Here is a 144,179-nt window from a genome sequence, read left to right on the forward strand (position 1 = left end):
GCATTGTCGTGCGCTGGGTTAATGCGCACATTTTTCTGTTTTCTGTTTGTTGGGTTTGGGGGGAAGTTCGGTGTTTGACTGTTGGATTGATGTTGAAATGTGGCCTTTGTTATCTTGTTTTTGATGCACAATTTATTTGTTCTATTATATAAAATGTCAAATGTCAATATGAGTGGCTTGTCTCTCTCCACATGGAATGTGAATGGGTTGGGACACCCCATAAACAGAAGGAAGGTTATTTATTTTATTAAGCATAAGAAATATGATATAGTGTTTCTTCAAGAAATGCATCTTTCCTTTCAGGAATCTGACAAATTTGGGAAAATATGAGGTGGACATGTTTTCTTTAGTGCTGGCTCAAGTAAGAGTAGGGGGGTCATTATATTGATAAATAAACATCTACAATTCAAATTTCTCAAACAGATTAAAGATAAATCAGGAAGAGTCATTATTGTTTTAGCAGAAATTCAGGGGCAAAGGTTGGTTTTGGCTAATATTTACATGCCTAACGTTGGTGATCAGGGCTTTTTTATAGATCTTGAAGGGATGTTGCAAGCCGCTGGCACCCCTCATGATATAATACTGGGAGGAGACTTTAATCTATTGATGGACTCAGTCCTTGATCATAGTGAAGAAAAAGTGTGCAAGCCCCCTAGAGGAACATTGATGATTCACACGATGTGTAAAAATCTTGGTATTGCAGATATTTGGCAACATTTGAACCCATCTGGTAGATATTATTCTTTTTTTCATCAGTCCATAAGATTTATTCTAGAACAGATTTTTTTTTTATATTAAGGACAGGATCATACAGAATGCCTCATTCACCAATAAATACAAAGCCTGAGAACTCTAATTAAACTCTAATATTAAAAGTGCAGCGGCAGAGCTGAAGCGCCGAGTGACATCTAATGGCCTCAGAGAATTGACCCGATTGAAATACAGATATAATACTATTTTGTCACGGAAACTGGAGTTTTGGTTATTCAGGGCAAGACAGTCATACTTTGAGTCAGTGGAAAAGGAGGGAAGCATTTGGCTAGATATAGTATTTTACTACCATTCCCTCAATTAAATATGTATAAATATGTCTTGATCTTTATAATTCCATGTCTTTGTCTACTGATGAAGATATTAGAAATGTTGTGGAACAATTAGAACTCCCTAAATTGACAACTGAGCAAAAAAACTCTCTTGATTCTGGGATAACCTTGGAGGAGCTTGACGAGGTAATTAAGGCCTTACCTACAGGCAAGGCTCCGGGGCCAGATGGTTTTGCCTCTATGCTACAAAACTGGCTCCATTTTTGTTAGAAGTTCATATGGAATCATTAAAGAATGGAAAGCTTCTACCAACCATGACACAAGCCCAGATCAGTCTGATTCTTAAAAAAAGGACAAAGATCCAAGCGAGTTTAAGAGTTACCATCCAATTTCCCTAATCAAGCTAGACATTAAAATATTGTCAAAAGTTTTGGCTAACCAATTAAGTAAAGTTAGGACATCTATTATACATATAGATCAGGTGGGGTTTATTCAGGGCTGTAGCTCTTCTGATAACATTAGGCATTTCATCAATATCATGTGACAAATGATAAGTCTCCGGTCGCTGCCATCTCACTTGATGCCGAAAAGGCGTTTGATATGGTAGAATGGGATTATCTTTTTAAGATTTTTGAAATGTATGGGTTCAGGATTGTGTATATTGGTTGGATCAAATAGACACCCTGTTGCAGCGGTACAAACAAATTGATTAATTTCAGATTATTTTACTCTGGATAGGGGCACTACAGCAGGGTTGCCCTCTTTCCCCCTTTTTGTTGTGTCTTGCCCTGGAACCATAAGCAGCCGTGACAGGAAAGGAGAGTCATTTTCCAGGGGTGATGGTGGAAGGTGTGGCACATAAGCTCTGCAGATGATATTTTATTATTCGTCCCTGACCCTACTAAATATATGCCTTGCCTCCACAGAATTATTCATTCCTTTTCCAAATTCTCAGGATACAAAGTCAACTGGTCTAAACCTGAAGCTTTGGCTCTGACTGCATACTGTCCAGTAACGGCCTTTCAGCCAGGTGCCTTCCAGTGGCCCAAACAGGGCATTAAGTATTTGGGAATTTTATTCCCAACAAATTTGTTTGATTTAGTTAGTTAATTTTTACTCTTTAAAAAGTTTTCAAACGATGTGGACAGGTGGGCTTCATTACATTTATATGTGATTGGGAAGGTTAATGTTATTAAAATGAATTGTATTCCAAAACCACCTACTACAGTCTCTCCCGGTAGATGTCCCCCTCTCTTATTTCAAGCAATTTGAGAGTATAGCAAAGTCTTTTATTTGGAGTGGTAAGTGCCCCAGATTACATTTTAATAAGCTGCATAGGCCGATTGACAAAAAAGGCCTACCTAAGATTTAGTTTTATTATTATTAGGGCTGTCGATTTAATGCGTTAATTCAGTGAGATTAATTTGACAAAAAATAACGCGTTAAAAAAATGATCGCATAATAAGGAAGATTCCTGAGATATGCAAGCTTGTAATACCACCAGTTTACTCCAGAGGGCAGTAAGTGAAATTTCAGCTGTATGAGCAACACACAGTTTATACAGTGAAGAAAACAAACCACAACACAGACATGCATTACGTTCTTGCATTCAAAACACCTGAAGGACCGCAAATGTGACCTAAGGGATCTCAAGATGTGTTTAAAGATTGAGTATTAAACTATATTTAACTTGAAACAGTGAACTAAACATTTTATGTTTATGATTCAACGTACCCGAGACGCGACACAAACATGTCTGACGTAGGTGTAAATTGACGTGTCCTTAAACAAGCCCTCATAATGAATCTCAAACTGATTGACAAATTCACTTGTGAAATGGATTGCTGTGAACTGTATGCCAATGATTGTCTTATGATCAATAATATGAAAGTAAAAAATACATTGTATTTCTAAAGCCGCTTTTTGTATTGTCTTATCAATGATTAACTCTTCTGCTACAAGAATGTAATGCATGTTAATTATCTGAATATTCTTTAATACACTCAATGATCTTTATGAGAGTGGTGTGATGAGATCCTTTGAAAATTTGGTTCAATATTTTGGGATCCCCAGAGATTTGTAGGTATCTTCAGCTGTGCCACTTGCTCTGTACTATTTTTGGGAGTGGCATACTCCCCCCTAAAGCAGCAGATACTCTAGGAGAGGGGATTTCTGCATTTGGAAAAGGCCATGAGGCATCAGTGTATTACTCCTTATTAATTCAGAGTCTGGGGGACAGAGTCTCGACCACTCTCAAAAGATTATGAGAGAAACATATAAACTTGGAATTGGAGGAGGGAGTGTGGGCTAGGATTATAAAAAATATAAAACCTGTATATAGAGATGCAAGGGTGTGCTTTATACAATTCAATATTTTTAAATCGGTTCTATTGGACCCCCTCTAAATTGTATAGACTTGGCCTTAAAGACACACCCACCTGCTGGCAATGCCAATCAGAGGACAGAGATATAACCCATGTCTTTTGGGGGTGTGTTGAAATACAGCAGTTTTGGTTAAAGATGCAGAGTCTGGTGTGCGATGTGTATTTTGGGTGATGCGGCGGTCAGTGACATTGAAAATAGACACATAAAGACTTGGGCCTTAACCAGTGTCATGATCACCAGGCAGTTTATTTTGAGGGGCTGGAGGTTGGCTGGAACGCCCTCTTTTCAGGATTGGTGCTTGGAGATGGGAAAAGTGGCAGCCTTTGAGGAAGTAGTATTCAGAGGAACGGGGAGGTATAAAGTGTTTGTGGAGAAATGGGGCGGATTTTGACATTTGTAGATGTGTGATTATTGTTGTTGTGTTTTTTTATTTGTCTAATTATTTATTTATTTATTTTTATGCCTGTGTGTGTCTGTGTCATTTGGGACCACTGTTATGCTGTTGTGGTTACGGTGGGATTGGGAGGGGGAGGGGTAATAGTTGGAGTTAAGTTTGATTCTTTTAATATGGTTTTGTTTTGTGAGGTACATATATGTGAATCAATAAAAATTGTTATTTGAAAAAAGTGAGGAGAATTTTTACTGTAAAACAGTTTGCACTTGTTATAGAACTTGTTATAATATACATAACAATATATTTATAACATAAATAGCTAGTATGTGCCTTACTTTGAAGCTTATAACAATGATGATAATTCTCTTTAATTGCCCAGTCCAGTTCTTCTTAATGGCAAAACTGGTCCGACCAAGTAATTAGTGAAGACGAATGAATTGTAGCTGCTATAGTGAGTAGCCCCCTCTGTTGGTCAAAATAAACAACAAGCGCTTTGCTGCTCGGGCTTTCTTGCCATGTAATATTTCACTATGCGGGATGTTTTGAACACAATGCCGGACAGCTCCAGTCAGGGACAGGCTACCAAAAACCGTGACTGTCCCAGGAAAACGGGGACATCATGGTCACCCTATTGTAAGTTGACTGACAGGTTGCATCTCAATCAGCTCCCTAGCTCCATATGTCGTGAATCAGTATCATGAACACGAATTGGGAAACTTGACTCAATTACCTGCAACAGGATAAGGGAGAACTATACTTCAGATAAGGAGTTAGCATTTAAATGCAGCTGATTGATCAGCAACATCGCTCTATAAATGGCACTGCTGTGCATTTTCTTGGTAAATATTCAAACATATTGTGTTATTATGAAAGATAAATGACAAATAAAGAAATAAATAGTATATAGGGGTGTATTTTTAAACTCTTGTCACAGTTCTTGTATTTAAAGATTATTTCTCTTCCGTGGTCATTATGGATGAAAGACAATACAAACGACATCTCTTTTAAAGAGAAAATCAAGCTTTGACATAATTTTTTTACACTTGTCCTCGTCCTCTAACAAGTTGAAAGACTTCAGAAGACATGTCAACGTTCCTGTTAAGAAAACGTAGTGAGCAACGATGCTTTCTGGTTTTTACGGTGCATTGTGGGAGTTTTTAGGTAATGAAATGATTGGGCATATTGAGACAGTCCCAGAAATGGCTGACTGCCTGATCAGTGCCCTGACTACTGAACTAGGGAGCTGATTCGAGATGCACCCGATGTCTGAATCTAAAAGGTGATTGGCTCTTTTACCTGTGAGGCGGGACTTCTCTTCTACATCTGCCATATTGGGCGTTCCAATTTCTCCCATTCATTTGAATACAAGTGCTCCGTCTCGGGCTAAATAGTCTCTGGTTTTCTTGACACCAGTCTGTCAGAGATATTGAAGATATTGTAGAACATAATTTCTGCCATCTAGTGTTGTTTGGTGGCACATCAGCGCATAATATTACATAAGTCTATTTATTCATTTAGTTATAACCGCCATCTTCGTCTTTCGGAACATAAATGTATCAACGGTGCATTTTTTGAATCTGCTACTACATCAGCTTAGCAAATTAATACTGCAGACATTGAAAGTTGTATATGACAATTGCTTTGCTAAAAGCATCTGCTTAGTGACTAAATGTAAATGTAAGTGGGTCGGTGTCTGAAGAAACACACATTAAACAAGAAGTGTACAAAAGCGCATTTATTTCCCATGACTAGGGACAACATGAGACACTTATCTAGAGACACTGAGGTGCATTACTGTACATAAACCATCAATAATTACAGCAAAACATATAATCATCAGAATAGTACATTTACAGTTTTTCTTTTTTTTTTACATTGTACAAGTTTGTCTCAGTATAAATAATGTATGATGGATATATTTGTCCTTCTTGAGGTTATAAAGATTCAGTAGTGCTTCTCCCCCAAATAAATACCAGTATGTCCATAAACACAAGAAGTTAAATGACATTTCTTAAAAGTCCAAACATTTAAACACATTCCAGCACAGAAATATGAGACTTAAGACAAATTGAGACATTGTTTTAATATTGTAGATTGATTTTTGTGAGTGAAAAGCATTGGAAGTCTTTGAGCAGGTAACACAAAGTATTTCCCTCAATTTTATTGTTTATTTTCAACCTTCAAATAAACTTCAGGCTGGCTGGTAACTCTTCCAATGGACCATAAAATACAATTATAAGTAATAGTGTTGATCTGGGCTTAGTATTCATTTCTCAGCTTCATGGTAAGCAAGATAACATGGGAACAAATGATCTGATCTTTGATATAAGAAGATTTAACCATTAATGCCCCATCTATAATAAAACTTTGAGGAGGAAGTCTGATCCTCGATCAAATAAGTTGCCAACAACACTGGTTCAGGCACTTTTATGTTCAGGTCCGGTCAAATCAAAATAAAGAAATAAGAAATTATATCAAACGAAGCCTGTTTAATTACCATTAAGATTGTTGTTGTTGCATAGTGACCTTATTTAAATTACACACATTTTCTCCCCATATTCTCATCGCCGTAATGCAAAACATTGTCACTTATTATTGTAATGCAAAAATGTACATTACCGTGATGAATACTTAATTTTATTTTACAATGTAAATAGTTTTTTAAATACATTTTTTTTGCATGAGAGGGATGTTTAAATGTGCTTAATTGTCATTAAAACAAATGTCACATTATTAATAAAAAAATCTTAATGGTCTTAAAAACATATTGTTTATGCAAAATATAATTTCTTAATTCTTTCATTTGATTTTGGGGTAGAATATGACCTGGGCATTTCTTTACCAGTCTGGTATTTAACTGTTTTTGCTGGCTTTTCTAGTGTACTAAATTGCAAGTATTCCAAATAAATATATTCAAACAAAGTCCAGCAAATTTAAAGATCCACAGCGCCAACCCAATTTTTCTGTGGGGAAACATAAAAAATTAAGCTCTAAGGGTCTCTCATTAGTCTTAATTAGGTGTAAAAAAATAAATAAAAAAAACCTCTCACATTTGCTTAAAAAATATTTAAAGGAATCAAACCAAATTAGGCCAAAATGAAAAGCATAAAACAAGTGGGATGGCACAAGTTAAAATTTTGATAGCTCCTGATATGTGAAATCATGATTGGATGTATTTGGGTGTCTAGAAACACAGCTAACCAACTCCAGTGTTTTATTAAATAATAAAAAAAAACATATTCTTCACTATTTAACATTTCATTTTTTATCTCTGTATTATTCAAGAAAATAAATCAAAATCAGAAATCTGTTTGCCCCCATTTAAAGTTCCTTGCCAACAGAAGGGGTGACAATTTCATCTGTCCCTCTGCAGTAAGAGTGTGAGTGTTTCTTCATATGTGGGGTCAGGGTTTGGTTATATGAACTGCACTGGCTCCGGTCCCGTTAGTGGTGGTAGTGATGATGTACTGTGTGGTGGTCTGTTGACTGACGACGGGCTGCTCTAGCGGGTCAGGATGATCCTGTGCTGAGGTTGAAGTGGCATTCACTTGTTTTCCATCCAGCTCTGTCTGTCCTTCTGAGATGACATAGTGTGTCTGCTATATACAAGCAAAAACATCATGCAAAACATTACTATATACAACATGCGCAAGTCTTTAGAAGTACCACCATGCAAAGTAAACAGATGCAGATTTCTTTCCTTGAAAGAGCAGAGAGGGTTAAGCAGAATGCCCCCCCCCTTTAACCAAAATGGTCCAAATGAATTTTATGCCAAACAATTACTCAATTAAATTACATTAATCACAAATCAATATATGCAGTGGGCACTGTGTCTGTGTAGATAGCAAAGGGGTATTAGGAGTATTTTTTTCAACCCAGTGTGGTTAAGGCAGTAGTTGAGTAGGAGGTACTAGGCTCTCTCTTCTGACACCTCAGACTCACCGTTTTGACCTGACTGTTGTTGACTGCAGCATTGGCAGCAGTGCTCGCTTCAGCTATTACATACTGAGTATGAGGAAGAGCCATCATCTGGATCTCAGATGCTATAAAAAAGAAGAGCATAAACATTGTTAATATAACATCAGATTTGATATGCATATATTACATATACATCCTCCTTGACATGTGCGGTACTTACGATAACTCCTGTAGTTCCAATTACTAGGTAGGTAAGCATGATGTGCATTTCCTTGTGTCTGATTGGTGGATGACTGTAGAGTTTGGCCCTGAGCCAGGGTCACAGGGGTGAATTGGTTCGTGTCAAGCTCCTGGGCAGCTTGCTGAGAGGAGGGACTTAGAGGCTGACCCGTAACCTGATTGGATGTAATGAGGGGTCAAGATCAACAAACTAGTAAGATATTGAGAATGACAGAACATAACAAAACATATGGCAAACATTTCTATATATAAACATATTATATATATATATAATGACAGCCGCTCACCTGTGCGTTTGTCTGTTCTGCACCTGTAGTTTCTGTCACCTGTATGTGTTGAACCTGAATAGAGTGCTGACTGTAACTGTGAGGATCATGTAACTGACTCACATCTACTGTAGAGTGTTGAGAGTGAGGTGAGGATGCCTAGACAGAGAGAAATTACAGGCAATATTGCAGTGATAAAGTGGGATCAGTAAAGTAAGTGTCAGAAATGAAAAGGGAAGGAGATAGAAAATAATAGAAATTGGAAAGGAAATGTGTTGGAAAAGAACATGGGCAAGCAAAGGAAAAGAGCTGGAAAGGAATGAGTTTAGAAAGGAAACAGTTGTAAAGTTAAAGGAAAGAGTTTGAAAGGAAAGGGTCAGAAAGAAAAAGGAAAAGAGATGGAAAAGAATGTAAACTGCAGAGGAAATGTGTTTCAAAGGAAAAGCAAAGGGGTCGGAAAGCAGTTGGAATACATTCAGGTGGTAGAGCGGGTTGTCCACTAATCGTGGCCCACACGACTCCACATGCTGAAGTGTCCTTGGGCAAGACACTGAACCCCAAGTTGCTCCCAATGGCAGGCTAGTGCCTTACATAGCAAATCTGCCATCATTGGTGTGTGAGAATGGGTGAATGAGACGCAGTGTAAAGCGCTTTGAACACCGTTAAGGTTAAAAAGTTGGTAAAGACAATTTACCATTTTTGGAAAAGACAAGGAAAAGGAAAGAGCCAGAAAGAAAAGGGTTAGAAAGAAAACGGAGATGGAAAAGAATAGAATATGGAAAGGAAATATGTTGAAGAGAAGTTGAAAAAGAAACTTGGAAAGCAAAGGAAAATTGTTGGAAAGGAAAGGGGTCAAAAGGAAACAGTTGGGAAAGACAAAGAGAGGTAAAGGGTCAGAAAAGAAGGGTCAGAATATAAAAGAAAAATCTGAAAAGAAAGGGTCCGAAAGGAAAAGGAGATTGAAATGGTAATGTGTTGGAAATGAGTTGGAAAAGAAAGTTTTGGAAAGGAAAGGGAAGAGTAAGGAAGGAAAGAAGTTGAAAAAAAGGCTAGGCAAGGAAATGGAAAGGAAATTCAGAACAGAAAGAAGAGGTAAGGAAAATGAAAAGATTCAGAATAGAAAGAAGAGGAAAGGAAAATGAGTTGGAAAGCAAAGGGATGTAGTTGGAGAGGAAAGGAAAGACAAAAGGAAAAGAAAGTTTGCAAGTTATTTGTAGCTGCGTTCATACCGGGGCCACCTGCACCACCTGCAGCTGTATATGTTGTGGCTGTGCCAGACCTCCTCCTGCCTGAGACACAGGGATATACTGAATCCTCTGGAAATCCCCCTGTGCCGTGCGGTAGTCTGTCGTCAGGGTTTGGGACAGCTCTGTCATGGCCTGTGTCAACAAGTCTGTCATCTAGCAGACACAAACAGATGAGAACAAGCACATTGTGCTGTTACGTGACTAAGTAAATTTTTTTCGGTCTAATCAACAACAAAAACAGTTTATTTGTGATAAGTGATAAGTCTGTGAAGCGTATGTCCAAGCATCCTTGTAGGTTTTACTGTTTGTACTCACCACCACAGCCTCTGCAGCAGTGCCATCTGTTGTGATGACAGCAGGTGTGCTGCTGATGACTGTAGCAGCCAGTGGAGCCTGAATGCTGCTGCTGTTATATTGATATTCTGGATGCTTCTTACGAATGTGCTGGACCATCTTTGTCTAAAGTAACAGACACACACAACCAAATTATCAGTCCCATTTTAAACTGATCTAAAATCTAATTCCACATTTATATAATTCAACCCCATCAGACACACAAAACATTTGAAATGCCCACAGATACCCCAGTGGCCCTATGAGGAATTACAGACAAATACATCAATTGAGACTCATACTGTACATGTAGCATACTATCTCAGTGACACTGTACCTTGCTGCTGTACTGTTTGGCACAGTGTGGGCAACACACTGGTGCAGTGGCAATGGTACCCGTCAGTTGGGTGTGTGTGCTCAGCATGGGGTCGGGTTCTCCCGGCCCAGCCGGACGCAGTTTTCGGATGCTGGGGGGTAACTCAGCCCCAGGGTGGTTTTTCAAAATGTGGGCCTTCCTCTTACTGGCACTTTTATACACCTGAACAATTAAACAATGAGGTAAATATGGTTCTGTTTTTGTAGAATAGCTTTTAAAGGAATAGTTCACTCAAACGTGAAAATTATGTTATATTGCATGCCTTCAAAAGACCTGGAATATGATGCACGAGCTGCATGTACTACATGCAAAGTACACATTTTTATGTAAACACGCGCTTCGACTGCTATGAGACACTGGACAATATACAAGTGAGATACAAATGCAGGTATCTCCTGACCTCCTTACACACACGCTTTTAACAAGCACATCCACTGCTGTTGTTTATAACTTTGTCTCCTGTTATTTACCAGCAATTCCGTCTTCTTCTAGTGTTTCTTTGTGACAGCAGCGGCTCAAATGTGAGTGTTGTCACCTTGTGAACCCACTTAATTTTGCGAATTCTTCCAGGCGCATGCGCATTCTGCATGTTCAAAGACGCGCGATTCGAAAAATCTCGAGCACTCTGCTGATGACGAGATTTGCGTCACACGTCCAGTAAGCGGACACTCACGTTCACATCTGACTGAAGTTTACTTTTGGTTTAGGATTTAAAGTAAATCGATATCAACTGCCTTTGAATTGAAAAGACAGACCAAAACATAAGTTAATTATGACTGAATTTTTATTTTTAGGTGAACTATTCCTCTAAAAAAACATCAGGTGATGGATTAATTTCAGGATAATGTCAATGCTGTAAATCAGCAGTCACCAAATAGCGGACCACGGTCCAGGTCCGGACCTCGGCTTGGTACCATCCGGACCGTGAAGCATCTTGATATTTGCTGCCCCATTTCACCTTCTATACATCAATGATCAGCGCGACAATTTGTTTTAGCTGTGTACAGCCCAAGTGCTTGGGCACCGATAGCGCTGATCTTTCAGCGCTGTATTCTCAAATACTTTTCTCTTTTTCAGAACACGCTTCAATTATACCCTTGTGCGCACTGTGCGCAGAGTTCCAGATGCGGTTATTTTAACAACAGTAGACCATAGCGGAGAAATACAGGGAGCAGCAATATAGATGGATACTGGCATCTTTCGTAAAAAACACCCTGAAAAAAAAAACGAGAATGAAGAGAAGTGAATTCAACTTCATGTGTCTGAAATGAATCCGACCGTTCAGCTAAACCAGGTTTGTGACAGGACAATGTGCTTTAAACTTTAAACTAAAATGTTTTTTATTTTTTTTTGTCTACAATTAGCTTTATTAATCAGCATGTTTCGAGCCATTCACAAATGGATCATTTTTGTGAAAATTAACAAAAATATAATATTGTTTTATAATATAATATTTTTTAATTATGTCTAGCATAAATGGCAAGGAAAAGCAAACAAAAATCAGATTTTACTAGTAGCATAATGGAGTTCTCATGATAATGTTTCCATTATTTGATAGTAGTCAAGTGGTTTTATTGTCGTTCAACCATACAGTTAGTACAGGCATAACATGTAAACATAATATACTATAAAATAGTTATTGAGGTAGCAGCCAGGTATAAAGTGACAATGAATTAAGTGCAACTCTGGACATGTGCAAATGTTTGATGGTGTACAGTAGTGTGTGTGTGTGTGTGTGTGTGTGTGTGTGTGTGTGTGTGTGTGTGTGTGTGTGTGTGTGTCAGTCCAGTCCAGTCCAGTCCAGAGTATTGAGGAGTCTGATGGCTTGGGTGGAAGAAGCTGTTACACAGTCTGGCCGTGTCTACTTTCTTCAAACCATGCTACTTTGGCTTTGTCTCTGGAGCCCCAATGTCCTAATCCTTGCCCTGTTTTAAAGAGACTATTTTGACTTTTATATTTTTTGTTCTTCTTTTTCAAAGTACTATTACTGCCAGTTTAGGCCTACTATTTCAAAGATTGAGTATTCCTTATGTAATTTCATAGCTATACTGACTACTAACACCATGTAAGTTATTGTCCGGACCTTTACTGGGAAGGAAATCTAGAGACCGGACCTCTTGGAACTTTAATTGAATACCCCTGCTTTAAACTGTCATAAACAACACCAGTAGATTACTGTATGTGTGCAGTCAGTAGAACATGAGTCCAAACCTTATCGCAGTACTGGCAGAAATAATCTCTGTTGGGTTTAATGATGGGCAGGGTAAGTTCAGGAACCTCCTCCAATCGCATCTCAGGATGCCGTTTAGACAGGTGATTTACCTGCGTACACACAATTCACAATTCTTGCACAAACTGCAAAAGTAAGAAAACAACCATAAGAGTCACAAGTGGTCTATGATATAAAAACAACAGCAAAAAAAGCTATTTTTTTTACTTTTCCTGAATCACTTAATGGCTGATTAGGGGCAAACTGATGTCAAAGGTCAATACCAGCATCCCTCGTCTCCTGAAGCCCATCATACAGAGTCGACATTTAAACATGAAGCTCTCGAAATCAGTTGTAGGTTCCTTCTGTTTCAAAGCCTTGGTGCGGTGGTTCCGATCCGCCTTCTTGGACTCACGGTCTGGATTGTGCATCCTCTGCATGTGTTCCCGCAATTTATCCTTTCTCTGACCGACAAAAGAGATGAATGCACAAACAAATGAACGTCTGAATCAAAATACGAACACTATGAGTTTTCATATTTATATCGTAAAAGCAAAGAATACACTGAATGGGTTTAAGAGCCCTTCAAATATGCATAAACATAATTTTGTGTAATTTCATATTGTTTGCAGGTGAATTCATCAGGGAAGACATAAAGCACCTTAAACTGTTTGCCGCAGGTGGAGCAGAGGAAGTCCTTGCGGTCAGAGTGGCGGAGCATGTGCAGTCGTAGTTTATCAGGCCTACAGAAGGATTTATCGCACTCTGTACACTGGAAGATTTTCTCTGAGTGGAAACTCCTCACGTGTTTCTTTACCTGCACAGCACAAATGTGTGATTTAAACAACACACGTAATGCTGTCATGGAAGTTAAAGGGGTAAAATCCTATGCTATGTATTTTTAGTCAAGGATTCTTGCGCCAAAAACATTTATAATTTAGTTTTACATGAACATTTACATGGACGCATTTATTCATACTAAGGTGATGTGCATGTGTCCATCTGTTTGTTGCACATCACACCTGCATGAAATCAGTGAAGCACTTCTTGCAGGAGGGGCAGGAGAAGCAGCCGTTGACCAGGTGAATGCCCACATGCACTTTGAGCAGGTCCAGTCTGTCGTAGGACTCGGCACAGAACAGGCAGGAGTATGTGCGCTGATCAGAGTGCAGCAGCAGATGATCCTCCAGTGTGGTGCTCGAAAGGAACCTCTTACCGCACTGATGGCACATGTGACGGCAGCCATCCCGTCCGTGATACCGCATGTGCTGCTCCAGCTTGTCTTTGTCCCGGAACGCTTTCCCACACTGGGGGCATTTAAAGGGTCGGAAGGACTTACGGATGAAAAGATGTTGGAGAGCGGCATTCTGGGTAAGGGGAAAGGAGAGGAGACACTGGGCAGTCATTGCGAGCAAATGATTCAAATGACGAGGAATCACTTAGATCACATTGATTTATTATGACTCGTAGGAAATGACACAATGCACTTGCATGGGTCTGTATGTTTGAGATGGTGGCTAAGACAAGTTCTCTCAAAACTCTTCCTCATGTTGTTCCTCACCCATATTACTTTCTTTCTTCTGTGGATTGCAAAGGCAGATTATTCACGTTGCTCTTTTCTATACACTAAAAGTGGGCAGACAGTGCCATGGTTAAAAATTACAAAAGGCAACATAAATGTAGTCCAAATTGCTCATGTGTTATTCCAATCTTATGAAGCCATACCATAGCTTTGTGTGAGGAACATAGCAAAAGCCCAAGCTGATATGTATTTTAACATGTAATGTGTTAGCCAATAAACTTGCATACTCTCTTCGTTTGCAAGTAAACTGGTTTCACTGCAAAGCTACAGGAGTTTTCCCTCTCAAATCCTCCTCCTCCCCAGCACCACTTGTCTAGATCTGCTTTACTGGGATTTCCTCATGTTTAATGCAGCATGTCTTGTGTATGTCTAATTGTGCAGATGCAGCATGTCTTACATGATAAACACGGCATGTATGTGTATATTTGAGCAGTAGCAAGTCTTCCTACTTGCTCCGCAGCAGCAGCAGTGTAAGCAGATCAAGTCTGCAAAGACCAAACCTACCAATATGTCATATCCATTATAGCAAATTACTTTGTTTAGAAAATTGTCCATTACCGAACTTCAGCCTGTTCCAAACACAAAGCAAACATATGGCCTCAGGAGGTTTGGAATACAGTGTGCTTGTCATATGGACCAAGTTCATGGAACTTTTATGCCGGCTTTTTTGGAGGTTGACATAGGGCTGTTCGATTCTGGCAAAAATCATAATCACGATTATTTAGGTCAATATTGAGATCACGATAATTTAACACAATTACTCATTGACTTTGGTAACATCATGCATTTATTTCACTTTTCCTTTTTATTGTCTTTTCAACAGTGGATTTCATTGAAATTGAAATGTAAACTTGCACTGGGTAGTGGAGGAGTCTATTGTCTTATGATAATTATTTTATGTTACATATGGTAATCAAATAAAGAAAAGCCTCCATTGCCACCATTACCAGCAGGGGTGCTCACACTTCTATGGAATGAGGTCTACTTTTTCATCATGTAATTGCGGCAAGATCTACTATGTACAATAAAGGCTATAAATTATCACAATAACAAAATTTCAGTGGTCGGTAGTGAAATTTGACAATTCTCAATTTCAGCTTCAAAACCACAACAAATAACTCCTTTGTAATTATGGAAGAATGGTTTCAAGTTACAGTCAGTAATAAAATAACAATAAAAAAACAGCAATGAATAGATATAGATTAAAAATAATAGAACAAATGAAGAAAATTCAGTGCTTTTTTAACAGCTTTAAATGTTTTTAACAGCAGTAGGCTATCAAGTAAACATTCAGAATGAAATGCACCATAAAACTACTACTGTTCTTTACTGTATGATTATAATACTTTAATACTTTTTAAAGCTACTAAAATTACCCAGTCAAGAGTAGTGAGTGGTTTCTTGTTCTGGTTGTTTGATTATTATAATGACACACTAGACAGCAGCAAGCTTACATTCTTACTTAAAAGTCGAAATTTTAATACAAATCCTCTTTTTTGTCCACTGTTTACATTATCTTTAGACATCACTCTCTGTTTACATGAATACCTCACCAAGATGTGCATTTTGGCGGAATTTTGAAATGGATTTGACCATTTAGGTGCGCATTAGCGCAAGCAATTTCAGCACACACATACACCGCCTGTCAATCAAACAGGGAGCAGCTGTTACTAGATCGCTAGCGAATTATAAAATTGCGTACTCTGAATTACTTTCAACAGCAGGATAAGAATATGAACTTTCCAATAAGTGTCACAGACCCTTTCACAGCAGTATCGCTCCTAAACTAAATGTAGATATTATTTTTGAAAACAAATCAAAGACTAATCAAAAACATATTTTGTTCCAGTATATAAAGGGCTAACACTAAACTCTCTCATCTTTATGTTCACTTCGATCCATCTTTAACTCACAAAAAAACAAACTCTCTCTTCTTAATAGAGCTGAGCTTTTTTTCATGATAAGATACACACAGTAAATGTGACATACTGTAAATTATGATTCACTACGTTGTGAGCCATCACGTTATAATCTAGCTGCAGCAAACACATGCAAGTGACAAGTGTCCCCGTTCCAGAGTTTGCATCAGCTGGAAGAAGATCCGATCTCTTCCCCGGTCACATCACACAACTCATAGACGCGGCACTGACCGCACAGAGAAATCCCAGTTTCGGAGTTAATTTTCATAACCGGCTTCCTTCCTTTTTTCTGAACTTTAATAAAGAATGCTTTAAAGATATAACGCTGGGTGTTTCATTGTGAAACGAAATGCGGCACAATAATCGTCTAATCTCGATTATCTTGTTTTCCTAAACGTTTACAGCATCAGTCCCCATTCAGTTTAAAAGTATGTTCTGGATGTTCTGGAGCATTTGTAGCATAATGCTGATTACCACAAAAATTAATTTCAACTCGTCCCTCCTTTTATTTAAAAAAAAAGCAAAAATGGAGGTTACAGTGAAGCACTTACGATGAAAGTAAATGGGGCAAGTTTTTGAAGGTTTAAACAGAAATGTGAAGCTGTTTTATAAAATCGCTTGCATTAATTCTTCTGTTACAACTCATGTATTATTTGAGCTGTAAAGTTGCTTAAATTGCCATTTTTACTGTCGTTTTAAGGTTTATTAACCTAACCGAATTTTGTTTACAGGCTTATCTTTTACTGTATGTCTTGTGGCGAGACTTCTGAAAAAGTGAGTATTTTAACGTTCAAAAACTGGCCTCCATTTACTCCCATTTACTAAGTGCTTCACTGGAACCAAGACTTTTGCTTTTTTTAACTAAAAGGAGGGACTAGTCAAAATGTTCTTTTGTGTTAATCAATATTATGCCACAAATGCTGTCAATTGAGCTTAACTTGTATTGAACCTGGAATATTCCTTTAAATGTGCAGAAAAGGGCAGCCTGGACATTTTTAAGAGTTCCACAAAAAAAGGAAGAAAGTCAAACATGTTTGGAACGACATAAAGGGGAGAAAATTTTTCCTTTAAATTTGTTGGGTGATGGAGCTCAGGTGCACAGGACTAAACTGATACAGACAGATGTAATGGGGATGTAAGGAGTCAATAATTGTCAGTGTAGCGTGACATCATAACACTCATTGAAAGAGGTAGCTTCCTCTGACTCCACTCCGACCCACATTAGACCTACCTGCATGTCCCCCTTAACATGCAGCACACAACAAAAGAGAAAAACACATACATGCACACTGTGATATAACTCTAGCCTACTAAACACATTATAGAGATATGGGTGGTTTGGGCAACTCATGATGGGCTTATCTTACCCTAATCCTCCTCGCCCGCCTCATGTCCTGAGGAGTGATGTGAGGGTCTACAGGGTCCGTCTGAGACAGGTCGTATTTCACAGACTCCAAGCCCTCTGCGGCCATAGGTAGGGTGCCAGAATCCCACTCATCTTGTAGCGTGTCAGTGTGGGTCACCTGGGTATCGAGCCCCTCTCTTGTCTCTGCCTCCACTGCATCAGCTGTCATCTCCACCACCTTCAGCCTGTTAAGAGCTCCATCTGTCCTTTCTTCATACGGGAGCTTATTTACACATGCCAATAGCTCCTACATTTAGGGGAAGGACAAACAAAATAGAAATTAACAGGAAACATAAAGATTTTACGTTTTTAGTGTGACTTGAGCTCAAGTAGCAAAAAATGTTTTACCATTGTTCTCAGATTGTTTATTGGTGATTTGGCATATTTTATTGAAACATAATGAGGACTACAAAATCGCTGACTGGGGAATTAATCACCAAGTGAAAAAAAATTGACTTTTTAAGACTTAGAGATTTATAGAAGCCCTGCTTTTAGTTACTTCAGATATGTGCTGTACCTGTGTCTTATCGGCACTTTCAGCAGGTGTCTGTGGGCAGATGAATTTTGTACGACACCCTGGCCTCCTCGCAGTGCCAAATCGCTTCCTGCCCCGCCCACGACCACGCCCCTTTGGCCTGGAGAGATCAGAATATTAGTCACAGTCTAATCTTATTAAAAGTGGTTTTGCTTTTTTGCTTTTGAGTGTGATGTCTGTGTTGTTCAGCAAGTTTTCTATTTGTGTACGAACCTTTGGACATGGTCCAGCTTGTCGTCATGCATGTCTAAATGCTGCTGAAGCTGCTCTGAGCTCATAAACCGTCTGTTACACTCATAACAAGGCCAGTTCTTCTCCTGCTCACGTAAAACTGACACAGACAGAAAAAGGGCTTTTTATAAGTGAACCAGGAACCACAAAATAAATATTTATTCATCTATATAATGTCTATAATATACATATTCTGAATGGCTGTGATTGTGTCACATCACACATCATTTTCCATTCCAGTGTGGACAGAAATGACTTGTCACGTTTTACCTGGTTAGGACACAGTGTAACTTTATAAGAGATGGCAATTCACCTTTCCTCTCCTCTTCTGTGACATCATGAACCTTCTGGTTGACAAACTCTGCATATGATGCAGCATACCACACCTGGAGTACAAGACAACAGTTATGAATTTACATATCATCTGACTAGGTGAGAAAATAAAGGTTTACAGTAAAAAAAACTATGTTTGTTCACAATATCAAACAATAGGTCTAGTCAGGGTTGCCATAGGTAAGAAAATTCACCCTTAATGCCCACCTTCAGCTCCTGTTTGGGCTGAATGTTCTTAATAGTGGTGTAAAATATTTCCGAGCCATATTGATAAGCCACTAGGTTTTGCTCCAGGTGGGTCTGGGCTGGCCGGACAAACATCATCCAGTTACAACGCTCCTCATCGGACAGGTCAAACCAGAGGTCCTCCATTCTCTCTCCCTCTTTCGCAGGGTCTAGCATGTACAGCTACAGACAGAACATGAGGAACAATGAGATGCCCCATTGCACCACATTATCATAGCTATTTTACACCCATGAACAGATATACCATGAGTGAGATTAGCCAATTACTTTTGATCTAATACCAAAACAGTGTTTCCTGCACCTGAATCTCCAGCACCATGGCAAAAGAGTGATACCCAATTTGTGAGCTTGCAGTTAATTGGCCACTATAAGTTACTATACAAGTCTAAAACAACCAAAGGACACCAGGTTTTTGTGGACAGATGTGGAGATCAGAGCATTTCACCATATTTGAAATCAACAGGCGTTCATTCAAACAGATCTCATGGCAATGCAACATACAAGTTAAGACATTATTAGATAAAATTGCTCATTTAATAATAATAATAATAAAATAAATAATGATAATCTGAATATGAATAAAATGATTACTACTTATTAAAATTAAATTCTAATATATTAATGACATTTCTTAATGTATTAATAATAACCATTATTATTATTCAAATTCAGTATTTTGATAAAATTATATAACATTCAAGTTGACTGGGTTCCAAACAATTATGGAAAATGGGACCCCATTCCAAAGTGCACAGTCTAATGTATCCTTGACTAAATTAACTCACTGAATCAGTGCTGTTAAATGTTCATATGACATTGTGAAGCTAGCCACAGTACTTTTGCAATACACTTTGTTTTTTAAATAAATGTAAACATTAAAATTGTACTATATACACTGCCTGGCCAAACAAATGTCATCACTTGTATTTAAATAAGCAGATAATTAAGAGCCAATGATTGGATCATTACTGCAGTGATTAATATGTTTCAGCTGGCAAATTATTGGCCTGCATTAAGCAAAGAAAACAACTAAGGAGATTGCTGAAATCTTTTGAATTGGATTAAGAACTGTCCATCGCAGGGGCCTGTGTAGCTCAGCGAGTATTGATGCTGACTACCATCCCTGGAGTCACGAGTTTGAATCCAGGGTGTGCTGAGTGATTCCAGCCAGGTCTACTCAGGAACCAAATTGGCCCGGTTGCTAGGGAAGGTAGAGTCACATGAGGTAACCTCCTCGAGGTAGTGATTGGTGGTTCTCGCTCTCAATGGGGCACGTGGTAATTTGTGTGTGGATCACGGAGTGTAGCATGAGCCTCAACATGCTGAGTCTCTACGGTGTCATGCACAACAAGTCACATGATAAGATGCGTGGATTGATGGTCTCAGAAGCGGAGGCAACTGAGACTTGTCCTCAGCCACATGGATTGAGGTGAGTAACCGTGCCACCACAAGGACCTACTAAGTAGTGGGAATTTGACATTTCGAAACAATGCCTCAACGAATGTGTGCAGTGAAGAGGTCCAACCAAATATTAGAGTATGCCACACTTTTTTGGCCAGGCAGTGTATTTGATATAAATATAATAAATAAATCTATAAATTAATATCATATAAATAATATAATATAATAAATATTATGGGGGGGCATTTCCCCTTAAACATATTCAGGTTAAATGTTTCCAGGTTCATCATACTTTCAGATGTATGTGAGTGTCCTGCAGTTCACTCTGTCGCACCACTGGTCCCTCCACAGGACCGAACTGTGTGCGTTTGGGGATGTGCCTCTTTGTAAAGATTCCGCCCAGGAAACGGTCGATATACAGGACGAGAGGCAGACTGGCTCGAGCCTTAGTCGTCACAGGACGGTTGAAGATGGGGTGGAGAGGACCATGTTTCAAGCACGCTGCAGGATTAGCGCTACTGCAGTCTTCACACCCTACAAATAGAAATAGAAACCAAAGAGAAAACCCAAAAAAATAATAAAATCTAAACAATCATATCAAAACACAGAACAAAATAAAAACAAAAGAAAAACAATAAAATAAAAATATAAAAGCACAAAACAATCAAAACAAAAGAAAAAAAATCTAAACAAAACCCAAAACAAAAAATTAAAACAACAATAAAAATGCACAAAACCAAAACAATACAAATAAAAAACAAAACAGAACAAACTAAATCTGGAAATCAAAACAATGCTGGAAATTCACATTTCATAAATGAATTAAATCGATCAACACTACCTTAGTGATTTTTTAAATCTTAGGACAATCTAAGGACAACTGAGACTTCATTGTGAACATTGTCAGTATATAGGTGACTCACAGAGGTTATGTGGAGTGAATGGCTGGGGCGTCCTGGGTTCCCAATCATCCATTTCAGAGTCATCACTGTCAATGTCATCTTCCTCATCCTCCGAATCCACAGTGGAATCTGTGGCCCCCAGGGGACTGGAAGAGGCCTCCGCAGTATTGGGGAGAGGCGTGTTTGTTACAGCAAGCTGGCTCTGTAAAAAACATTATAAGATGTCATTGAATGTGAATACCCCTTTGAAGCTAAAAATTCCATTGGGACATGAAAAATACTTTAAAGATTAATATAGTTAGAATACTGTTTTACAATACACATAGTGAAGATACTGAAATAAATCTCGAATCACTAAACAGAAGATCACTTTTTGAACTAACTACTTAAACTCACGGTTAAGTTCACTAATTACTGATTATAATATTACAATATGAGCTGCTGATTATAATATTACAATATGAGCTACTGATTATAATATTGCAATATGAACTATTGATTATAATATTACAATATGAGCTACTGATTATAATATTACAGTATGCGCTACTGATTATAATATTACAATATGAGCTACTGATTATAATATTACAATATGAACTACTGATTATAATATTACAATGAGCTGCTGATTATAATATTACAATGAGCTACTGATTATAATATTACAATATGACCTGCTGATTATAATACTACAATATGAACAGGTGATTATAATATTACAATATGAACTGCTGATTATAATATTACAATATGAGCTACTGATTATAATATTACAATATGAACTACTGATTATAATATTACAATATGAACAGGTGATTATAATATTACAATATGACCTGCTGATTATAATACTACAATATGAACAGGTGATTATAATATTACAATATGAACTGCTGATTATAATATTACAATATGAACTGCTGATTATAATATTACAATATGAGCTACTGATTATAATATTACAATATGAACTACTGATTATAATATTACAATATGAACAGGTGATTATAATATTACAATATGACCTGCTGATTATAATACTACAATATGAACAGGTGATTATAATATTACAATATGAACTGCTGATTATAATATTACAATATGAGCTACTGATTATAATATTACAATATGAACTACTGATTATAATATTACAATATGAGCTGCTGATTATAATATTACAATTTGAGCTGCTGATTATAATATTACAATATGAGCTACTGATTATAATATTACAATATGAGCTGCTGATTATAATATCACACTTAATAATTCATTGGAAAGGATAACGTGAACTTGGGAGGGTGAGGATTCAATCCTCTCACGATTCAGTTCGGTTCACAACACTAAACTCACGGTTAAGTTCACAATTCTATAAACTAAGCCTGAATCAATAAAAGATAAGATTGATTTTATAATTACTTTAAAGACGTATGCAAAACTGTTCCTTTAAAAAGTAGCAAAAAAAGTGCTAAATGATCTATCAGAGAACTACTGGGACTAAAAATCTGCTGATGAAATCAAATCAGACATGACATTTGACATTAGGATTATTTTCCCCTATAGCTTTATTATACATAATATTCAGCATTATACAGTATATATTAGATAAACAAGGCACTATCATTAAACCTCTGTAAACTTAAATTTTTTCTCACGCAGTCAAGAGCAGATCACTCTTGCGCTTCAAACGGACAATCCGATCCCTCACGCTGAAAAGGTGAGTCACTCTCCCTCTCCTGGTTTCCGCCAAACTCATCATACAACACTTGGAGCTACTAGTGTGCAATCGTATTTTAGAGCTCCTTATGGGCAATGAAACAGTTTCTATTTGTAAGCCAGCGTTACGTATGCTTAGGACGTTGTGCGTATTGGATAGAACAGACGCTAAAATAAGGAAGAAAAAATCTCCATCCCATCTCATCTCAACAATGCGCATTGGTGCATTTTGGAACCGCGATGTAGCAGGTCACGATAAACCATTACACCTCAATAAACAAGTAATCATGTGCCATCTTGCTTAACTTGAAAGTATGCTTTATATCAAATACTGTAGCTTCTCATGCCTGTTGCAGAACAGTGGATTTTCATGTGAGCATTACGGGATATATTTAGCAGTGCATTGTCACCTGTGTCACAGGTTCCAGGATGGCCTGTGGGCCGTCGGCTACATTACTCAAAACATGAAGATTGGCAGTGTTCATGTTCTGACCACTCGGCAGCAACACAGTCACCTGATACAACAGAAATTATAAAGAAAAACAACCAACACACACCAATGCCAGGTGATGAATGACATGTCGCTTTATCACAGGACACGGTGTAAGCCACAAATGGATGATTCCTTTACTATTACATTTAGTCCCTTACAATAAGGACTGTGGTGGCACCAGAAAGTTATACCGTGGCACTTTGATATATACCACTGAACTGAATAATAACCATATTCATATATCATGGCATTCCAAGGTATTTCACCAAGTACATTTTTCTGCTTTTTTGTTAGTTCATTCAGAATGTGGCTACGGCCAAGCACAAATGAACCAGTCCTATCAGAAAGCTTATCAAATCTGCTCACATGAATGCCACACTACCTGCTGTGTTGTGCCATCCTGCTGAATGTAGGCCACCTGGGGCTGATCTGTAAACACTGCCTGAACAGGACAGAAAAAAGCAGCGAACATAAGCTATGAAATACAAACACAACATCATTTATTAACAGGATTGCATTTACTGTATTGTAACAGCAATTTGGAAGTGAACCAGTCAACTCGTACTACAAAACTATTCATACTGATCTTGATCCATCACTCTCCATTCAAATCATAATTACAACTAATCAATAATCAGTGTTCACTGACCTCAGCATCAAGAATCAATTGATCAATACATCTTTGTTGGCTGGTGTAACCCACCTGTGTTCCGTCAGCAGGGTGTATGTACACCAGCGTGTGTTCGGCCGACTCGACAGAGGTGTAGGAGCCTCCGTCTGCAGTGTATACGACCTGTTGCTGACCCTGGTCAGACTGCTCCCCACTGTACACAATCTGGGCCACTGCACCAGCCTCAAAATGCACCTATGAAAGTGAAATGCTAACATGGTCAGGTTAAAACAGGAATACAACAAATTGTTATAAACTCATGGTGAGTTATAAATGTGAAAAACTTGGTTTGATTTTACTTGAGGTGAATTGCCATTGTCGTTGTTGGGTGCTGGACTCCACACAGGTGATGACTCCTGCTTGGCCTCCATAGCATTGATCTGAGGTGACCTCAAACACCTCCTTCACCTATCCACCTGTCATCAACCACGAGCAGACCACTAGATATTAAACAAATTTTCAACATATAAATTCTGATCTCTGCTATGAAGGTGTCACATCATGAATAGAACAAAGTGAACAAATAACAAGCAGCATATACACACACAATTACATTGGCTTCACCTACAGCATTTGAACTGCTATATTAGCTATAAAGTTTAGAACATAAAATGTTAGATATTTCTAAATGAATTGCACATAAAGCGTATGATGAGACAACTGCTACAGCTTTTGACCAATATATTTCCATGACTTTTCCATTCTTTTGAGATTAATATTGAGTAAAGGATATTTCAAGTTAACATGAACAGCCCATTTTGCTTCTGTAATTGGACATACAGTATTTCTAAGACAGGATTTTCAATGAGAAAACAAAATAATAGGGTGAGACTTTATCCATCTGGATTTGGATTGGGCATTACACACTTGTAGAATCAGGTGGTTGGAGGAGAGGTTAGAAAATAAGAGGGACTGTGATGTCAGTCGAAAAGAAGAGCAATTTCAGAGTTATTACATTTTGATAAAAGATTACCTTTTTTTCGCATTGGAGTAAACTGCATAGGGGTGATTCTCACAAAACAGGTCAAGAAAATGTCCCGGTCATATGTAAAGTGGTTTAAATGATCCTTTTTATGGTCATTTCAGGATTTAAAACTTTACTACGTCATGGTAACAAAGTTGTAAAATTGGCTATAACTTTACACAGAAAAGGTTAAGCCTAGTAAGTGATTTTATCACACTAAAATCATGTTACATGCATATTGTTTATGTCTTGAAACTTTTAGCATTTAAGAATTGACTTCCATTGTAAGTGCCTCACTGTAACAGTGATTTGTTTAAGCTTAAAGGAATATTCCGGGTTCAATACAAGTTATGCTCAGTTGACAGCATTCGTGGCATCAGAGGGGTTACCAGGAGATCATGTTTTGGGGGCCATTTGGCTTGTTTGGGGGGGCAACATAAACAATTGAAAAAATCGGCGCAAAATTAAGCTATACTACACACAATCTGTTTTAGTGCATATCTTTTTCTAAGCCAGGAACCCAGAGATAGGCACAGGGCCCCTATTAGACTATAGGGCTATCACATAAAAGTTAGTTAAACCAGGTCAACATTAATAATATGATGATGATATTATTATTATTTATTATTATTATTGACAGATTCATATATCAGATCACGGTGATTGCCTGGTGATGAGTGACAGGTGTTTGCTTGTGAGAAGACGTGCTACACGAGTAGGCAACCGAGACGATAGAGTTTTTAAATGAATCTGAAGTCACGTTTGTATAGACAAGAGGTAAATTAATTTGTTTCTTCTTCTAAGCTGTTCCAGACTTAGGTGCTACTTTTAGGGCTAAAATGCTTCGTGAATTACTCTTAGTAAAACACATTAGGAGTCTAAAGTTATGAAGCTACTTGTAGCCTCTTATAAGTTTCTTTGTGAATGTGGCCCCAGGTAAAAAAATTTGATATGCTCATTTGAACGGTATGAGAACAGTATTTTAATGTTATTCTCTGGTTGTAAGTGGCTTTGGATAAAAGTGTCTGCTAAATGAATAAATGTAAATGTAAACAGTAGGCCTATATAAATGAAAACATAACATATTAGGCTACAGGGGGTCAGGAGACCTAGAGAGTTGAAATAAAAGCTTTAGAGTGCAAAACTATTAGAATTGAAATTATGATATGATTAGCAGAGGCAACATAACTTTTTTTTATTTTTTTTATTTTTATTATTATTTTACCCTTTTTGTGAACTATTGTAGTACATCCAGTGTATCCTATCTACAGGACCAGTCTGCGGCTAGACTTGGCAAATTCAGAAACAAACTGATTCATGTCCAGACCTTTTGTGATTTTCTTTTCGTGTGCCAAAATGACCAAATCTCTCTTCCTTGAATGCAGCATTGATCTTCGGAGAGGGGTGAGAATGCGGCTCAAGGTAGAAAAAGAATTTTCACATGCAGCGGCGGACACACCAATGATGAGTGCTGTGACATACAGCTTATGTAAAATGGGGAAGGCCTCTTTGTACTGCTGAATGCACTTGCATACTTCAGAGAGGTTAGCATCAGTGGACAGTTTATTGAGCAACATTGCTTTTGCCACAGCAATTTCAGTTTGCAAGGTCATACTATTTTGCTCTGTGCCTAAAAGCACTTGAAGTGGCTTCAGGAGAGAAAGGTCAAGGAAAGACGCTGATTTTGGTAGGAGAAATGATGTTGCCCTCATTAAATCAACATTTCTTTGAGAGAATCTGGTCTCCATCTCCACAATAGCCCTATCAAGAATGTTGAACATAGCCCTTTTAAAAGTCTGATTAGAAGCAGTTTGGTCATCAGAGTCACCACCATGCCCCATTGTAGACAAGATAACACTACTGACAAGTTGTGAATTAACTATCCGTCTCCTTTTAGGTGGGTTGGTAGGCCTTCTTCCACACTGAGAGAAATGCTCCTCCCAGAATGAATCGCATCGCATCTCCTTCAGTGTGACCAGGGAAGCTGTCACCACTTCCCCTGCAGTGCACAAATCCACTGTTTGTGACTGCAGAATTGAATTGGCTGGCTTCAGCGCACCAAGCACATGCAGAAGAAACTTGCCAGTGTCAAAGAAGTTCTGTCTGTTAAGCTGGGTCAAAAGACCACATGCCTCTGTGTTAATGTCAAATGGAGCACAGTCATCCTCTGCTATCTCAGACAGAAGCCTCCTGATGACATCCTCATTGTGAACAATAGACTTGGTGACATCATAATGACTGGTCAAGCAAATTTCTAGTAGTCTTTTCAGTGTGGGTGTACTGTATCTATTTGCAACATAATGTCTGTGACAAAATGTATTCAGTGAACTGGACCAGTCAAAGAACTTCTTTGCCACAGGTTCTGCATGCATTGCATGTACCACTGCCAAATGGAGTTGGTGGTTGTAGCAGTGCACATATGGGATATCTTTACCCACTTTGTTTTGCAGCAAAGCCTGCACACCGCCCCTCACTCCAGACATGACAGAAGCCCCATCATAACACTGAGACACTAAATTGTCACCATTGTAACCCAGGTCAGACAGATTAGACAGAATTTGGTCACACACATACTCAGCATCAAGCTGATTCAATTCAATGATGCCGATTAGGTGTTCCTCTGGGATCGAGTTGCGGACAAATCTAATGATGACTGACAAATTCTCAATGTTACACCGATCCCTGGTACCATCACTTTTAATGCAAAGGCCAGGAGAGTCGGCCTCCTCATATTTGGTCTGGATGTCTTTTAGTACCATTTTGGCAAGAGTTTGAATTATCTCGTTCTGAATCAAATTGGATGTGTATTTCCTACTTTTGTGAATGCGTCATCTCTTTCCGAATTGGAGACACTAAATTTATGGCAGGGAAAGCAAAAGCTGGCATCACGTAAGACAGAATATTCGAGCCATGGTCGAGACTGATACCAGCCCGCATTGAAACACCTGAGAGCCTGTCCAAATGGGCGCTTAGGATAGCTACTTAGCTTGGGCTGGGATGGGCTATACAAATCTAAGTCAGGGGGAACAGACACACTAGAGCTGGAGGAGGATTGTCTGTTTTGGGGAGGGCAGAATGTTGCTGGCTCTGACACAGATGCAGAGCTGGAGGATGGTGCATGTGGATTTTGTGGAGGACATGCGTTTGGAGGATTTGCCGTTGTGGATGCAACAAGGCTCTGCTCAGTGTTGGGAGCAGAGGTACTGGGCTTGTCAGAGGCAGCATGTTCACTGTTACTAGCAGGTGTGCTGAGCTCGACAGAGGCAGCTTGCATGGAGGGTGAATGACAAGGTGCCTGTTTTTTAATGAGCCACTTATGCATTTTTTTATGTTTAATAAAAACTGGTCTAATTATTACATCCAAAAGTCTACTTCATTGACTTGAGTGCCAACTTCATTGACTAGAGACTAGCAATTTAAGTGACTAGCAGGTAGCTAAGCAGCCTGAGCTAGGGTATGTTACCCAACAAATTAATAGCCTGCAAAAATGACAAAAAAAGTGCAAACAAAACTTAACTGTTCAAATACAAAACTTTCATGAAAAGCTTATAAGTACACACTAGCATTAAATGAGAAAATAACAAAGTTGTGAGCAGTGAGCCTTGTAACACGAGCTGCCAACAGATTCAAAATATATATCGTCTGTGTGCAGAGTGACTGTCTGACTGTGACTACTGCGCACTCTGGTTGTTAATGTGATCCGGCAGCAGACTGACACACACCCAATAACGGCCAATAGAAAAGCAATAGGCTACATTTTTTTTAATGAACGTTCTAGTTAGGACTGTTCGTTTTTTATTTAAGGGGCTACTGGAGGAGTTTTGAGATCTATAGTCAAAATAGACTTAGATAAATGTATTTAATTAAATACTACTATTTTTCACAGTCTCATTTTTAATTTAAGACCGGGGTAAAGCAAGGAAAACTAAAATTTACCTCAACAAGGCGGGATAATGAACGACTCTAGTCTCATTCGTGGAGGTGGAAAAACAAGTTCTTTGTGAAATGCAAGATTTATTGTATTAAAATTTAAATGCAAAAGAAAAGGTATGAGTCTGCTGTTTTTGTCAATTTTAAGTTTTAATTTAAAATGTTTGCGATTTTAATATAAATACATGGTTAAATATTTTTCCACTTAATTGCTCGAGCAAATTAATATATACATCTGTATAGAAGTAATGCATTGAATATGTTGATTAAATTGGGTTTTAACGTGAATACGTCTATTAAAGAGTGTATATATGTGTACAAAGAGAATCGCAATGCTGACAAAAATTTTTTTTAAATAAAAGTTGCTGATAACTTCTGGATTTGAAATAAAAAAAATAGTGAGTATGCCTATGTTTTTCTGGTACAGTACAGCCGCGGATCAGTTAGCCTACAAAGTAACGCAGCATATGTGAAAGCATCTCGCGCTGCTCGTGCACCGCATACAGTCCACTGCACACTTCTCATCGCCGCACATTCTATCAGCTGCAGTTCTGGCGCCTCGATCAGTCCCCGAAAACTCGACGTACATTCACATCATATGTTAATGCAGCGGTAGAGTTACACTCACAGGACACTGCACTTATTCGCAATCACAAAAGTTCATTGTTTGCTCGTGCTTTAAAGCTCTGTCAGGTAAACATTTCATTGGCGTTCTGTTCTGACATAATGCACAGAGCTCGCGCGCACTGTGAAACAGCGCCAAAACTGGATTTTTGTTGTGTCAGACCTCACTCATCTGCTAGCGATGGAAAAATATGCACAAAACAATCCACTTTTAAATTGTAATTTATCATCAGATGGACAGATTATTTCTCAAATTCTCAGGGGAGGCAGAGCTTATCCTAGGGGAGGCACTGCCTCCCCCAGCCTCCCCCTAGACACGCCCCTGTGTGGCATTATGTCGATTACCTCAAATTTTATTTCGACATGCCCCTCCTTTTCTTTAAAAAATGACAAAATAATTTAAAAAATCGAGGTGAAAGTGAGGCACTTAAAATGGAAGTGAATGGGGGCCAGTTTTCTAATGTTAAAATATTCACTTTTTCAAAAGTACAGCCACAAGACATGAACAACGTGTAAACATGATTTTAGTGTAATAAAATCACTTACTAACATTTCCTGTGTAAAGTTATTGCCAGTTTTACAACTTTGTTGCCATGATGATGTAATGCCAAGCCCTTTTACCAACTGTAAAATGTATGATTTAAACAACTGCACAGCTCAAATAATACAGGAGCTTTAACAGAAGAATTAATGCAAGTGCTTTTATAAAATTATAAGCTTCACGTTTCTGTTTAAACCCTCCACACAAATTGCCCCATTCACTTCCATTGTAAGTGCCTCACTGTAACCTCCATTTTTGCTTTTTTTAAAGAAAAGGAGGGACAAGTCGAAATTCATTTTTGTTGTAATCAATATTATGCCACAAATGCTGTAGATTGATCTTAACTTGAACCAGGAATATTAATTTAAGCACATTTTACCCTAAAATTCTCATTAGTGTAACCATCATTTTTTACTTTATTACAATAAAAAAGATGCTGTTGTACAATTATGCTAATTAAAATCAGCAAAAAATAAAAGCAGTACCAGCAGAGTACTCTATGATGTATAAATACATTTTACAATAATATAAAACTTTGTAATTAATTTTTTTTCAAAGCAATAATGAGAATATGACCATCTTTTTTGCATTACAGTAATGAGATTTGAGGAGTAAAATGTGCATAACTGTCATGAAAATTATGTCAAAATGTAAAGGGCTGTAACTGTCCTAAAAAATAGGCCTCAATTACTATATGGAAAATCTACTTTCTTATTAGTTTATTTTAATTTCAATGTAAAAGAGGAGCAGGGCATTTTCTTGACAGGTTTCATGAGAATCACAAAAACTCTTTTGGCATAATAATAAGAGTGTGGATTAATCTGGGATTTCGCATTGACTTTAAAAATTATTTAGATCACTCAGAAAGAGCAATGTCAAACCAATGAAATAAAATAAAGTTGAACATAACTAGAAACATACACTTTTATTGCATTGTTAAGACTCAAAATTATGTTATTTCCAGGTTTGCAAATTAAATGCTCTGGTGGTACCATCGGTAATATCTGTACCATGCCCAGGGTCTTAGCAAGGTAATCTGGGCCCCTTTCCTATTAAAAATAAAGTTTAGAATTTGTTGTGGGGCCCCCTGAACCTTTGGGCCTCTAGAATCATTACCAAATTCTGACAAGACTGCCCATTTCTGAATGCCATGATACTTTACACGAATATGGGAATCATTCAATACCATGTTATTTACATCGTTTTCCAATGTAGTTCAAAGAATAACATGGTATTGCCATGTTACATGGCCAAAAACAAAGGCATTTCTATGGTACATGTAAAAAAAAAAAAAAAACATGGTATATAAGGTACTGTCTGGCGATGAATTCCCCAGGGGAGTAGCTGACTCATGTTTTCGAAATTATAACCTTATATCAGTATATTTTCTCATCTTGAACAACAGTGGATCAGACAAATCAAAGCCGAAGCATGACACACGTCCCCCGCTTGTAATAGGAGCTTTAATTGAAGGCATCCTCTTTAACCCAAATAAAGCAGCGGTCAGTCTAATCACTCCGCGGGGGTAGAGGAGACCCGCCGCTGGAGAGAAAATCTCCCACAGTCATGTAGAGAGAGAAAACAGACCACGACCTTCACTAAACCCTGACACAAATTAAGAGCTAATAAATGCTGTACTCGTGTATAAGGCGTAGAGGGTATTTTCCAGGCTCCCCCCCTCCCCCACCCCCTTTAGAAGCCCGCAGGTTGGGAGTTCCAGTCGGACCATACCACACAATCCTCAGCGGCACAGAAGCTCTATCACACCAACATTTTTAGTCAAAAACACGCACTTGAGGCCATTAACATGGATATGATGAGAGTAGAGAGCCTGTGTTCACGGGTATGGCCCATTGGAGCCGTTTTAAGCGAGTATGTTAGAATCACGGAGGTTTTTTAATGCAGGACAGAGGCGGTCGGCTCCCCACTCATAGTTGAGCCCGGCCGGCGCGCCCTCGGTGTGAGTGTCTGCACCAGAATAAGGAAGAGACACGGCTCCATTTTGGGTGGGACTAACACAACAAGAAAGCACGGCGAAGACACTCAATCAAATTTATCTACCCTCAAATCTACCGTCCGACTGAAACCGGGCTGTGTATTTTACGTGACACTTACTGAGAGACGATCCTGTATCCGCGCTTAACGTTCGGATGTGGATTTCCCGACCGTTTTGACCATTTTTTGGCAAAGGTTGCAGTGGGTCTTCCCTCAGAATGGTAGCTGCAGAGATGGCTGCCTTGCATATATTAACATAATCTGCCTAGCAACAGACACGCGGCCCGGGGCGACGATTTGAGCATTATTATGTGTACATATCGATAGGGGGTTATAAAAACCGATGGGATAGTAACATGTTTAATGTGTTTGAAGTCTTTGTCATCTATTTTGAATTGGGAAATGTATGATTTTTATTATTATTTCCGAGGTAATTGGTAAGGTACGGTTGAGGCAGTTTCGTTTTTACGGGCCAATGAGAAAAGGCCGTCATTTCCCTGAACCAATAGAAAAAAGCGAAATGTGCTCAAGGCAGTCCAATAACAAGAGTGATGGCTGAACTTGATTCAAGCTTGGACAGTGGTTCCGCATATGTGAAATGAGTTCCATTAGCTTACAATTAGGCTACTGTGCTATACTTTCCTGTCCTAATCCTAACTTTAAGCTCCACTCTTCACCATAATGTAACTCTCGAAATTTCAATACAACAGAAACTCTTTCAAAACTCAATGTTACAAAACATTAAATACCAACAAGTATTCCCCTTTATTTTAAAACACACACAAAAAAATAACACTTCATTTTAACATTTACTCTCCCTATCGAGCAAAGCACTACTGGAATCCCCTTCCCTGTTACACTTACCCAAACAAAAAATATTCTTGTGGTCCCAACAAAATCAATTGAAATCAACTTTTTTCTCATTGAAACAACTCAGTTCAATTAAGTTTGCTTGGTTGCATGTATTGGAGTAATATTAACAAGGTAAGATTCAGTAAGTTTAATGACATTGAAAGATAATTATTTTAGTGTACCTTGAACTACAGGCTAAATGGGATATTTACACTTAAAAATGTATTAATAAGAGGATTAAAGTGGTAAAAACACATGTTACACTTCTTTTTATTTTTTTTCTCTTCTTTACCAGCAATGGTTTTCATTTCACAAGATATGAACATCCTTTTTTAATCCATTATACATTCAAATATTAACACAAAAACAGAATGAGGGCAGAGTGACGCATCCATGGAAGTAGTGAATTTATTGATGTGTTTCCAACCTGTAACCATGAAGCCATTTTCCACTGGATTCAATCATATTTTACTTATAATATATGAATCTTACATTATTTTCCCTTCACCCCTACAACCTTTCTACAATCGAGCAGACAATGACAAGGTCCGAAACTGGAGCCATTTAGGTGCATAGTGGAAGTCACATACAGAAATACTGTCACAGGAAGAGGGGAAAATATAGAAAAGAAGTGAACAAACTTAAAAAATATATATATCATAACATCTCATAAGAACAATGCACACCACAGGTTGTCCTTGATAAAAGCAATGATTGCAACATCAACTATACAGGCATACAAAGACTAAGAATGGGTTGGTGGGAATAGCTCCTTTTTCCCCTTGCATTCCACACAAATGCACAATATTGGCTTTCACTTGCCTTGGCCTCCAGCTGGGTAACTTTTTGTGCGTTTTCGCCTTTATAACGATCTGCAAGGTCTATCCTTCTGGGACTGATACAATAATCTATACATATAGTATTATTATAATTACAGAGGACTGCGTTAATGTATCTACACTTTTTGATTGAAGCAATGTGAGCAAAGTATTGCCACATGTTAAACCCCCCGTAGTAGTTGTCGTCATTATGTAGCTACGACATGAAAATGCTGTTTAATTATGTGTAAATTGAGCCCAAGCTGAATGCAAACACTTTATAAGGGTCAGATCTACTCTTATAAAAAGGGTGAGTGGACGTAACAGCAGGAAAATTAACATTCATTATGTTGAATCAGAGTTAGAGATGTTGGAGTGTGATATGGGAGGCTGGAGGCCCCTAACCTTGTGGCCCTCTCCACTTTAAACCAATCAACCATGATCTTCTGCAGGGGCTACACTGTTTTATTGGTCCAAGTATATGACACCATAACCAAAAGATAAAACCAAAATCATAGATTATGTAGCAATGTAACTGTTCATTCTGAAAACAAATAGGGCACCTCTACAACTAAACATCCACAATCAGCCAAAAGATGGAGCAGATTGTCACGCCATTCTACTTAATCATTCATCATGTCTAACACGGGTGATGGTATCAGATGTCTGGACCAGGAATATCAGTCCTTTAATCTCAAAGTTTAAACTTGAAACCCAGCCAAAATTTAAGCTCTAGAAAAAAGAAAAAAGACTATAAATAAATTTTACCATCTGCTTTGCCTATTTATGCATTTCATGTTTTTAATAATTACATAGTAAATGAATTTATGATTTATTTTTATATTTTGTGATTCGCTATACATTTAAATTGTTACAAATAACCTTCATATACAAGCAATCTATTGAGAAAAAAAAAAAAAAAAGTATTTCCGACAGCCAGCAACAGTGTAGAGAAATTAATGTCTCTGTTATATTGATTGTTTTGGCTTTGCTGTACAACAATAACTTGATATGAGCTTTAAAAGGAAAATGTAAAAGTTAAAACATTATATGTTCTAATTGTACGGAAAATCATTTCCAAGCTAATTTGCGAAATCACATTCTCCTTATTTAAAAACATTTTTAACACAAATTGACCTTATAAAAAGAACAAAACTGAGCTCCATTGAACAACAGTAGCAGTATTAGAAGTAGTAGATTATTCAACCGTTTTTTTTGTTTTCACTAAATTAACCAGAATGTGCATTTCAAATGCATGAAATTATTTCAAGAGAGCAGTTTTATAATTGGTCAGTAGTATGTTCGCCCCTCTCCATCTCCACACCCGATGGCTAAATCTGCATTTGCTCCAGATATTTGTAGGTGGGGTTCTCATATCCATGATTCTGCATCTTGTTCAGGTGACGCTCCTCTGGAGTTAGCATAGGGTCAACCTGTCACAGAAAAAAAATCAAAAAATGTATCAAAAGTTCATATATACCAAATTGGCTCATGAAAAGTTGTAATAATAGTAAGAGGTGGAGAAAAATAAATTGTACAGCTGGCTTGTAAGAGTCATTAGTTTGGGAAATGGACAACACTGGTTGTGCTCTATGTTTCGCTCTGTAGATTTAAAAGAATCAGCTCATAAGAGTCATTAGTTTGGGAAATGGACTACTCTGGTTCCACTCTATGTTTCGCTCTGTAGATTCAAAAGAATCTTCTAATAAGAGACATTAATTCATAAATCGGATAACACTGTTTGTTTATGCTGTAGATTAAAAAAAGATGAAAAAAATTAATTCAAGAACTGGACTACATTGGTCACACTGTATGTTCCATACTGCTGATTTAATATCTGCGTTGCAGTACACAGAATATTTCAGTGTAGTGTTCCATCCGCACCATCAGAAGAATCCTCATTTGATAAACGTTAAAGGAACAGTATATCATGAAAATCATTTGGTTACAGTATTTGTTACAAAATGAACCTTTTTGATTCCCAACCATAAACATCACTGTGCAATGTTGAAGCATGTGACCCGTGCGACAACCTTATTCAGCTGTAGTGTGTACATGGCCATGGATCAAAATGAATCTTTGAATTCTTCCAATATCTAGGTCTAAATGTAAACTTTTCTTTAAACCTGCTTATCCTTGGGTGCACCCAGTAAAAACATCTCCTTCATAAACATCTGGAGGCCATTAGTCTAGACTCCTTGCAGAATTGAAAACAATAAGAGTGAATGATGGAACGGCGTGTGACTGTTGCCTCACCTCCACAATGCCGTGACTGATGGTCCCATACTGCCTCTTCCTCAGCAGCACAAGACTGATCACAATCACAGTTGCTATGGCCACCGCAATCACCAACAAGCCAATCAGAGCACTGCTTCCAAAGCTGAAGTCATCCACCAGGGGGCGGAACGTTTCCTGCTCTGATCCACGACTGAACTGCGAGGGAAAGACAAACAAGCATATTTACGCTGCAAAGCAAAAGAGCCAAGACAAACACAGTTAACAGTGAACTTTCTGTGTTGGCTGCTGCTTGTATTGCTGAAGCAGGGGACTGAGATTGTAATTTCTGTACTGTAAGGCAACAATAGAGTTACCATGGCTATATAATGTGCCATATTTGGGAACTAATGAATTCACTACAGCTAGAAAGACAAATCACAGGAATGAAAGTGAGGGAGAGAGCTTTCAAGAACATTCTCTGACGTTCCACCAGGATTTACTTTCAAATCTGTTCGAACACATGACTACACAGACATGTAGAATTTTGAGAGATGCATACATTGGAGGAATTTTGGACAACAAGCTTGATTGTTTTAGTGCTTTGAGTAAGTCTATATGCTAAAACAATGTTTTTCTTGGTGAAAAACTGCAAGTGTAGAAGAATAGTTCACACAAAAATGTAAATTGTTTCACCCTTTACTCACCCTCATGTAATTTGTTCTATGGAGCACAAAACAAGTTCTGAAGAATGTTTACAACACTCTTTCTATGCAATGTAAGTGAATGTGGGAGGATGCTGTACAGCTATAAAAATTACCTAAAATATTCAACGTCTGGTGTGAGGAACGGACCAAATTTTAAAGGGATAGTTCACCCAAAAATGAAAATTCTCTCATCACTTAAACATTTGGGATGATATTACTTTCTTCTGCAGAACACAAATAATTTTTGAAAAATATTCCAGCTCTGTTTGTACAATACAAGTGAATGGTGACTAGAACATTAGGCAGCATAGAAGTAATCTGTAAGATTTTATTCTTCTAAATCTCCACTTTAAAAAGTTCACTTTCAGATGTGAAAGTAAACAGATACCACATGTGGCTTTCAGATGTAAAAGTGAAAGTGGAGTGGAGAAGTATAAAAGGACTTAATATTGATCTGTCATATGGATTACTTTTTGTTTCCTCTATTTGATTTTTGGAGCTACAATGTTCTGATCACCATTCACTTGTATTGTATGGACCTACAGAGCTGATATATTCTTCTAACAATCTTTCTTTGTGTTCTGCTGAAAAAGTCATAAATGGAAAATGGAAGATATGTATCTGGAATGGCATGAGGGAGAGATTTTCCATTTTTGGTTTTACTATCCCTTTAAATAAATATTTCCCCCAAAATTATGATTCCCCATCATTTACTCAACATTATGCCACCTCAAACTCGTATGACTGTCTTTTTTCTGCAAAACACAAATTAAGAATTTTTTGTTGGAGATATGATGTTTTTCATAAAATACAAGTCAATGGGGTCCAGCTCTTTCAAGCTCTAAAAAGGACAAAAAGGCAGCATAAAGGTAATCCATACAACTCAAGTGGTTTCATCCATGTCGTGTGAAGCAATATAAACAGTTTTAAATGAGATCCAGACCAAAATATTACTCCTAAATCTTGACATTGCAGTCACTTTTTCTTCGCATTTGACGCATGAGCAGAGTGTGTGTACATGCACGGAAAATAACTACATTTTGGTCTGTTTCTCAACCAAAAACAGAAGACATGAATTAAACCTCTCAAGTCGTATGGATTACCTTTTTGCAACCTTTATATCCTTTTTATAGGTTAAAAACGTTGGACCCCACTGACTTGCATTGTATTGAAAAAAACACATCATATCTTCGTTTGTGTTCTGCAGAAAAAGAAAAGTCCTAAGTCTGAGACGGCATAAAGTTAAGTAAATAATGAGAACATTATAATTTCTGGGTGAACAATTCCTTGAAATGTAAAGCTTGACAGCACATGGTCGCTGCTGCTATTGTTGAGTGGCAAAGAGCAGTGTGAACATTGAATTTAAATCTCTCCTTTTTAATTTTAGCATGATAGAAATAAAGTCATACATGAGGTGAGTAAATGATGACAGAAGTTTCATTACTGGGTGAACTACTCCTTTAAGAGTTAAGCTCATAAGTTAAATGAATGCATTTGTGATACTGATCTGCTTTGCAAAGTACTAAATGTGTTCAGACCGCCATTTCACACAAACGTTTAGTGCTTAATTCCATTTGTGTGAGAAGCTAATGATGAAGATAATGAACGATAAACTGTATCCGCTGGATTACATGCTCATGCTCTCACATTAAAAACATGCACACATGCTGTGGATAAATATAATATCATAAATGATGTAAAACTCCTTTGCTCAGACAAAATAGAAGCAGTCTATTGCAATCCCCCTTAATGCTCCTAACAGAAACTGCAGCGTTAGACAGTACCATGTATCTGCCACCAGAGAGTGCTATACTTACCAGAGGATCAACACCATTATAAATCACTTCCTTAACATCCAGAGTTTCATCAATTACCTGTCAACACAGACAGGGCAGTCTCAGTTACTTCCTTTGGAACTGAAGAGTAAGTATGTCTATGTTTGAGTTTGCAGTGTCTAAGTGTCTCGTTTGTTGTTTACTGCAACTGAAGTTAGTGGGGACCAAATGTAAAATTGAAAGACTTTGAACGTAGGTTATAAATGTTGTGAGTAAATCCAAAACACTATGATCTTTGATAGTCACTGCTTTCTGGTTAGAAGACATAGCTGGGTGCATTTAATGCAGAAAAAACCCCAAATCAAATAATTTTTTAAAAATAAAAATATATACACTCACCTAAAGGATTATTAGGAACACCATACTAATACTGTGTTTGACCCCCTTTCGCCTTCAGAACTGCCTTAATTCTACATGGCATTGATTCAACAAGGTGCTGAAAGCATTCTTTAGAAATGTTGACCCATATTGATAGGATAGCATCTTGCAGTTGATGGAGATTTGTGGGATGCACATCCAGGGCACGAAGCTCCTGTTCCACCACATCCCAAAGATGCTCTATTGGGTTGAGATCTGGTGACTGTGGGGGCCATTTTAGTACAGTGAACTTATTGTCATGTTCAAGAAACCAATTTGAAATGATTCGAGCTTTGTGACATGGTGCATTATCCTGCTGGAAGTAGCCATCAGAGGATGGGTACATGGTGGCCATAAAGGGATGGACATGGTCAGAAACAATGCTCAGGTAGGCCGTGGCATTTAAACGATGCCCAATTGGCACTAAGGGGCCTAAAGTGTGCCAAGAAATCATCCCCCACACCATTAAACCACCACCACCAGCCTGCACAGTGGTAACAAGGCATGATGGATCCATGTTCTCATTCTGTTTACGCCAAATTCTGACTCTACCATCTGAATGTCTCAACAGAAATCGAGACTCATCAGACCAGGCAACATTTTTCCAGTCTTCAACTGTCCAATTTTGGTGAGCTCTTGCAAATTGTAGCCTCTTTTTCCTATTTGTAGTGGAGATGAGTGGTACCCGGTGGGGTCTTCTGCTGTTATAGCCCATCCGCCTCAAGGTTGTGCGTGTTGTGGCTTCACAAATGCTTTGCTGCATACCTCGGTTGTAACGAGTGGTTATTTCAGGCAAAGTTGCTCTTCTATCAGCTTGAATCAGTTGGCCCATTCTCCTCTGACCTCTAGCATCAACAAGGCATTTTCAGCCCACAGGCGATACTGATGTTTTCCCTTTTCACACCATTCTTTGTAAACACTAGAAATGGTTGTGTGTGAAAATCCCAGTAACTGAGCAGATTGTGAAATACTCAGACCGGCCCGTCTGGCACCAACAACCATGCCACACTCAAAATTGCTTAAATCATCTTTCTTTCCCATTCTGACATTCAGTTTGGAGTTCAGGAGATTGTCTTGACCAGGACCACATCCCTAAATGCATTGAAGCAACTGCCATGTGATTGGTTGATTAGATAATTGCATTAATGAGAAATTGAACAGGTGTTCCTAATAATCCTTTAGGTGAGTGTACTTTTCTATTGCTATCAAACGAAAAAAGAAAAATCTAAAAGGCGTTTTAAAAATGAGTATTGAGCCAGGGGCTATCAGAGTATGTTTGATGTAGTTCAGATGCAAGACATGCATTCAGGATTTCATAAACCTCTGATAGCTCTTCTGAGATGTTTGAGAGAGACAGACATGCACAAATACAAACAACACAGGCAGAAATCTACAATCTGCATTCTAAAGACAGGTCATGCTAAAAGTGTAGTTTTCACTCTCAAACTGGCTCTTGTGTGTTCTGCGTTTAGAAGAAACAAGAATGTGACTGGGAAAATATGTGAATGAATGCTGGATATGAATGAGATAAGACTACAATAAAGAAGATTTGCATTTCCTGATGGAAATAGCAGTGCTTGCCAGGCATAAAAAGAACAGTATTTAAGTTTCAAGTCATTTTAAGACACATCCATACTAATACGTTTTTGTTTGAAAACTCAGTTTTAAGTTACCTAATGTTATTGATTCCTAGAGTGTCCAGTATTAGAGAGCAGTTTTAAGTGTCTGTACTAGTGTGGATGAGAGATGTAAATGTAGTCTAATAGACTAATTATAATTTAGAATGCAAAATAAATGCAAGAAATAAGACCAATGGGAAAGCAAATATTATACTTATAATATACTTAATATTAAACTTTGCAAGCACTGTAAATGCAAATGAATTGCATGACACAGTTATAACTATGAGATCATATTTATATAAATAATTAAAGAATAGCATCAGAGGGCAGGTTGAATCTGCATTTTGAAGGCATCCTTATGTTTTATTATCAGCACTTAAAGTGAAAGTTTAAGACAATCCTTCATTCTTATTTTCTTCTTCTCGCATTTCTTTGTTTCTTTTTTTGCGCTTTCTAACATTAGAGCTGGGGTTAGGCATTTGGCATGGACTTTAGTAATAAGTGTATATGGTGTGAGAGGCAGGCCGGCGTTCTCACCACGTTCTCGTTGATCTTGCCCTTGCTATTGATGATTTTTTCCTCTGCTCCGATCAAACCATCCAGACTGTTCATGCCAGAGCCTGCAGAGGAAACAGCCAATCAGAGACAGGAACACAAGTGGGCAACTAGCATTTTTGTGACTGAAGTAAAACTCCAATGCCAACATAAAAACATCAATTTTAGCACAGACCAAAAACTTTAGCCCCTGTCATTTTAGTTCTTCACAACACATTCAGTCATGTACGAAACTGCATGCATACAGAGCAAAGAAACTCATTCATTAATCATCCGGTTATTAAAATGTATGATGTAGAAGCTTAAGACTTAAACACCACTCAACCCCAAACCCTCCTGGACTAGACCAGACAATTTCAGTGTAAACACTGAGCTCATCTGTGGTCAAAAGATTGTATGTTGGTTGAGTTAGAGCCTTGAGACATCCTGTGAGCACTTGTTCCCAATAATAGTCCTATACATAAGCTATACTGCCCTTTAAACAATACAAACCATTGAGCTAACATCAAAAGAGCAGTAACAAATAATTTCAGAGTGAAACTGGATATTCAATGAAAACAACTGTTGGGAGGGACTTTTTTGTCCATTAGGAATTGATTGGATTGTGATAAGTTGGTGTTTCCTAATAAAATGCAGCCAGATCTGAATGAGAGTTTGTAGTCGATTGTGTAGAGCATGAAAATATGCATCAAATTACTGTGTTTGGCATGATTTCAGATTTTAGAATACATTACCAAAAAACGTAGACTAAAGAGGGCCTAAATAAATATTTGGCTATTGGTTAACATTAACCAAGATTGCGCAAGTGACATCAGTCGTAAAGGGAAATCATTTCAGAGGTGTGGCGAGTATTTACATTGCGAAGAAATATTAAGACAACAAACGAGCGCTGATGAATCATGTTCAATATGAACAGGAATTATTAAGAACATCTATTAATGGGGTCATGAAATGGAAAATAAAATATTCCTTGATATTTAGACATCTAAGAGGTAACTGTACTATGATAACAATGTACATTTCAGAACTCAAAACTTCCTCCCCAGTCTAAAAAGAGAATTTACTGTACAGTTCCCACCCATCTGAAACATCTCGTTTTGAAAACTGTGTGCGCTCAATTGTATTTACATGCCCCGCAACAGGTGTCATCGCACCTTTGGCCCTGCCCACTGGCACTCAGTATTGTAAACATAGGTAAAGAGACAGGCTTAGTGTGACCAACTATTCCTGAACACCAAAGGGGACCCATCTGGACTATTTTAATTATTATTTGTATATTTTGCATTAGACAGACATTTTCGACCAGGGTCATATTTATTGCGCTGTCTTTAAAAGATTCAGCGTCAAGTTACAGCTTAGAAAAAGAGAAGCCATTTGGCTTTATTCAGCTGCTCTGCATCTTGCATACATATATATATATGCGTTGTGTGTAAACCCTGAAATTTTGTTTCTTATGGAGATCTTGTTCATTCTCTCCGATTGAGTTTCAAATATGGCTGTATGATATGGCGCTGCACGATGTTAGCCAATCAGAACAGTATCCGTTTGCATTGAAGTTTAAAGGAGACGCTGAGGTCAAAACAGAGCATTTCTGTCATAGGGCAAAATTATTATTTATCACTAAACTATGACAGTTTTGGTGCAAAAAAATCCATTTCATGACTTCACAATTTCAATTCCATTTTAATAGAGTAAAACAGGGTCAATCTTGAAATTTATATTGAATTTGAAGGCTATATATATATATAATGGTGTAAATTCAACAGGTTCAAGGTTTTTGGTGTCACAACAGTGGTAAATGTTCTATTTAAATGCCAGAAACGTCCAAAAGACACAAATTAGTCCTGTTGCATCATACCACATCAGTGAAATCTCATTGGCCGAGAGGAGAACAATGCCTTCCACCCACACTCATTGTTTTACTGTCAAAGCAGCGGGTCACAACCGCTAAAAGATTAACTGTTCAGTGGCAGTCACAAGGTCTGGAGAGCAGGGCTTACAGCTTAACCATGCATTACTTAACCACTAACCAACAGGACAAAAGCACGCAACATACACAACACATGGACACTGGCTGCACAGACAAGTTCAATGTACAAAAACTTCAAAACAGACATGAGACGTCATGAGTCACCAAGACAATAACACAGTGAGATGACAACAAAAACAGCAAAATGATCTCAGGTTTATGCATTTTCTGAAGAAACTACGAGTGGTGGTTGCCAGTGGAAAACTCGCCACATTGACACTAGTGTATTCTGTATGGTTGCAGTGTACTGTTATGCAGTTACTACGCCATTCTGAGTGGTTTTAAGCATAATGCTGTGTTGCTAGGGTGTTTTGGGTGGTTTCTAGGGCAGGTTCTAGCAGGTTGTTTATTTGACCAAGTCAAAACAGCCCAAATCTCTATGATATTCCGGTGCTAGATATGGCTCAAATCCTTCCTTCACTGTAAATCTATGGGAATTTCACCAACCAGCAAAATTTGAAAGTCAAATTGCTTTGGAATGCAATCTTTCTAATAGCACACATCTTCTCAACAAAACTGAAGTATCATTCATGCACGCAGCACAAACAGTGACTATTTATGTGGCAAGGTTTTATACTTAATGCCAAAGCATACCCCTGAGTTAACAGTTTAAAGTGTGAAAAGCCCTTTTGAAAGGCTAGCGCGCTTGACTTTGTGCGAGACGGCACTAGAAAAACTAAGTATATGCGAGCCTTAAGGGTTTGTTCAAATGCCTAACCTCGAAGTATAAGCAATAATGGGCCTAAAAGTGATGCTTTCCATAGCCAAAAACAAACTACTATTAAGTTAAGAGCAGGTTATTAGTTCCACTCAGAAGGTTTAACGGTAAACTGGTTGATGTTACGACTGTGCAATCGGAGTAAAAATTGGCTGTGGGTCTTAGGAAACAGCACTCCTGCACCAGAGAAGCAAAATCAAAGAGCTTCAATTGTGGGAAGCGCAAGATAATGGGAAAGCGATGAAAGGCACAGAGGCTGAATAATTAACAAAACCTTGTGAACAAACGAAACCTAAGCAGCGGTCAACAGAGAGCTGGGTCTGAATGTAGCTGAAGCTGGTTATTTGTCTTCCTGACACGGCCAGGTAGCAAGGCAGCCATAACTGCTTCAGAGCAATACAGCACATTAACTCAGGACTCATTTTCCGATCCAAACAACTAATTAGCTTAACAAGCTGCCTGGACTTTTCATTAGGCAAAGCTCTTCTGAACAGACAGTGAGGGAAGAGATGTTTGATCTCTCCATCGGAGGGAGTGAATGAGTGAGAAAATAAAGAACAAGATGGTCAACAGTGCTGGAGGGACGGACAGAGTAAAAACATGGGGTGGAAATACAAAAATGATGAGGATAGATGGAGAAGGTGATTAAAGATGTATACAAGAATACAAAAAGGAAAACAAAAAAAGCAAACACGGATTTCTGCAGCTGAAGTATGGCTGGGCGATATAGCTAAAACAATTATATATAAATATTTATACATACATGTATGTACTCTCCTGACTTCAACTGTGTGTGTGTGTATATATATATATATATATATATATATATATACACACACACACACACACATACACACAGACAGACAGACACATATATACACACACATACATACTGCTGTATGAGCAACGTGCAGTTCATACAGTGAAGTAGGGTCAGAAGTTTACATACACTTTGTTAGTGTTTGGTAGCATTGCCTTTAAATTGCTTAAGTTTGTAGGCCTCCTTGCTCACACATGCTTTTTCAGTTCTGCCCACAATTTTTTTTATCTGATTGAGGTCAGGGCATTGCGATAGCCACTGCAATACTTTGACTTTGTTGTCCTTTTTCAGTTCTGTCCACTTTGCCATCTATTTTGTGATGAGCACCAGTCCCTCCTGCAATAAAATCACCCCCACAATATGATGCTGCCACCCCCTTGCTTCATGGTTGGGATGGTGTTCTTCGGCTTGCAAGCCTCATCCTTTTTCCTCCAAACATAACCATGGACATTATGGCCAAACAGTAAAATTTTTGTTTCATCAGACCAGAAGACATTAATTTTTTTTATCCCTTTTCTCTTAATTTGGAATGCCCAATTCCCACTACTTGGTAGGTCCTCATGGTGGCGTTGTTACTCTCAGTTGCCTCCGCTTCTGAGACCGCCAATCCACGCATTTTATCACATGGCTCGTTGTGCATGACACTCCGCGATCCACGTACAACTTACCACGCACCCCATTGAGAGAGAGAACCACTATTCGCAACCACGAGGAGGTTACCCCATGTGACTCTACCCTCCCTAGCAACCGGGCCAATTTGTTTGCTTAGGAGACCTGACTGGAGTCAAACAGCACACCCAGGATTCGAACTCACGGTGGTAGTCCGCGTCAATACTCGCTGAGCTACCCAGGCCCCCCCACCAGAGGATATTTCTCCAAAAAGTAAGATCTTTGTACCCATGTGATCTTGCAAACTGTAGTCTGGCATTTTTATGGCGCTTTTGGAGCAGTGGCTTCTTCCTTATTGAGCAGCCTTTCAGGTTATGTCGATATAGGACTAGATACTTGTCTACCCATTTCCTTCCTTGCTTCCTGAGTGTTATGATGGCTGCATGGTCCCATGGTGTTTTTACTTGCGTACTATTGTTTGTACAGATGAACGTGGTATCTTCAGGCATTTGGAAATTGCTCCCAAGGATGAACCAGACCCGTGGAGGTCCACAAATATCTTTTGATTTTCCCATGATGTCAAAGAGGCACTGAGATTGAAGGTAGGCCTTAAAATACATCCACAGGTACACCTCTAATTCAGTACACCTCCGATCAGAAGCTAATTGGCTAATTGTCATAAGGCTTAACATAAGTTTCTGGAATTTTCCAAGCTGCTTAAAGGCACAGTTAACTTAGTGTATGTAAACTTCTGACCCACTGGAATTGTGAAATAGTCAATTAAATGTGAAAAAAATATGTCTGTAAACAATCTCAATTATGAGTTAACAAGTAGGGGTTGACTGATATGTTTTTTTTTTTCAGGGCAGATACCCTTACCAATTATTAGTAATCAAGGAGACCGATAACCGATATTTGTGGCCGATATACATATAAAAATGAAAATGTTTTACCACTCCACCACAAAATGTCCTTTAAATGCTATTGAGCATGTTTAATGAAATATTGCAAAACAGAATATATCAATGTTATCTTTTGAAAAAGACTGGGAAACATGTCAACATTCTTTTTTCTAAAATGAATTGGAGGGAGCTCCTCGCAGCATTTATTTGAACTGAAATTTTAAATGTATAAAAAATAATGAACTAAACAGCTCATAACAGAATGTTATGTATTAACGTGATAACAGATAAGAATTGCTTGCTGGCTGTTTAGTCAAGTGCAAAAAGGGCAACAGGATTTTATTCACAACAGAGTTGAAAGATTTAATGCTAGCAAAGATGACGTTACATTTGCTAAACATCCTAACGTACAACTATCAATGCCATGTAAAATCACCAACTCATACAGGTGAGTACTCCGTTAAATCAGTCTTTATCTCTGCCGCCTATCTATAATGCTGCTCACTGTATTTCTCTCCTACCGTGAAATGTAATTTAAATAACTGCGACTGCATCTCTAATATGTGGCGCCTCATGTCACGGGCCGGGGGAGAGAGGCAATGAGTGCGGAGTGTGAAAGGGCATTAATGAAGCGTGTTCGGTTAATGTATCCCTTTTGCAAAATCCTGAATTCCAACAAATGTTAAAGGCTGAAATCAATGTTTATAAGAAGATCAACTGGTCCTCAATATCCTCTGTGGGCATGGCTTGGGAGGCACTTAAGGCGTTTCTTAGGGGTCGGATCATACAGAATGCCTCCATCAAAAAATCCAAAACACGAGAACTTGTGGAGTTGGAAGGGAATATTAAAAGTGCAGAGGCAGAGCTGAAGCACAGATATAATACTATTTTGTCGCAGAAGGTGGAGTTTTGGCTATTCAGGGCATGACAGTCATACTTTGAGTCTGGGGGAAAAGCAGGGAAGCTTCTGGCTAGATATATAAAGCAGAGAGAGTATTTTTGTACAATTTCCGCAATGAAATCTGCTGGTGGTGAAATGTTTACATCGGCCATTGATATTAATAATGCTTTTAAAGAATTCTATCTTGATCTCTACAGTTCCACATCTTCGTCTACTGATATCTAGTGGAAATTTGTGGAACCATTAGAATGTCCTAAACTGATGAATGAGCAAAAAAATTATCTTGATTCTGAGATAACCTTGGAGGAGCTTGACGAGGTAATTAAGGCCTTACCTACAATCAAGGCTCTGGGGCCAAATGGCTTTGCCACAGAGTTTTTTTTATTATCTTATGCTACAGAACGGACTCCACTTTTGCTAGAAGTTCATACGGAATCATTAAAGAATGGAAAGCTTCTGCCAACCATGATGCAAGCCAGTATCAGTCCGATTCTTAAAAAAGGACAAAGATCCAAGCGAGAGTAAGAGTTATCGTCCAATTTCCCCGATCCAGCTACACATTAAAATATTGTCAAAATGTCTAGTTAATCGATTAAGTAAAGTTATGACATTTATTACACATATAGATCAGGTGGGGTTTATTCTGGGCCGCAGCTCTTCTGACAATATTTCCCCATTATTGCTCTGTCTTGGCCTGGAATGATTTGCTGCCACGATTAGAAAGGAGGATGATTTCACAGGGGTGGTGGCGGAACGTATGGTGCATAATCTTCTGCTTTACGCAAATATTTTATTATTCGTCTCCAACCCCATTAGATCTATGCCTTGCCTCCACAGAATTATTAGTTCCTTTTCCAAGTTCTCTGGATACAGAGTTAATTGGTCTAAATCCGAAGCCTTGTCTCTGACAGCATACTGCCCGGTAACAGCTTTTCTGACAGGCGCATTTCAATGGCTCAAACGGGGCATTCATTATTTGGGTATTTTATCCACAGCAAATCTGTGTTAATTTTGACCCTTTAATAAAAAGGTTTTCAAATGATGTGGACAGGTGGGCTTTATTACATTTATCTATGATTGGAAGGTTAATGTTATTAAAATGAATTGTATTCCAAAATTCAACTACCTGCTACAATCTCTCCCTATAGATGTCACCCTCTCGTATTTCAAGAAAATTGATAGCATAGCAAAGTCCTTCATTTGTAATGGTAAACATCCCAGATTAATTTAGGAAGGGGGTCCCTTGCTAGGAGACCATCATATTTGGGGCTTCCTGGCATCAAAAATTTTAAAAAAAGTTTTTTTTGTTCAGAGGACTGTAGCCATCTTAGGCAAGTATTTTCAAAATGTTCACCAACATAACAGTACATAATAATGAAGTTATTTTTACTAACATATATTCATAAAAACTTTTTTCCATATGTAAAATGCCATGTGGCGACTTCAGTAAACATTTCTGAGTGATGCCACAAACAAATCATTAAATAAGAGTTTTGAATCGATTTTTACTGAAATTGACAACTAATACTTTAAATCAGACACTTTAAAACATCTTTTTGCTCTCAAATACACAAGTGAATAAAACAGGGAAGGATTGCGTAATTAGCCTAATGATGCGTTATTTATGAAACTTAATGACCAAATAAAAAGCTAATTATAATTTACATTGCCAGCAAAATCATCACAAATACTGACCTATCATGGAAATTGTATATATCGCCCAGCAGTAGGCCGAAGTAGGAAAATAGGAGAAAGAAACACAGAAAAAAAAAACAGCAGAGACCCACCTTTCTTGAAGGCGCGAGGGGGTTCAGAGAGATCGCCTAGGCATTGCGTAAAAGCAAAAGACAAAACAAGACAAGATTGGAACATAAAATAGAAAAACCAAGGTGAGTAAAAGAGAAATAGTCAGGGTTATCAAGCTGTGTCTGCAGACAGAGTAGAGAATCCAGCAGGGAAACAGCGACAAAGAAAAACAAATCAAAAGAACAGGGTTAAAAAGAACCAGAATGTGTTTTTTGACAGGTCTGTCACAATAAGAGCCCTCCTGGTGTCTAATGTGTTTGTTACACTGCTGGTTTTTGGCATTTTGAGCTTTAATTGCACACTTTTTGTTCTTCCCATAAAGGCTTGGCAAGCTCAGGCAGGACAGAATGAGTGAATGAGCAGGTCTGGTCTCAGAAATTTAAAGCACTTGGCTGCAGTGTGGCGTGGAGCCTCAGGCTTTATGATTTTAGTTGAACTTCAAATGGCGTCATGTTTAAGGCGCTGGCGATAGGGATTTGGGCAGGCTTAGATAAGCAGAAGCTCATGGCTCAGGAGCAACATTTGGACTTTGGGGCTTCGTTCGTCACTTATAAAATGTTTGCGTGCTCAGGCTTCTTGCTGCCACGGAGCTTCAGATGACCTCTAGTACCGGCTCTAAGCAGATATTTGAAATAAGAGGCAGCCTAAAAAACTAATATTACAGCAATATGTCAACGAAATACAGCTGGCTCTTACATGGATTTTACGAACCTGCATGTGACAAACTAATAAAAGCCAAGACGACGATGTTGATCCTAAGTAAAAGCTGAGCCTGGTTTTTTTATGCAGCTGGCAAAAAAGTGCTTTAGCAACGGTGTAGGGATGTCAAATATCGGTAATTCAGTACCAAGTCAATACAAAACAAATTCAATACAGACTTGATTCAGCACTCTAGCGCTTTGACACAGTCAGTCCAGCCATGATTTAAATATAAATGGTCCAGCCAGCCGATAACAATATGTGTGCGCCTATTATTCTGTCTTTTCATTGTGTTTCCTTGCATTATAGGCTAGTTTATAAACTGTAAACAAGATAATTTTCTGCTATTACCACATTAAATGTGTAATAAAGCATATAGAGTTTGAACAACAACACTCACATGATTGACATTGAAAGGGGCCGTTCAGACTGAACATGTTGTCAAAAAACGGTAGAAGCAGTGTCAAGCTAGACAGGTTTTTAAAATGAGACATTCTTTATAATTTGACATGCCATCTAAAAAAAAAAAAAAAAAAAACCAGCGAGACGCTGGGAACATGTTTGGTGTGAACGTCCCCTTAGGCTGTTCATAAGACTGCTGTAGGTGATGATAGACTAACAATGCATGTGTGAATGTCTTTTATAAATTGATTTATGAACACTTGAAAAATTAATACTTCTTTTAGATCCCTGAAAAACTATTGCTTCATAAGATTTTGTTCAGTTGTTTCAATTTGTTCTACTATTTGAAATTTGTTTCTTGTTCATTTTATTACAGACTCTTTATTTAAAGATATAGTTCACCCAAAAATGAATCTCACCACATACGCACCCTCATGCCATCCCAGATGTGTATGACTTACTTTCTTCTGCTGAACACAAATTAAGATTTTTAGAAGAATATCTTATCTCTGTTGGTCCATTCAATACAAGTGAATTGTGATCAGAACTTTGTAGCTCCTAAAATCACATTAAGGAAACAGAAGTAATCCACACGACTCCTGTGGTTAAATCAATATCTTCAGAAGCGATTTAATAGGTGTGGGTGAGAAACAGATCAATATTTAAGTCCTTTTTACTCTAAATCTCCACTTTAACTTATAAATCTGAAAGTCATATGTGGTGCCTGTTTAGTTTCACTTTCACATTTGAAAGTGAAAGTTAAAATGGAGATTTAGAGAAGAAAGAAAAAAGACTTAAATATTGATCTGTTTCACACCACACCCATTAAATCGCTTCTGAAGACATGGATTCTAACACTGGAGTCTTAAAGATTACGATAAGACTCCAGTTTCCTTTATGTGATTTGAGGATCTACAAAGGTCTGATTACTTGCATTGAATGGACCAACAGAGATGAGATTTTCTTCTACAAATCTTCATTTGTGTTCTGCAGAAAAAGAAAGTCAGAAACATCTGGGAAGGAATACGGGTGAGAAAATTTGTTTTCATTTTTGGGTGAACTATCCCTTTAAGTAATTAATTGAGCACAAACTTAAGCAACGTTTACTTGAGAAACATTAGATGGCTAGATGCTATTGTTTTAATTTTTTTATATTTACATGAACATTTTGCTTTTAAATTAAGAAGTGTGTTTAAAAGCGTATTCGTTTTCAGCCTAACAGTATCGAAAATGGCATTGAAACTTCCATGGTATCGTGAGAACCCTACAAATATGAGGCAACAGAGATTTGCCTGTATAAAAATTCAGACAAATAACCTACCCTCGGGTTCAGGGTGTGAGCCCAGAGAGTTGACCTGGAAGGGGCGGAAGGGCTTTCCTTCAAAGGCAGGGACCTCCACGCTCTCCTCAGAGGACACGGTGACATCAGGCTGAGACTCTGAGATGGAGGACAGGAACTGATCCATATTTGCCTTTTGATCCTGGAGAAGCTCATCTAAATTTGGTGCAACAGAGAGAAAAAGAGTAGCATGGTTAAAAGTGGCAAATAACAGGAGGGAAGAGATGGAGGAAGGGTTGTCTTCCTAAAACCATTAAACGAGGCACAAAACAGTCATAAATAAGATTAATTATCTATTACGGCGTTCCCTACATGCTTCCATGCATTCATAAAGCCGAAATGGGCGATTCTATCTCTAAACACTCAAAAACAATATGCACAGAGTTAGTCTTAAAAACGAAACTATCTCTGCACAATTGTGGGAATCTGCGGGCGTTATGACCCAGTTCTGTCAACCCCCATACACTAGTCTCATCTACACTACACAATTCTACAGCTCCTTTCATATAAAGAATGGAAAAGATAAAAGGAAATAAAAACACATTAGTGCAGAGGGGCATCTCTGAGAACAGCTTGACTGTTCCACCTGTAACAAAGCGTAAGGCACAACAAATGCTTCAGAGAAGCCCAATTTACTTTGATTGCACTGAGATGTTTTCAAGCTGAGAGATAACAAGAGAATTCAATTATACTTGAGAGAGAGAGAGAGAGAGAGAGAGAGAGAGAGAGAGAAAGCTAATCAGAGAAAATAAGCCATTTCATACAGGTATAATTATCTTGCATCTGGTAATAGATGTAGTGAGATTTTGCAGTTGTTCAGGGGACTTTAAAAACACAAACTGAACTGAAAATCTTTGGATATTGTTCTTCACTTTAAATTAAGGGTGCTTTCAGTGAAAAACAGAGTCTGTTTGAGTTAAATTCAAGCTTTTATTCTGGACTCTGGTGCACAAAACAACAACACAACACCCGAGACAGCCTGTCAAGTTCAGGGGATCTCCAGTCCGGTTCACAACTGGAATGAATGCAATCTGGCCTGCGCTGTTATCAATCCTGTATAATTTGCTGGTTACGGTCTAATGCGTTTCTCATTGCTGTTAGTCCTCTCAGAAAATGCCTTTAGCAAGCAGCTCATATTCGTTGCATCTCTTACAGTGCATCCGTGGCAGACAGACTGTTGTGTGTGGAGGTTTGGTAATGAGCCCAAAAGGACAAAAACATGAATAAAAAATGTATGCTGGTGCCTTCTCCTGAGTTGCTACCTAGCAAAAGTGGGAAACAGCTGCTGTTAGGTACCAGGATTGGGCAAAATACAGAATTTAGGAATTGGTACCCCTTCAGTGCTTGAGTTGGAATTTGAATTGAACTGGCTACGCCCAACAACAATGCAGAACGGAGGGGTCTTTTATCACCCTGAAGGAGTTTATTTTGCGAAAATGGCCGGATGACTGTAGATTATCGTGCTTATTACACTGCTACCTACCAACTAATTAAACAAACTGACATGAAATATTGATTAGTATTGAAATTATGTAATTATGTGAGAAGACCATAGAGTCTCCAGAAACTGAATTCCACATTAGTTTCCTTTTGGTGTTTATTTTTCAAAATGACCATCTGTCTCCTCATTATCCCGCTTATTACAAGACTATTAGCTAAATACAGTAAATTAATTGAAAGATGAAACTTTTTGTAATGTTTAAACATGCTGACAGCGCACTGTAAAATTACGTGTACTATTGGGTCTTAAGCAAGGCTTTAAATAATGAGGATTATTTGAGTACAAATTCACGCATTCAACAATACACCGATCAGCCACAACATTAAAACCACCTGCCTAATATTGTGTAGGTCCCACTTGTGCCGCCAAAACAGCACCAACCCACATCTCAGAATAGCATTACAGAATTTACAGAAATACTCAGATCAGCCCAAGAACAATCATCCATGCGATAATCTAATCAGCCAATCGTGTGGCAGATATGGGCCAGGAGCTTCAGTTAATGTTCACATCAACCATCAGAATGGGGAAAAATGTGATCTCAGTGATTGGCATGATTAATGGCATGATTGTTGGTGCCAGACGAGCTGGTTTGAGTATTTCTGTAACTGTTGATCTCCTGGGATTTCACACACAACAGTCTCTACAATTTACTCAGAATGGTGCCAAAAACAAAATACATCCAGAGTGCAGCAGTTCTGTGGATGGAAACAATTAGTTGATGAGAAGGTCAACAGAGAATGGCCAGACTGGTTCAAGCAGACAAAGTCTACTGTAACTCAGATAACCACTCTGTATAATTGTGTTGAGAAGATGCGGGTTGGTGCTGTTTTGAAACACGAGGGGGACCTACACAATATTAGGCAGGTGGTTTTAATGATGTGGCTGATCAGTGTAAATGTACATTTTAGTAATTTGAATCCAGTATTCCAGAGAATCATGTACCGTAATTTCCGGACTATTGAGCGCACCTGAATATAAGCCGCACCCACTGATTTTTAAATAAAATATAATTTTAAACATAAATAAGCCGCACCTGTCTATAAGCCGCAGGTGCCTACCGGTACATTGAAACAAATGAACTTTACTCAGGCTTTAACGAAACACGGCTTGTAACAAAAATAAATAGGCTTTAACGAAACACGGTGTGGCAGCGGGGGCGTGGTCAAGCGCCCGTCCGGGAGAGAAAAGCGGTAAGGGCGCTTACACCTGCGCTAAATTATGTCTAACACCGGTGTCTAATTTCAGTAAGCATGGGGAGAGCGGCATAAAAAGGCAGCAGCCACAGAGCTGAGAGAGTGACACATGTCAGTCTAGTGTTGGCGCATAGAAGAATTGAGAAACTTTATAAAATTGATTGTAAACATTGCTGTGGCCATTAAAAGCCTTACCTGGAACATCAAGTGCCCTGCTGAAAACTGTCACACTGGTGCCCGTGTGACAGTTTTCCCAAGGACACGTGAAGCAGGGCACTTGAAATTAGACACCGGTGTTAGACATAATTTAGCGCAGGTGTAAGCGCCCTTACAGCTTTTCTCTCCCGGACGGGCGCTTGACCACGCCCCCGCTGCCACACACGGCTTGTAATAAAACATTTGCAGTAAACAGTAGCCTACCAATGAAGTAATTGGTCACTATCTTCCTCGTCCTGTGCACTGAAGTCATCTCCTTCGGTGTCGGAGTTGAATAGCCTCAGCTTTTGTCTTTTTGCACTGAGTCAATTCCTCACGCTGCTGTTTCCAACGTCTTATCATCGACTCATTAAGACCAAGCTCCCGTGCAGCAGCTCTATTTGCTTTTCCAACAGCCAGATCAATCGCCTTCAACTTAAAAGCAGCATCATATGCGTTTCTCCATGTCTTTGCCATGGTGAGGGTGACAAAATGACTACCGTAATCAGAATGATGGGAAGTTTGAGCGCGCTCGATTTAATCTAAACAGTAAACAAAAAAAGTTGTTTTGACCTTAACCCGTTCGGCAATTTCATTGGTGTAATGAAAGCTTCACGCTGCCGAAAAACTGAGCACGTCACAGAATATTTTTTTTTTTTTTTTTATAAAATTTGAAAGCGGGAAAAATCCATATATTAACCGCGTCATTGTATAAACCGCGAGGTTCAATGCGTGGGAAAAAAGTTGCGGCTTATAGTCCGGAAATTACGGTAGTAAGAATTTTTATCAAAGTACAAGGAATTTGCAACAAACCACATGGTCATTGTGTCTTGCATCTACATGTCTTAGTGAAAATGCACCTCTCAGAAAAACATATAAGACAAAGTGATTTTGTTCCTCATAATTGTATTTAATATTATGCTTATTACAAGGAATATTCAAGGAAATAGAAATATTTGAATAAACTAGGCCTCATAGATAAACTTCTGATGGTAATTTTACCACTGGGGTGAAGTTTTTATAATAATGGCAAGATGTGACAGATGTTTACTTTAGTAGTTGGTTTCATCTGGATCCCTCAATCAGATTATCACTCATCCAATTTGACTTCAACCTAATAAAGAAAATATAAAGTTCCTAATAGCGTATCAATGTTTTATTTACTTACAAAAGCCAACTGAGTTGCATTTGGCACTTGACGAGTGTTAATTTTGCACTCTGATCATTAGAAACTCATTCTTTTTCACCATAATCCTAACTCTGACCACACATTAGCCATGTGCTCCACTCTGATCCAGATCTCTGCACTCACCGATCTCATCCTGGATCTCCTCTGCAACGTAAGGCACCTTGTAGAGCAGAGACAGGCTCTGGTTCATCCGTTCCTCAATCACCCGCAGGTGGGTCATCACCTAGGAAACCAGACAAGCGCTTTTAAAAAAAACAGCGTGACTTGTGCAACAGACATTTATAAAATGGTTCTTAAGGATGAAACTAGACTTGGGTTGCATTAAAGGGCAAATAGTTTTGGATGGATTAATGTAAATGCAAAAAAGCTCAAGAGCTTATTGTGTAAATGGCAAGGGGTGGAAAATGGCATATATTGTGGCGTGTAAAATGTTATGACTGTGTGAGCAACCACGCCTTTTTCTTTGTTGTCGCAACATTTGAGTGCAACACTCAAAAACCAGCAACAGATGGCAATGAAAGACCAAGCAAAACTGGAGATACAAACGGAGTATAAATGTTTTAAAAATGTCCCTCCTAGTGCACATCTGGAGTCTGGACCTTGGAAACATCCTGCGCACCGTATTAAGCTTTCATGCTATTAGTTTTGGAAGAATGGAAGTTTATGTTGGCCTACCAGTCATACCTGGACTCTCAACTGAATCAAGAGGAGTTACCAAAATAGACTATAGACATGGTAACGCACGGTTATTTTAAGCACAACATGGCAAGTCACCAGGGCGACTGCTATTTTTTGCTCCAACACAAAGTGCTTTTAAAAGCCTAAATTACAACTTTAGTTCTTAAAAAGAATAGTTCACAAAAAATGAAAATTCATTAATTTCCTCACCCTCATGTCATTCCAAACCCATTTGATTTTCTTGAATTTTAAAACAAACTTCAGCCAAATGTTGACACTGCTCTTTTCCACACAATGAAAACATACTGTATAGTGACTAGAGGTAGTCAAGCTCCAAAAAAACATAGATTGAAGCCATTCAACAGTGTTTTGTTTCAATATGCATACACACAAATGAAACTATTATAAATCACACAAATCTATTGACTTTGGAAAGCATTTGTGTCTTTGTCATGTTTGCGCTAAACAGCCCTGGGTTTACTCTGTTGCATGAAGACATTCTTCAAAAATGTCTCTATCAATGTTCCAAGAAATAAAGTTGTACATTTTGAAAACACACAAGAGTAAGTGTTGACAGAGGATTTAATTTTGGGTAAAGTTGTATCATTAAAGTCAAACTCATTAAAAAACTATTAAAGCCCAATAGACACAAAACTAGAGATATGGAAGTTTGGCTCCTAATCAAATATGAAATAAACAGGAACTGCTATTACGCAGTCAACAAAAACACAAGAAACAATCTGTTGTAAATCTGTGTTTTGGTTCCCATGATTCTCAGATCTGCATACACCTCCGAGTCAGTGCCAGCTCCTGTCTCCCATGACAAATGTCAGTGTTGACCGCGGTCATTCTGGAATGCAAATTATAGAGCCGCACCATTGGCTCAGGCTCAGTTCCTGCCAAACCAATCCCAGCAGATCCAAGTTTAATGTTACAAAACAGCAGTGCAGTAATTATCTCCAATGGAGGGTTTGAACAAGATAATCAAGTTTCGAGACGAGAATCATTCCGGCAAACCTCCTCTCTTGAAATAATGTGTACCAATGAATTGTGCACAATAAAACCAGGAATGTGTATTAAATGTGAACTGTGTAATGTTTTGGTGTTAAAATATGATCTCTATCCCAGCATATTACAGTGACATTAAGTCTCAGTGGAGCTAAACAAATATTGTTTGTTTGAGTATCCCGACCAGCCCAACTCCACAACATTGGCTCAACCAATAACATGATTTTGGGGTGGGACTACCTGTTAGGCAACCTACTGCAGATGGCATATATTTTATGCAATTCTGTTTGGTGACACACTGAAATTAAAATCTCAACAAAATATGTCTAGCACTGTCCTTTCTTCTTCTTCTTTTTTTAAATGATATCCACCAAACATCTGTATAAAACCCATTGTAAATGGGCAGAGAAAGTGTGTAAGGTGAAAAAAGGGGAAAGGAAGAGTTGGATTTAAAAGAAGGCGGACAGAAGGAGAGGCAAATGGGGTGGGTACTGACTTGGGACTTCATCTGGGCCGCCTTTTCTGGGTCCACAGCCAGGACGTGCTGATAGTGTCGGATGGTGTGCTGACGATCCTTATTCTCGGCACGCACATACCTCTTCAGAGACTGCAGGATACGGTGGGGCTGCAGAGAGAGAGAGAGAGAGAGAGAGAGAGAGAGAGAGAGAGAGAAGATAAATTGACCACAAAGGAGGGAAAATAAAAAGGCAGAGTGAGTCAGGTGGACATCTCCCTATGAGCAGGCTAATCCGTGAATCAGCACGAGGATCAAAGAGGTGCAAGATCCGCAGGGCAGAAAAATAACAGGAGGATTAGCAGAGGTGCAAAAAAAATGCTTCGGCTCTCTTCATGGAAGTCATTTGAGCAGATTAGACATTACATAGGTGCCCAATTCAAATTAATATCTTGAATAACTGAACCAGCCCTCCATGTTATGAGCTTTCGGCAGACTGATAGAGGACAGTTAATCCCCGACCATTAAATCACACCGCAGCAAGGGAAGACAACTATCAGCCATCAGAGACTGAGGTATAAGAAGTGTAATCAGTTCATTATGAAAGAAGAACAACCACTTACCTTTCAAACTTCTTTACTCAGTCGTAGAGGAAACAATTTCACCTGATCGCACATGATATATGACCATTTCTAAAAGCGTTTATATACAGGGAGGGATATGAGAAAGCTAGTAACTGCCTTAATTAAATGGCCCCCTGCTTACACCTGGTATTATCGGTCTCTGGTGATTCAATCCAGAGATTTTTGTTTATCATCTGTTAATAACCTGCATGTCACGTCAAAAGTGTTTCCTGAGACCTCTTGTGATCGGATTTCGACAAAGGAGGGTCTCTGATTTTTGTGACTTTGTTTCTGCATGTTGATAAACCGTAACGAAATCCAAAAAAGCACTACAAGGCAGCACACTGTTGCTTCCCAGTACTCTTCTAAAATGCAATCTAAAAGCAAACGTGACAAGTGGAATGCTCATTTTAGTCGAGTAGACAAACTAGAGAAGTCCTGTGAAGTCTTCTGCATGTATGTGCTTCTCCATATCTTTCCATCTCTGAGCGTAACCGGCAAAGTTAAAAAGTTCTTTTTTAGTGCAAAGGAGGATTGATAGGCAAGTCTTTATATTGTCCAGGATATATCAGGACTCATGAGGGGGTGTTCAGATGGAATATGTTCTTGCATTCAAAAATGAGCTGGAATGATGAATACAGAATGCTAACATGCAGCAGAATGAAATGGATGCAGGGGTCTCCAGACTTGACACAATGTCAAACACTAACCACATCATGGTCGGAAAAAACGGTTTGAGAGGCAAAGATGAAAAAGCAGTCGCAGGGGAATGGGTAGCTCAGCAAGTAAAGACACTAAATACCACCCCTGGAGTTGTGAGTTTGAAACCAGTCAGGTCTCCTATGCAACCAAATTGGCCCGGTTGCAAGGTAGGGTAGTTACATGGGGTAACCTCCTCGTGTTTGCTATAATGTGGTTCTCGGTCTCGGTGGAGCGCGTGGCGAGTTGTGCATGGATGCCGCGTAGAATAGCGGCCTCCACACACGCTACGTCTCCACGATAACACGCTCAACATGCTACGTGATAAGATGCGCGGATTGACGTCTCAGACATGGAGGCAACCAAGATTTGTCCTCCACCAACCGGATTGAGGCGAGTCACTACGCCACCACGAGGAATTAAGGGTGCATTGGGAATTGGGCATTCCAAATTGGGGAGAAAAGAAAAAGCAGTCGCATCGCAATGCAACGGTCGAAGACATCACGCACATGTTTACACTGACCAACAGTTAAAAATGCACAGATGAAATACAAGAAAGTGTTTTGTGTGAACATTTTCTCAAGTTTTTACACTACAACTGTGATGTGGTCACAAGCATTTCTGACTACATCTGAATGTGTTCAGAACCCTGTTTACATCAGTATTTAGCACTGTCCCCTTTGATCAGATCACACAAAACATTAATAACATGTTGAAATGTTAATAACAGCGGTAAACAGTGCCCCTTATGTCCTTGGTGTTGTCTTACCCTTGGTGGGTCAGCCTGCAGGGCGGCCAAGTAGTTCTCCAAGGCAAGACGGCGGCGATCGTTCAGCATGGCCTCCACCCGAGCGAGGTGGGTCTCCACCAGCTGCTGTTTCTCGCTGGCTGCCTCCTCCTCCAGGGACTCCACCATTGCCTGGAAGTGCTGCCGAGATAATAATATACATTTGTCACATCCCATTTGAAGTATCCTCTGGCATTGAAATCCAAGTGTGGGTGTGCGGTTTACCTGGATCAGTGTCTGTCTCTCGGCTTTGGGCAGGTTCCTGGCCTGGCTCTCGGCCTCCTCCCACTCTTTCCTCACCTGGAGAGAGCAAAACAACCAAGAGTAACGGTCATGGCATGTTCATGCAGTCCTGAAGGTTGTAGACAAGTCTTAAAACCACTCATCAACAAGAACCAATGACGTTTGATGCTATTGACATCTAATCTGCACCGTAATTGGAATATTTGCATCTTTACTGCATATTGTTGGATGAACATGATCTCTTTAAATGTAGCAAATTGTACATTCCAACAAGCCAAATAGAAAATGTTAATCAGTAAAAATGTCAAGTGTATCTATCTCACCCTCTCCATGCGGTTGCGGTGTCTGATCTCAAGTTGTTCCTTGGCCTTCTGAAAGCGGCTGTGCTCTTTATCGTCAGCTGGGGTCTCGAAGTAAACATCCACATCATCTGTGGGTTGAGGGGTGGGAGGCACAGCTGATGGGATAAAAGAGAGAGAGAGCATTTATAAACAGGTAAAGTACATCTAAGCTCTTTTCAAAACCTAGTGAGCTGCCTACCAAGGTAACATTTTTAGACATCTGGGCACAATATCAAACTCTTTTTGATCCAGCTGAAAACAAACTCATGAAAGTCAAGTCTCCCATGCGTTTCACGTGAAGTGCTAACTGAATGTACTGAATGATAATAGTGAACAGTTATAACTACTGTTGAACAGATTTCCTGTCTATGTAGAGCATTTTGGTTAGGATGTTGTCCAAGCAGACCACAGACAGCTCACTAGGTTTTGGAGCAGAGCAATAGAGAGAAAAAAATTTAAAAAACACATTCAAAAGACAGACATGTCCAAGGGAGCAAAGAGGAGCAGCAGACAAAAAGACGACTAAAATCAGACCAAAGCGAAGAAAAAACTTCCAATGGCGCACAAAAAAAAAAAACATTATAGAAGATGCTTTGTAATTTCCAGATTGTGAGAGAATCAGACAGTCCTTCATCTTTCATTCCTTTCATCCTGCCCTTGGAATAGATCTCTTGTGACACAACTGCTCTCCTTAGCATTTATCATAAGATTGAATGCACCACTCTGCAAGCCATGATCAAGATATGAGCTCAAATAAGATTTCGTTAGAACACAGAAGACAAAACCGATTTGATAACCCATAAGGCTGTGCTCAAAAGGTGACATCAGATATGCATGTTGACAAGAACATACAAACTGTTTTAAGCATCTGTACTGATAAAGAGAACAAGAGAAAGCTCAAATCATGAAGGTTAAGATGATAACATGGAAAAACCCATCAAATTAAACCCATCGTTTCATGTTGCCAAAGGAATGTGGGATAACGGCTTCCACTCCTAAATATATCTTGAACATTGAGGGATATAAAGACAGACATGGGACACTGCAACAGTAGCAATAAACCTCACCATTTTAAAAATCACTGTAATGAACAGCCTTGAGTGATTTATTGCTTTAATAAAACAGCAAATACAGAAATATAACAAGACACACACACATTTTTTAAGAAATCCTGTTAAACATCAATCGTGAAAATTTTAGCATGAGTTTAGAACACAGAGAAAATGCACAGCTTCAAATTCATTCTGTCATTGTGAAATGTTAAGCTTCAGTTTAAAATATGGAGAAAGCAACATGTAGCTTCAAATGAATTCCATTAAATGTTAATTCTGAAACTTTTAGAGCGAGTTTAGAACACGGAGAAAATGACACGCAGCTTTAAAGTAATTCTGTTAAATGTAAATAGCAAAACTTCTATGAATTAATTTCTTGTATTCTTGAATTTCCCATATAGGAAGGTTAGCATAGCATTATCACTGTGAGAGGCAGAAAGGGGGAGGAGCAGAAGATGGCAAAAGGGGGCAGATTCCTTGAGACTTACTCAAACGTCTGCACACGGCCATGCAGTACTCCTCGGAGTCGAAATTGTTGCGGTTGCCAGCACAGCCTCCGTAGATGAAGCGCACACACTTTCTCTGCTGGATGTCGAAGTGCCAGCGAGGCATAGAGGCACGGCAGGGGCCGGTCTCCGCCTCCAGAGAACACACCGCTAACACAGAAGGGGAGGCGAAGTTAGAGCCTCCAACAACCGGGGGCAGAAATTACTAATGAGAGATTTTTGTTAAACATCACACAGGCTTCTATGGACCCTTTTCACAAACTGTGATGGTGTTTCCGCCTTAAGCAGCATAAATCTAGCAAACTTTTTGTATATTTTAAAATGTTTTATTATTTATTGTAAATATATAACATAATCATTTATGTTATATTACCCTGGAACTAGTTTAAAAATACAAGTTACAACAGCTGTGATGGGGTTTTTAATACAGCTGCAGCGTATCCAGCACAATCTTTTTTTTACCTTTTGGGGAAAGTCATCAAAATGTAATAGTGGATTTTTACTTTTGCTGTTAGAGCAAACGTGTAAGCAAAAATTATTTGCTGTGGTGTCCCATTCCCCGCTATAAAAGTTTACCCTTCAACAGTTTACTTCCACATTCCAAACCCAGTAATATGAAAAGGGTACATACAGCGCAACATTGACCGCTCAATTTTTCAGTGTTCTTGGCTCCGGAAGTATTTTTCCCATTCATTTTCTTTCGGGATTTAAAAGCATTACATTTGTGAATTCTAAACCATCAACCAATCCTGAATATCACTATAGTGAGTGTTATATTGCTTATATACACCAATTCAACAAACGGGTAGATAATGTTGATTGACTTATGTTTCATGCAAAATTTGGCCAGATATTTCATCCATTTCTTTTCCACCAGTGTAATTAGTCCCAAAAGAAGCCAAAGCATCAAGCATGACTTCACTCTTGGCACTGCTCTCACTCATCTCATCTTTTAAATATACAAATGGTTCACATTCACTTCCATTGTTTAGGTCGTGAACGACTTGTGCTTTTAATGAGTCAGTTGAGTCAATGACTAAATGACTCACTCGTAATATACAATATGGTCATTTGTCATAAATATTCATTCTCCAGAAATGGTCACTCAGATTTAAGGACTAAACTGTATGACTTATTACTGTTTTAAAGTAAAGGCAGGCTGACTTATTTACATAGTTCGCAAAGCATTATTGGAGTGGACGGTTTGCCACAATTTCTGTTTCCATTGTAAGAGCTGCTCCTCTGATTGGTGGATCTCTCTTTTGGATTATGGGTAGCATAGTTCTTCACTGGGAAATCAATGATTGAACATGTTGTAGTAAAATTAAAGTTGAACTCTCACTGACTTCTGGCTTCCAAAAGGTCAGTCTGGACAGGGTATAGGTTACTGCTAAAACTTTAGTTTCTCCATGGAGATTGTTTTTTTAGATGTTTACTTCCAGAACCCTAGTATTGCGATCTATAAGATTTACAAGAATACAAAACAATAAAAGAAATACTTCTAACATGGTGAAACAAGTAAAAAAACAAACCTCAGAGGTGAACAGTGGCAGATATGCACCTCCTGTAATTGGACGTACTGTGACAGTAAGGAAATAAAAAAGGAAAGTGCATTATACTGACCTTCCACCTCCTGCAGAGTTTTCTCCTCATCCTGGCTCTCAGGGACAGATGACTTTTCTTTCTTCTTCACATCTTTCTCTTCACTGTCTTTGTCCTCATCTTCATCTTCATACACATAGTGATAGTCCTCCTCATCTCCATCATCCTCCTCCTCTTCTTCAGCTGTCTCCTCCGGAGTGGCTGGCTCATTGGCAGCAGGACTGCAAAAAAAAAAAAAAAGAGGAATGATATGATTCTGAGTGAACAATATGATGGAGAATGAGAGATTTGCTATTGCTCTTATTTTTTATTTCACGCATTATCTTATTTTTTTAACACTGATTTTGAAAGCTTTCATGTTAATGTCACCGCATATATCTTTTTCCTGGGTCATTTGAGTGTTGTTTTGCACCATTTTCTTTAAAATACAGCTAAGCTGCAACGGTTTTGGCTATACGAATTTACAATTATTTGCCATGCCAAAAAAGCACATGACAAAAAAACAGCAATGAGAGCAAAGGAAATATTAGGGAGACAAGGAACTGTGAAATGTCATGAACCGGATTCAAACATGCCTTAACTGCATTAACACCAAGGCTCAATCTAAACATTTGCATTTGCTTAAGAATCTGGGTAAGAAAAGACAAATTGGAATGAAAAAAAAGGGAAAAAGACAGAGAAGGGGAGACAGACAGAAATAACCTACAAGAGCACTGTAGATGAGAGAGGAGAGAGGAAAGAGGATCACAGGAAACAGAGGGAGGGGAGGACAACAGGTTGGAGGATTTATGATTTACAGAAGTGAGCGGAGCAGCTGTCAAGCGGTCAAAGGCATTGCACTCCAACTTATCCAGATGGTCAACCTAATTTATCCCACACAAACACACATACAGTGGAAGTGATGCTCACATTTCATACACACGATTCTCCGCAATTACACCACAAACTTGTACAACTGCTCAGTCACAGAAACAGTACGTGTCCAACGGAATGAAGTGAGTGGAGCCGAACGGGCATTTTCAATTCATCCTCTATGGCTCGCGCAAAGAATTGTGAAATAGACAGCAATGTGGAGAAAATGGTGAGAGCCTAAAGAATTAGAAAATCCCCATTTTATGCAAATGAAAGGTGAAAAAATGCCAGCCAGCAGCCAATCGATCTGATGCTATAAAAACATTGCACTGTTGGTTTGAGCATTCTGACCAGCCAATGGCACAATTTGGGCATCTAGGAGACGAGTTTATGAAACTTGTGCAATTTTGTTTTGTGGCAGATTGTTTTCTCAACTGTCAAAAAGTTGGGAAACGCTGAATATTACGCAAATGAGAGTGAGAAAACACTGGGCAGCACCAATTGTTGTCAGCTGAAGCCAGTTTCAAAATATGCCAATCACATGTTTTGACCAATGAATTTCCGTGATTTTTTCATGCCTTTCCCTTGTATTTTCCATTCACTTGTGATCACAGTATAAGGATTTCTATATTTTATAAAGACTGCACTCATAGAGAGCAATTTTAAGCTGATTAAACATTTTAGAAAAGGCACATAAATATAAAAATAAACCAATTTTATTAATTTCAATTATTTTTCCCAGCCTGGAAATTCAAATTTTGAAATTCCCTGATATTTTCAGGTTTTCCATTACCATAGGAACCCTGGCAGATAATGCTGGATTTATTGATTAAATCACATTATTAAATATTACTATATTTAACTCCGATTAGAATTGCCATTTTCACACTTTTATTGTGGCTCGTGAACAAAGGTGTTTTAATGTATACGTTAGACATTTGCAAATAAAGTTCACAAATTTTCAATTGTAATTAGGTATAAATATGAGAATAATGTATTGAAAGCAATCATAGTCCATTCAGAAGACAACCACACTACTGCAAAGTTTACAGACATACCCCTAAAAGCAGCAGATTTCTGTTGTTTTAAGTGGATTTCTTCCACGTCATTACCTCACTTCTACTGCTTCATCATTATCATCTTCGTCTTCATCAACGACAGGCTCGTCTACCTCCTCATCCTCACCTTCGTCTTCATCATCTACCTCTTTAGAGGGTGAGGCAGGGGGCATGGGTCCCTCAGGGTGGGTAGATGGGCAGCAGACATACTCCGTGCCATGGAACTTATCGATGCCACAGGGCAGCAACATGCCATAGCTGTGAAGCATCATGTTCCCTTTAGAGCAGGCCTTAAGAGAGAGAGAGAATATCATAAAATCTGATTCAATTAGAGCAAATATGATTTGAAGGGCAGTCTGCTGTGTACTTTATAAATATCAGCACATAAGATACAAGCTCTATTCTAAAACCTTGTGAGCTGCCTCGCTGTGTACCGTTCAAGGCAGCATGCTAACTGACATGAAGCCTCATAAATGACTTATTTGAAACTATCAGTATAGGTAGAAATTCTCTTAACAGTTACTCATGTGCATCACACAAATAGCACTCTTCACGTGAAGCACACAAGAGACTTATTGACAGCTGATTGCTATGGAGATTGATGTTAGCATGTTGCTAAAAACATAAGTCTAATAAGCTCAAACTAGATTTTTACACTTTGAGAAAATGTCAGTGGTGTAAAAGTTGTCAGTGTTGTTAGGGTTCTATTATATTACAAAGGTTTTCTGAGTGTATTTTGCTTGTTGCTTTGCAGTTGCTAGAATATTCTGGGCGGGTTGCTGACTGGTCAAAATGGTTAAACTCAAAGAGCCCACCCTTTATGATGTTGTGGGTCCTAGATATGGCTTTGGTTCCTCCAATATAAGTCTATGAGATTTTTTCATCAGTTTTAATGTCAGTCAACTAAAATTGTAAGGCTTATCACTTTTAAAAAAAAGTTACTGCACACCTATCCTCAAACAAGCCACATGATTTGTCCTAAGAGGTAAATGAGTGGGTGATTCTCACTAAATTTGTCAAGAAAATGTCCCAGTCATATTGTATGCCTAATCAATATGGGGGGATTTAACTGGATTTTGGGTTAGAAGACCAAGTCTATATTTTCGACCATTTAATTCTTTGCATTGTGGCATTTTTTTTCGAGACTTAAGCACATTTTACCCACCAATTTTCATTACCATACCTCGTTCAAATGGGTTACTATTACCATTGTTTTCAGAGATGATTCTCATTACCGTAAGTCCTTTTTACTGAATTACAGTACAAAAAGATGGTGTTGAAAGACATTACCAAGAGAGAGTACTACCATTATGTAAATACTGTATACTGTACAATTTATGATTATTTTTTTCCCCACACTTCAGTAATGAGAATCCCATAATGACCATCTTATTTTGCATCGTGCTAATAAAAAATGGGGCTCTAATGTGCGGAAAAAGGGACAGTTGTAAAAAAAGGAGAAATGTGAAGAAAAAAAAAATCAGTGAAAGCTGCAGTGAAATTTAGGGCATTAATGAGAAACTGTACATAAATAAACAGTCAAAGGGAGAAAAAAAAAAATGGGAGAATAGCATTCAAGTGAGAGTGCGCACGCACGTGAGTGTGTGTGTGTGTGTGAGCGTGTATTTATCACTTTGTGGGGACCAAATGTCCCCATAAGGATAGTAAAACCCGAAATTTTTGACCTTGTGGGGACATTTTGTCGGTCCCCATGAGGAAAACAGCTTATAAATCACACTAAATTATGTTTTTTGAAAATGTAAAAATGCAGAAAGTTTTCTGTGAGGGTTAGGTTTAGGGTAGGATTAGGTTTAGGGGATAGAATATAATGTTTGTACAGTATAAAAACCATTATGTCTATGGAAAGTCCCCATAAAACATGGAAACCAAACATGTGTGCGTGTGTGTGTGTGTGTGTGTGTGTGTGTGTGTGTGTGTGTGTGTGTGTGTGTGTGTGTGTGTGTGTGTGTGTGTGTGTGATGGCTGAAGATTAGCAGCATTACAGCAGTATGACTTATCTGATTATCAGGGTGAAATTTGAGGACTCAAGCACACCACGGCAATGATTTCAAATGGGACAGTGCAGAGTGCGGGGTTTACGAATGTGATGTTCCGAGCGACCAAAATTCAGAAAACATAACATTGCTTGCACCATATTCTGACACAGGAAACTGTTGACAAATGAGATTTTCAGAGATGCGGGTCCAGCTGTGCTTTCGGAAATCTAATTTGCTGTTTGTCAAACGGACCCTGCTCATGTGGAATCTACCACATCCCTATCAGTCAAATGCTCCATCAAAACCTATTGATTTGAACACTCCGTGGTGAGTTTAACAACATGCAATATGGTCTGATTGGCTTTGATTATATCAAACAGTATTTTCATGTAGGACATGGTGGTAACATGCAAAAAATGGTGTGTTGATTATAATAGTCAACATAAGTGGTTTTCTTACCTCTTTGGCTACACCGTGCCACTGCTGGTGACTCACGCACATGTCCATACGCTCCTTATGGTAGAACTGACACTTCTCTGGTACCAGGAGGACATCACTCACAAATTCCCCAACTGTAAATATACACAAACAACACGCAGATTCTTGACATAGGCAAGTCTTTAATGTCAATCAGCTGATTTGCTGGTACAGTTCACACAGAAGGGTTTAAAAATATCCCACATCCAATCAAACAAAACAGAATTGCAAATTCAGGACAGCAGAAAATGACACAGCTCAATGATTCATTAACACATGGTTTTTTGTATTTTCTAATGAGCAAATTAATAATGGGGCAAGAGATATCTGAACAGACATCTGGTCAGTACCAAGAGAGACAGATCATCTCAACCACAGCAGAGAGAGAGTGAGCGAGTGAGTGAGAGAGCAAAAGAGCGAATAAGGTTGGGAGATCTTACAGGTTAGGTGTGTCATTTTTTAGATGTTAAAATACTCTCTCCTATACTAGCTGAAGGTAAAAAGACAACATTATATAAGAAAGCCAATTAGAAGTTGACTTCAAGTGTGTAAAAAACTGCTCAGCTTGTTTGAATGGTCTGACATGTCAATTATAGACTCAACCAATGGCGTTAGTTTGGCACAAGACTTCCTGTTTCTCTGAATAATAGAAGGGGTAAGGATGTGATGCAACACTTTTATACATATGAACATAAATCAGAATTATAAATAAGGCACCTGCAGTCCTTTGTTAGTTTAAAGATCCAATCGTCTGCTTGCATTTTTTTCTTTTCATATAGAAACGTACAGTATGTCATCCTTGCATGTCAAATACTATTAAGAAATTCTTAATCGGAATAATTAGATATCATTTTATGCAATCAAATATGTATAACTAGGCCTACAATAGAATATTAAACGCATCAAGTAACAAATAAAACAAATGACCAGCTCCCACATTTTAATTTCAGGGGACATCCTACTACTCCTTTACAAATGCTCAGCATTATCAATTGTTTAATTACATTAATTTGAATTATGCACCTAGCGAACAGATACATTGAGGACATCCATTTTGACAGTAAGTGACAGTTGGAGAGTTCAGATACCAACAGATTGGACAGGCCGGTCTGGGTCTGTGTGCCCAATGCAGGAGAGTTATTAGAGTTCTGATTTCAGGACAGCTGGGAGGCCAATTTTACCTTTGAGTCTGAACAAGAGGGAAAGAGAGACATCGAAGGATGGAGAGACTGAATCGTTAATGACCAGAAGACAAAAGGAGAGTTTTGTTACCGTGCACAAACTGCTCATTTAGTCTTGACCACAGAAGATGCCTGGGGCCAAACCAACCTGAATCCAGAGAGCATGAAAAATGAGGATACAGGAAAGGGGCAAGAGAGAAAGAAAAAGGCAGTGTTTTGAAAAATTAGGGGGTTTGGAGGAAAGAACTGAAAATAGCGGAGAGCACAGCTGTAAACACAAAGTCTTCCAAATACATCAATCAGCCCTCAGGGGCCAAATCTGCTAAATCTTTTGCATAATTTAGAGAGTAGTTGAGAGCTCGTAAACCAAACAAGTCTGTTTTCATGGAAGCACCAGTCACTCAAAAAATACTGTACAGTCCTCAGGTCCGAGGTATCAAGGTATTCTGGTCCCCCTGACTGTTAATAAATACGTATTAGAATATGTTTTGGGGACGCCCTGGACCTGTGGACTCCTAGAATCGTTACCAGCTTTCACCCCACTAGCTACGGCCCTGACAGTCCTAGACAAACAACACAGTGTTACCAGTGTAGCCTGATTACCGAACGAATTATTCTTATGAGCCGGTTCATTTGAATCAACAGCGCAACCAGTGAAGTCAATTCTTTGTTCCTCAAAAGCACTAAAAGAATCATTAATGAAACCGTAAAAGGAACCAGAATAGTTTGAATTATTAAATTCCCAACGATTCCCATTCATACTTTGAAATTCCTCCTTGTGTATGTGTTACTTAAGCCGTAAAATTGTCTACATTATTGTTTTAGTGGTAGGACTACTGTTCTAGGTGGATGAACTGCTGGTTATACTACCAACGCAATTCCTCTTTTCAATACCCTTGCTCATATCATTCAAAAGTTAGAAGGTTTATGGATGAAAAGAAGATTATAAAAGCACTTTCGAAAGCAAAAACCAGTACGAAATGTGGAACGGCTCATTTGTGCATTTGTGTAATCCCTGACTTTCCATTTTTTATTTAATTAACCGTTTTTGAATTTGCCAGACTCTTAAGCGCTTGACTTGCGATTGAAAACCGCAGGCTCATGACATGATCAAAAGTCTCTAATGATCTAAAATGGCTGAAAAAAGTAAGGAGAACAAAAATGGAATAAAGAGGAAAGACGCAAAGGGATTGAGGCCGGCTTCACTGAACTTCATAGTTTATAGCCCAGTTCTTCTGCTCTGTCCCAGTCCTGCATCAAAGATTTATAGCTATTACACACAAAATGCAGTAAAATTGCTCACTAAAAATAAAAAGATTTCCCTCTCTTCTCTCTGATTCTATCTCCGATTGTATCTACTAGACGCTTTAGCCATGATGGAATCTGCCTACAATGTGTATTTTCCGAAGAGAAACACTACTAATGAACGAGCGTAACCTTCAGAGAGCTGAACACTGCTGATGTTTTAGTAGAGCAGAACTGCTGTTGATGTAGCACAATCCTGGCTGCTAAAGAGCTGTTTATCTCAGCACTACACTGTGTTTGTATCATTCAGGACTATTAAGGACTAAAGAGTGAAAGGGTCAGCACTAAACAAACCCAAACAAAATACTAGCAAATGTCTGCTGACTGCCTATTAGGAATTAATCTCAATGTAAAAAAAATAAATAAAAACATTTTTTTTAAAAAGACCCAGTGCTTGAAAGTTGAGAGCTATTGTCAAATATGAGCTCTGCTCTCATTTGACCAGTACAGCTCTTAAAACACTTAACGTTCATTTTTAGATGTAATTACTGTGGCCATATTAACCTCCTTATCTCTGGATTTTTCTTTTTTGTTCATATGAGAAAACATGGTTAAAAAGAGCGAAAAGGAGCTGTCCACCTCAATGCATTACACCACCACAACAAATCACTCTCCTTAATTAAAGTCCAGAGGGCGTAATGTTGCTATATCACAATGAAACCTCCTCATTAATAACACTGCTAAACCCTAAAGGCAACAGAGAGGTGAGATCACAAGGTGAGACAGGAACAAGTCTCTCTAATGTACCGACATCAATTCAAGATTAAAAGTGTGCAGAAAAGAGGGAATTTCACCAAGGACTGCTTTTACATAACTGCAAATCACCATCAACTGTAGTCAGCTCCCACATTTAGATTTTAGTGGAGGTGTAGACAATATACAAATACTTTATTACTGTACATAAGAACAGTTTTTGAATATTTCAACTTTCCTGAAGTAGTATGACTGACTGTTCGTGTGCTTTGTAAAATATTCAAGTTTACTGTATTGCTAACATTTGGGATTAATTCCCTTTTTTTAGACACTGTGTCAAGTTAAAAAGAACTGAGGAAAAAGAACCTGCATTCTGTTTTATACGTTGTGCTGCGTCTAGCTTTTCTTAGTGCAGGTACTTTTGTTTGACTTTGATGCGAGTGATTTTATAATTTGAATATCTACGTATTGTGCTATTTAGGCTCATAACTCCTAGCTTTATTCCCTGTTATTTTGAGCAGTGTTTGAAGCATATATATTGGAATAAACACTCTTTATTCCCCAGTCCCAATGAATAACTGTTCATGATCCTTTGTGGTTATCTGAATATTACAAATGGTTACAATGCACATTTATACTAGCATCCACCCAGACACCCTTGCAATCACATAAGAACACACAGAAGATCAGACCACCTTAGCAACCCCAGAGCAATGCCCTGGCAACCACCCATATCACCCTAAAATTATGGCCATGAGTTGTGCCAAAGTCCAGTCCACTGTCGGCCATCTTTGAAACTCTCAGGATGCCATTTCCAGTCATGACAGTGCAGCTCGTATTTACTTGAATGGTGAAAGACCTTGAAAGGTTGTTCAAGATTACGTTCAAAGAACATCTTTCAAATCAGCAGTAAAATCTGACAACAACAGTATCATAAAATGTGATTCTTTAGCTCATATCATGCTGAAAAAATTATTTTCCCGGCTTGTTTTTCTAATGCGCATACGCGTTCTCAATTTGATTGACAGGTGATTTCTGTATCTAAATGGTGATTGGCTCTTTTACCTGTAAGACAGGAATTCCTTTCCACATTCGTTGACCATTGAGCATTACAATTTTTCCCATTCATTTTAAAAGTAGTGACCTGTCTCTTCTAAACAGTCTCTGGTATGTAGCTAAAAATTTAGCCAAATTATTTCCTGGGCTTTTTGGCTTTAATTAGATCTGTCTGTAAATTTGACAAGCTTCCACATTATACATAATAAACAAACACATTATGTTCAAAATAGCTGCCTTTGTTAAGGCTTCTGCTGCGGTTTCATTTTTATTTTTTTAATCTTCATCCACTTTGTAGCACTCCACTTCAGATCATTAAAAACGTTTCCATGGCAACTCAAAAGAAGAGAAAAGGGTGAGGATAAACACAGCCCGGTATTGCTGTGGGCAGATTAAAACGTTATAAGATTACACGCCAAACCCAGCTATTCTACTGGCTTGCTGTCATTCAGAGAGACCTAAGAAGCACTGGACTGAAAGTGTATTGTCCGCCCGACCCTGTCAATCAAACGCCAGCTGACATCAGGTGATGTCCGGCAACAGCTGCCAAGTCAGATCAGACACGAACACACACACAACAAAAATCAGCCATGTTGGGAAGCCTCTGACAGTAGGCCCATTTCACAGTCGGCTGGCAGCGCTAATGGCTTTTTTCAGCCCGCAAAGAAATAGGCCTACAACTCAATCAGTTCCAACAAACAGAGCAGGAGAGACGAGGAGAAGACAGCGATAACAGCTTGGCAGCTTTTCCTCAGAGGCAATGAGAGGAATGTGTTTTTCTTACAAGGATCAGTATAATTGGAAATGCAGACTGAAATGTAATATTTGAGCAAAGACAACACAATAGAAATCGGTGTTGTCTATTATTTACAAGCTTTATTCAGACTGCAAACTCACAACTCTTTTGATGTGGCATAGTAGATTCATCAGTGATGCAGCGTTGCCGCTGAATAGCAGTGCAGGAAACACTGGTGTAAAAAGCTTGTCAGACAGAGAGACTTTGCAAGCAAGGTAGGATAGATAAAACATAAGTAAACAGACAGCAAATGAGAGTTTATTTATTGTTGGAAAGGCAGATTCATTTAAGTGGATTGATTTGTTTGGACAGTTCATGTGAACAAACCGGTTCATTCATTTCATTAACTGCACAGATGTCCATGTCGTTTAGGTCTGCTTTTGGGTTAAAAAATATTTACAATTGTATTTATGATATCATTTATATATAAGGCTTCAGGTACTTTTATATATAAGGCAACAGGTACTTCTCCACCTGTTGTCGCAGAGTGATTTTGAAGTCATTGCAAAAGGGGCTGGTGGAAGTTGGAGAGGGTAAAATGTCTGGATATGGTCTGCTTGTTTTTGACCATTTAATTAATTTGTTATATTTTTGTTTCGATTGAAGTGTAATTCGAATTTTGGAATATGTTTGGTGTTTCAATAAATGAATTAAATGTATTTAATTTTTATCAATTAAATTATTTATTTTATCAATTAAAATTGACCGTAAGAAGTCATGTGCAGATACAATCACTGTTAATACTAGCCATGATTTGTGAGTCAGTAGATGAAAATGTTTAATAATACTTACATTATCTATAACTTATCAGAGCCTACATCCAAATCCTGATGAGAATAACTTTTTCCATGCCCAAAGGAGTGTCACTGTTATAGACATATGCCTGACATTCAACATGGATGCAGTTAATGCACTAAAGTAGTCCATATTTCAATTCCAAAAATGAAAATTCTCTCATCATTTACTCACTATCATACCACCACAGATGTTTATGTCTTACTTTCTTCTGCAGAACACAAATTAAGATTTTAAGAAAAATATTGTAGCTTTGTTGGTGACCAGAACTCAGTCCAAAAAGGACATAATGGCACCATAAAAGTAATCCATATGACTCAAGTAGTTAAATCCATGTATTCTGAAGCTATATGATAGGTTGTGGGTGAGAAACAGATCAATATTTAAGTCCTTTTTTCCCTGTAAAAATCCACCTTTGACCAGCCCCAACCAGTAGGTGTATGAATGTGAAAGTCACTTCCACACCAGAATGTGGAAGTGAAAGTGTAGATTTACTATAAAAAAGTTCAACATTGATCTGTTTCTCACCCACACACATAACCACTCATATCACTTCTGAAGATATTGATTTAAACACTGGAGTTTTATGGATTACCTTTATGCTGTCTTTATGTCCTTTTTGGACCTCCCGAGTTCTGGCCACCATTCACTTGCAGTGTATGGACCTACAGAAATGAGATATTCTTCTAAATATTTTTGTTTGTGTTCTGCAGAAGAAAGAAAGTCATACACATCTGGGATGACATGAAGGTGAGTAAATGATGAGGCATTTTTCATTTCTGGGTGAACTTTTCCTTTAAAAAATATTTTTATAATCAGTGTCTTAAAAATGCTTTCAAAAAGGAAAAAGAAAATACATTATGTCAATGCTAAAATAATCATCATGTGATAATACAATTTAGATATTGCTCTCTTAAATATCTTCAGTGTAAATACCTACTTTTGTTATTAGATTTTAGTGTTGTTTACTGCTGTAATACTTTAAAATAAGAATATCTTTGTTTAGGAAGCTTCATTTCAAAGTAGCTTCTTCATCACTCCAGCAAATACACAATACATTTCCCTAAAAACTTAATTTGCAGCAACACTTTCAGTTAATTGTTATCAAATTTGCTGCGATGTTCATCAATTTAATTATTATTCCTGCACATTGGTTAAAATTTACCCAAGAAAATAACATCTTCAGTTTTCAGTTGGAATTAAAATTAGCGAGGCCAGAAATATTGACAGACAGGATGCTTTTGTGTAGCGGTTAAGTAGAAAAGGACATTTCTGTGCAGATGACATGACTAGTTTAATGCATGTTTAATGTATTATGGAATTCTGAATCTGAAAATATACATTATTTGAATGCTTTCTACTCATGTTCGTCCTGCTGTTATAAAATCACAGAAAGTTGCCAGCACTCTCACTGAGGCTCACGTATGCGTTTTATATCAACAATGAAGGAATCAATGTTCTGCCACTGTTGGACTGGGATACAAGTATGGACTAGCCATGGGGATAAACCTGTGCAGTGCATCCACTGGCAGCAGCATGAGAACAGAAATGGAAAACCACCAGACTCTCGAGCAGCACAGCCTGCATTGCGCTCGCGCTTTCATGTGATGTAATCACAGCGCGAGTTGCGCAGTCCATTTTGAATTCAACAGAATAAGCTGTTATACACCCGTGTGATATGGAAATCTTTCGGTCTTTCTTTTGCCATCATTTTGAGGACGATGAAGTACTGACTAATTACAGCAACAAGGCTTGTGCACTGTTAATATACAGGACATTTTCTAAAGAACTGGATGCCAGGTCAGATGTGATTTTTCAGTATTAAATTTTACTCTATTGTGTATTTAAACATTCAAAGTCGATTCTCTGTGAAAGATTTCAATGACTTTGCTCTTTCTTGTGAGGAACTAAAATAGATTTAGTTATGAATAGTCTAAACATTTTCAATAATTATAAAGGAAAAAATAGGAATAGAAAAAAACGTATTTTATTCTGGTTAATTATACCCAATATTTAAAAAGTGAATTTTGCCTGTTTTATCAAGTTAAATTGCTCTAACTATCTACGTTATATTAGCTACACTTTACCTGATATTTTAACCTATATACTGTATGCGAAAATTGAGAAAATGTTTGGGGTGTTTTTTTTTTCAGTGTTTATTTGAGTACAGCTGCCTATACAGAGCCTCCAGCTATCACATAAGGGCAATCTGAGCTCCAGTTCAGGCATTGAAGTTTGAGAGTTAATGTAAACTTTGAAAATGATATTTAGCAGCTTGTTCAAACTTCAACTTGTCACTTTGAACTGCTCTTCTCAGATGTCTCACCTCCTCAATGATGTCTTTAACCCCATGGGACTTTCTGGATATTTGCCCATTTATACAGACTGCAGGCCTGTCAATCAAATCACTCACCCAAGCACTTGTAGGGGACCACAATGTGGGCGTGTCCCTTGCAATGTTTCTTGTCTGTCTTGCACCAGTTCTCGATCTTGACCGGCTGGTTGGCTTCCACCACATTTGTAATTTGCAGCTCAGGATACATCTAAAAGAAAGAGACCAGAGACACAGGCTTCAGTGTGAACAGAACGCAGTGATCCATACTTCAATCTCCAGATGCCATCTGCTCAAGTATTAGAACACTTGATTTACTATCCCCTGAAAAGTCATTAAAAGGACATTGATGAAAAGCAATCTCAAAATTGCAGTTTTTTGTGACAATGGATGATGGATGATAGCAATTTTTGACATTTTTACCAAATCGTTTTTTTAATACAGTAAGGGGAAGGAATCCGTTAGCGTAGAGGGTGTTTAGAGGTACAAAAAAACTAAAGATCTATGAAACAATCTATGAACAATCACTATTGTGCCTTTGGGCATGACACTTAAACCCAAAAGTGTACTGTAATAAATATAGAATCAATACTATTGTACTGCCACACAACTAGGCTAGGTGGAATGTGTTTGTGACTTTTATGCAATATATCCATTTAGGGATGGTATGAACATATTAAAAAGGCATTGTACCCCAAGCAAACATGAGGTTAAAGAATAAGTGTCCAGAATTGTGATCTAGGCAATGGATGGTTAAATTAGAAGAAACTAAAACATAAGGTGTTTATTTATTTATTTATTTATTTATTTTCTTCCTTTTTTGGTCATTACATAATTGCCATATTGGTGCTCTTTCATAGATTTGATTACTTAGCTAATATTCTAAAATAAGGCAAAGAGTCATTATAAAGAAAGAGTTGCATTTCCTTTTAAAACAGGAAGATGGGCTGGGACATCAGAGGCTTTTTCAAAGAAAAAAAAAAAAAACATGATTTGCTACTTACTATTTCTATTATGAAAACAATGGCATTTTGAATTTAATGGGGAAGAGACATTTTATTGCAAACCAATTTGTATGCATCTGCAGACATGAGTTGTCGTCATCAATATTTTATGGTCTATTATACCAGATGAGAAAGACTGTACATTTTAAATATGTATATCTGCTAAAAGTTTGTAAACTTTTAGGAGTGCATTAGCATATAGCTAGCCTCAAAACTAAAAGACATTGACTAACAGTCACAAAACTCTAATTCTGGGGCCCTGGGTAGCTCAGCGAGTAAAGACGCTGACCACCACCCCTGGAGTCACAAGTTCGAATCCCAGGGTGTGCTGAGTGACTCCAGCCAGTTCTCCTAAGCAACCAAATTGGCCCGGTTGCTAGTGAGGTAGAGTTACATGGGGTAACCTCCTCATGATCGCTATAATGTAGTTCACTCTCGGTGGGTCGTGGGGCAAGTTGTGCGTGGATGCCTGATGGCGGTGGATGGGGTGAAGCCTCCACACGTGCTATGTCTCCACGGTAATGCGCTCAACTAGCCACGTGATAAGATGCGTGGGTTGACGTCTCAGACGCGGAGGCAACTGAGATTCGTCCTCCGCCACCCGGATTGAGGCGAGTCACAACACCACCATGAGGACTTAAAGAGTGCATTGGGGATTGGGTACCATGGTGTAACATCTCTTCTTTTCAAAACAGTTTGAAGACGTCTGGGCATCGAGGTTATGAGTGTCTGGAGTTTTGGTGTTGGAATTTGGTCCCATTCTTGCCTCGTACAGGTTTCCAGCTGCTGAAGAGTTCGTGGTCGTCTTTGACGTATTTTTCATTTAATGATGCGCCAAATGTTCCCAGAAAGATCTGGCTGCAGGCAGGCCAATTCAGCACCCGGACTCTTCTACGATGAAGCCATGCTGTTGTAATAGCTGCAGTATGTGGTTTTGCATTGTCCAGCTGACCATACCGTATGCACTTATGCACCCCCATACCATCAGAGATGCTGGCTTTTGAACTGAACGCTGATAACATGATGGAAGGTCTCCCTCCTCTTTTGTCCAGAGGACACGGCATCCTTGATTTCCAACAAGAATGTCAAATTTGGACTCGTCGAACCATAGAACACTTTTCCATTTTAAATGAGCCTTGGCCCACAGGATATGATGGCGCTTCTGGACCATGTTCACATATGGCTTACTTTTTGCATGATAGAGCTTTAGTTGGCATCTACAGATGGCACGGCGGATTGTGTTTATCGACAGTTGTTTCTGGAAGTATTCCTGGGCCCATTTAGTAATGTCATTGACACAATCATGCCGATGAGTGATGCAGTATCATCTGAGGGCCCGAAGACCACGGGCATCCAATAAAGGTCTTCAGCCTTGTCCCTTACGCACTGTGATTTCTCCAGTTTCTCTGAATCTTTTGATGATGTTATGCACTGTAGATGATGAGATTTGCAAAGCCTTTGCAATTTAAAAACAATGTTCCTCAATGTCAAAGTATTCCACAATCTTTTTAAGCACACTTTCACAGATTGGAGAGCCTCTGCCCATCTTTACTTCTGAGAGACTCTAAGACATCCCTTTTATAGCTAATCATGTTACAGACCTGATTTTAATTAACTTAGTTGCTAGATGTTCTCCCAGCTGAATCTTTTCCTAATTTTCAGCCATTATCAACATATAAGTTGTTATGGATCTTAACCCCATTGAGATTTTGTGGGATCAGCTAGACTCTAAGGTGCATGAGACGTGCCCGACAAGACTATGGCAAGTACAACAGGAAGCGTGGGGTGAAATGTCACAGGAGTATCTGGACAAACTGACAGCTAGAATGCCAAAGATCAGCAAAGATGCACATTGAGGATTTTTTGATGAGAACACTTTGAAGTAGTTGAAAAGAAATATCTAATTGGAATAGTCATTTTTCACGTGATCAGTTGAATGCAACTTTGGTAAATAAAAGTACCAATTTCTTTCCATTAGAGCAAAATCTGTACATTATTCCAAACTTTTGGCTGCCAGTGTGTGTGTGTGTGTATGTATGTATACATATAACTATACTTTTATGTGTGCAAATAAATCTTTTGTTCTATTAGCATCGGTGCTAAAACCTAAAATGCGTACAACCCTATTTAAAAAGCAAACTTCTTGCTTCCATTCTTAAGCCTTAACCACTACTTACCCTTAAATCTACTTTCTTAATGGATATTTGAATTGTGCAACATAACTTTACCTCCTGACAGTACTGCAGCACTCCCTCTTTAGTTCCAACACAGGTCTTTAATCCGGAAGGGTCCGGCTCCCATCGGCCAGTCTGGATGTTGATGTGCATATTAAGTTTACCGCAGAACATGGCTACCTGAGGCTCTGCGACGGCAAATCCGGTACCTGCATTGGCTGCCAGTGCCTGTGGACCAGACAACAAGCAACAAATAGAAAGGAAGTTAATAGATATTCTCATCATAGACCAATAAAAGTCAAACAGGTGAGGCCTGCCACAAATCAGTCAAGGGGATATGGACGTTCTGCTTGAGTTCCTGTATAATGACTGAATAATGACAAAATAACTCTCAATATAAAAGTTTCACATTCCTGACCTGAGGCCCGTCAAATGACTAATCCATAAAAACAAACCCAGTTACTAGACAGGCTTTAAAGACCCCATGGTTTGACAGCAATATTTTTCCTGTATGGACATATGTCCTATTGATACAGGAAGTTGCTTGTCTTTTCTTTGTTAAGCCAATAGCATTCAGTTAACATCAGTCATAAACCAGCAATATTTTTCCTGTATGGACATATGTCCTATTGATACAGGAAGTTGCTTGTCTTTTCTTTGTTAAGCCAATAGCGTTCAGTTAACATCAGTCATAAACCATAATTTGCTTCTTACCATTTCAATAGTAGGGACATTCTTTTATTGGACACTTTCACCAATATTTTTGGACAGAAGAGAAAGACTGTAAATTTTAAATGCATATATTTACAAGTATGTCAACTTTTAAGAGTACACTAGGTGACCTCAAAGCTAACAGATATGGACTAAAAGCCAAAACTCCAATTATGATTTTATAGGAACTTTGAAAACAACATCTTAGAATCTCTATTCTTATAAAGTAAGATGTTTTCAATAAAAAGGCTTAACAACCATAATGGGATGGTGTAAAGGGATATATTATCTCTAAAAGAATTTCATGTAGTGCTAGAGTTTGTCCCATCAAAAGGATTTTAATTTGATTTGGTTTGTTTTCTTATACATGCTTCATTACACAGAGAGTCATTTTATCCTGTATGTGTGTGTTCGTAGCACATGGTCATGCCTCAGAATTCACATTGACCTTCCTGGAGAACTCTTTGAATCATCTAAAACACTCCGGGGACCAAACCAAAATGTCCGACAACCCCTGAACACAATTTCATGCTGATGGCTGAAGCTGATGATATCTGCTTCACTGCACAACTCATACCAGTGGGACTTAAGAGCAGCACTACTGCTAAACATTTACTGGTAAGCTCAGTTAAGTAAAGAGGTTTCTTTATATGGCAGAGATGCGGGACACCACTGCTGAGATTTTTACTTGGTATACTTCGAGGTCTCAAAATGATGTTTGACATTCAGGTCACACAAGTTCACAGAGTAAGAAAATACAACATGATGTCTCATTCAGTGATAAGTTGATATATCAGCCAGGGCTGTTTAACATAAGTCGTTTCACCTAATTTCAGTTAAAAAATTTACCAACAGCCTTGTCCAAGGATAATGCACATTTTCTATTTTTTTTTTTTTTTTCAATGATTGAGGAAAAATTACAATACCTATATATAAATGTTTATTTTAATTTAAAATGCACAACTGTGTGTACATATTATTTGATTTTATTAAATTGACTATCCAACCCATCCATCAATCTATTCATCCATATGTCTATAATCATTCGATCTACTGTCTCTACAGTGCATCCGGAAAATATTCACAGCGCTTCACTTAATCCGCATTTTGTTATGTTACAGCCATATTCCAAAATTGATTAAATTCATTATTTTCCTCAAAATTCTACAAACGAAGTTTGTTTGAAATCTTTGCAAATTTATACAAAATATTATAAAAAATAAATAAATAAATAAAAAAAAGTACATAAGTATTCACAGCCTTTTCTCAATTCTTTGTTGAAGCACCTTTGGCACCAATTACAGCCTCAAGTCTTTTTGTGTATGATGCTATATGCTTGGCACACTTGTTTTTTTTCCCCAGTTCCCCATTTCTCCCATTCTTCTTTGCAGGACCTCTCAAGCTCCATCAGGTTGGATGGGGAACATCGGTGCACAGCCATTTTCAGATCTCTCCATAGATGTTCAATCGGGTTCAAGTCTGGGCTCTGGCTGGGCCACTCAAGCACATTCACAGAGTTGTCCCATAGCCACTCCTTTGTTATCTTGGCTGTGTGCTTAGGGTCGTTGTCCTGTTGGAAGATGAACCTTCACCCCAGTCTGAGGTCCAGAGCGCTCTGGAGCCAGTTTTCATCAAGGATGTCTCTTTACATTGCTGCATTCATCTTTCCCTCGATCCTGACAAGTCTCCCAGTTCCTGCCACTGAAAAACATCTCCACAGCATGATGCTGCCACCACCATGCTTCACTGTAGGGATGGTATTGACCACGTGATGAGCAGTGCCTGGTTTCCTCCAGACATGACGCTTGCCATTCAGGCCAAGAAGTTCAATCTTTGTTTCATCAGACCAGAGAATTTTGTTTCTCATGGTCATAGAGTCCTTCAGGTGCCTTTTGGCAAACTCCAGGCAGACTGTCATGTGCCTTTTACTGAGGAGTGGCTTCTGTCTGGCCACTCTACCATACATGCCTGATTGGTGAAGTGCTGCATAGATGGTTGTTCTTCTGGAAGCTTCTCCTCTCTCCACAGAGAAATGCTGGAGTGACTTTCGGGATATTGGTCACCTCCCTGACTAAGGCCCTTCTCCCCCGATCGCTCAGTTTGGCCGGGTGGTTCCAAACTTCTTCCATTTACAGATGATGGAGGCCACTGTGCTCATTGGGACCTTCAATGCTGCAGATTTTTTTCTGTACCCTTCCCCAGATCTGTGCCTAGATACAATCCTGTCTCGGAAGTCTACAGACAATTCCTTTGACTTCATGGCTTGGTTTGTGCTCTGACATGCACTGTTATCTGTGGGACCTTATATAGACAGGTGTGTGCTTTTCCAAATCGTGTCCAATCAACTGTATTTACCACAGGTGGACTCCAATCAAGTTGTAGAAACATCAAGGATGATCAGTGGAAATAGGATGCACCTGAGCTCAATTTTGAGTGTCATGGCAAAGGCTGCGAATACTTATGTACATGAAAATAATGAATTTAATCCATTTTGGAATAAGGCTGCAACAACAAAATGTGGAAAAAGTGAAGCACTGTGAATACTTTCCGGATGCACTGTATCTGTCTATCCATCCATTTATCCATCTTTCCATCTAACCATCCTTCCATCAATCCACCTATCCATTCATCTAACATCCATCCATTCATTCATCTAACAATCTATCCATTCATCCAACAGTCCGTCCGTCCATCCATCTACCTAAACCATACATCCATCCATACCATACATCCATATATCTAACCGTCTGCACATCCATTGACCCATTTATCCATCCACACATCTATTCATACAGTACTGTGCAAAGGTTTTAGGCACTTGTGAAAAATGTTGCATAGTGAGGATGTCTTCAAAAATAATGCCATAAATAGTTTTCATTAATCAATTAACATCATACAAAGTCCAGTAAACTTAAAAAAGCCAAAATCAATATTTGGTGTGGTCAACTTTGCCTTTAAAACAGCCCCAATTCTCCTAGGACGCTATTTTCTTGGTTGTTGGCAGATAGGATGTACAAAGCTTCTTGGAGAATTCACCACAGTTCTTCAATCTATTTAGGCTGTCTCAATTGCTTCTGCCTCTTCATGTAATTCCAGACTGACTCAAATGTTCAGTGGGGGGGCTCTGTGGGGGCAATGTCATCTCTTGCAGAGCACCCTGTTCTGATCTTTTGTATTTGCAAAAGTAGTGTTTGGGAGTCTAAAATGTATTTTTACTATTGACACACTAAAGCTGAATATAAATAACCATCTTAAGACTAATGTTTTTGTGAAGCATCATAAGTGCCTAAAACTTTTCCACAGTACTGTATATCCAACTTTCCATCCATCCATCCACACATATATCCATCAAACCATCCATCCATCCACCCATCAATCCATATATCCATCTGTCCATCCATTCACCCAATTATACATCAAATCATCCATCCATCCACCCATCTATCCATATATCCAACTGTCCATCCATTCACCCATCTATCCGTCCATCCTTTCACCCATTTATCCATCAAACCATCAATCATTCCACCCATTTATCCATCAAATCATCCATTCTCCATCCATCCACCTATTTATACGTCAAACAGCCATACATCCATAAAAGTAGCTCCTAAACCAACGACAGGTTAGAGGTCCCCCTGAGGACTTCTAAGTCCATAAGAGTGACTCACAAATGAGCCAAAGAATGCGTTCTGTCCTCAATCCATTTCTTATTTTAGATAAATATTTTCCTCTATCTGTCTATCTTATATTATAATTTGATATATCTATTCTGCTATCGGTCTATGCAGAATTTTCTGAGAAATAGCTCTTCCCTGTCTACCAATCACTTTGGGGGCTTTAAGAGCTCGCGCATAAAATGTGACGTTATCCATAGCAACGAGGTCAACTCCGCCTTACTTATATATTAAGATTTCCTTAGTAAAACTTGCTCTAAGCAGTTTTGTGAATAGCTTTTAAGCAAAAACTCTTAGCTAGGAACTCCTTGTAGAACTCCTAGTGGTAAGATTAAAATCTTTGTGAATACTTCCTGGTTGTCAAACATACAGTAAGTGAAACATGTATATAGCTAATGTGATTAACTACACCTATAGTTTAATTTGAGGGATACAGACTTCCTCGGCCAACAGTAACCTGCTTTCCAAATAGAAGTATCAGTCATTAAAAAAACTACATCAGTCAACCATTCATTTAAATCACAGAAAAAATCCCACAACCTGGCTTTACGATCTCAAACAAAATCCCCCACATCTATGAAACCAGTGAAGTTTTCCTCCCCTTGTCCCTCGCTGTCCTTCCGGTAGTGCAGACACTCTCTCGTTTACATTACCAAGTTCTTCCTCTTTTCCTGAAACAGGAAGCAGCTACGCCCGGTTTGTCATTAAAGGTCTACACAAACAAGTTTCGATTGTCATGATGGTTAAAAGAAAATCCCTCTGACTTACAGCAACATTATGCTTTTAAAATGGGAATAAACTAACATCAGTGAAATCACAGGGCAATCAAAGGGGCATGTAATATAGCCAAACATCATGTTTTCTGAAGGCAGATTAAGCCTGCAGTGGTGCTGGAGTTCGGGTCATGGCCCAGACATGTTGAACTGTTAGTGCTGTTTAACATACATCAACGCACCAATCAGTTTGTTTTGTTTGACATCTTCACACAAACATACTTACAGGACAGAGAGCACTAGAGGACCAGTCCTTGAGATGAAATGCTAACTAAGTCTCATGTGCACCCACACATACACAGTGCTGAAAAGTGTTCTCATTAATAAAACTTTCATTTCATAAACATCTACATAAACTGAAATTAATGCAAAGTAAATGGAAAATTTTAAACAATAGAGCCACAGTGTTACACTTTTAGGTGGAATCAACCAACAAATGGCTTACTTATATTCGACTGGGATACTGGAGGGAATTTTTTTACATTTTTTATTATTACACATTAGCTTTAAAACTGACGATATACTAAACTTACATTTAAAGCAAGTGTAGAATGACTTAAAAATTACTTGAAAAATAATAATCTATATTAACCTTGCTGACAACATGCATACACTCTTCAGAAACTAGTTTGTAAATCATTCAGTTCAACATCACAGGCCTAGTGGGAGACATTACATCTGCAATGTAATCTGCACAACTGTCACAAACTATAAACCCAGAGGACCTGTTTCCCATGGCAACAGAATAGGGCGGATATGGTGGATGTTGGGACATGGCCGAGTGCTAGCACCCTCACCAAAACACACAATCTCCTGCCTTTAAAATGACAGAATAATTGAGAAAAAGGGAAAAGAAAAGCAGAGAAATAAAATAGATTGTAAAATGGAAGCAGTCCAAAGGAGGGCATGAAGACGCCTAAACAAACCACACAGATGGCTTCATCTTTTCACAACACCTTCCTGCCTCCTTCCTTCCAATCGATTAATGTCTGGTGTACTCCTTTCCATCTTTCTCAGAATTTACCAGCTGTATATTTTCAATGACTTGGAAGTTGAGATACAAAAAAAAGATGTAACAGACAGCATCTGTAAGCTAACAGACATGGACCCCAAAAACTGTTGATTTCATACAGTCTTTAAGGGGCCGGAACCGGTTTTTCCAGAACCTTTTTTTTTTTTTTTTTGGAGGAAACAAATGGAACTGGGCCAGATTGGGTACTGGCTCTGGCACAGTGTCAGTGAAAAAGTGTATAATTCCTCAACAGTTTGTTGAATTTTCTTCCACCTGTCTCTACCCTCCACATTTCTTATTTTTGGTCCATAAATATCAATTTTATGTGGTTGCAGAACACAAGGAAGGAACAGGGTGAAAGAGATAAAAAAATAAATAAATGTCAGCGATAGTGAGGGAACAAAATCATCTGGCTGAATGTCTACAGCAGGAGGGAGTGAGACAGGAGAAAAGATTAGAGAGGAAAGACTGAGGTGGAAGACGACAGAAATAGACCTGTAACAATTACTGGCAAAAAACTTTTATTCTTTAAGTGCATGAGCAAAAGTGGAAGGTCCATTTCAACAGCACTTAACACTTACTGTCACACACAAACACACACACTCAAAGAAGAGCACCGGGGGAGAATCAGAATCAGTACGCAAGCAAATGTTCCCAAGAGAAGGTAGACTGCTTTGTGCCCTCTCTTCTCAAATGTGTGCACAAGTCACTTTAAAGACAATACAGAACTTAAAATCTGTTTTTGTTTTTCTGTTGGCCCAGTAGTCTATTTGTACTTGTTTTACTGATATTTTCAATGGTGTCACCCAGGTCAGAAATGAAGGGGGCTCGAGGCAAAAATGCCACTGAAAGAGACAAAAATGTGCACATAATGTTGTGTTGGGTAAAAAAAAAAAAAAGCCATCATAATGAATTTCCCAGCTTTTTATTTGTTACATCTGAAATATTCTATTCTAGGCCTAGATATAAATTTTTCCAATAGTTCATGTTAATGATTCATGAACTATTGAACACAGTAGGCTGTTTTTATTTAGTTAGAAAAAAAAAATTCCCCTAATAAAAAGGTAAAAAAAAAAACCCAGAGAATCAAATCCAAAAGGGCAAATATTGCCCTTTAATGGTAAAGTTAATTTCTGACACTGGCCTCACCAACAAAAAATAAATAAAGGTATGCACAACCAATTAGAGTTGTATAAAATCATGACAATGTGAGATGAAGAGTTCATTCATATCAGTAACCTTACAAAAGCTGGTTTTATTTTACATAGGGCAGGGGCGCCCTCGTGGGGGCTGCCATTTTAGAATCACATGAACCGCTGAACACTGCTCGCTTAAATCTCAGTAACCATCTTATTTTTTGTTGATTTTGTCCCCTTTTCTCCCTAATTTGGAATGCCCAATTCCCAATGCGCTCTAAGTCCTCGTGGTGGCATAGTGACTTGCCTCAATCCGGGTGGCGGAGGATGAATCTCAGTTGCCTGCGCATCGGAGACGACCAATTCGTGCATCTTATCACGTTAACGCGGAAACCTAGCGTGTGTGGATGCTTCACCACGCACCCCACTGAGCGTGAGAACCACATTAAGGTACCACAAGAAGGTTAACACAATGTGACTCTACCCACCCTAGCAACTGGGCCAATTGGTTGCTTAGGAAGCCTAACTGGATTCATCTAGCACACCCTGGATTCGAATTTGCGATTAATTTAATCATGGCTGATTGTGAATAGTGAATTTCTACAATGGCATCAGAAACTGAAAACTATTGATTTAGAATTATGCTGCATCCACACCACTAGGTGTCACTAAGTCCAAGATGACAAGCAAAATGTTACTGAGCGCCCTTTTAACTGATGATTTCAGAACTATCACAAATCATTCTCACAATTTTGACAATTTCCTTACCTTGGTGAAAAGTTTATATCACCAGAATACATGACAATGTTCAATACATCAGTACACCAAACGATTGTATGGCATACAAACACATGTACATGATCAGCGCAAAAATTATGTAGTGACAATGCAGCACTGGCCCAATGGAGAATGTGACAGTTCTGTCAATTGTCTCCAAAATCTGTGCCAGTGCAAATTCTCAAACTGTTCCGTGGATTTCTACTGTAGAAAAGGCAGTTCCAGAGCAAAAAACCTGGTTCTGCAATGGCCCCAAAAGCTTGCTGATCTCTACGCATGAACGATTACCTCAGGGGACGGAGGGTGGGATAATGTTTCATAACCATGGTAAAGTTTTCCCAAACAACAACAGCAGCTACCGTCTGAAGCAAGGAGTACATCTTTGCTCTATTACAACAATTAAAAAAAAAAAAATTCAGACATCAAAAGCGTTCAGGTAACATGACGAAATGAGGGCTCTACTTGCGATACTTATCTGAGATAAACTAGAGAGATCGCAAAAGGAAAAAAAAATACTCTACAAGAATGAAGATACAGCACAAAATGATGCACGCCGCCTTCAAAACAGACAATTGATCAAATCAAACAAATTGATAAACACTTAAGGGAGTACAGGGACCATAAGAAGGACATGAGCAAATGCGATGGTGAATGGATCAATGATGTTTTGGTCTCAGACACCAACTAGACTGATAACTAACCAGGGCATTGAATTCAGCCAGTAACACTCGTGATAAACCGTGAATCGCCGGTGTCCTCTGCAACTTTGTTAGCAACTTTGTTAGCTTTTCTTACACTGTTGTCATCTTATTTTGTGCAATGCTTTGTTCTGTAAGGGGATTTTTGACCAGCTGCTCCCTAAATTCGGACGATTGAAGCTATCTGTTATATAACATGGTGGGATTCTCAATCACTAATATTGCCATGGCAAATATCTAAATACAACCATCTGCTACACCAACGTTGTTAATGATTCCACTGTAACGGTTTACAGAACCTCGCAATTTAAGCCATAGTTCATACAATATAATGTAATTACATTACCTGTCGTCTTTAGCATAGATGTTGTCTCTGACAATCTTGTTGAGCAATGTAATAATGATGGATTGGATTAATCCATATGTTTAAATATGTCCTCAATAACAAGAGTAAAATCTGTATACAAAGGCTCTGTGATGCGCCATGTTTGATAATGTTTGAGGTAGTCACGTGAAACTACCACATAGACAGTAACCCGTTACATCACCATTTGGCTGTCAGATCAGTGGAAAAGCATGGCCAGTTTACAATAGGCTCCAGAGTGCCCTGGCCGTGAAGCAGTGGAGCACAGACTCGGCATGTGAACCATTGTAATTTCAGTGGAAAATGGCTATTACTGGCCCGGGGCCCTCATTGCTGAGCTCACATAGACAAAATCTCACACACATATGCAGCCGCTGCATTTACAGAGCAAGCGGGCCAGAGTTCTGGAATGAAACATGGGCACGCTAATGAGAAACAGATTTTGAAATTGGAGTCAATAGTGGACAAACATAAACAACAGACACTTGAACAGAAAAATGTGCCCCAATTCCAGCAAATCTGACGTAATTTACCACAAAAACACTCTACCTTCATTAATTCTTCTCCCTTCCTCTTTTACATTTGTACACACACACACACACACACACACACACACACACATGGAGATGAGCTTCCTTTTATGTCTTCTCTACATTATGGTTAATTTCACACAGACCTGAGAAAACACTCACCATCCAAATCCATCTAGGAACGCAAAACAACCAAATAAAAAAATAATCACTGTTGGGAGAGAGAGAGAGAGAGAAAAGAGGGAGAGAGAGTGACAATGTTTTTACATTTTTACTTTATACCTTTAAATAACTGATTAAATAATGTTTTTGTTAAATCTGCAGATTCATTTGTAATTTTACACTGCAGTGTTATTTTTTTGGTTATTTATTCCCTAAAGTGACTTTTCTGTGTTTTACTAAATAAAGTGATTACTGTATTCAGAATATAGCACAGTACCTTATTGTTTAATAACTGCCTTAGTACAGTCACTTAAACACCTACAGAGCGGTTCAGCCATGATGTCAATTGGTAGGCAAACCCAGAGGGGTTATTCGCCATGGGTTCCCTCAGGAATTTCCATTGGGTTTTTATAATGGTGTTTTTCAATTTATGAGTAAAATAAGGTCTGTGATAAACATCACTTGAAGATTCTTGGTTTTGTTCTACAACATAAATTACCCACATTCATAGTCCAAACGTGAATTTTGAAGCCGCCTTGTTTGTAAAAAAAACTATATTGCTAAAAAGTTGCTAAATAAGGACTACAAATACCACAAGCATGTGAGTGGAAGTGCCTGATAAAAAGGACAGCCGTTGTATTCCTTATTTAGCAACAAGTTAGCAAAAAAAAATGTTTACAATCATGGTGGCTTCAAAATTCAAATTTAGGGTTTGACTGTGTAATTTATGTTTTAGAACAAAACCAAGTATCTTCAAGTAATGCTTATTACAGACCGTATTTTACTCATAAATCCAAAAGTGCCATTATTAAAATCCATAGAAAAATCCTGAGGGAACCCATGGCTCAAAAATGCTAATTCTCTTTCAGGTTTTTGGACTATAACCTGAACTTCTCCTATACTTCATGAAAATTTAAGTACAGCATATACACACAGGAACTTTTAGCTTGGACACAGTCTGATGTCTGGAAACACCTCCGCAGGTCTGAATCCCCTGTGTATGTGCGGCCTCTTGTTTTCTATTTTAAACGATGAGCAAATTAAACAGCAGGCTCCAAACACTGTGCAAACACCTCAGCCTGGGCAGAAACACAACAGGCTCTCCAAAAAAACACAACCATACTCCAATGCCCCTGTAATGCAGGAACACAAACATGGTCTAATTAAGCCTTTACAATGTCTGCCCATCTGTGGGCCGCTCTTAAACCCAATTGTTAAACCCCTAGTCCACTCCTGTAAATTACAGTTACAAACTTTTCCTGAAATCTTGTTACCACAGACACCAGTCTTTGCCAATCGGGATGAAAATATAGATGTCAAATACACAAAACATGAGGGTGAGGAGAAGCTCCAAATTCAATGTGGGAATTTTGCAAAAACAAATACATGGATAAAAAGTAGGATAAAAATCCATGACATGTGACCCTGAGAAGGAATGCCTAACCATGGTAAAGATGGTTAAATCTGCTGCACTTGTTGCACGTGTGGCATTAATGTTACATGGACATTGCTTTTACTGTAAGCGTGATAGATTAGGAAGTAAAGTGATAGCGAGCTGACAAAAATCAGAGCCAGACACAAAGACATTTGCCTATCTGCTTTGAATATGTCCTTTTCAAAAGGTTTAGCAGTAGGTTCCTGTCTTCCTGACATTTAAAGTCTCACATTTTTACACAAACAGACACAGTAAGGGGCAAACAACCACACGTTTTTACACAAATTTGACCATAGACAAAAGATGTAGGTGGAACTTCACAACCATCCCATGTCCTGCAACCCCGTTGTCAGTGTTCCCAAGTGTTACTACATTTGAGACTTGATCTCATGAAAATTACATCACTGCAGCAAATGTTTTGCAAAATTATATTATGAGTTTTCTCCCAAACAGATGAGATTTTTCAAGGTTTATACTGTACATTTTAAATCATCAACTCAGACCATGCAATCCTACAACCACTACTGTATAGTAATGCAGATTACATGTAATCTGGATAACAATCAGATTACAAATATCAATAAAATGTGGGATTGCACACACAGACTTGATGTGAGTGAGTTTATTTCCATCTTTGCATCATAAAAGCAGAAGGCAATACATAAAAACTAATAGCATAAAAAATAAATAAATGTATTTTAAAAGTCAGTTATAATATACATAAAACATCACAAAAATATTAAAAAGTCTAATGGCAGTTGCAAGAGTTCCATGTCTTAGACGTTCAGTTCTGATACTTAATACTACCAAACAAGCCATCATTACACTGCTGATTGAGCGGTAATGGCGAGTTTACACTACACTAATTTAAGCCTGATTTTCGCTCGCCAACAGTTTTGTCGAGATCGCCGACAAAAGCCTGAAATCGTGGGCAAATCAGAACTCGCTCCCTTCAGTTACGATCACACTGTATGAACTATCAAAGACGCGATTTGAGAAAATCGGAATCTAGAATATTAAATATCTGGACCTGTCTGCAACTCCAAATCGTGCAATGTGAAATATGTTTTGACTGAATACAACTGCAGCATTGACCTACAACCAATGAGAGAGCAAGAAACGGGGCACGGGAAGTTTCAGTGGGAGGAGTCCTGATGTACCTGCAACAGAACATCAACTAGCATGGCTGCGGTATCAAGGACCGTCTCATTGGACCGAAGAAATGGAGGAAAAAATGTGTGGAACGTTGGAAGGAGCAACAGTGCATATTTGATGTTTCATCTGAACTGTCCCACAACCGGGTGGAGAAAGAGAAGAGTTGGAGAGAAATTGCCAATTCTCTTGGACAGTCAGGTGAGCAAATAGTTAGATTTTACAGTAGGAGGTACTTTTTCATATAGTAACCAATAAAATATATGATGCCTTGAGGCGATTAAAGACATACACATCATATTCTGAATGCATAGCACATTGATCATGCATTTGTTTTTGTATCTCGTATCACTTCTCGCATGTACTCTGTTGTGAAACGTAATTTGGAGTCCAGGCAGAGTCGCTGGGGATTCGTCAATAGTGAAATGTTTTTGTAATGTGTTTACCCCGTCGCGGATTCCTCGTGTAATTTGAAAGCGCTACGTCTTCAGTGACAAGACAGACAGTTTTGTAATATGAACGGTACTACGATCCAACGTCTTTGAAAGTCGTGTAGTGTGTAGGAGCCATAATCCACACATAAATGCAGAACCGACAGCATTAGTGCTGTAAAGTTTAGTACTCGGCTTTAAACATGTACATGAATCCGCTTCGGCTATGACGTTGATTTACAATATAACTGTTCTGATCTATTACCGCACATTGATATGCCAAAATTGCTGGAGTGAGAATAAGCGTTTTATTTTACAAAAGCATATTAATTCTCATATTTTGATCCATTAATTCAGCTTTTTAATTTTTTACTTTACATTTAAGCAACATTGTGTCAAAATGGTATAACCTTATCTTATATAAATGCATGGGACATCAAATAAACAAGAATTAGGTCAGAATTAATCCAAAAGTATTCCAAAAGCAATCAGATTAGATTACTTTAAAATGTAATCCAAGATATTACGTTACTGACAACAACTTTAGTACCAGATTATTGATTGATTATGATGACACATGTCAAGCTAGATTGACAAAAAAATAAATGAATGAATAAATAAAATCACAAGAATTTGGGCCACACTGAACTGTGTTGCTGAAATGACTACCATACAAAATCAAAATGAAGGGAAATGGGTTAGAGGATTTTGAAACTAATCACAAGGTTGATGATATATATGATTTTGAAAGCATCATTCCTCCAAACACTCCCTCTACCACAGTGTGACTCAGTGTTTCTCAAACCCTGCAGGAATGAGATGTTATTACATTATGGCTGACAGTGAATAGTGAATTACTACAATGGCAAACCTGTTATTGGATAACAAAATGTCCAACAGTGAAATTGTAACAACAAAAGCGGCATTTATTATAAAGATAGCACAAGCACACTTCTCCACCAAAACATTTCACAAAAAAATTTGAAAGTTTTAAATGATATAGCAATTATACTGTTCAAAATGAAGACAAAAAGTATCTGAACAGGTCTTGAACAAGTGAGAACTTCAGTGGAACTAAAAATCACTTTGGGAATCAAAGGTTGACGATGCAAAAATGGCTCACAAAAGTTCTAGCATCATTTGTTTGCAGATGCTACCTGCTTTGATATTTTGCCATTAATGAAATACAATTCATACATTTTTAAGCCATGTTTAGGAGTCCAAATACTTTTTGGGGTCACTGTATATACACACACACACACACACACACACTCAAGCACAAAACAAGCAAACACATGCACAAATCTTGATACCTCAATAAATCATCTCTATTTGTCCCCTGGAATTTCACTTGGCTAATATAACAGGAAACACATAAAGCTCTCTACAGGAGTTTGAACCAGTTCAGTGTGATGCGTGACATTCTCATGGACAGCTGAACTCATAAGAGTGTGTGTTTTATAGTGTGTGTGAGCTCTTGAGTGTTGGAGTGTCTCTCTCTACGGTTCATTAGCCTTAGTACTTCATCACAGGAGGTCTGATAGCAGCACACCTTTGTCACCACACACACACACTAGACAGAGTGGAAAAGTACAAGAGGAAAAGATCTAGGATATAAAAGCATTACAAAAACAGTGCAAAGCTCCACAAGCCACATGATCTGTAATCTCAGCATTATTCACATTTGTGTGCAATACAATACTCGATTTTATTCAGGGTGACACTCATGGTTTGTAGAGAGCCAGAAATATGACAAAATTTGAATTAGAATTGCGTACATTTGGAATTATTGACTTTTGAATTTGAATTATAAGTGTGATTTTGCCAAATGAAATATTAGGTTATATTTTAAATATGTTTGAATTTGAATTTTTTAAACTACAATCCTGGACATTTCATATTTAACCAAATAAAAAATAAAAAATGTATGGCACAATTTTATAAATATGTATTTTCAAACTGCAAATTGTTGGTTCAGAATTGTTACACTGTAAATATCCCGTTTTAAAAAATACAGCTTCAAGTTTTCAAGATGAAGAAGAAATTCAGAACACCAAATTCAATATTCTATTCTATCTACAGAAAGTGGGTCAGAGGTCAAGCTTCTGTGTTCCACAGGGAAGAGTAGAGGGTCTCGGAAAAGTCGAACGGAGCATTTTGGCCAATTACAGGTTGAGGTGCAATAATTCTCTGGCGCGAGTGTGATTCAAAAGGTCGCCATTCTGACCATGAAGTGGTTCTTAAACTTTTATGATTTATATTTTTATGGTTAGCACGTTAGCACATTCTCAGCACATGAGACATTTGTCTAAGCGGTCTCTGATATTTGTTTTAGTATAAAGTATATTTAGTATGAAAGTATGCGTAAGAGTAAACATCACATATAACTCAATAATGAATGTAATTCTGCTTCATTCTGTGATCAGAATCCAGTTATGAATTTCTGCGGTTTGAATTTTAGAATATTGAATTTGGTGTTCTGATTTTCTTCTTCATCTTGAAAACTTGAAGCTGTATTTTTAAAACGGGATATTTACAGTGTAAGAATTCAGAACCAAAAATATGCTATTTGAAAATACATATTTATAAAATTGTGCCATTAAAAATAACTATTACATTTGGTTAAATATGAAATGTCCAGGATTGGAGTTTAAAAAATTCAAATTCAAACCCATTTAAAATACAACGCAATATAAAATTTGGCAAAATCACACTTATAATTCAAATTCAAATGTCTATAATTCAAATTTACGCAATTCAAATTCAAATATATTTCTGGCTCCAAAGGTTTGAGTGAAACTATATTGTCCATAAATTGCAATTGTGAAATTAGTTGTTTTCTTAAACATGCAACGAATGCATATGAGAGAGACCCAGAACCACTAAGTCGCCTACCAGGCAGCATTTTTAGGCACTCTGGAAACAAAGGCTGTTCCAAAGTAACTCATACACTTGCTGTCTATGAAGAGTTTTCCCAATCCGTCACTCCTAAAGTTCCATAATGGTTAGAATGACGCTGTCTTAGAAGGTAGCTGCCTATGTAGGCAGATGATAACAATGCATCTCACTAGGGTTTGGAACAGAGAAAGGGAGTCTATGTTGTAGGAGGGACCGTGTGTTCGAGCACTGGTTCTGTTGAAATGACTTGTTCAAATGTCCTCATCTCTATGGAAACACCTCACAGGCATCTCAACTATTCACACTCAAAGATAGATAGAAGAGTGGGAGGGAGCGAGATGAAATTCGGTAACGTGAGGATGTATCTGGCAGGCTTCAAGAACATAATCACAGCTGCAATTACTATACTCAAACAAGCGACAATGGCAAAAATTGCGGCAGGTAACTGCAAACAAACCAAATGGATGCTAAGGCCTGAAACATACACAAAACCGCTGTTTGCAGTTTCCTAACATCGTTTTCCAAAGTATGTGATTATAGAGTGTTTTCAACGTCTTAATTTTCAATGGCAGAAACCGCTGTTCCAGTGTGGATATGAGGCATTAACAGCTAAATCAATGCGTTTTCAAACGAAAACCGATTAGTGTGGATTTGGCCTTAATTTCACGGTTGCGTTCCAAAATGTATCAGAACGCAATTAATAAAGGATGCTATTGGGAGAATTAGAATATCCCACAGTCAATTTTCCCTTTTAGGTCAACATTTCTCATTCCTTGGTCACAGTTTGAAAAGATTCTTGTTGGAATGGTTTACGTTTGTTAAACTGTCCACATTCATAGCTAGCTACCAGAATAATAACACGTCTAATTTAAATGGCAAAGAGATTTGAAGTTATCTCTATCATCCCCTTGAGTACTGAGGTTTGTTATTGCTAGATTAATTGTGTAACGGAATGGTGCGCTTGCAATGTGCTGGCCAAACATTACAATATATGCATTTGTGTACTTGAATTGAGTGTGTTTCTGGCTGTAGAGTCTGCCCACAATCATCGTAGATATGCCAACACAGTATACAGTAGATAACTGTTATAAGCTAAATGTCTTCTTCGTGAAACATCCATCCACTCACCACAAGGAGGGACAATAATTTCACCCTGCGCTTTTTATACAGAGCAGTTCGAGTGGTGAGGGGCTTTCAAAGGTCATGAATCATGCTAAGCAATACAGGTCTTGAGCTTTTGTATGTGCTGTCTGCGCTCTTCTAGCACTGTATTCACTAAAGGAATTATGCAGATCAGGCAACAGTGCAAACGCGACCACAAAATCGGTGTTGAAAGCAATTTGCGCAGGTCAGATCCTAAACTAGTGTCCTGCAATGTCCCAATCTTCAGCAAGCAGGAGGTGAAATTCATCAGCAGTGTTTTAATTTCAGGTCAGATCAGAGCACAGTCCTCTAATGGGACTGTACTGCATCACTCTACTACTGTGATCTGGACTCCTGAATCATCTCTTTAACTTGCCGAAAGTGTGCTTTACTATGCCAGGTTATCCGTAGAACAATGTTCTATATCACTCATCAATATTTGATGAATTGCCTCTGCCATGATCAATAGGAAATGTACACAATCATCTCATTTTAATAAAATGCCATTTACTGCCTACTTTCCTCAAGCCATAATAGTGCGATGTTAATTGCGGCAGGAAAATAGCACCGCATTTGTGAATTAATCGCTTTCTATATTTAACCATTTGCATAAAAAGTAGTTGTGTTTGCATTGAAAGGAAAGACAATGACTAAATATAAATCCTCAAGATGCAATGTTATTTCAGCAATGATTGTGTCTGCTTAAACTAGATTGCGAGTTTAGTGAATAAAATCCATGTTTGCGATCTGAAACATAACACGCAAAAGTGGCGCAACATTTTAGTTAATTCACCCCTTAGGGAGTTGCCTCTGTCTACCCTCTACATAGGCAGCTGCCTTTTAAGATAGCATATTTACCATAATGTAACCTCAAAAATTATTGATTTAGAAAACTCGACACGTGCAGTAACACAGCAAGCCACACAAATAGCACTCCTCACGTGAAGCATACGGAAGTAGATTCACACTTGATTTCAATGCAGTTTGATGTTAGCATGTTGCTAAGCTAATAATGCAACGTTCTAATAGGCACAACGATACAAAACAAACAAATACAAGGTAAAGTAGTCAATGTTTCATTTAATTTAACTTTATGGATACATTTCCATGTTAAGTTTAATGTTTGTGTCTCCCGCCTTAGAAATCAGTACACTTATCAGCATTATGATACTTAGCGTTATGGAACCGCCTTCATGTCAGGGATGCACAAATGATGCCTTAAAATGCTGTCCATCAATAGGTTTTGGAAGAGCCAGCGTGTGTGATGTGTTTATATTGAGCAATGGCACAGTAAAACATTGTGTGATGGTTGAGCAGACAGCAGTTGGAAGTGCACCTGCTCTGTTCCAAAACCTAGTAAGCTGCGGTGACAGACCTCTGCCTTTTTTATGGAGGAGGAAGTGGGAGCTGGGTAAACAATCCAAAACGTAAGACTTTTATTAAAAACAAAACACAAAATACACAAAGACACAAAATAAAATTGCTTTTCAGCATACCATCCTCGACCCACACATGCACAGCTTTATGTCTCTCTCTCCACTGCGGCTCTGGCAGTGGCTTTATCTCTTGCCGAAAACACCATAATCGGCCACGCCCTGCATGCCACAGCTGCCTACAAAGACAGCATATTTAAGACAAAGGTTCGCTCCTAACACAAAGTCTGTTCCAAAATCTCAAAGGTCTAGAACTGTGCCCAATTTGCAGATTAAAAGAAGTTGTCATTCTGCCCATTTCTGTTCTTAAGTGAATTTTAAACGTATTCATTATAAATCATGTTAATTTAATTTAAGCAATGTCATGTACATCCTATTTTATAATATTAAATTGTTTACATACAGTATATTGTATTTTCTTACAGTATGCACACACACGGTAAAAATATTGATTATCCAATTAAATCACAATCTTTATTTGAACAATCCTGATATTGATTCTTAAAATCCCAAGATCAATCTTTTACTTCTACTTGAAAGTTTACTTTAGTTTTGGTTGTGTTGATTACCATTTCCATTTACTTGTACCAAGTAAATTAAATCGCCATTGGCTAATAAATGTTAGTTTTTACTCGCCAGATTTTGTGATTTCAATATGTAAGTGCAATGCAACTGAAAACTAAAAAAGATGTTAAGAATTGAATCACATATATATATATATATATATAACGTTGCATGGCCTCTATGTAGGCAAGGCAGTGAGGCAGCTCACTAGTCTTATCACACACTATGTAGGGGCCTGTCTCAGACATCAGACAATTAAAACACTGCGGATGAATTTCACCTCCTGCTCGCTGAAGATTGGGACATTGCAGGACACTAGTGGGACGAAGGAAAATGGACAGAACACAGAAAGGCGAGAACAAAATGGTGAGATATATAATCATGGTGAAAGACACAAATTCCCTGATTAGGAGTGTGTTGATAAGTTGTTAAGAGTTGCCTGACAGCTGATATTTGGTGTACTTCCAAAACGACCTACCAGACAAGACAAAATGAGACAAGAAAAATGAGAGAAGAAAGAGCAAAGTAAAGCACAGAGGAGAATCACTCCAGTAATTTTTTTTCTGCTTGTGGCTCTTCCTCTTAAAATGCAGATCTGGTTTCTCCTGTAGATGCTAGAGAAATTTCCAAGCCTCTGTGGAAGTTCCTTCACTCTTCCAGAAATCGGAATTCAGTGGAACGGTTGAGAGGGCTAAAAAATAGTGTCATAAGGACACACAATCTACCTCGAAACAGCTCCAGTAAGCCTGCTAAATGTTTTTCTCTGTTGGAAGCTGAAACTCTTCTGCCAAGCAATATAAAAAGCAACCTCAACGTTGAAGTTGAACATGCCACTGACTGCCAATGCAAATAACTAGCAATTTTCAGCCGAACAAAAGGAGTTTGTGTACATCACATATAGTGAAGGCATGAAGGATTCAGCTGATGTGTTTATCGTGAAACATCTGTTCTGAATAATGTTTACAGGCATCAGTGGTACATGCTAATGAGATAAAGTAATCAACTCCACAGCATTTATCCATAAAAAACCATTAGCATTTTATGAAGGCATTTTTTTCTTGCCATTTAAAACAAACCGTGTCTCATCAGTTGATGTAAAATACATATTATATAAATTATTAATACAAATTAGAATTTATTGTCCTTAGAATTAAATCAACATAAATTAATGTAATGCCATAATATGCATGTCTAGTACTATAATAGAATTTTAAGAATATTTATATACTCTATCAGATGTTACAAAAAAAAAAAACCATTTTGAATGTTTGAATTCTGTGCAAATGGGTCATTTAACATGTGGTTTACACAATGCTTATTCAGTTTTAAGCAATTTGGCCTATAAAATCAGTTTAATTTTTTCCAATTTCCTTTTCAAGATTCCATGTTTAATGTTCTAACTAGGGCTGTCGATTAAAAAATGTATGCAATTAATCGCATGGCCACGGACCATAATAAGGAAGAGTCCAGACAAATGCAAGCTTGTAGTACCACCTGTTTACTCCAGAGGGCAGTAAGTGAAATTTCAGCTGTATGAGCAACGCTCAGTTTATACAGTGAAGAAAACACTTCAGTAGGCAGAACAACACAGACATGCATTACGTTCTTGCGTTCAAAACACTTGAAGGAGCGCAAATGCGAACTAAAGGATCTCAAGATGTGTTTAAAGATTGAATATGAAACTATATTTAACTTGACACAGTGACCTAAACATTTTATGTTTGAATTATTGTTATATGATGGGCTTTCTCAGCAAATATTTGTATATGCGATTAATTAATCGGGACACCATGTAATTAATTCAATTAAAATTGTAATAGTTTGACAGCCCTAGTTCTAACTAAACTTAATCATTAAAATGGTGTCTAATCAAATGAATTCATAAAATGTATTCAATTTAAAATACCAACTCATTTTCAACAAAACATTTATTTTTAACAGTATTTTTGGTCAAATGAAACATTTAAACCAAATCCTTTTTCAGTAAAAAATAAATCTTGGACATAGCTTAATTTAAATTTAACTGTCGAATTGTGATTAATTCCATGCCAAATGTGTCAAATTCTGTGAAATTCCACATTTTACACTTAATTTCATTTTTATGACTCAATTCATTAATTCAGCCAACGTTTTCATCATCACAGAAATCATAACTTATCCTGATGAAACAAGATCGGTGGAAATTGGACAAAACTAAATTATGACTGCTTGGGGACAGAAAAATAACATTATAAATGGACATCATTTCATAATACAGATGGTGTGTTGTGTACGTTCTCGGCTGTGATGGTGCAGTGTTTGACTATGGGCCATTTCTGCTGGAGTGACACACACAAATCACGCACACACATGCATGCATGCGCACACACATCTTCCATCTGCGTACTCATTCAGCAAACTCCCACAGTGCTGTGTGAGATGTTTTTAAATGCATGAGCGCACTTGTGTTGTTGCTCTGCTTCTTTCTCTGGCGTGTGTTTCAGTGCCATGTGACAGGTCGAACCTCGCGGCCCTCTCAATCCAGGCTTAGTGTCCACGTGTCTCTGAGAAGCTTACAATCCTGACATCACCATGGCAGATGTTGATGACAGAAATAGACATAACAATGATTCCCTTTCCCACAGGAGGCAACAGTGACCGGTCTGCGACAACCAAACCAGCCCCAACATTATGACCAGACCACCCACCCTGCACTCATCGCAACAATCCTCATGGGTGTTAAATATGTTCTCGAAAGCCCTTCCTTTGTTTATCACCTACTCCCTCTCTTATTTCTGTAAGGGGCTCCTCCTTTTTCCTGTCAAATCTCTCGTATCCTCTTCTCCACTCCCTCGGTTTCCCTTAGTAGGCCACACATGGACCAAGAAATGGATAAATGTGCAGCTTGTTTTAAAAATTCTGTGCATTCTCCTCAACTCTATAATAACATGTAATTAATGTTCTGGGTGAAATGCAACCTAAACATTTGTGTCATGCTTAATTACCACATAAAATAAACTTGAACTCATCCCTCAGTTTGTAAAAACAAATGTCTTGACTCAAAAATCAAATGAACAGTAATGCATTTGCAATGGAAGTGTATGGGGAAATGCATTGAACCAAAATAAACATTTAAGGGGCTGACAAATTGCTGTTTGATTATATGGTTACTAACATTTTAAGGAAAGGAGTGTTAGTTGGTACTTAAAGGAGTTGTTTTTGGGGCCCATTCAATTCCACCTTGCCTCACTGTTACCCAGATTTTTCTTTTTTTAAAGGAGGGACAAATCGAATTTGCTGGTAATCAACATTATGCCACAAATGCGGTTGATTGAGCCTAACTTGTATTGAACCCAGAATATTCCTTTAACCTTGCATTCTGCAGGAAGCCTGAGGTCTAAGCAGGGAAATCTGGAGCATCAAAGTGGAGATTTGGGGCTTTGTTGTGAATGCAGTCAGCATTGTTTGCCTGTCTCTCAGCATTTAAAAGAACAGGATTAAGCACTGGCGTGGGCTCTGTCTGGCCGATAGCTCTCCCACCTGATCTCTGCGTGTAGACCTTGGGGATTTCTGAGAAACGACCTGTGCTCATTTCGCTGTGCCAGATGTACCGCCACGTCCTGTACTTATACAAGACAAGCCGGCTGCTTTGAGGACTGCCAGAACATCCACTCTGATAAAGTCACCGATAGAATTTAAAGGTGCAAAAGCTTAAGTTTACACCTAAAGAAAATGAATAGTACTTTTGAAAAGTGTATACTCAGATGAAATTAAAAAAGAACATTTATATGATGAAATAGCATGTGCAGTATGCCAGTATTTCTAACATACCCTTTGCACAGCTTTAACCAGAGACAGTTGTTAAGCGCGCATGACAGAATCCAGAGGGAGGGGGGAGAGAACAGAGAGTGAGGTTACAGAACAAAAATGGACAGAATGTTACAAAGTTGAGCTTGCTTGAGATGTGCAACACTAGTGTTCCTTCAGAGCAGCTCAGTGCTCCAGGGCAGCTTTTATTGGCACCATTGTCTTCAGTCTGTAGTCCTCGTGCTCTGTATATTGTACAGTGCTATGGCTATTTGAGCTATGGCTATTTGTGCATATTATAAGTGCATCAATAAGAATAACAACCATATTTCACAATCTCAATGGCCTTAAGAAAGGCTTAATTTTCTTCATGTGTGATTTCATATTTTTTCCTTTTGCTCTTTTTGTAAAATGTGACTAGCAAATTCTCACAAGATTCACCAATACACTGGGGAGATCCAGTTAAAAGCTGAGTCATGTGTGTTTGTGTGTATGAATCCATCCATGATTCATTCACAGCCTCAGGGCTCATCTCCTGTTGCCCAGTCTGTCTGTGCAGATTGTACAATATATCTCCTCAGCTCACAGTGAACGGACACAAAGCTCACTCTCTTTAAAACTCAAATCCAGTGGAAGGCAACTAAATAAACCAGAAAAAAAAACAATGTTCTCAAACTCCTCAACACTGTACCCGCAACAAAACATCCTGTTCCCACTCCAATGGAGCATGATGTGAAAGACACAAACCACAGAGTTTTGTTTTCTGAGACATTAGGAATATATGCAGTCTCCATTGCAGTGAAAACTAAGCATAGACACATTACACTCCCAGAAAAATCGTACTGTTTAAGGTATAAGATCCGTCCTTGGGGTGGTTCCCTCAAGGGGACCTTTTCTGTATCTCTAGTTAAAATTTCTCATTTAGGGTACATAACCGATAAGACGGAAAGTCGTTGCTACTGGCCCAAGTCAAAACAGGCTACCCCAAAGTTGAGCGATTTTCTCGCCCCAAGCTATGAATCAGGCCCCTCCTTCAAAGTCTATGAGATTTTCACATGTTTAAGCATCCACTAGATGTCAATCATAGGCCTGATCACTTTGAAAAGTAATAGCAAACCGCTCTTTAAACAAACCAAATAATTGTAGGCATTACTCATGTCTATAGCACCAATGGAATGGGTTGAGTTTCATACTTAGATTAATAGTTTATGCTTGACTTAGCAAGCACCACTAATCAAGCTATTCTATTCTACTGGATTCAAAAGAAACAAATGGGGGTAACCAGACAATAGCACCATGCCTGCAATGAGCTATGCTTTGATTTCCCCAGAGAGTGAACATCCACCGTTTTGAATGTGTGCACCATATTCTCCATGGAGCATTACATCAGCCCGTCTCTGCTTAAAACTCTACACCTGATCTCTCTCTCTCTCCATTCTGCCAGCAATACCCTTCTCACATTCTCACCCACTTCTGAGGGTTGTATATCTTTCCACGACAGGCGTCCTGCTTCAGGCCTCTCCCAAAGGCACCTGCATCTCCTACAATTCTCTTCTTCATCTTACAGCAGGACAGAGGAGCAGAAGCCTGCCTCTGGTGATTTCAGATTGAACAATTCTCCACGGTCACTGCCACCAATAAAAGCAGCTCTGCGCATTCAAAGTGCCTCTATCGCAAGACCCATAAGCTGCTAGTATTTCACTTAATTGAAGCAAGGGGTCACGGCTTGCCTGGTTAGAATTGGCCATTTAGCCCTTGCTGGTAGATGCCATAGATAGCCTACACCATTCTGGGGGCAAAAAGTATCCTTTTCCATTGATGGTCATTCAAAAGTAGTTGTGTATTCTGACAAAATTATTTTTAACGGTACATATACAACATGGCGCCGCAGATGGCTGCCTCGGTGTGGAGCTCTTCAATTCTTTTGTTGTTTTTGTTAGTTTGTCCTGTGTTTAGCAATCTTTTACCAATCAGTTTTACCAGGGACGAACTGCTGAACATTCGGCAGCACATACCAGATAATCTTTTCCCGGTTTTTCAATATTCGGACGTTTTGCTGGACATTTTAGTTGGAGGCGCTGCTGTGTTGTTTAGATGCGCTACCAGACGCAGGCGAGGGAGACGAGCTGGCGCTGGTTAAACTCCATCAGCGGGCGTTCGAACAGCACTGCCGAGCATTCATCTCGCAAATCTCCGCTCTCTTCCCAACAAAACGGACGAACTACATCTCCTCACACATACTAATAAGGACTTTTCAAACTCTGCTGCACTGTGCTTCACTGAAACCTGGCTGAGTGAAGCCATTCCGGACAGCGCATTACATCTGCCGGGCTTCCAGCTGTTCAGAGCGGATCGCATCGCAGAGTTAACGGGGAAAACGAGGCGGTGGAACATGCTTTTACATCAACGAAAGTTGGTGTACAGATGTAACAACACTAAAGAGGATGTGCTGTCCTAATCTGGAAGCGCTCTTTATTAACTGTAAGCCGTTCTACTCGCCGCGGGAGTTTTCTTCGTTTATTCTGGTGAGTGTTTACATTCCTCCTAACGCGTCTGGGAACTTAGCGCTGCAACAGCTGGCTGATCAAATCTCAGACACAGAACAACAATACCCGGACTCAGTCATTATTATTCTTGGGGACTTTAACAAAACAAATCTCACACGCGAACTGCCCAAATACAGACAGCACATTACATGCCCCACCAGAGACAGGAATATATTGGATCACTGCTATACAACATTAAAGGATGCATATCGCTCAGTCCCACGTGCAGCTTTGGGACTCTCTGATCACTGTCTGGTTCATCTTCTCCCGACCTACAGGCAGAAATTAAAATCAACAAAGCCAGTTGTAAGGACTATAAGGAGATGGACTATTGAAGCAGAGCTGGAACTACAAGCCTGCTTTGACTGCACTGATTGGAGTGTTTTTGAAGCTGCAGCTACAGACCTGGACGAGCTCACAGATACTGTTACATCATACATCAGTTTCTGTGAGGATATGTGCATCCCTACTAGGACATTTTTGTCATTCAACAATGATAAATCATGGTTCACAGGAAAACTCAGACAGCTTCGTCATGCCAAAGAGGAGGCCTACAGGGGTGGGGATAGAGTCTTGTATAATCAGGCCAGGAACACACTGAATAAGAAAATCAGAGTGGCTAAAAGAAGCTACTCTGAGAAGCTGAAAAGCAAGTTTTCAGCTAACGACCCTGCATCAGTGTGGAGTGACCTGAAACAACTTACTAATTACAGGACTCCTACCCCCAACCCTGTGGCGGACCAACGACTGGCTGACGACCTGAATGTGTTTTACTGCAGATTTGAAAGGCCCGATTTCACACCCCACATGCACTCGGACCTTCATTTCACACAACCATTAACACCTCCTGCAACCCCCCCTCCTCCCCCCTCCTGCTACACTACCTGCACTCAAGATCTGTGAGGACGATGTGTGCCGTGTCTTTCGGAAGCAAAGGACAAGGAAGGCTCCAGGACCAGATGGCATCTCACCAGCTTGCCTTCGTTCCTGTGCTAACCAACTGGCCCCCATCTTCACTCAGATCTTCAATAGATCACTGGAGCAGTGTGAAGTCCCATGCTGCTTCAAACGCTCAGTTATTATCCCCGTCCCTAAGAAACCTAAAATCACAGGACTTAATGACTACAGACCTGTCGCCCTGACATCTGTGGTCATGAAGTCATTTGAGAGACTGGTGTTGGCCCACCTGAAGGACATCACTGGACCCTTTCTGGACCCCCTTCAATTTGCTTATCGAGCAAACAGGTCTGTGGATGATGCAGTCAACATGGGTTTGCATCATATCCTGCAACATCTGGACAGACCGGGGACATACGTAAGGATCCTTTTTGTGGACTTCAGCTCGGCTTTCAACGCAATCATACTCCGGACTAAGTTAAACCAACTCCCTGTTCCCACCTCTACCTGTCAGTGGATTACCAGCTTTCTGACGGACAGGCAGCAGCTTGTGAGGCAGGGAAAATTCACTTCCACCACCTGTACCATCAGCACTGGTGCCCCCCAGGGATGTGTGCTCTCCCCACTACTCTTCTCCCTGTACACCAATAACTGCACCACCAAGGACCCCTCTGTCAGGCTCCTGAAGTTTGCAGACGACACCACTGTCATCGGCCTCATCCGAGATGATGATGAGTCTGCATATAGAAAGGAGGTTGAACGGCTGGCTTTCTGGTGCAGTCAAAACAACCTGGAGCTGAACATGCTCAAAACAGTGGAGATGATTGTGGACTTTAGGAGGAACACCCCAACATTGTCCCCCCTCACCATTCTAAACAGCACTGTGGCAGCAGTGGAGTCATTCAGGTTCCTGGGCACTACCATCTCACAGGACCTGAAGTGGGAGATACACATCGACTCCATTGTGAAAAAGGCCCAGCAGAGGTTGTACTTCCTTCGCCAGCTGAGGAAGTTCAACCTGCCACCAGTGCTGCTGAAACAGTTCTACTCAGCAGTCATTGAGTCTGTCCTCTGCACTTCAATAACTGTCTGGTTTGGTGCAGCTACTGAAATCAGACATCAGAAGACTACAAAGGACAGTTCGGTCTGCTGAGAGGATTATTGGTTGCCCCCTGCCCCCCCTTCAAGAACTATAAACTTCCAGAGTGAGGAAAAAGGCTGGTAAAATCACTCTGGACCCCACTCACCCAGCCCACTACCTTTTTGAACTGTTGCCTTCTGGCCGGCGCTTCAGAGCTCTGAACACCAGAACCGTCAGACACAGGAACAGTTTTTTCCTCAGGCCATCCATCTAATGAACAATTAAATTGCCCCATTGAGCAATAATTATGTGCAATACACAGTTTAATTTTAATTTTAATTTATATTATCCAACTTATCCACTTCTGCCATTACTTACTTTGCTCTGTACATAATATACAGGTTTTTGTTCTTTATATACAGATTGTATTAGATTTGCACTACGTGTGTGTATGTGGGTATGTATGAAGGTGAGTGTATGTGCTTATACCGGTATGTATAATTATTTATTTTGTGTTCTTTTTTGTTTTTAATTACCTATGTCTTGCTGCTGTTTTTGGTATTGTTTGTATTGTTGTTGACTGGAAGCTCCTGTCACCTAGACAATTTCCTTGTATGCGTAAGCATACTTGGCAATAAAGCTGATTCTGATTCTTCTGATATAATATCAAAAATACTTTATTGTAATATAGTAGATGTTTTTGCCTTCTAAAAGATTGAAATGGACTCCAGAACAAAGTCCCTGAGCAAAAACGGCAGCTTTAAGGCTGCATATTTATGGTGAGTCGTGCGCCAGTCAAGCAAGTGCTATTGGGATAAATGGGAATGCTTAAAGATAGCTTTCTCCAGGTATGAAAGATCTCCTTGGTTGAAAGAAGCTGGTCTCTGAACTTTTCAGACAACTGGACTTTCTTCTAAATGGATGTTCCAGAAGGTCCTGGTAGTGTTTTTGTGAGGTCAGAAAACAGGATGCTTTGATTTTTACTGAACAGCCAATCATGATCTCCACTTCTAAAGTATCCGTTTTTACGAAATTGCTGTATCAGTGTTGGCAGTGTTTTTGGTGGTTCAGCAGTGCAGATCCAGGTCTCTGGGGTGTATACAGTTACAGCACACTGATCTTCTCTCTGCTTGCCTTCCCTTGATCTGACATTCTCTTCCCTTCCCTGTTCTCCTGCATTAGACCGGTCAAGATCAGACCACTTTAGAGAAGACCCCACCACACACACAAGAGGATAAATCCACAACGCTGAGCTGTTACTGGTCAAAGTTTCCCATAGAATCATCCTGATTCTTTGGTGTGGAACACAGTTTTTTTATGTTTATGGGACTGGTCATTGTATTGTCTAAATCAGGGGTATGGAAGAGAAGGGTTGGCTACCACAGGTCTAAACAGTCAAGTAATAAAACTCCAGAGCCATTAGCCACCCTGCAAATCAACACCCACATGCCAATGCAGTGTGGCAAGAGAGTTTGGCAGGGATGAAGCTGTTTACTTGGGCATAAAGAAAGAGCGAGTGTGGTAGAGGGAAGGACTAGGAAATAGGGACAGGCGTTCATCAATAATTTGGTATTTGAATATTTAAGCTCATAAAACAAATACTCTAATATTCTATTATATAAATGATGGTAATTAATTAGAGATGTTGTAAAATATTTTTTTTAGTCATAAAGGTTATTTAAAGGCACATAAAAAAAAAAATTCTTCTAATTATATCCAAAACAAGCTTACATTACCATCCATCCATCCATCTTCAACCGCTTATCCGAAGTCGGGTCCGAAATGCTTACATTATCCGAAATGCTTACATTATCCGAAATGTAATCCGAAGCTTACATTACGAAGCTGCTAATTAAGTAGACTGACGCAAATAACGTACAGGACGAAAATAAACACTCAAAATATAATAGTTATGTTTATATTGTATCTCATGTCATGTATTTGTTGAGAAAAACAAGCATATCCACATGCTGAGTAAACTAGACTTATTTATACACACCAGTTTAAATTATAATGTCCCTTACCTCAGCTAGCATAGTCTTTCCCATATGCCATGTTTGTTGTTTACAGAAGCGTCGTGGGGAGTACATTGCTACGGGGACGCTACTTTCTGACGAGCTGCACATATACGAGAGTAAAGTGTACACTGCTTATCCAGTACATTTAAACAGGAACCCAGCATTCTCACAATAACCTGCTTTTGGTGTCCATCTAAACATACTGACTGAACCGTTTGCTCAACAAATGTGATCAACTTGTGTCCACACTCAACAGCACCACTCAGTGCATTCTGTTATAACTGCTAGTTTTAGTTTGTATGTTCAGGATTTAAAATGCATTTCACTGTATATATGACAAGTATTCAACTACTTGTGCACTTCCCTACTAGGAAAACCAGGCTTTATCTACAAAAAAAAAATAAATGCTTTAGTCATTCCATAGCCAGATAAAGGCTGATAAAGTGCATAAGGTACACAAGCACTTCTGAATGAATACCCCCGCTCCTAGAATTCAAATAAAAACCACATCACAGGAGGGGCTACAAGTCAAAGCCTGAGCGGGATTCAAATGAGGCTAACAACCCCTTAGTCATCTCCCACACAAAATTTACAAAAGCATTTGATCATGTAAATTAACGCAACACCATGCATACTGGAGTTTTGTTTTATTCCCCGATTCATTTGCTGCCACTCCTACTCGAATAGAAACAAGAAATTTGATAGACAGCTGAAAAAATATGAGGTGGTCTAGATTTTCGGTGCTGATTTCAGGAGAAAATCTTTAGCTGAAAGCATAATCATATCAACTAAATAAATACTTGAGCAGTATGTGAAACAGTATGCAGTGTGTGCATCAACAAACATTTCAAGCTTTAGTATGCTACACTGTTGTCACATGATCTTGTTATGTTGCCAGTTAAATTCAGAATTCATCTCTGAAAAAATACTGTTATTTGCATTTTGGAAACAAGTTTGTATAAAAATGCCACACCATTTAAGAGCTTAATTCAAATAATGAGTAAAGAAGTGAAGCTAAAATAAAAGTGTCTTGTTGTGATTGTAAGAGAACATGCTCCCGAATAAGTTAGCAAATGTTTTATTCATTTGTGAACACATGCAGGGAGATGAGTCACAACCCATCCGAACACAACTACTGATGCAGGCAATGAGCAGAAAAACTACACACACACCAAAATCAATCATGTTTTCCAAAAAGCAAACCAGCCATCTGTATGGCGCAGCTAAAAGGATAGTTCACGGAAACGTGAAAATTCTGTCATAATTTACACCAAACCTGTATGCCTTCACTTTTCTTCAGAGGAATGCAAAAAGGGGATGTTAGACAGAATGATAGCCTCAGTCACCATTCACGTTCATTGTATAAAAAAAAAAAAAAGTGATTGATGACTTCTGCTGTCAGTTCCTAGCATTCTGCCAAACATCTTATTTTGTGTTCCATGCAATAAATGGGACTGAATGTCACACGGGTTTGAGACATACGGAATGAGAGAGTTGATGACAAAATTTTCATTAAAGGATGAACTAGTCCTTAAAGGTGGAATGGGATGCATGTATTTGTGCTAAATCCTGCAAGATGTGACCATTACTGTGGGTCTTTGATGGCTGAGATTCTAAATTTGTGATGAGCCATGCTGTGGGAGGTAAAAGTGCCTCTCCCTGTCATGCTCTCAAACACAAAGGCGACTGAAAATGCACAGGATAAATTGAGCGAACATGGCGCCCAGGAGACGAAGATTCAGATATATCGTGCTAGCAGGGTTTGCCTGACGAGCTCACTAAATTTAACCTCCTCTCATGCAGCCGGTCCTGATGAGGGACCTGAAACAGCAGACATGACACAGAGGAGGAGATAAGACGGATGATAGAGACACAAAGAAAGCAAGAGGCTAAGAGCGGTTTTATCAAAAATAAGATGTGCCTTGATGTATTTTGAATCAGTAAGGTACAGAATAGATTAGGGCTGAACAATTAACTGAAATAATATCAAAATTGCAATATGAAGAGGCCTAAGTAGCTCAGTGAGTACTAATGCTGACTACCATCCCTGGAGTCGTGAGTTCGAATCCAGGGCGTGCGGAGTGTCTCTAGCCTGGTCTCCTAAGCAACCTAATTGGCCCAGTTGCTAGGGAGGGTAGTCACATGGGGTAACCTCCTCATGGTCGTGATTAGTGGTTTTCGCTCTCAATGGGGCGTGTGGTAATTTGTGCGTGGATTGCGAAGAGTAGCATGAGCCTTCACGTGCAGGGAGTCTCCGTGGTGTCAAACACAACGAGCCACGTGATAAGATGCACGGATTGACTGTCTCAGAACCGGAGGCAATTGAAACTTGTCCTCCACTACCCGGATTGAGGCGAGTACCCCGCCACCACGAGGACCAAGTAAGTGGGAATTGGGCATTCCAAATTGGGGAGAAAAAAATAAATTGTGATATGACCCATTAAAAGGCCGTTGTCAACTCCACTTCAAACAACAGATACGTCCATGCCTTCTGTTTTCAAAATAAAGGCTTAAGGGTATACTGGGACTGCATAGTAAATTAAGAAATTATTTAAGCAACAGATTATTATTAAATAATATTATTATTATTATTATTATATAATATATTTCTATACCAATTTCTTAATTTACTATGCAGTCCAGTATACCCTCAAGCCTTTATTTTGAAAACATTCAAAATAAATAATATATTGCAACAATATAATATTCAAGTTGACTGGGTTTAAAAAAAAATTATGAATAGTAAACGGACCCTTTTGCAATTTTTTGCTAAATAATAAACAAATTTAGACTTTTTGTCCAAATCGTTCAGCCCTAGTCCAGATTCCTATTTGTAAGACCCCGTTAAATCATAATTGTAGTTTTGTGGCATTTAGTCCATGTCTGTTAGTTTAAAGGTCATGGATTTGAGGTCTTTAAATATGGAAATCTGAAAATGGGCAGTGGACAATGGGCTGGACAGCAAGAAGTTAAACACAGCAGAACACAGATTTTGCCCATAAAAATACAACCATTCAAATTGTGTTCTTATTATTTAGAAATTTAAAGTAATGTGGAAATTGTCTTATGGTGTGACTATCCTCATGAACTGTGATATACCAAAAAATATTTAACTGAACAACGTGGATAGAAAATCAATCGAAATATGTTGCCATTTTCTTATCGGGGCCTATTTTCCAAAACTCTAAATTTTTCCCCCAAAATAATGAAAAAATGCTACACTTTATGTATTTTGTGACTCAAAGTCGATTTTTAAATCGTCAATCTCTTGGGGACACTCAAAAATGCTAGTCAGGACTCCAACAATTAGTAGTCTAAATAAGACATTTTGAAGCTTGCACATTAAGACAAGGGAGGATTTTACCTCCTACTATTAATTAAACTTGTAAATGTTTATGTGGAACTGCAGCCAATGTTCTTTATTCAGTCCTGCAATGTGGCACAAAGATTTGCATCAATAACAATCATAAAATAAGTAAAGGCTATACATACAATATTTACATATAATGTCACTGACCTTCCATATGAGAGTCTTACTGTTGTCTCAAACGTGCGTATGTGCGTAACAGCGTGAATTGTATGTGATTAGTGGACACAAACACCATCTAAAACTACTTTAAACATCACTTTCATGATATCATATTAATTGAAAGAAATATTATATTATCTTGCCTTTAAAAAATATACAAACTAAATATCAAATCTTAACCTAAAGGGAAAAGTTAATGTCCATGTCAACTACCCAAATGCTGAAATGATTTCTGCCATTAGTGTGTCAGTATTTAGGGCAGGGTAATATCAATGGTTCAGTCACTATAGTGATAAGTCAGGAAGTGTGTCACTGACTGAGGTACAGATCACATTCTTGGCTTACACGAATGAGGGCGCGGCTATCAAGGTGTGCTTGCGCGCATGTATGCATCATTTCAGTAATGGAGGGGTGGAGCATCTTTAGCAGGCTAGCATGTTCTCCTCTCCCCTGAGTTTGTCTTACAACTAAGAGGATTTGTGGAGACAGAGCGGCTGGTGAAATAGCTGAAAGTGTCTCTCTAAGCACTAGGCTTTCAGCTCACAGGATGAGCAGCAGGGCGGTGCCAACATAGCTCAGGCTTTATGAAACAGGAAATGGATGACACGACCATCGCTGAGTAACACAGATACCTGTAATCCAACAATACAGCTCTAGCCACACCTGTTATAAATTTACATTTAAGTATTTTACAGACACTTATCAAAGACAACTTACAGTATTTTAGTATGTGCGTTCCATGGGAATCCAACATATGACATTGGCGTTGCTAACGCCATACTTGGTAACTAGGCATGGATTCACAAACGAAAAAGGATTTTGTGATTAACTGTTATGATTAAAACCCAGATGTTGATCTTTATTTGAAAGACACAAATATTGAAAGGATTGATCTTTTACTCTATGCCAGGGTTGCTCATTACGTCAATCGCATCGAGAAACAACGAGAATCTTAATATTTCACTTTGGTACAAGTGTTCACACTCACTGATCTTAATTAGATAACTTTATTTGCTTTAAAAATATTAATGTATCATAGTTGTTTAGTGAACACCAGTAATCATGTAGCTCTGGGTTATGTTTCATTCCTTTTTAACATTTCTTAAAGTTTACTTGAATACCTGATACTGCTGTTAAAAATTTCAAGCACTGTTTTCTTAATGTGTATCTTTGTACTTTTGTTAAAGTATTTGTTCTATTGATTGTAATAGGGCTATATGATGATATATATGATCAGCCACAACATTAAAATCACCTGCTAATATTGTGTAGGTCCCACTTGTGCCGCCAAAACAGTGCCAACCCACATCTCAGAATAGCATTCTGAGATGATATTCTTCTCACCACAATTGTACAGAGCGGTTATCTGAGTTACTAGTAGACTTTGTCAGTTCGAAGCTGTCTGGCCATTCTCTGTTGACCTTCTCATCAACAAGGCATTTCCATCCTCAAAACTGTCGCTCACTGGATGTTTTTTGTTTTTGGCACCATTCTGAGTAAATTCTAGAGACTGTTGTGTGTGAAAATCCCAGGAGATCAGCAGTTACAGAAATACTCAAACTAGCCCATCTGGCACCAACAATCACACCATGGTCCAAATCACTGAGGTCAATATTATCCCCATTCTGATGGTTGATGTGAACTGAAGCTCCTGACCCATATCTGCATGATTTTATGCACTACAGCCACATGATAGCTGATTAGAAAATTACATGAATGATTGTTGGTGCCAGAACATTTTTTTGATGTGTAGTACAGTTATTTGGAGCTGGATTTTGGACCAATGAGAGTTTAACGTGGGCGGGGCTACAAATAGAAACCAAACGATTGACAAAATGACCTGTTGCATTTTTCAAGTTGTGCCTGTATGCAGTGTTACACGTTTGAGAAATAATGTTGTTAGTCAAATATAAATGAGACTGTGGTAAATAAACAGAAGCAAAGGCCAATGCTTGGTTTGAAGTATACAGTAATCCTGATTTTAACGTCAAGAGAAATGCACAATGTGATATTTAACGTCTGCTCTTTAACCTGGTTGTCCGTCGTTGTGTCAGGTAAACATATATGCAGTTATGTCCCTCTAGGTCCACATGTTGGTCAGGCTATTTGCACAAATTCAGAGCTCACAATAGCCCCTCGGCAGCATCCATTCATCCCTCTGGTGTGAGCATGCTATTAACAGCACTCCTAACACATCCACACAAAGACGTCTGCATACAAATGGCTTGTATGCCTGCAAAGGCTGCAGACGCAATCCACCCCGAAAACAAACCACACACACACACACCCCCGCAAACGTTCACGCATACACAAAGCTATTCCGTATGGTAAACCTAACACAGGTGTGACATGCAAAAAATGCAGAATCCTGCAATGGTGTCAGCGCATTGACTTCAACATGTACTTCAGTAAAATGTCAGGGCTGCTTGACAAAATCAGAGTCTTATTTGGCTTGATAGATATGGACAGAATCAGCAACGCTCAAATGTTATTCAACGCGAAATGGCAATTGCAAACCATTTTTGACGTATTTCCAAATGAAACAAGATGTTCAATGTGAGGAAATATAGGACAGAGCTTGATTTTAACCATTGGATGTTGATTAGATGGTGAAAAGTGGGTGTTCCTTACTGGTATGGTGGTTTGAAAAAAAGAGGTCTTGGTGACGTTAGCAACCAAGCAAGTAATTTCAGAGCAGCGAGTTATTACATTTTGATGGAAGATTACAAACAATGTTTTCTCTTTGGAATAGTTTAAGTCAATGACAATTATGCAAAATAAGACCAGTAATGTGTACTAATGAAGTAAATTAGGTTAGATTTCATTATTTCTTGTAATCATAACAAGAGCCTGCATAAACAGAGCAAAGTGGACTCTCGTGCAAGCTGTAAAAGAGACAATGCTTAAGTTTACCATTTCAGAGCAAAGGAAAAGAGCACAGGGCTTATAGCTTGTGTTATTCTCGAAAACCAAGCCTGTGATTTATGCTTTGCATATAATAAAAAAATGATTTGGTGCCAGTAAAATTCCAGCAAGACTGTGTTGCATTAGTTGGCAATGTGCTACATTGGCCAGGAATGAGCTTTGCTTTGGATACTTTGTTTAAACTAATTAAAATGACTAAAACTATTTAAGAGAAACAGGCATTAGACCATTTTACCCTGAATGTTAATTTCCACATTAGACAACAATAAGGTGAGGAAAATAAGCTAACTCAATTCATAGTGCCAATGATGGGGCAGATGCACCAGCAAAAATGACACTAACAAGAGACTTTCTTTTAGAAAGAATCTTCTAAGACAGCACCTTAAAGGGATAGTCACCCAAAAATGTAAATTCATCATTTACTCACCCTCATGCCACCCCAGATGTGTATGACTTTCTTCTGCAGAACACAAATTATTTAAAAGAATATTTCAGCTCTGTTGGTAAATGGGTGCAAAATTGACACTGCAAAAAGCTCATAAAGGCATTATAAAAGTAATCCATATGACTCCAGTGGTTAAATCCATCTATTCAGAAGAGATATGCTAAGAGTGAGTGAGAAACAAATCAATATTTAAGTCCTTTTTGGCTTTAAATTCTTCTAACTGCCATGTAGAGGGCGATAGGTGATAATGTGAATTACCATAAACACATCAAATATGTGTAAGTGATCTGTTTCTCACACACATCCATCATATCGCTTCTAAAGACATTGATATAACCACTGGATTCATATGGTTACTTTTATGGTTTACTTTTTCCAGACTGAGACTAAAATGGTCGCAAATGTGACCAAAAATAAATGATTGCGACAATCATTTAAAATCTATTCACCATTGACGACAATCAGGTGTGCTTTCATATGCGGTTTCGTCAAATATCATCTGTGAGTTTTTTAAAACATCTTTAGATCGCCAGTGTCTCACGCTTCTTTTCACCCTTTCTGCTTGTTGTTGCGTGCAGCTCGCTGGCTGCACGCAACAACAAACACAGTGCAAGCCATGATGTCCGATTTATGAACAATGACTCTTTGAAATGGGTCTTTATAATGTATCACACAACAAGAACTCGTTTGAAACCAGGCGCTCAGGGTAGCAGTTTGAATTCGAGTCACTTTCTCAGCGAATCAGCCATCAGTGAGCTCACAACTGAGAGCGCAGACATTTCAAAATAGTAGTCCCATGTGTATTTCGGGCTTGTTTATAAGTCGTGTGTTATGTACCTAATCAATTTTTTCCTAGTAATTATTGATTGAGATTGGAGTAGAACAATAAACTGCATCTGGGATTTCATTCTATTTGCCTCTTAAAGTCTCTGTTTGGGGCCAACTGGTAACAGTAAAGAAAGACTAAGATTGTTTTAATTTTATACATGCATACACACACATTTGTATACTATGTAAAATCAATTTAATATATACACACATACATATATATTTATATATATACGTATATGAGAGTGCATATCTAAAATTTATTTTACATAGTATACAAATATGTATTTTATATATAAATTATTTATTTATTTGTGATGCGAGATCCAGCTTTTGATACTTAGGACCATTGAGGGACTATTACACATCTATTACACAAGGTGCAAACATTCACTGATGCACAAGATGATAGCACACTACTACTGTAAATGCATTGATACTATGCTTAAGTAAATATCTGCATGTACATTCTGAAGGGTAATACTCTAATAAAAAATTATTATCCCTTATATTTGTATAAATTATGAAAGGGGTGTGAAAATGATGCGACAAAAGGGCAAAACAAATTTGTGCACTCAGATATACAGATAATATATATATATATATATATATATATATATATATATATATATATATATATATATATATTAAACACTGATTAATGAGTTATCAGCTGTCTTTTCTTTGGCTTTCTATCTTATTTTTGAACAACAATCTAAATCAAGCAATTCTGTGATGTGGCAACAAAAACAGCCATTTTAATGTTTCATAAATGTTTCAGTTTAGGAGCCAATGGCTCCTTAGTAATTTTTTTGGTCTGAAACCCTGATTTGTGTTCTGCAGAAGAAAGAAAGTCATACACATCTGGGATGGCATGAGCAAATGCTGAGAGATTTTTCAGGTGAACTATCCCTTTAACTGTCAGTTGATTTCCATAGAGTTTGCCATTAGCATGTTGCTAAGCTAAGAACACAATGCTCTAATAAACCTAAAATAACAAGGCACACAACAATCTTGGGAATAATAGTCCATTTTATTGATACTTTTTAATATAAAATTTTAAATCTACTTCCTCTAAAACATCTTTTTCATGACAAAGAACTCAAGTTGATCACATGGGAATTCAATATATTGTTTCCAAAAGTTGAGGTGCACTGAAATCAACTCTATACTGGCACATTACTGACAAGCACAACCCACCCTCAGTCATTTTCAATTCAATTCACAATTCATGGATGATTTCACATTTCCTAGCGCAACTGATAGCAAGTGCATTGCATGAGCAATCTACGAGAAAGTAAGCGCGTTCACATAAATAATGGCGAGTGCTATTCGGAGATTACATTTTCACCATTTACTCTACTGATGGTTAGGTTTAGATTTGGGTTCTGGGCTAAAGTTAATAAAATATGTGATCCAGTTGATAGTATTGCATCATTACCAACTAAAACAACTTGCTTTTGGCACCACTCCGTGGCCATTTCACTCAGAAACTGGAACATACACGTGCCCACAAACCTTCAACAACACTTCCAGATTCAGCCATTGGACGACTGTGATTGAATTTCTGTAAGCACAGACCCATTTCAGCAGCAAAACATTCAAAATAATGTTGCCAAATCCACAGTGTGATCAATCTGAAGAAATTATGGTTAAGCCCACAAAGGACAGATGCGATGCTGCCTTTGAATTTCGCAAAAAGAAAGTATCTTAAGAGTACAACATAATCATGCCGCCTACTTTGGAAAAGGAGGTGTTAAAATCCTTGTGTATCTTACACCTGCAACTCACTAGGTTTTGGACTAGAGCAAATATGTCATGGTTATTTAACAGGGACTTGCGCACAGCTGAGTGAACAATAAAAGCCAAATGCAAGCTCACACCGGCCTCACTGAGCTAACAGAAAAAGAATCAACACCCAAAGAGACAACCCAATGTGATTAACACATTCTCTTTGTCTCCCAACAAATTAAAAGGACACCTTGCAAAAAAAGAAAAAAGGAGGTAATAATTCCCTTCACATACAGTAAGAAACAGGATTTTTCAATTGGATGGATGTTTAGGAACTGAGAGCTCAGGGCTGCGCAGAACCTCTGCAGAATGTTCCGGACTGGACCTAAATCTGGTCTGAGGTCAAGGAGACTCACCAACTCAGCACCCCACTCCTGCTGACAGGTAACAACACAATGCTATCCAGATACACATCTCTCACCACATTCCTCCTCCCAAAATATAACATTTTATCATGGAAATCTTACACCCAAAGAAAGTATCAGATAATCACAATGAAGGATGCAAGGAGTCCAATGTGTAGCAAAGAAAAAAGCAGTGATATCAGAAATGGGATAGGCTCTGAATATTGATCTAATTGTAAAATGATTCCTTGATTTCCATCCGTAATGCTGAACTGTACATATTCATGAACATCACTGCACCACCCAATAGTGGTGAGTCACATGCAGCTCTTTTCTCCCTAAATGCATCAATTAGGCAAGAACACAGAGAGATCATTTTAGAATTTATTTCAGTGCATTGACGCCATTATAATGGCAGCAATAAAGAATCGCTCCATAATTAGTTGAATCATGCCTAAGGCTGAGCTGACATCTTATTGGAAGCGCAGGCTGTCAGAGAGGAGTGGAATATTGGCACAAATATAAAAGCACCAGATTGCGTCTACAACCAGGGCAGCCAGGAGTAGGTACAGTTTAAAACAAACTGCAGAGACAAAAAGAGCAGGTCCCCTCCAATGTAAGGTGTGTTTGAGCCTCTTCAATGCAACCCCAGTTATTTGACCTACTTTAATATTTGCATTTTCTTACCAATGACTGACATGTTTCACAATATTGAACACGTTTTCTTTGATACAAGTCCTTTAACATCCCAAGAGCACTTTATCACCGAAAGATTGCCATTTTGAGAGATGCGGCTGATCAGACCAAATACCTGAAAGCTATTCCAGGTGTATATTATGTATGCGTAATGGTGTATGTGTGTAGTTATTTAAAGGTAAATTCAAATATTGTAAGGCCTTAGTCTAAGGTTGATTTTTGACTGTTCATCTTATTTCATTTCTATGCGGTCACAGTCATATCTTCAAAAAGCAAATGTGCAACTAGCACTTCAAATCCTCAGAGGGACAAAAACAATTTAAAAGGTCCCCTGCAATAGAGACATCAAAGACAAATGTGTGAGCTCTTCTAATGTACAATTCTAGCTTCAATGTTGATGCAAAATGTATAAAAAAAAATTTAAAAAATCTCAGAAACATTAGTTCCATTAGTTAACATTAGTTAGTGCATTAGGGATCATAAACAATGTATTTTTACAGCATTTATTAATCTTGGTTAATGTTAGTTAATAAGAATACAATTGTTCATTGTTAGTTCATATACTGCATTAACAAACAAACTTTTGATTAAAAAAAAAATTGTATGTAAATTTAATAATAATCAGGATTAATAAATGCTGTAAAACTATTGTTCATTGTTAGTTTATGTTAACTAATGTTGTTAACAAATAGAAGCTTATTTTATTACCAAAATCCCAAAGCATCCCTGGGTGTCTGACCTCATTAGAGGTTAAGAGAAGATTTGGAAGTATCTAGATGTTCAGAAAGACCTCTGTCTTCATACTTAAAGTGCACATTCAGATTAGCTCCAGGGAACTTTAAACAGACATGAGATAATCAATGTTGTTGTTCATTGTTAAAGTTTTCCAATCAGAAAGACAAATAACCATAAAAGATAAACTCAAATTAAACTGTGACGACATTTAATCCCCACAGTTTGACTGGAGACAGAGACATTGTTTTTCCTTTATCTCAACCAGCTTTGGTAACCCAAACATGGATAATTACGTATGGTTTCGTGCAAAATTGAAATGTTTTCTCTGTTCTGACATTCAGTTGGCATAAATAATAATAATAATAATAATAATAATAATAATAATAATAATAAATCATATAATGGGACGTTTTCCAGATTCAGACTAATGGTTTTCCAGATTGAGCACTTGAATAGCAAATTTGTCCTAATCTAGGAATATTGATTTCAGGGGTCAAATATCAATACAGACAATGTGAGAAACCCAGAGCATTATGAAGCATGCGCTATAAATGAGGTTGAGATAATAGCGCGCACATACCTCAATGTAACCGGCCAGGCTCGGAACCGCGATGGCCAAAATGAGCACAGATACGGCAGGGACTAAACCCATCTTCCTCGGCTGGTCTGTTCTGGGATTTCGTTGAAATGATCCCGCTGTGGACTCTTACACGTGGTTATCAAACAGAAATCTGCTCTGTAAATGGTCCTCGGGTGGCTGTTGTGTCTCTCTCGTGCGTTTTCCCTACTGCGATTGTGTCACGCGCAGCGCCAGCAATAAATGTTGCGCGTCTCCGCCTGCCGCGAGATCTCCAGCGCTAAAACAAGATCAAGCGCGCCACCGGCCGTCTGAAACTGGACCTACCGGAAGTGAAGTCATCGTGCTGTCATTCAATGAAGGATACATATGTCCTAACTGGGTGTGTACACCTCTATTGACTGTTATGAAATAACAAATAACGTTGACAAAAAATGTTCTGCTTGTCAGATGACCTGAAACTCTCTTACACTGATTTTTCACTATTTTTGGGTCATTCCTGTTATCTAGTATGAACACGTCTGTGCAATATAAGGACAGTTTTGTATAAATGGGAATATCAGATTTTCTGGCACAATGAAATCTGCCCTATGAATGTGTATCTCTCGTTCAAAATGTGATATATGGCCATAAATGAACATTAAGGCCTATATACATTTATAGTTGATATATTTGAGCATATACAGTATGTAGATATTAATATTCCACTTGTAGGCTATTTGGGGGAAATACATAGGTTATATGTTACATTTTGTACTATTTTTAAATATATTCCATACATGTGCAGGTTTGTGACTTTTTTTATATCACTGAAAACCATTTCATATATGTGTTTTACATACCCAGGGTTGGGAGGATTACTTTTGAAATGTATTCCACTATAGATGACAAATGTAATTTGTAACATATTCAGTTAGATTACTTAAAGTCAATAACATATTCTAAATACTTTGGATTACTTCTTCAGCACTGGTAGATTTATTCACTTGTTTTGACTATAAAAACTCTGCCAGTACAGTAAGACAAAATACACATGTTAAAATTACATTCTCTGAAAAACCTAAATATCAAAGGTCTTACTAGAAAAAAGAAATTATGATCCAACGGGAATATTCTTGATAAAAAGATATGATCGTGTCTGGTAACATGTGCATGTAAAATGGCTAGAAATAGCATTTTAGCTTAGCGTAAATCTGACAATTTACACAAGGTTTATTTCTATTTCTTCTGCTCCAAACTTCTCTGTCTGCTCGTATGAATGTAACACATCATAAGAAAGTGTTTCACTGCTGTTCAAATGCACTTTGGATCACATCATTTTATGTATAAATGTTTTCCTTCTGAAAGGACTAAATATTAAATGAAACAAATGACAAAAAAATGCAAAGAAATCTCTTCAGTAATCAAAATACTTTTGAATGTAACTGTATTCTAATTATCAAATTATTTAAATTGTAACTGTAGTGGACTACAGTTACTTATATTTTGTATTTTATATATGTAATCCCGTTACATATATTCAGTTTCTCCCCAACCCTGTACGTCCAGTATATTGCCATATATCAGATTTCTGGCTTCCTGCCATTATCTGTTCCCATTATGTTTTAGGCTATATAGTTTATTGTATGCCAGAGTGTATGTTGTTTAAATATTGGCTCTCTATATAAAATGATATCTGTTATTTAAAACATATCCAAATGGTGTAAGAAATAACATAGGGTGTAAGATTTCCATGATCAAATGTTATTTTTGGAGAACACGTGTGATGAGAGGTGTGTACTTGGATATTTCTTCATTCCACATAGAAGTATTAATAAAAAATGTGAACATCAGACTTTCAGAAATATGCTTTTGTTACAAAAAAACTTTTTAATGTAAAAATCCAAAGTGCAGTCTCTCAATTTATATTAGGTCATAAAAATGGCAAGCATAATATTTATACAAGGATTAAAGAGGGAAATGTTGTTCATAATAGTTTTAGATGAACACTGCTGTCACTGTGTTTGATGAGCACAGTGTCACACTGCAGAACACTGCTGTCACTACTTGACATATCGTGTCAGCTACTCTGATTCACTTGATGTAAGTTCACCTGACAACAGCAGACACGAGTCTACAGGTGGTCCATGTAAAATCAGTGGCAGCAGACAGAGGAGTCGACAGGGTGTTTTTCTGCCTGCTGCTATTACACAATAGACTGTCTGCCTCTCCCAAAGTACCACATTTACACAATACTCACCAAATCTGGCAGAGAAGCTTTTAATGTATTCTGACATTGGTATGTGTTTTACCTATTTATTAACCTGCCATCACATGTTCCCACATTCTGTAGTATTGCGCAGGCTATTATACAGTGTAGTATTTATGTATATTTTCTGTCAGAATATGCTGATAACTTTGTATTGGAGCTTGTGCGGTCTCTGTTACTGATATATCCATTCAGGCATCTATCCGTCCATCATTTATCATCCATCCATCTAACCAGTGGCAGTTTTGGCTTACTTGGTGCCCTAGGCTAGATCCTAGGCGATACCCCCCTCTCCCAGCTTTAACTTGAAAAATATATATATAAAAGGGATAGTTCACCCAAAAATTAAGAAGTCAAACCCTCTTGCCATCCCAGATGTGTATGAATTTGCTCTTTCTGCTGAACTCAAGCTAAAAGTTTTAGAAGAATATCTCAGCTCTGTAGGTCCATTCAATGCAAGTAAATGGTGGCCCGAACTTTAAAGCTCCAAAAATCACATAAATGAAACTGGAGTAATCCATTCTTCAGAAGCAATATAACAGTTGTGGGGGAGAAACAGATCAATATTTAAATCCTTTTTTCTCTAAATCTCTACTTTCACATCTGAAAGTGTGTGTGTATATATATATAATATCTCACAAATGTGAGTACACCCCTCACATTTTTGTAAATATTTGATTATATCTTTTCATGTGACAACACTGAAGAACTGACACTTTGCTACAATGTAAATTAGTGAGTGTACAGCTTGTATAACAGTGTAAATTTGCTGTCCCCTCAAAATAACTCAACACACAGCCATTAATGTCTAAACCGCTGGCAACAAAAGTGAGTACACCCCTAAGTGAAAATGTCCAAATTGGGCCCAATTAGCCATTTTCCCTCCACGGTGTCATGTGACTCGTTAGTGTTACAAGGTCTCAGGTGTGAATGGGGGAGCAGGTGTGTTAAATTTGTTGTTGTCGCTCTCACACTCCCTCAAACTGGTCACTGGAAGTTCAACATGGCACCTCATGGAAAATAACTCTCTGAAGATCTGAAAAAAAGAATTGTTGCTCTACATAAAGATGGCCTAGGCTATAAGAAGATTGCCAAGACCCTGACACTGAGCTGCAGCACGGTGGCCAAGACCATACAGCAGTTTAACAGGACAGGTTCCACTCAGAACAGGCCTCGACATGGTCAACCAAAGAAGTTGAGTGCTCAGCGTCATATCCAGAGGTTGTCTTTGGGAAATAGACGTATGAGTGCTGCCAGCATTGCTGCAGAGGTTGAAGGGGTGGGGGGTCAGCCTGTCAGTGCTCAGACCATACGCCACACACTGCATCAAATTGGTCTGCATGGCTGTCGTCCCAGAAGGAAGCCTCTTCTAAAGATGATGCACAAGAAAGCCCGCAAACAGTTTGCTGAAGACAAGCAGACTAAGGACATGGATTACTGGAACCATGTCCTGTGGTCTGATAAGACCAAGATAAACTTATTTGGTTCAGATGGTGTCAAAGGTGTGTGGCGGAAACCAGGTGTGGAGTACAAAGACAAGTGTGTCTTGCCTACAGTCAAGCATGGTGGTGGGAGTGTCATGTCTTGGGCTGCATGAGTGCTGCTGGCTGTTGTTGAGGGAACCATGAATTCCAACATGTACTGTGACATACTGAAGCAGAGCATGATCCCCTCCCTTCAGAGACTGGGCCGCAGGGCAGTATTCCAGCATGATAACGACTCCAAACACACCTCCAAGATGACCACTGCCTTGTTTAAGAATCTGAGGGTGAAGGTGATGGACTGGCCAAGCATGTCTCCAGACCTAAACCCTATTGAGCATCTGTGGGGCATCCTCAAACAGAAGGTGGAGGTGCACAAGTTCTCTAACATCCACCAACTCCCTGATGTCATCATGGAGGAGTGGAAGAGGACTCCAGATGCAACCTGTGAAGCTCTGGTGAACTCCATGCACAAGAGGGTTAAAGCAGTGCTGGAAAATAATGGTGGCCACACAAAATATTGACACTTTGGGCCCAATTTGGACATTTTCACTTAGGGGTGTACTCACTTTTGTTGCCAGCGGTTTAGACATTAATGGCTGTGTGTTGAGTTATTTTGAGGGGACAGCAAATGTACACTAATACAAGCTGTACACTCACTACTTTACATTGTAGCAAAGTGTCAGTTCTTCAGTGTTGTCACATGAAAAGATATAATCAAATATTTACAAAAACAGAACCGGTAATATTAAAACACTAAATATCGGCTTAGCTTTTTTTAGAGGTGGTGACAACTCTGAGATCTGAAAGGATTTAAAACTGACCCAGAGATGGGGGTTTTCTTGTTCGATAAGATATTTTATTAGACCGATAGTTAGCCAGGTAACTCTCAGTACGGTAGATCATAATAGCATTTGTCACTCAAATGGGGCTTTTTTTTATGGACTGTGGTACTGCAGGGCTTGATTCAATTTCGAGGAAGGACAATGTGGAAAAAAAAAATACTTAATGCTGCTTAATGTAATCTCTAAACCAGTTATTACCTTGATCTATTTGCCTGCTAGCTAAGGTAATATTAGTTTCCACCGTTTGACTTTCTGATATGACTAGCAATCATTATGTCTATGTCATCGTTGCCTATTGTAACGTTATTTATTTTGAACAATTGTGTGTGCTACTGTGCTACTAGTTGATCACCTGTAACCATGGTTACACCAGCACTCCTCAAACCATCAGGTTCATCCGCACAAAAAAGCAGAGGTAAAGCCTCTGACGTAATTACCATAACAATGTTCCTCCGCAAGTAACTTACAATTCTATGCCACTAAAGAGTTTTTTTTTTTTTTTTGCTATGAAAACTTTTTATTGATACTTATACAGTGTTGGGGAACGTTACTTTTAAAAGTAACGTGTTAGAATATTGTGTTACTCCTTAAAAAGTTAATTATACTTACTTAAGTATAAAGTATTTTTTATGGAAAGTAACCCGTTACTTTTGCATTAATTTTTTCTCACAGCCACTTTCTCTTCTGCTATGCATTCCATACAAATAAGCTATGCATTGCATAAAAGATACATTACAGGTCATACTAGCTACTTTACAACACTCATGTCAAAACAACAGTAAACAAACAGATATTTAGAAAGTAGGTCTTTGTGTCATATTTATAATTAAGAATCAATAACATGAATATGCATTATTTGTGTTTTCCATCAACAATCAACAAATGTCTTTACCTAAAGCAGCAAATTCCAACACTTGAATCTGCATCATATCTGTCATCATATGCAGTGGCAATTGTCAATGCCAGAGTCAATTTGAGATGTTCTTCAGAAGACAGTGGTAAAATTCAGTGTTCTAACATGTACAAGGAATAAGTCTGATGAATATTTTTCTATTAAGTTATCTCAGTGCAGGCTTGTTTTGAGTTGATCCATGGTACCTACAGACTAGAGTTCTTCAACCTGACCCGGGCCTGACAGGTTTCGGGCCGGGTTCGGGTCAGTTTTTCAAGTAGGACTTCGGGTCAGGTTTGAGTTTATAATTAAGAAAAAATAAACAGGCTTGCCGAACTTGATTTGCGCACGTGCTCTCACTCACAGACATGCTCCAACGGACGAGTTAGGGGCTGTTCACACCGAATTTTGTGTCCATCTGTTCTTTTTTCCCCCATTGTTTACACACATGCTGGGCACCACGTCTTGCTTTTTCTTCAGTGTCTCGTACTGGACTGGCATATATAAACCACCATGTCAAGTTAAAAGGAACTTCAAATGTTCAAAAACGCATGTTGAGACACCTGTGCTGTTTCATTCTTTGCGCTGCATCTAGATTTCTTTTAATCGCAGTTGTCACAGACTCAACAATCTGAACAATTTCAGGCTGCATAGAGGGGATTGTTGCATTTTTTCATATTATTCCAGATTGTTCTGCACCAGGTGAAGTTTCAGCAAATAAACGGTAAGGCAAAGGCTTTTTCCATTCTGCTCTAGTGAACTAATGGTCTGCCGTGCCTTGTTAAAACTGTATATGTTTACTGTTTCAATACTGTTATGAAAGTTGCCTATATGCTTACATAAAATATAGCCTATTGCAAAAGTACTTGCTAGGTGAAGAAATTAGATAGTAAGCAATTTCGGGTTCGGGCTTAAAAATTTGTGCCGGCCCACACGGTCTCGGTTTCATTTTAAGGCCAATGCAGACCTCTAGTACAGACGCCACAACTTCAAAGACATATTTTGATGCAACTTGAATGGAATCCTTTTTAATGCTACCAAAATGTCATTAAAAACGGTTTGTTTCATTAATCAAACTATTTGTTTCATTATTTCATTGATAAAATTAGAAACTAAGACATTTTCTCTAGGTACACAATCGAAGAAGAATTTAGCTTGGAGTCACTGATCCAGAGTTTTTTCTCATTCAATTCTCCCAGTTACAAGGAGCTAGTATTATAATCCCTCTGCCTAAACACGTTTACTGATTGTTTAATGTAGTCTGTATTAACACATGAATCAATCGAATGTTGACCTTATATTACTTTAAACACCGAATGCGCATGTGCGTTAGCTAGTTGTCTGTATCTAAAAGGTGATTGGCTCTTTTACCTGCAAGGTGGGACTTCCTTTCAACATACATTGACTGTTAGATGCTAGAGCTTCTTGGTTGGGCGTTCCAATTTCTCCCATTCATTTAAATAGAAGTGACTTGTAACATTTGCTAAGTAGTCTCTGGTCTCACACTCTATAGAACAGCAATGCCAGTCATGCACTCCTGATTTCTCCCAATACAGGGACAGTAGAAGTGGACAAAAGCAACATATATATATATATCATATGTATCTCTGAACAAACAAAATATATTTAAACAGAATCAACTTTAACCCCCAATATTTGTTGTTCAAATAAGTTACAACAGACAATCCCAAAAATATTTCTGAAATAACTGCATCATCGTTTATTAATATTGACAATGAAAAAGCCAGTGCATGATTACATTTCCAAAAGCATAAATGGGAAGCAATCAAACCATTCCATAAAACAAAAACAGAATAATAAACAAACACACAGTTCTAAATAAAAAAAGAACATGTTTCCATTAGCTGTGAATTAGGGTTATGTTAGCTCACCCAAAATAAACAAACTCTTCTGGCAATGCAGAAGTGAATGCTACAGCAACCCTGGCAACAAGAACCGTTCAAACATGCAGTCAATAAATCTATTGACCTCCTTGACTGGGCCCATCAGAGTCATGGCAATCTTGCAGGCCTTTAAGGAATACACAAATGAATAAACTCTGTTGACTCAGTAACAGAACACTGATTGCGCAATGGTGGTGAAGTGCAAAACACAAAAAAAACTATTTAGAAGCCAAATTAAGAAAAGAAAAATCAATCACAAAACTTGAACAGGAATTGATGTCAAAGCTATGGTGGCAGAGATCGAAATAACAAGGGAATAATTTGAACAAGAGCATTTGTTATAGCTATGACTTAAAAGTATACAGTGTATATGACTCCCCTTGTTTAAAACATTCCTTTATTATTTCAATCTCTGCCACCATTTTGATCTCTTCCGTCATAGATTTTATCACAACTCCTGTTCACAGGTTGTGCAAGGTTTGCCACAGGAAATTATGTTATCATTGAAATAAAATAAATAAATGCTGACTAATAACACAAATAACTAGGTTATACCTTTCTGTTTTGGGTTTTCTGCATTTGCTTCCTGAAATGTTGCTTTGTTTTGGGACTTCTGCATTTGTTTCGGAAAATGTATTTTGTTTCTTTTTTTGTTACTTTGTTACCTGAAAATGTATGGTGTTTTGTGTTTTGTAATTTTGTTTCTCAAATGCTGCGCGTGTATTTTGGTTTTGTTAATTTGGTTACCAAATAGTTTTTGTGTGTGTTTTGCACTTCACCACCATCGTAAGGAACAGTAAATTAAAGAGACATTTCATCCAAATGCAACAAACAAATTTGACCCCAATTAAAAGACAGTTTCCTTTTGACTTCTGTATCCCGGTATAATGTATTATGCATTACAAATTATTACATAAATTTAGCAAAACAGACATTGTATCTGATTTACAGGTGTCTTGGACAGTCCGTCTTCATTCCTCTCTTTCTCTTCTCCCCCCATCTCAGTCGTTCACAAGGTGAAGCCATCTTTTGATGGAAGATTCTACCACTTGATCTGTTGCTGTGAGCCTGTTGTTTCTGACAGTCCCTGAAAATAGAGAACATTGTAAAGCCATGGATGGATTACACAACTTTTAAAATCTTAGGACCCAATCTGGGGATCCAAGCATCAGCCAAGTTCATGGCCTGCTGTGTCCTGCACATGGTTTGCCGGTGCCAATGGTGAGAGCACGTTGAGAAAATTCTGGCCACGGACAAGGAAGTCCTTTTCTTCCAGATGCCCAACAGCAACAAGTTTAACGCCTGCTAGGAAGATAGGACAGCAGCTGACCTTGCATATGCCATGCAGGCCTGTCAACATCCGCAGCACTGATTTTATGGTCCATCTACAAATTCCCCCTGGACCTGCCATGTGTGGGGAAAAAAGGAGCAAATCTCGCCTTTGCTTAAACCTCAACAAAATGTCAAACTTAGATCTGCCAGTGTGTTACAGTGTTTGACTGAGGCCTCCTGTGAAACTGCATGAATTTGAGTTAAACACAAGGAAGCTTTGGAGGATGCAGAAATCCTGAAACAAGAAGGATTACAGCTCTCAGACACAACCAAGAAGGATTGAGATGATGCTGAAGATACCATGCAACAGCTAACAGAGGATATATCCATTGCTTTTGCTTCAGTTTCTCACCTGATGAGAGCCCAGATGTGTGGCGATGCACAGCTGTGTTTGGGTTTGTTTCCCCAAGGAAGCAGCTTTTAGTGAGAAACTGCTGGCTTTGATACCATTGCAAGGACAGAGTATTACAAGTGCTTGACAGTATTTTTTACTTTTTTATTAACTTTTTTTTTTACCAATTTGAGTTTGTTAAACCTAGCATCAATATGTACCGTGTGTCAAACATGCAAGAAAAGGAGAATGGACTTGTTAGACTGATGACAGCGCAATGTAACACTTACCAGTAATTACATATTTCAGCTGTAGTCTGTGGAAAGCTTTATTGTCATTGAGCTGTTTGGCAAGGGAGTTGGTAAATCATTACTTCATAACTTGCCAAACGCTATCCTTAAAGTCAACTACTCCAATGACACTCAATGAAGTAATCTGAAAAATATCATTTAAAAGCCATGGATACATGTCTTATATCAACTCATAGTAACCCAATAAAAAAAATTAAAAAAAAGACATTATTTAACTTTTCCCTCGCCATGACACAATAATTACAACAATTACTCTTTGAGAATTATTCAACCTCTATACAGTACTTTGTTAATAGACAGGTACTCTGAAAAACAAGAAACAATTTACATTGATTCTTCATATATTGTACTACAGCAACAAATGTATCACCACCTTACCTGAATGATAACAGTGCACTTGCCACTCTGTATTTTATGCCCACCAGCACATTTTGTAACATATCCACACTGACTGTTAAGGTCAAAAATATGAAATGAAAAAACATTATGACACAAAACATTAAATAAAAAAAAAAAAAACATAATGCAGGGTAATTTTATAATTCCTAGGTGATAGTACAATTTCCATTTTAAATACACAGAGGAATCAATCTTGAACCAACTTCCTACAAATAATCAACATGCCATGCCTTACTCCCACCTAAAAATTTAAATTAATTTAAAGACTTTTTGCAAAGGACAATCTATTATTGTTACTTTGTATTCATCTGATAAAAGCTTTGAATTGATGTGGAAAGCATGTGGTAATTTGTGCATTATTGTTAGTGTTAATGAAACATTGCTATCACAAAGTAATAAAACTAGTTAGTGCAGTATTATGTCCAATGTATACAAACATGAATTTTAAATTACATTATAATTATATAAATCATTTTTATTTTACTGTTATGCCATAATAAGACATGAGTTGGTGGGGTTAAAGGGTTCAAAACAGTGTTACAATGAATACAAACTTTAATACAGTGCAAAAGACACTCTATTAGCATAACATATATATATATATATATATATATATATATATATATATATATATATATATATATATATATATATATATATATATATAAATAACAATTTCCATGTACTAAAATAAAATATTTGATGCCATTTGTGTACCTTCATTTACTATTAGTATTATTTTGAATGGTCATGGAAAATGAAGCAATGGTCAGAAAAAGTAGTCTGTTAATTTACCTGATGAACTTTCACCTTTTGTTGACCCTTTAAGCTTCACAGAGTTAATGTGTGCTTCTAAATCACTTGCACCTTTATTAGCAACTGACACATATCTCACACAGATCTCGACCTGGACGAAAGCATGAATGGGAATGTTTTGTGCAAATCTTCTGTAAATTTGCACTTTCGTTTGGCATTGTTTCCACTCAGCTGTCATTTGCTGCTACAGTCAAGCAACTGTTTAATGCCGAACACAACAGCCCTTCATGCGTTTCTCTTCAAACAGTAATTCTAATAATGTGTATGCTAGCTAACAATTGGCTGAATTTGCTAACAATCCTTCTGCCTCTGACTTTCTGTCTTTTGGGACGCCTTTTCCTTGCTTTCTTTAAGCTGACTGCGTTCAAATTTAAAGGGCCGGAAATAAGAAAACTCCAGCTTGAATATAGCCCACAGATAGAGTATATAACCACAAGACAGCAAGAAGATTAAACTACAAATACAATCGGGCTAAAGACCCCATTTGATTTAAACAAAATAGAGATCTTATCTCTAACATATAAGTTAGGTTTTTCTAGCTCAAAAGTGGGACTTACTTGTTCCCACTTGTCATGAATGCTGCATTGTGAAAAAAATGGGTTGAATAAGTTAATAATATCAAAATAACATATTAATAATTCAGCTAGTGCTGATTTGTCATTCATTTACTCATTCAGTCATCAATTAATTTAATGGTGTCAATTAGTATTATAATTTTTTTAATCTTTAAGAAAGACATTGTTATTCATAATTGTATAAATGTAAATAAAAATGTAAACAATATTTTGCCAACATGTAAGCGGGGTTTAGAATATCACCCAGGGTCACTTCTGAAGCGGTCTATAAGTTAGATGGCACTGGTAGCAACCAGTTTGGCTTGTTGATACTATATTTTATGACACATAATTTATTTGTTGTCCCAAGAAGAAATTTGTCTTGCACTCAAATTTTGCCAATACAGCAACTCAGAATTACATTTACATTTACATTTATGCATTTGGCAGACGCTTTTATCCAAAGTGACTTACAGAGCCCTTATTACAGGGACAATTCCCCCGGAGCAACCTGGAGTTAAGTGCCTTGCTCAAGGACACAATGGTGGTGGCTGTGGGGATCAAACCAGCAACCTTCTGATTACCAGATTACCAGTTAAGTGCTTTAGACCACTACACCACCACCACTCCATTATCTCCAAATTATCTCAGCCAAATATACTCAGACACTCTACCTAGTACCTACATAACATAGTAAGTCAACTGACTGAAACAGCTGTCGCTAGTGCACGTCTGCATTTGTGCTGCACAGTACACATCTATAAAAACAAGATTGCCATTTAGAAGCACTTTTTAAAAATCCCCCAAAAGTCTCTCCAGTCAGAAGAACCGCCTATAGAGGAGCTCAGCAAGACAATCAGTTGCGTCAATTCACCAAAAGTCAAGGTATGGCAAGTCCAGATGATGTCATAAAGTTTTACAATATCACGTGACAATATAAATTAAAATCCTGGATACTTGAATCCTTCCTGAGAATCTTCACCATATCATCAGGTATAGGCCTACTCTAACTGCTAATATATCAACTTCAACCTTAAAACATATTTTCAAGACACCTTTAATCATTCTAAATAGAGCTCGGTTTCATTTATTCAGTATCGCTGCAAGCCAAGATGTCAGTTTGAAGTGTAGAACGACAGTAAAACATCCTCAAAACATCCAGCAGCCTCCAAAACAACTCACATATAAACAATAATCACATAGCTTCCATCAAAAAATGGCCGATTCAAGGCAGCTGCTGAAATATTTGTATTTTACCTGATGATGCTCTTGATGAAATGTAAACAAAAAGAAAGAAATTACGTATTTAAAACTTTGTAAAACTCACAGTGTCAACCTTTTGAGCATTAGCCATAAAATGACTGAATAACCCTAAAGCACCTATTAAGCATTACAAACATTAGGAAACATAGTCTTTTATTCACTTGGAGTTGATTTACTCTACATAACTTATTTTGCTGTGACTGTCTCTTTAAAAAGTGCTTGCGACTTCCCCTCAAGTCTCAAAAAGAATAAATATGAATATACCTTTATATGTAAGTAATTTTTATGTAATTTTGATTTTGACGTAATTTTGAGGATGTTTATGTTGTATACGTTCTATAATTGTATATTCAACTGTACTGGCGGCTTACTGTGCCCACATTGGCACATTATATAGGAAAAGTGTGCGACTCTGCATAGTTGTGTTGAAATAATGTACAGCCTTGATTTAAGTCTATTGACTTATTTTTTTCTACTAATAAAGAAATAACAATTTATAAAACTAATTTAAATAATTTATTAAGAGCTGAATTCTGGTACATAAAATACATTCTATGCCATTTACCAGGCCAAGGTATGGCAGCTGACATACCCTGCCATACCCAATTGATGCCCCTAAAGGCAATTAACAGCATTTTGCAAATAAGCACCTGAGGGGGATGGAATCCCAAAGCAATGAAGGTGGGAAACGATGAACTTCACTGCCAGTGCTGGAGAGAATGGCCTACACCACAATATATAAGAGATGCTAGCATCATGTATGATAGCAAGGGTACAACATGATTAGGGGCACCCAATGGCTCATCATGTAGAGCATGTACATGGCTAACTTAGCCACAGTGGCTTGGGTTTGAATCTGGCCCAGACCCTTTTGATGCATATGTAATCTTCTACCCTGTATTTCCTATCTCTCTCCACTATGCCTGTCTAAAGCAGAAATGCCCAATAGATTTAACAAAAAAACGATTGTAACAATTCTCCTTTTAGCACAATAATCTTCCTAAATAGATTTCTGATCCCTACAAACCCTAAATAAAATCAATCGCAGGGCAGGCCAATCCACAAAGTCACATGTAGCCTTCTTAAGGCTCACATCCAGATTAGCCTGTACAAACTGTGTTACATCCTACCAAAAGAAGCCCAATACTGTTGAAAAATATTCAGGCCATATATACCATTTCAAACCTTGGCCTTTTTTAGGCATACATCTAAATTAGCCAATGTCAAAAGTGCTGTGTCTAAGCCAGAAGTGGCCACGTCTGTTTTATGATATTTGGGGCATATTTGCCGTGACAAATGTGGGCTATCTTAGTCTTACACCCAGATTCGCCATTGATTACTGTCCCATATCTTTGCCTAAACTGGCCCAGATATGTTTTAAGTAGGGCTGTCAATCGATTAAATAATTTTTAATTGAATTAATTACAAGGTGTCCCAATTAATTAATCGTGATTAATCGCATATACAAATATTTGCTGAGAAAGCCCCTCATATAACAATAATTCAATATATAATTATGAAATAATTATACATAGTTATCTTTAAATATATATATATATATATATATATATATATATATATATATATATATATATATATATATATATATATATATATATAATAAAAAAAAATATTCAGATAATTAAAATGCTTTACATTCTTGTGGCAGAAGAGTTAATGATTGAGAAGACAATACAAAAAGCGGTTTTAGAATACAATGTATTGTTTACTACCATATTATTGATCATAAGACAATCAATGGCACACAGTTCACAGCAATCCATTTCACAAGTGAATCTGTCAATCAGTTGGAGATTTATTATGAGGGCTAGTGGATCCGTCAATGTACACCTGCGTCAGACATTTATTTTTTTTTAGAAACAAGCCAGGGGTATACATAGTACACAATACTACAGATATATTTTACAATAATGCCAAGGCATTATATTCATTACATAGTAGAATGGTTTTCAATGCTTTGGAGTTGTTGGAGGTACAAAGAGTATTTCAATAATATTTCAAGTCTTTACAAAAAAAATGCAAATAGAGGCTTTATAGACATAAATGTACACTTATGTATAAAATAAACAGATTAATCCAAAAATATTAACTTATCAAAACTGTGAAAACCAAATAAAACATCTTTATAAAGCAAAGAAAAACTAGTTAAAATAGAGGTACTTACAAACAAACAAAATTCTCCAAAATACTACAGCATGGACACATTCCCAAAAAAGGAGAGGAGCAGATTCATTTACAGCATTACAGAAGGAGCAAAGTGGATCTATTTCAGGGAGCATGTTTCTTAAATAAAGATTGACGGGGTAAAAACGGTGTAGCAGTTTAAAGGACACCTCCTTAAGTAAGTAAGTAAAATTTATTTCTAAAGCACACTCAAACACAGCAAAGCTGACCGAAGTGCTGTACAGATGAATATACAATACATTAAAATAAAACAAACGCACCAAGTACATATGAATATACAATACATTTATAAAACAAACACGTCATAAAAAAAATAAAAAAAAGACAATCTCATTTAATACTGCAAAACGCTTGAGAATAAAAATGCGTTTTAAGCCTACGTTTAAAAGTAGACAGTGATGAAGCTTGTCTAATGTCAAGTGGTAGCTGATTCCATAGCCTAGGGGCAGCAACTGCAAATGCTCTATCACCCTTGCGTATACAACGTGACCGAGGAATATGCAATAACATTTTGTCTTCAGATCTTAAAGACCTAGTTGGTAAGTATGGCTGTATTAAATCCCTAATATATGACGGGGCCTGGTTATTAAGAGCCTTAAAAACAAACAACAGTATTTTAAATTGAATCCTAAAATAAACAGGAAGCCAGTGCAGAGAGGCCAGGATTGGTGTAATATGATCCCTTTTTTTAGATGATGTCAAAAATCTGGCTGCAGCATTTTGAACCAGTTGAAGACGGAAAAGAGAGGATTGAGGAAGACCAACATAAAGAGAATTACAATAATCCAATCGAGAGGTGATAAAAGCATGAATAACAGTCTCCAGGTCTTGAAAAGATAAAACTGATTTAAATTTAGAAATCATTCGTAACTGATAAAAACTATTTTTCAGTACTGAATTTATATGTCGGACTAAGCCCAAGTCAGAATCTATAATGACACCAAGATTCCTCACATGCGAATTAACATGGTGGAAGTGTTGGCCAAGCTTGTTAGCAAGAGCGATTCTAGATTCAGCAGAACCAAAAATAATCATTTCAGTCTTATCATTGTTTAACTGGAGAAAGTTACTCGATAACCACTTTTTTATGTCTTCAATACATTCCAAGAGGTGTTGAACAGAATCGCCTGATTTCAAAGGCAGATAAAGTTGTGTATCATCAGCGTAAAAATGAAACAAAATATTATGTCTCCTAATAATATTTCCAAGAGGGAGCTTATACAAATTAAAAAGAATTGGCCCCAGAATGGATCCCTGAGGAACCCCACAGAGAACAGGAGCTACAGATGAAGAGAACTGATCCATATTAACAGAAAAAACCCTATCTGTAAGATAAGCTTTAAACCACTCTAGTGCTGTGCTCTTTATACCAGCCCAGTGTTCCAACCTCGAAAGGAGAATGCTATGATCCACTGTATCAAAAGCAGCAGTAAGGTCTAACAGAATTAATACAGCACTTTTCCAAGAGTCAACCGTAGACAGTAAATCATTAAATACTTTCAGCAAAGCTGATTCTGTGCTATGATTAGCTGTAAAACCTGATTGTAGAGGTTCAAAAATGTCTGTTGACTTTAAACAATGGAAGTAATTGGGATAACACCACCTTCTCTAATAACTTTGACAGAAATGGCAGCTTGGAAACAGGCCGATAGTTGTTTAAGCAATTTTGATCTAAGCCCGGTTTCTTAAGTAGAGGTTTCACTGCTGCATGTTTAAAACATCCTGGGACAATACCATTTTCTAGTGAAGAATTTATAATTATTTGTATACTCGGACCGATAGTAGCAAAAGCTGTTTTTAAAACATTACATGGAACAATATCATGTGGAGAGGTAGTGGGCCTCATATCACTAATCATTTCACTAAGATCAGAGAGAGAGACATGCTGAAAACCAGAGAAAGCAGCAGAACCAGTAACCGAATTAAATACAATACCTGATAGAGTATTGGTGAAAGACGAGCGAATGGTATTAATTTTCTCTTGGAAAAAAGTCATGAATTTCTCACAGATCGCCTTAGAGGGAGCAACATTATAATGACAGTTTGGATTTATTGCCAAATTCATAGTTGAAAATAAAATCTTTGGTCAATTAGAATGTGTATTAATTAAATTTGAAAGGTAATTTGTTCTTGCCAACTTAGACGCATTCTGAAAGATCTTTAAACAATCTTTATAAATCTCGTAAGAGACAGTAAGGCGATCTTTCTTCCATTTCCTCTCAGCTCTTCGGCAGGTCTGCCTCAAAGAACGGGTATGTTCATTTAGACAATAGAGAGAATTTTTTGTTTTTGATTGTTTGTACTTCAGAGGTGCAATACAATCTAATATTGTTAAGCAGAATGAATAAAATAATAAAATTAACTCATCAGGGCTAGATGTGGTTTGAGAAGTAGTTAAAAATAACGTTTCAAAAGCATGTTCCTGATAGCTGTCAGAAAAATGTGTAATCATGGAAGAATTAATCAAACGGGAATAATGGCCAACAGGCTTGACAGTAGATAGAGGGCTGTAAGCAGTAATATTGAAAACAATGGGCTTATGATCTGAAAAACATGCATCTTCTATAACAATATTATCAACAGGAATTCCATAAGACAAAATAAGATCAAGAGTATGTCCAAGAACATGAGTGGGGCTCGTTATATGCTGGATAAAACCAAAGCAGTCCAAAACATTATTAAATTCGGTAACCAAAGGTCTACCGGGACAACACACGTGAATATTAAAATCCCCCAGCAACAACATACGGTCATACAGTGGGACTAGAAGAGATAAGAATTCAGAGAATTCTACTATGAAGTCCTTGTCCAGCTTAGGAGGTCTGTAGACCAGAGCGTAGAGGCAGACTCCATTAGAACACACTCCAGCTCGAAAGTAGAGAATGACCCGACAGAAACTGTTTGGAGTTTAAACAAGTTCTTAAAAACCACAGCCACACCGCCACCCTTTCCAACACTCCTAGGGGTACTTATAAAACAGCAATCAGATGGACAAAGTTCATCAAAAACCTTAACCTTGTTGGTAATTAAATATTTATGAGGTTAAGACTACACGACCTGCGTCAGACATGGTTGTGTAGCGTCATAAAAATTAAATGTTAAGGTCACTTTGTCAAGTTAAATATAGTTTCATATTCAATCTTTAAACACATCTTGAGATCCCTTAGTTCGCATTTGCACTCCTTCAAGTGTTTTGAACGCAAGAACGTAACGCATGTCTGTGTTGTGTGTCTGCTGAAGGGTTGTTAATGTTTTGTTCACTGTAATAAACTGTGTGTTGCTCACACAGCTGAAATTTCACTTACTGCCCTCTGGAGTAAATAGGTGGTACTACAAGCTTGCATTTCTCATGAATTTCTCAGGAAAGCATTGCGATTAATTGCGTTAATTTTTTTAACGCGTTATTTTTTGTAAAATTAATCGCACGTTATTAATGCATTAAATTGACAGCCCTAGTTTTAAGATAACTGGGCCACATTTGCTGCAACATATGTGGGCCACTTTTGGTTTACACCCAGATTAGCTTTTGCGTACATCCATTTGCTCCATGCCAGAAGAAGGCCAGTAGTGCCGCATCATTGCCTGAAGTGGCCCACATCCGGATGCTATCTGGAAAGTGTGAAAAAATGGGATGCATTTTTACTTCTCAACTTGATAGAAAGACTTTGTAATGGTGAGATTGGGGCAAGGACCACTTGTTCAATGTACTGTAGAACTGGGGAGGGGCTCTCTCAGGTGGAAGAGACCAATGGACCAGGTGTCTTAGACTAAAAGCATAGTAATAAAACAAAATTGTGGATTGACAAAACAAAACTGAAATGCAACTAAGGTAGTTTACCATTCCAAATAAAAGACTTAGCTATTCTATACATTTTTTTAAAATAACAAAGACTTCTAGAGGGAGAGACTGTAGTAGATAATTGAATTTGGGGATACAATTTATTTTTAGAACATTGACATTCCCTGCCATAGACAAATGTAGTGAAGCCCACCTATCCACATCACATAAGAACATTTTCATTAATGGGTAAAAATGAACTCTAACCAAATCGCTCAAAATTTGCTGGAAATAAAATGCCTAAATACCTAAAGCCTTGCTTGGGCCATTGAAAGGTGGCAGGTTGGAAAGCCGTGGGAGGGCAATATGCTGTCAGAGCAAGAGCTGCCGATTTAGACCAATTCACCCAGTATCCTGAAATATGGAGAAAGGGGAGTCCATGTGAGGATCAGACATGTGAACGGCAAGCTCTGCACACTTTGTTAGTTTTAATACTTTTTATGATATAAAGTGGTGAGATTCGATTCGACATACCAGTTTACGTAAAAAATACTAGAAAAGGTAGTATCCTTCTCAAGTATGTTCATTCAGGATGAACTGATGCCAACTCCAACCATAAGACATGGGATACTTCATATGCCATTGTCTGAACCTTGGATTTAGGATGGACCACACCGAACCTCACCGAAATTACCGGCCAGGTTAATTGCCGGTAATCACATCCCTGATCTCAGCCTGCATCACCTCGGTCTGTTGATGGACTACGATCTTGAAATGGAATGCATAGACTAACAATTGCCAACAAAAGCCTTCATCAGCCAATTAACAAGGACAATTGCATCTATGTGAACTTCTGCAGTTAATCCAGGATAACCTTCAAACTTAATTAAATTACGGTTCAAACAAAATCAATGTTTAAACACTAACCCTTAAGACTTACTTAGTTTAATAATTTTAAACCATGACTTTAACTATACATAAGTAATATTTACATTATATTCATGATGTTAGCCAGAGGGGAACTGGCCCCCACAGTGAGTCTGGTTTCTCCCAAGGTTATTTTTCTCCATTAATCAACATCTTATGGAGTTTTGTGTTCCTTGCCACAGTCGCTTTCAGCTTACTCACTGGGGTTATTAATACAATTATTATTTAATTACTTACAATCATATTTTATCTAATTTCACAATGATGATTTATCGACTTTATAAACATTACAGTTTTATCGTCTGTTAATGCTGATCTTCTGTAAGGCTGCTTTGAAATTATGTGTGTTGTGAAAGGCGCTATACAAATAAAATTGGCTTGACTTGACACTTTTGTCCAAACCGAGGGCAAATGTGAGATAACGGGGTGTAACTTAACTTCTCCGATTAGTTTGATAGAAAGGCTTTGCAATGGCAAAATAGGGGCAATAACTTCATGTTCAATACAAAACCAGGGAGGGGCACTCTCAGGTGGATGCGAAAAATTTGCCAAATATCTAAGACCAAATGCATAATAATAAAACATAATCTTGGGTATGCCTAGCCCACCTATGTCAACTGGCCTATGAAATTTACTGAAATGTAATCTGGGACGGGGTACTGAAGGGTAACTTCTCTAAGCTCTCAAATTGCTTGAAATAAGAGAGTGGGACATCTATAGGGAGAGGTTGTAGCAGGTAGTTGAATTTTGGAATACAATTCATTTTATAGATAAATGTAATGAAGCCCACCTGTCCACATCACTAGAAAACCTCTTTATTAAAGGGCCAAAATGAACTAAATCACACAAATTTGCAGGAAATAAAATACCCAAATACTTAATGCCCTATTTGGGCCACTGGTGTTATGATGAGCAGGAAGGCAGACGAGGGGCGAGGATCTAAGTGCAGGGTTAGCTTTATTGGAAGGGTTGAAAACTAAACAAACAAAACCAAAACAAAGGAAACACCCGCAATGGGGAAACACAACAAAAACACGGAAAACATACAACGGGAAACTGGCAGGATAAACAAGAAACATGAAGACAAGCATCCATATACATCGACAATCGTCAGGGGAATGGAGAAACAGCAGGGTTTAAATACACAGGAGACATGATGATGACAAACGACGATCAGGTGAGCACAATGACACAGGACTGGCAGTGATGAGGGCCGGGAATCATGGGAAGTGTAGTTTTTACAAAGGGAATAGGAGTTTGAGACAAAGACTAGTGAAAAACAGGGCAGACAACAAGGGAATCGTGACATAACCCCCCCTCAAAGGAGCGGCTTCCAGACGCTCCTCAGAAACAAAAAGAAAAAGGGAATACTCAAAAAAACAAAAATCGTCCAAGGAGTGAGGGGGGGCAAACAGACAGACCAAGGGAGTACAAAGGGCAAACAGACAGACCAAGGGAGCACAGGGGAAAACAGACAGACCAAGGGAGCACAAGGGGCAAACAGACAGTCCAAAGGGGCACAAGACAGGCAGTCCAAGGGGGCACAGAGCACAGACAGGCAGTCCAAGGAGGCACAGGGGGCAGACAGGCAGTCCAAGGAGGCACAGGGGGCAGACAGGCGGTCCAAGGAGGCACAGGGGGCAGACAGGCGGTCCAAGGAGGCACAGGGGGCAGACAGGCGGTCCAAGGAGGCACAGGGGGCAGACAGGCGGTCCAAGGTGGCCACAAGAGGACTGGATCAGGTGGTCTGGGAACTGGCCACAGAGCAAAGACAGGTTCAGGAGGCCTGGGAGGCGGTCTAAGGACCACAGCCATGGGGAACTCCGAGGGCTGAGCCGAGGTAGGCGGAGCCGTGGACTGCTCAGGAGACCACATCGTAGAAGGCTCCGGAGGCGGAGCTGAGGGAGGTTCTGGAGGCTCAGGAGGCAGAGCTGAGGGAGGTTCTGGAGGCTCCGGAGGCGGAGCTGAGGGAGGCTCTGGAGGCGGAGCTGAGGGAGGCTCTGGAGGCTCTGGAGGCGGAGCCGTGGGAGGCTCAGGAGGCGGAGCCGAGGAAGGCGGCGCCGTAGGAGGCTTTAGAGGTGGAGCCCTGGAAGGCTCAGGAGGCGGAGCCGAGGAAGGCGGCACCGTAGGAGGCTTTAGAGGCGGAGCCCTGGAAGGCTCAGGGGGCAGAGCCGTAGGAGGCTCTGGAGGCGGAGCCGAGGGAGATGGCGCCGTAGGAGGCTCTAGAGGCAAAGACCTGGAAGGCTCTGGAGGCGGAGCCGAGGGGGATGGTGCCATAGGAGGCTCGAGAGGCGGAGCCCTGGAAGGCTCAAGAGACTCGGGAGGCGGAGCCCTGGGAGGCTCGAGAGACTCGGGAGGTGGAGCCCTGGGAGGCTCGAGAGGTGGAGCCCTGGAAGGCTTGAGAGGCATGAGAGGTGGAGCCGTAGGAGGCTCGGGAGGCGGAGCCCTGAGAGGCTCGAGAGGCGGAGCCCTGGAAGACTCGGGAGGCGGAGCCCTGGAAGACTCGGGAGGCGGAGCCCTGGAAGGCGGAGCCCTAGGAGGCTCGAGAGGTGGAGCCCTGGAAGGCTTGAGAGGCATGAGAGGCGGAGCCGTAGGAGGCTCGGGAGGCGGAGCCCTGGGAGGCTCGAGAGGCGGAGCCCTGGGAGGCTCGAGAGGCGGAGCCCTGGGAGGCTCGGGATGCGCTGGCTCTGGGACGGTCGAGGCTACAGGTGCTGGCTCTGGGACGGTCGAGGCTACAGGTGCTGGCTCTGGGACGGTCGAGGCTACAGGTGCTGGCTCTGGGACGGTCGAGGCTACAGGTGCTGGCTCTGGGACGGTCGAGGCTACAGGTGCTGGCTCTGGGACGGTCGAGGCTACAGGTGCTGGCTCTGGGACGGTCGAGGCTACAGGTGCTGGCTCTGGGGCCGGTCGAGGCTACAGGTGCTGGCTCTGGGACGGTCGAGGCTACAGGTGCTGGCTCTGGGACGGTCGAGGCTACAGGTGCTGGCTCTGGGACGGTCGAGGCTACAGGTGCTGGCTCTGGGACGGTCGAGGCTACAGGTGCTGGCTCTGGGACGGTCGAGGCTACAGGTGCTGGCTCTGGGACGGTCGAGGCTACAGGTGCTGGCTCTGGGACGGTCGAGGCTACAGGTGCTGGCTCTGGGACGGTCGAGGCTACAGGTGCTGGCTCTGGGACGGTCGAGGCTACAGGTGCTGGCTGGTTGGCCGTGGTTGGCGGAGGCTGGAGAGCAGAGGCCTTTCTTTTCCTCCTCCTCCGGGCGGACGAAGTTGGCAGCGCTGGCTCACTGACGATAGGGGCTGCAGGCGCTGGCTCGCTGATCACAGCGGGCGTGGGGGTTGGTTCACTCACCGTGGCTGGCGCGGAAAGCCCAGAGGCGGGAGCCGGGATCAAGAGAGGTGGTTCCCCGGCAGCGAATTCCTCCACGACGAGTCCCACATACTCTTGCCAGGTGTAGTCTCCGGTAACTCCCACCATCGATGTTTGGGTATGCCGAACCGGTATGCTTTCTTCAGGGTATTATCATCCCAGCTGGTGTAACTGGCCACGCTGGCGAAGAAGTGGGTGAACTCCCGAACAGACAAGTCCGCCTCTGTCAGCTCTCTGAGGAACCCTGCTAGATCCATTTTGGTCGATTGTTCTGTTATGATGAGCAGGAAGGCAGACGAGTGGCGAGGATCTAAGTGCAGGGTTAGCTTTATTGGAAGGGTTGAAAACTAAACAAACAAAACCAAAACAAAGGAAACACCCGCAATGGGGAAATTCAACAAAAACACGGAAAACATACAACGGGAAACTGGCAGGATAAACATGAAGAACCACGAAGACAAGCATCCATATACATTGACAATCGACAGGGGAATGGAGAAACAGCAGGGTTTAAATACACAGGAGACATGATGATAACAAACGACGATCAGGTGAGCACAATGACACAGGGCTGGCAGTGATGAGGGCCGGGAATCATGGGAAGTGTAGTTTTTACAAAGGGAATAGGAGTTTGAGACAAAGACTAGTGAAACACAGGGAAGACAACAAGGGAATCGTGACAACTGGAATGTGCCTGGCTTTAAAGCTGTTACTGGGCAGTATGCTGTCAGAGCCAACGCTTCAGATTTATACCAATTAACTCTGTATCCTGAGAATTTAGAAAAGGAATTAATAATTCTGTGGAGGCAAGGCATAGATCTAGTAGAGTCGGAGACGAAAAATAAAATATCATCTGCGTAAAGCAAAAGATTATGCACCACAACTCCCACCATCACTCCTGGAAAATCATCCTCCTTTCTTATTGTGGCTGCTAATGTTTCCAGGGCAAGACAGAACAATAATGGGGAAAGAGGGCAATCTTGCCGGGTGCCCCTATCCAGAGTAAAATAATCTGAAATAAATCCATTCATTTGTACCACTGCTACTTTGAGTCTATAAAGTAAATGAATCAACCAATCACAGTATTTCCAAACCCATATGTTTCCAAAATCTTAATAAGATAATCCCATTGTACCATAAAAAAAGCCTTTTCGGCATCAAGTGAGATGGGCAGCAACCGGAGTCTGATCATTTGCCAATGACTACTTGATATTGATGAAAAGCCTAATCTTATCAGAAAAGCTACGGCCCCGAATAAACCCCACCTGATCTATATGTATAAGAGATGTCATAACTTGATTTAATCGGTTATCCAACATTTTTGACAATATTTTTATATCTAGCTGGATCAAGGAAATTGGATGGTAACATTTACACACGCTTGGATCTTTGTCCTTTTTAAGAATCAGACTGATACTGGCTTGCGGTTGGTGGAAGCTTTTCATTCTTTAATGATTCTGTATAAACTTCTAGCAAAAGTGGAGTCAGTTCTGTAGCATAAGATCTAAAAAACATCTGGCCCCAGAACTATGCCTGTAGGCATAGGACTTAT

At 38.7% G+C, this 144,179-nt stretch overlaps 2 protein-coding genes across 3 annotated transcripts; both read right to left on the bottom strand.

The window, feature by feature from the left end:
- Nucleotides 1-5,581: 5,581 nt before the first annotated feature.
- LOC127623172 (PR domain zinc finger protein 10-like) lies at nucleotides 5,582-32,131 on the bottom strand. The gene is made up of 23 exons (XM_052097479.1): nucleotides 32,022-32,131; nucleotides 24,147-24,287; nucleotides 23,881-24,042; nucleotides 23,560-23,619; nucleotides 23,095-23,199; nucleotides 20,987-21,167; nucleotides 20,356-20,597; nucleotides 18,624-18,824; nucleotides 18,397-18,469; nucleotides 18,066-18,183; nucleotides 17,835-17,952; nucleotides 17,280-17,564; nucleotides 13,434-13,778; nucleotides 13,073-13,228; nucleotides 12,696-12,875; nucleotides 12,414-12,524; nucleotides 10,164-10,364; nucleotides 9,809-9,952; nucleotides 9,476-9,646; nucleotides 8,268-8,405; nucleotides 7,961-8,135; nucleotides 7,765-7,865; nucleotides 5,582-7,418 (listed from the first exon to the last, which is right to left on the bottom strand). Exons 2-23 carry the CDS (start codon nucleotides 24,216-24,218, stop codon nucleotides 7,227-7,229), a joined length of 3,531 nt encoding a protein of 1,176 aa, XP_051953439.1. The 5' UTR covers nucleotides 24,219-24,287; nucleotides 32,022-32,131; the 3' UTR covers nucleotides 5,582-7,226.
- A 1,632-nt stretch (nucleotides 32,132-33,763) lies between these two features.
- On the bottom strand, nucleotides 33,764-120,222 carry LOC127622892 (amyloid beta precursor like protein 2-like). 2 transcript variants are annotated; one of them, XM_052097027.1, is made up of 18 exons: nucleotides 119,978-120,222; nucleotides 78,935-79,108; nucleotides 75,784-75,913; nucleotides 67,527-67,639; nucleotides 65,125-65,360; nucleotides 63,182-63,381; nucleotides 61,541-61,708; nucleotides 59,983-60,116; nucleotides 59,642-59,716; nucleotides 59,399-59,557; nucleotides 57,350-57,478; nucleotides 55,291-55,390; nucleotides 51,069-51,242; nucleotides 48,628-48,663; nucleotides 40,844-40,926; nucleotides 38,310-38,366; nucleotides 35,828-36,004; nucleotides 33,764-35,004 (listed from the first exon to the last, which is right to left on the bottom strand). In XM_052097027.1, the coding sequence occupies exons 1-18, from the start codon at nucleotides 120,047-120,049 to the stop codon at nucleotides 34,903-34,905; spliced, it is 2,319 nt and encodes a 772-aa protein (XP_051952987.1). In that variant the 5' UTR covers nucleotides 120,050-120,222; the 3' UTR covers nucleotides 33,764-34,902. The 2 variants fall into 2 exon arrangements, with proteins under 2 accessions (XP_051952987.1, XP_051952988.1); XM_052097028.1 differs by lacking the exon at nucleotides 48,628-48,663 and having other exon boundaries at nucleotides 119,978-120,220.
- Nucleotides 120,223-144,179: the final 23,957 nt, after the last annotated feature.

This window comes from Xyrauchen texanus, chromosome 29 (genome assembly GCF_025860055.1).
Source record: "Xyrauchen texanus isolate HMW12.3.18 chromosome 29, RBS_HiC_50CHRs, whole genome shotgun sequence".
Taxonomy (NCBI): domain Eukaryota; kingdom Metazoa; phylum Chordata; class Actinopteri; order Cypriniformes; family Catostomidae; genus Xyrauchen; species Xyrauchen texanus.

Excerpts from the sequence above, each read along its gene's own strand:
- LOC127622892 (XM_052097027.1), bottom strand. The coding sequence starts at position 120,049 with ATGGGTTTAGTCCCTGCCGTATCTGTGCTCATTTTGGCCATCGCGGTT. Across the intron at positions 79,109-119,977 it reads GCCTGGCCGGTTACATTGAG|GCACTGGCAGCCAATGCAGG; the intron begins GTATGTGCGCGC and ends TCTGGTCCACAG. Across the intron at positions 65,361-67,526 it reads GGCACGGTGTAGCCAAAGAG|GCCTGCTCTAAAGGGAACAT; the intron begins GTAAGAAAACCA and ends CTCTCTCTTAAG.
- LOC127623172 (XM_052097479.1), bottom strand. The coding sequence starts at position 24,218 with ATGGAGGCCAAGCAGGAGTCATCACCTGTGTGGAGTCCAGCACCCAAC. Across the intron at positions 17,953-18,065 it reads AAGCTGGACCATGTCCAAAG|GCCAAAGGGGCGTGGTCGTG; the intron begins GTTCGTACACAA and ends TGATCTCTCCAG. Across the intron at positions 13,229-13,433 it reads GCTTCACTGATTTCATGCAG|GTAAAGAAACACGTGAGGAG; the intron begins GTGTGATGTGCA and ends TGTGCTGTGCAG.